This window comes from Dromiciops gliroides, chromosome 3 (genome assembly GCF_019393635.1).
Source record: "Dromiciops gliroides isolate mDroGli1 chromosome 3, mDroGli1.pri, whole genome shotgun sequence".
NCBI classification, from domain to species: Eukaryota; Metazoa; Chordata; class Mammalia; order Microbiotheria; family Microbiotheriidae; genus Dromiciops; species Dromiciops gliroides.
Window position 1 is genome coordinate 350,381,328 of NC_057863.1, and position 144,179 is coordinate 350,525,506.

General features: G+C 37.9%; 2 protein-coding genes across 2 annotated transcripts; both read left to right on the top strand.

Annotated features, from left to right (window-relative positions):
* Nucleotides 1-37,432: 37,432 nt before the first annotated feature.
* TRIM42 (tripartite motif containing 42) lies at nucleotides 37,433-98,864 on the top strand. Its single transcript, XM_043993522.1, is given in 7 exon segments — nucleotides 37,433-37,655; nucleotides 37,740-38,057; nucleotides 49,604-49,637; nucleotides 60,723-61,414; nucleotides 68,940-69,793; nucleotides 79,373-79,597; nucleotides 98,778-98,864. Coding segments are annotated over 7 exon segments (2,433 nt in total).
* A 35,603-nt stretch (nucleotides 98,865-134,467) lies between these two features.
* On the top strand, nucleotides 134,468-134,719 carry LOC122751702 (40S ribosomal protein S21-like). The gene has a single exon (XM_043998848.1). It carries the CDS (start codon nucleotides 134,468-134,470, stop codon nucleotides 134,717-134,719), a length of 252 nt encoding a protein of 83 aa, XP_043854783.1.
* Nucleotides 134,720-144,179: the final 9,460 nt, after the last annotated feature.

The window sequence follows — 144,179 nt, forward strand, 5'->3', positions numbered from 1 at the left end:
GGTTGAAGACCCTATATCCTGTGATGTGGGATAGATGCCAAAGTATTGCCCTCCTACTTTGGAAAAATGGTCAAGGGGTCACTCCAAAATATGACTAAGTGCTATCTACTTCCAGAGACCTACAAAATCTTGCCACCTGGACCTTTTCTCCCCCTGCCTCTCACTTCTGAGAACTTTAAGTGTCTAGAGGTGGCCAAGGGTAATATATGTGTGGCAAGTTCCGTTTAGTGTTGCTAGAGTGGGGCAAAGCAGGCTAGAAATGGTTCTATGACACCCTGAAACCAAGACTAAGTTCCCTTCAAGGGAATATTGGGACACCAGTGGGTAGAGCGGTGGGCCTAAAGTTAGGAAGACCTAAGTTCAAATTCAGCCTCAGATATGTGAACCTGGGTAGTGTTAAGGGTTAAAATTCTAGCTAAACTGTCTAAAATATCTTATGAGTGGTCGCCAATAAATTATAAGCTTTAGCAAGAGTTAGACTTTTAAGCATTTATTAAGGAGAATAAGAATTTGGTAAAGAGAGAGAAAGGCCTAGATTCCTATCTATTAAAGGGAGAGCACATTTCTAGCTCCGCTCTCCACCAGAGTCCAAAGGAAAGAGCCTCAGAGCAAGCGCCAGTCTCTTCCTTCCTCCTCCAACTCGCCCGCGTCACTTCCTGACACCAAAGAAAAGACTCCTGGTCTTGCCCTCAAAAACCTTCGCTTCATGGGTGGAACTCTTCTACAGTAGGTCTCCAGCAGGTGGCGTCATTCCAATCATTACAGTAGGTCACTTAACCTCTGTTTGCCTCAGTTTTCTCATCTGTAAAATGGGGATGATAATAGCACCTACATCATAGGATTGTTGTGAGGATCAAATGAGTTAATAATTGCAAAGTTCTTAGCACAACACTTGTTACATAGTAATCACTATATAAATATTGACTATTAGTATTATAATTATTATCTTATACAAGGAAGAAATGGGAGAGAAAGGTTTGCCAGAGTTATTATGCCTTCTATTTCCTTCTTGTCAAAAAGAAAAGTTTACTTGGTCTCTGTGTGCTCATGACTGTGTTCAGCCAAAAGCTTCCTATGCTGAGGGTCTAGTTTTGATAATGGCTTATGAAATTAGGGTTAGTGTTATCTATATGCAGAATAGGTAATTATTTATGCAGTATGGTTTATGCTTATGGTATTATTTTGAAAGTTAAAAGGAACTTTAGAGGAAATCTTGTCCAACTACCCGGCTCCCTCTCCTAATTTTTGAGATAAGGAAATTTAGGTTAAGTGACTTGCCCAAGATAACAGAGGAAGGTGGAAGAATTCAGATTTAAACCCAGGTCCTCTGACTTCAAATTCAACATATTTCTACTACACCATTTAGAAATAATTTTCTTTCTCAACTGTTACTGATGTCTTAAATTCTACTACGAATTAGGCATTCCTTAGAGTTAAAAAATTGTCCTTTCTCAAAATCCAAATACTCCTAGTCGGAGTCCATTTGTAAGGTGGAGAGGGCAGGGCAAAATGGGAGACTTCTGAGATGAAGGCATTATAAACAAGCTAAGACTGTCATTCATATACATACATATGCATATATGTGTATCGTAGTGGGAGAATTTTATCTAATTCCTTCTTGAGAACAAACTTAGGAAAAGGAAGAAAGCACAGGAATAATAGGAACAGTTTTCTGTTTAATTATAGTATGTATAATAAATGCTGTTTTGACTACATAAATGTGAACATGTTACAGAAATACAGCATTTGTAGTATATATTGTTTACTGTACTTCCTTGACTGGAGTATTATTATGATGTTTCAACAAGGCAAAGAGGAGACACTGGATTCCCAACAGCTATTCCATGAGCTCTAGAAGATCTGACTAGGTTGAAAAGACTTTGAGTAAGGGCCTGGTGATGGACTCTGTCAGCTGAGAAACAGCATAGTTAAGTTGGGAGATACTTATATTTCAGCCACCACCAGAAGGTGACTACCAGATGATGTTTTGGGATGGGTTTGTTTGTTTGTTTGAGCCTCAGTAAATATAGTAGGAGCAAACTCTTACTTGCCAACACCACAGTAAAAATTTGGTTAGTTTTTCCTTAAATAAAACACACTGAAATCATCCTTAAGACTTGACTAGGGGGCAGCTAGGTGGCGCAGTGGATAAAGCACCGGCCCTGGATTCAGGAGTACCTGAGTTCAAATCCGGCCTCAGACACTTGACACTTACTAGCTGTGTGACCCTGGGCAAGTCACTTAACCCCCATTGCCCCGCAAAAAAAAAAAAAAAAAGACTTGACTAGCACAAGTCTTGGGCTTTGATATCACTTGTTGATCATTGAAAATATAAAATAACCATGAGGGAGCTCCAGGTGTTTTCTAGATGGTACACCACCATGGGCAATTCTGGTCTTATTACACTTTATTCCCCTCCATGATCCATGAAAAATGTCCTACTTGTCATTTCTCAAGCATCCACCACTTCATACCTAAAATGCACTCCTTCTTCATCTCCAATACCTGACTTCCTTGACTTTCTTCAAGATTCAGCTCAGATTTCACCTTCTGCCAGATACCTTTCCTGATCATCCACCTAGTCCTTTCCCCTCCAAAGACCAGTACCTTCCTTCTGAGATTCCTTTCCATTTACATTGCATACAATTTTCATGTATCTATTTATGTAGTCAATCCTTAATTTTCACAGAGGTAATATTTATAGAAAATGGTATGAAAGTAAAAAAACTGAATCTATGGGAAGGAGAGGGTTAGGTTGCCACAACCACCAAAAACTGTAATTTTTCACTAGAAATTACTGAAAATACACTTTTCGGCATATAATTCTTTATGGCAAAACAATAATTCTGATAATATGTACCTTCCCTAACACAGTAACCATAAAATAAACCATAAAATGGTGTACATGAAATAAAATTGGTAACATACAAAACATTTTTCTCACATGCAAAATGTGTTTTCTTTCTTACTCACAATTCCCTAGAATTATGTTACCTTTTCTGCTAACATCTCAATGACGACAAAAAAAATCGATCTCAGATAATATTCACTTTTCATAACATAAAATCTACAATAAATACTATACAACAAATAAGATTCTTAAAACTAAAACATTTTAAAACCTGAGTACTTCTACTCTGTCAGATAATAGTGCAAGGCCATTGTACTATATACTATACTGCTGGAAACCTCTCTACTTTGAAGAACCCCCTGAAAACCAAGGGGGAAGTTGCTGGGACTTTAGTCACTGCTATTGGAAGATGAAGAGACTTTCCAGGTCTCAACATCACCTTAGAGCCCAAAGGACTTGCACTGCTTTGGGGGAATATTTGTAATTCAAAACTTGAGTTGCAAAGGCAAACAATGAAAATATGCAATAAATACCCAGGTTGCTCTTTATAACGGTGGGGTGAACAAGACCAGTAAAGCAGTTAGTAGAATACTGGCCACACCACAAACTTAGGAACATCACACCTCTCATTTTTTCCTCTACCACAAATAACTGCGAATGTGTATATATGCTGATATGAAAGTGAAAAAGAGATTCCTAATAAAATCATGTGTTTGAGTTAAACATGCAAATGCTGAAGATTGGTGATTTACCATGTTGTTTACCCCATTTGAATGTAAGCTCTGTTGAGAGCAGGGATCATGTTTTTGCCTTCCTTTTTATACCCAGTGCTTAACACACTGCTTGGCATATAGTAAGTACTTAATAAATGCTTGTTGACTGACTAACACACTGATTGACTATCTGACTAACTTTGAGGCAGGTGACCTTCTCTCAGCTGAGGCAACTCAGTGCCCCCCATGCTTATCCTTGTTCCACTGCCATAGCAAAGTGAATCACATTTTGTTAACTGTTGAATGACTTACAAATGTCTTTTTCATTTCACCATTAGATTTACACTAACAGGGGACTGGCCTGAGTCAGCCCCAACCCAGAACAGCAACTCATAAAAATCATCTCATTAAAGTGAAGAGTGATTAGAATCTGTGCTGCTGGAATCAGTCCCCACATCAGTGATGTCTGACATCACCGACCTATGCTGCACACCAATGGTGTTGATGATCTTCAGAAAACTGACAAATATAATTGATAAAGGAGCCTGTTGGGGTGAGGGCCAGTACAGGATTTGGAATCAGGAGAGCCAACCCACCTCAGATACTTAACATTTGCATGGTCCTTGGCAAATCATACTTTCCGAACCTCATTTTCCTCACCAGTAAAATGGAGAAAATACATCTGTGCTACCTCTGTCACTGTTCTCTACAAGTCTTTTAAATGCCATATAGATAGAAGGGATATCTGGGTGTTTTAATGCAGGATTGTGATTTTATTAGTCTAGGGGACATACTGGTGAGAAAACTCCCTCTATCAATGAGGATCAGCAGCTCAGTCTTGAGACTTGCTTGAAGCAGTCAGAGGGTAAGTGATTTACCAAGGCTCATACAGCAAGTACATGTCAGAGGCTTGGATTGAGTTGTGGCCATTCTGGCTCTGAGGCCAGTTCTCTATACAGTATCCCACAATCCCTTTCAATATGTAGATAGTATTACAAACATTTACAGTATTATGTTTACAAAGTCATTTGTTGTTGTTCAGTTATTTCTATCATGTCCAACTCGTCAAATCCTATCTGGGATTTTCTTGGCAAAGATACTGGAATGATTTTCCTTCTCCAACTCATTTTTTACAGATGAAGAAAGTGAAGCAAACAGGGTTAAGTGACTTGGCCAGGGTCACATGGCTAGTAAGTATCCAAGGCTGGATTTCAACTCAAGAAGATGAGCTTTCCTGACTCCAGGCCCAACACTCTATCCACTGCACGACCAAGCTGCCCATTACAAAGTCATAGTATCATATATTGAGAGCCAAAAAAGACCTTATGCATGGTCAAATCCAACACTCATTTACAAGATGAGGAAACTAAGGCCAAAGGTCAGACAGATAGTGAAAGAGGCAGAATTTGAACCTAGGAACCTCTGTCTCCAAAACCAGTCCTCTTTCTACCATCACACTGCCACCTAAGTCTAAATCTTCTGATATATTTTTACAATATAGACTTAGCCCTGCTTTTCTTTGTCAGATTCCAGAGAGATAAGAAATTCCAAACAGTCTTTCCTACTATGTGGAAAGACCTGCTTTAGAAAAGCATACATTTGCCTCAATAACTTTTTTAATGCCATATAGATGGGCCCCAACAAAAAGTAAAATATTTTTAATCCACATGGACACAGGCTGTAATCTCCTGGAAGACAATAAGCATTGTCAATCAATAAACAATCATTGAGAGCTTACTATGAGCAAAGCACTGTGCTAAGCACTGAGGATAAAAAGACAAAAGATGGCCCCTGCTCTTGAGGAAACAAGGCAGCTTAGTCCCTGTTGACAGGTGCTGATATAAATGCCACCTGGGAGGAGAAGAAAAAGAGATTGCAAAAAGGAACAGGAAAGAGTAAAAAGTAGTAAATAAGTGCGGTTGGTGTCTATTACGTAAATCAATGTCAAGTGCCCAAGTCCACGATCCTCTCTAGTTCTTAGGAAGTTGTGCAAGATGCCCACGTGTACCATGGCTGCCTCCCTCACAGTGGGAAATGAAAGTCTTGATGCTAGCTGGTCACTCACCCAATAAAGAGCCCAGCATCCTCAGCATAAAATTAATTTGAAAACCAGCATGGTTTCTTCCTTTATTTTTCTCCAGCAATGGTTCTCTGGGTAGGGCAGCTTATTATAAAGTTCCTTCAGTGAAAAGAAAATGGGGAAAATGTTAACTCCCTCTGTTCCTTTGAATGTATGCAGACAGATGCAGAAAAGTTGTCTTACTTTCTTACTTTATAGGAAGCTCTTTAAAGGTGGGTGTGAATAAGAACATAAGAGTTTCTAATTCTGAAAGGCCTTATTTCTAAGTCCCCTTAGAAAGCACATATAGTTTAGACAGTATGATGTTTGGATTTAATCACTATCCACAAACCTTAAAATGCTATTCTGAACTTAGACTCTGGAGATTTTGTCTAGAGAATGAAAATGGTCAGGCAGTGGTAAGGTCAATCTGAGTATTTAAGTCAGTTCACAGGGTCTATTTGAGAACATATATACACATATATACATACACATGTATATGTGTGTGTGTGTGTGTGTGTGTGTGTGTAAATAAATGCAACCATTATATGGCATGATTTGAGGGACTGCAAAAAATACTCTCCATTAACACCAAAAAAAGAAAGGAAGGAAAGAAGGAAGGAAGGAAGAAAGAAAGAAAGAAAGAAAGAAAAAAGGAAATTTCACCCACTGGCCTACCACAAGTTCTGCCTGAAATTACCACTAGAAAATAATTTTTGAAAGACTAATATATTATACATCAGTCATTCCCATCTTAGTGTGAATTAATTAATCAGATCAGTTTCCCTTGCAACAACTACATAAAAGAAGGCACCGAGGAAAAAAGAATTTAGAGGCCAGAAGAATAACTTCAGAGCATAGGTCTCTGCAGGGGAAGGGCACATCTAGGCAAAGGGAGCTACAATAGATTAAGGTGAGGATGCTGAGAAATTAGAAGACAATCTAATAGTACTGGCTGAGTAGCGCAAAGGAATAAAAAGGGAGACATGACCAGGGGACTGAAGGGAAGCTTTTCTGACCTCAAAATTAAACCAACTCTGAATGTACTCCCACTTGCAAAACAGATAATAAAAACGCACATTAAAACAATTGTGAGGGTTCATCTTGCAGCTAGAAAACTGACAGAGACAGGAAAAACAGGGAATAGATAACATTGGAGAGCTTGTGAGAAGACAGACACAAATATACTCCAAGAGGTAGAGCCATGAATTGGTTGGTCAAAGCATTCTGGAAAGCAATTTGGAATAATGCTAAGAAGGTGACTAAATGTCCATATTCTTTGACCTAGTAATCCCATTGCTGGTCAATTATAAGAAAAAAAGAATGGTCTCATATATACCAAAATATTTATAATGATACCTTTTGTAGCAGAAAAATAGAAAAAGATGTCCATCAATGGACTAAACAAATTATGGCGCATGAATAAAATGGAATTTGTTACAGAAATTGTTCTGTAAGGATTGATGGATGTGAATACAGAAAAGCATGAAAAGACATAAAGTGATACAAAATGAAGTAGCAGAGAATAATATACACATGACTACAATAATGTAAATGGAAACAGCAACAACAAATCTAAACTTAGTGTTATGAAATAATAATAACCAAGCTTGGCTAAAATTCTAGCTAAACTGTCTAAAATATCTAATGAGTGTTCGCCAATAAATTATAAGCTTTAGCAAGAGTTAGACTTTTAAGCATTTATTAAGGAGAATAAGAATTTGGTAAAGAGAGAGAGAAAGGCCTAGATTCCTATCTATTAAAGGGAGAGCACATTTCTAGCTCTGCTCTCCACCAGAGTCCAAAGGAAAGAGCGTCAGACTGAGCGCCAGTCTCTTCCTTCCTCCCCCCACTAGCCCGCGTCACTTCCTGACTCCTGGTCTTGCCCTCAAAGACCTTCGCTTCATGGGCAGAACTCTTCTACAGTAAGTCTCCAGCAGGTGGCGTCATTCCAATCGTTACAGCCCCAAAGAAGAGAAATTACCTCACATCTCCCTTCTTCACAGACGGTAGGACTATAGGGAACAGGACCTACAATTTAGGATTTGGTTGATGTATTAGTTTTGCTGAACTTAGTCTTTGCTATCATGGGTGGTTCCATTGGAGGGCAGGGGAAAGACAAATTGAAAAATAAAACATTTTTAAATGAAAAACATTAATAAAAATTTAAAAATAAGAGAGACTTCTATTAGTAGAAGTGTCAGTGGGAAATGATAGCAATGCAAAATAAAGGAAAATGGCATCAATAAAACATTTTTTTGTTTTGTTTTTTGTTTTTGTTTTTTGCAGGGCAATGAGGGTTAAGTGACTTGCCCAGGATCACACAGCTACTAAGTGTCTGAGGTCAGATTTGAACTCATGTCCTCCTGAATCCAGGGCCAGTACTTTATCCACTGCACCACCTTGCTGCCTCCAATAAAAAATTTTAAGATGCATAGAATGAAAGAAGTTTGGAAGTTTGGGCAAACAGCAGTTTTGCTAATACTACTTTGTTAAATTTAATATACACTTAAGAAAACAAATTGTATATAAGAAAATTTCATGATTCTTTATAGATCCTTCTTTGTTTAATGCATTATATATGTTCCTTAAAAAACCTATAGCAGGGGCAGCTAGGTGGCGCAGTGGATAGAGCACCAGCCCTGGAGTCAGGAGTAACTGAGTTCAAATCCGGCCTCAGACACTTAACACACACTTACTAGCTGTGTGACCCTGGGCAAGTCACTTAATCCCAATTGCCTCACTAAAAAAAAAAAACAAAAAAAACAAAAAACCTATAGCAGTTTGTTGTTAATTTATCTTTGAGAGTCTTGGGGCTTTTAAACTAGTCTCACTGTTGGGACTAAGAACTACAAGGCAAAAGAGACAGCTGTATAGGAGTGACAGATTTCTTCAAACAGCTGTTTACTCTTTAATTACTTTCTAGGATATACAGAGTGGTTAGGAAGTCTTCACTGATTATCTAAGTATGGTGGTATAGATGTGTTGGCCCTGCACTTAAGGTGCTTATGGTAAGAGGGATTGTTGAAGGAGTATACTGAATATAGAGGCAGTAACATTCAAAACATGAGAACAGAACAAAAGACTAGAGCACAGTCTAGTTATTCTCGTTATCAGGTAATGAAATCACAAAAATGGAGGTGCAACTTAGTATTCAATTATAATAGAGTGATTTTGGACATGAAGCTCTGGAGGAAATAAAGAAATTCCATTTAAAATAACTACAGACAACATAACATACTTGGGAGTCTACTTGCCAAGAAAAACTCAGAAACTATATAAACACAATTAAAAAATATTTTTCATATAAATAAAGATCGATCTAAACAACTAGAGAAAATTAATTACTCATGCAGACCCAATATAATAAAAAATGATAATTCTACTTAAATTAATTTACTTATTTAATGCCATACCAATGAAACTACTAAAAATTTATTTATTAGGGCTAGAAAAAATAACAATAAAATCCATTTGGAACAAGAGATCAAGAATATCAAGGGAATCAATTAAAAATGTGAATGAAGATGGCCTAGCAGTACCAGATTTCAAACTATATCACAAAGCGGTAATCAGAGGAATATGCATTAGTAAATGACCATAGTAATCTAGTCTTTGATAAACCCAAAGATCCAAGCTTTTGGGGCATGTGAGCTCACTAATGAACAAAAATTACTGGGAAAACTGGAAGGTAGTTTGGCAGACACTAGATATAGATCAACATCTCATATTATATAGTAAGATAAGGTCAAAATGTTTACATTTATTTAGACATAAAGGGTGATATCATGAGCAAATATGGGGAGCAGGGAAATTTTTCCCTTTCAGATCTATGGATAAGGGAAGAATTTATGAGCAAACAAGAAATAAAGAGGATCATAGAAATTAAAATGGATAGTCTTGATTACATTAAATTAAAAAGGGTTTTCACAAACAAAACCGACACAATCAAGATTAGAAGGAAAGCAGGAAAATTGTGCGGGGGACAGGAATTTTTATATCAAGTTTCTCTGTTAAAGGACTCATTTTTTAAATATATAGGGAATGAGTCAAATTTATAAAAATAAAAGTCATTTCCCAATTATTAAATGGTCAAAGAATATGAACAGGAAGTTTTCAAAGAAATCAAAGCTATATATAATCATATGAAAAAAATATTCTAAATCACTATTGATTACTACTATTGATTGTACTACATCACAACTATCAGATTGGCTAACAGGACAGAGAAGGAAAATGACAAATGCTGGAGGGGATCTGGAAAAATCGGGACATTAACGCACTGTTGGTGGAGTTGTGAAGTAGTCAGTCCAGTCATTCTACATAAAAATTGGTATACCCTTTGAACCAGCAATATCACTCACTACTAGGTCTGTATCTCAAAAAGATCAAAGGAAATGGACCTATATGTACAAAAATATTTATAGCAGCTCTTTTTGTGGTTAAAAAAAGAATTGGAAATTGAGGAGATGCCCATCAATTGGAGAATGGCTGAAAAAATGTGGTATATAATTGTGATAGACAACTATTGTGCTATAAGAAATGACAAGCAAGGTGCTTTCACAAAAACCTGGAAAGATTTACATGAACTGATATAAAATGAAGTAAGCAGAACCAGGAGAACATAATACACAGCAACAGCAATAGTGTAATGATGATCAACTGTGAAAGACTTAGCTAACCTGATCAATATAATGACCAAAGTCAACTGCACAGGACTCATGATGAAAAATGCTATCCACCTACAGAGAGAGAACTGATGAACTCTGAGTGCAGACTGAAGTATAACTTTTTCCACTTTCTTATTTTTCTTGGGGATTTTTTTTTAGCAACATGCCTAATATGGAAATATGTTCTGCATGATTTCATATGAATAATTGACATCATATTATTTTCATTATCAATGAGTGAAGGAGGGGCCAGGGGAGGGAGAGAATTCAGAGCTCAACTTTTTTTAAACGAATGTTAAAAAAGTAAATTTTTAAAAAACTTTTAAAAGAAGAAAAAAAGAACTTGAATGCTGGTGGCTTGGATATTAAGAGGGTATAGATACTAAGTACCATCATTTTTCATTCTGAGGTGGCTGCACATAGCTTCTGGTTTATCAAAAGGTATGTGGTGCCATAGAAAGAGCATTGGTTCTGGAGTAGTTAGCTTTAAATCCCACTTTACAGCTTGAGGAAATCATTTAATCTTAGTTCCCTCATTTTTTAAAAAAAGGGGGAGGGGGACGGATAGACTAATTGGTTTCTCATGTTTCTTACAGTTCTACACAGACCTTGGCTCTACAGAGGTGGTATGGTATGGTATGGTATGGTATGGTATGGTATGGTATGGTATGGTATGGTATGGTATGGTATGGTATGGTATGGTTGTATGGTGTAGTGGGAGGGCTTCCAGGTCAGCTACTTCTTCATTTCTTACCTGGCTACACTCCTTTGGACTCCATCATGCCTCCATGAACCTCATCATCGAGTAACTCATCATCATGTGAGAGTCCATCAATACCTTCAGTATCCTCCACATCTCTTATTAGAGGGCTGGAGGGCAGAGGAAAATGCTCCTGCAAAGCCTCCATTTAAAGGGGAATCCCAGAACAAATATCTCTTCTTTTCTCACCTGGCTGCACTCCTTTGAACTTCATCATACTCCTTTGCTTACCTTCCCTCACCAACCCTGTCAGCTTCCTTTTATTCTGTCTTCCCCCATTGGATTGTAAGCTCCTTGAGGGCAAGGCCTTTTCCCTATTTGCATCTGCTGTGCTTAGCACAGTGCCTGACACATGGTAAGTGTTTAATCGAAGTTTATTGACTGACTGAATTATGGAATCACACTTGCTTGGTTTGTGGTTCCAGACAGTTATCACTGATATAACCTTAAGAAAAATAATTTGTCCTCTGTCAACTTCAGCCTCTTTATTTGTAAAATGCAGGGATTAGAGGAAAACAACAAAACTGCAAGGTGGGTGACTCTGGTGACCAAGGTTGGCTTCAAAGAGGAGATAAGAAAATGTACTTCCCTTTCTTCTTTGCAGAAGTGGGAAAGTACTGGTTTGAAACTTTACATATAACTTCAGACCTTTTATTGAATTGCTTTCTCTTTTAAAAAAAAATTATTTACAATATGGTACACTTCCATGTTACATCTTCCTGAGTTCAAATCCAGCCTCGGACACTGACTAGCTGTGTGACCCTGGACAAGTCATGTAACCCTGTTTGCCTCAGTTCTTCATCTGCAAATGAGCTGGAGAAGGGAATGGCAAATCGCTCCAGTATCTCTCCAGTATCTCTGTCAAGAAAACCCCAAAAATTCAATCAATAAAGAGCTGGATGTGACAGAAAAATGACTGAAAAATGTAGGATGACTCTCTGGGTAGAGGAGAAGGCAGAAGGATATATTTGAAAATAAAGGTGATATAAAAGCAAAGAAATGAGAGGGATCAACTAAATAGACTAGGGTTTTTAACCTGGGGTTCATGAACTTGGTTTTTTACAAATATTTTGTTAATAGTATTCCAATAAAATTGGTTTCCTTTGGATAATCCTTTTTTGTTTTTTGGTTTTTTTGTGGGGTTTTTTTTGCGGGGCAATGGGGGTTAAGTGACTTGCCCAGGGTCACACAGCTAGTAAGTGTTAAGTGTCTGAGGCTGGATTTGAACTCAGGTACTCCTGAATCCAAGGCCGGTACTTTAACCACTGCGCCATCTAGCTGCCCCTGGATAATCCTTTTTAAAAATTATGCATTTAAAAATACTTTTTTTCTGAAAAGGGATCATGACACAAAAAGTTTGAGAATCCCTATATTAGACCGAATTTCTATGGTGCTCTCCAGTGCTAAATCCTATGATTCTACAAAACAACACAATTTTAGCTCTATTAAGTCACCTTAGTGAAACTGGATCCTGTTCTCCAAAAAGAAGTTTTAGTGTATATTCTTACTAAGAAGGTAACATGAAAGCCTGTGGTCAGGGAATAGCAGGCAGAAGACACAAAGTGGAGGATATGTACAGCAATGATAAATAGGTCCAGATTGCCAGTTTGGTTGAGGACCAGCCCTCTATGAATTGGCTTCTCCTTGATTGTGTACTATTGATTTTTGTCCTTGTAAAAACAAGATGGGAAAACTGGAACAGTTGGTTAGAGAAAATCTTTTCAAAATCAAAACATTTCCCTCAGTGACTTGAGATCTAGAAAATAGATGAGATTGTAGTAAAAATAGAGTGGTTTCCATGAATCCTAATTCTCGTGTGCACAAATACAACAGGCTCTTTTCAAGGCCCAGGCAGGCACCTAATCATGTTGAAAATGCAATTGCCCCCTGCATTCTAGTTAGGTCTTATTGACAGCCAAGCCTTGCTGAGGTGGCTTGAGTATGCAGGAATTTCCTACCACCTGCTGGGATTTGGGCCGTAGGAGACTTCAATCACATGCCAGAGTAGATGCCAATTGTTCATTTTATTGGAAGCAACAAAGGCAGATTTGAGATTCTTAAGAAATCATTCCATTCTTACCCTACCCCCTTTGCACAGTTTAAACAAATCAATGGAGGTTCCAAGTGACCTAAACATAAAGGAAACCTGGTTCAGGAAAAACAAAAACAAAACAACAAAACAAAAGAAACAAAAACAGATAGTGCTGTCCTGTCTCAAATACTGGGCTACCCTATCTTAACAGCTCACATTTCCTTAGTAATCCTGTGAGGTAAGGATGGAACTATAAGTGTAGAATATTGCAAATTATATCAGACTTCTTTATTTTGCAAGTGTTAGTTTACAAATAATAATAATAATTAGTACTTACATAGCAATTTAAGATTTGCAAAATGCTTTACAAATATCTCATTTTATCCTCACAACAACCCTGGGAGGCAGGTGCTATTACTATCCCCATTTTACAGATGAAGAGACTGAGGTAGAAGAGGTTAAATGACTTGCCCAGGGTCACACCACTAATAAGTATATGAGGCTGGATTTGAATCAGGTCTTCCTAACTCTAAGTCCATTGCTCAGTCTACTGTGCCACCTATTTGAGATATATATAGAGGAAGGCATTTGCCCTGGTCACACAATTCCAATTAAATCCCATTCAATTAACATTTATTAAGCAATTACTTTGTGTCAGGTAAAGCAGCTGTCAACTCAGCAGATAGATCATTGGGCCTGAAGTCAGGAAGACCTGAGTTCAAATCCAGATTCAGATACTTCCTAGCTGTTTGACCCTGGGCAAGTCATTTAACCTCTGATTGCCTGACATAAAGGATCCACTGGAAAAGGAAATGGCAAACCACTCTTGTCTCTTTGCAAAGAAAACCTCACCGATAGCTATGGTCCAAAGGGTCATGAAGATTTGGACACGACTGAATGACTGAACAAATGTGCCAGGTGCCGTGCTAAACACTACAGATATAATTTATATAAAAGATAAATAGTGCCTGATCTCAAGGAACTTACAATCTAAAAGGGGAGACAACACACAAAAGGAATCAGGAGCAGGGAACGAACCAGGGGTCATGCAGCACACACAGACACATTTTGTTCCATGGGTTTGAAAGCAGGCAGAGTGGCAGATGCGAATTAATAAATGTCACAGCCAGGCCCTGAGCCTGTGTTTCCTAACTCTAGACCCATGTTCTTTCCATTTTGCCACAGGAATTTATGTATATTTTAATATGGAACCTTCTGTAAAAGTGACACCTGCCCCACCACCCTCACCTTTGCTGTCTCCCCTAAAGGAGTAATGGTAAGAAAAATAATTCTAGGTCATAGAAGTGGTTGGAGGAGAGGTGAGGGAGGAGAAAATTCCCATGAAGGAAGGAGACAGAAAGTACCTGAGATGGGGTAACAGACTGGGCTAGTGGAAAAGAGCCTCACATTCAGGGTCAGAGAATAATAGTTCCTCTCTTACCTCTACAACTTACCATCTAACATTTACATTTGACCTTGGACAAGTCATACATTCTTTCTGGGACTCAGTTTCCTTGTCTGTAAGATGAGGTCAGACCAGATATTCAGTGAGGTCCCTTCTAGCTCTAAATCTATAGTCCTTGTTGATTGATTCTCTTTTAAAATCCATTAAGAATCACACCACAGTAAGCTTGACAAGAGCAGGCTTTAACATGCAAAGTAGGTCATTTCCTACATGATGTGATTTGAGGGCTCCTCTATGAAAAACTTTTTTTTTTACCTTGCCTATTATAAACACTGAAATTCCAAGATTAATAATCAGCTACTTACTAGCCATGTGACCCTGGGTAAGTCACTTAACCTCTGTTTAACTCAGTACCTCCCAGAGTTGTTGTGAAGACCAAATGAGAAAAAAATTGTAAAGTGCTTAGTGTAATGCCTACACATAGTAAGCACCATATAAAATCTAGTTATTATTATTATTGGGACAGCTAGGTGACAAAAGGAATAGAGAGCTAGACCTGAAGTTAGAAGATCTGAATTCAAATCTGGCTTCATACACTTAATAGCTGTGTGACCCTGAGTAATTCACTTAACCCTAGCTACCACAATTTTCTTATCTGTAAAATGAGCTGAAGAAGGAAAGGCAAGCCATTCTAGTACTTTTGCCAAGAAAACTCCACATGGGATCATGAAGAGTCAGACATGGCTAATCAACTAAACAACAATAACAAGATTGTTGTTGTTGTTGTAATTGCTTTGGATTAAGAAATGCTTCCATTTTCTCATTCAGGAGGCCAATTGCTTCAAAGGAAAGATAACACACTAACTCCCACACACACACTTTAATGCGGATACATCATAGCATCATGTGTTCATTGCTCTAGACCTAGGAGGGACCTTCCTGTCTAATTCAACCTCCCCATCTCACAGATGAGGAAACTGAGGCCAAGAGTGATTAACCGAAAGACACACAGATAATAAATGGTATAGGGGGAATTAAAACTTGAGTCCTGTGATAAGTTCTGAGGCCTTTCCATTGCTTTTTTCCTGTACCATAAGGGCCCTGCCCTACAAGAGAGTGGTAGCTGGGTACCTGAGACAGAGAGCTAGGAGGAAAGGAGGTACAGGAAAATGTAATAGTCATGGAAGGCAAATTTTAATGACTTCAAGTAAATTGCTTCGAGCTGACCCTGTATCTTTGTTTGGAAATACTTTTCCAGAAATACTTTTCCAAAGGCCAAGAAAGTTACTTTCTTCTCATTCCTTCTACTTAAAGGAGAGACTAATGGAAGGGCCAGTGGGGGTTACAAAAAATTCTGGGGATGGGACTGGGGGGTAGATGAAAGAGAAGTTGGATGTGAAGCCAAAGAACCTGAATTCAAATGTCGTTCTGCTACCTAAGCTTTCACGACCTTGAAAAAGTAATTTTGCCTCTCTTGGCCTTAGTTTCCTTATTTATAAATAGGGGTTTAGATGATATGATTTCTACATTTCTTCCAGCTTTCAATTAGGTGATCCTATGAGAAATGATGTGGAAAGAAATGATTCATCTTGGGCAATTAAGTGGCACAGTAGATAGAACATTGGGTCTGGAGTCAGGAAGAGGAGTCTTCCTGAGTTCAAATCCAGCCTCAAACACTTATTGTGTGACTCTAGGCAACTCACTTAACCCTGTTCATCTTAGTTTCCTCATCTGTATGTAAAATGTGCTGGAAAATGAAATGGCAAACCATTCCAGTATCTTTGCCAAGGAAACACCAAATTGGGTCATGAAGAGTCAGATATGACTGAAATAACTGAACAGTGAGGAAAAGTGAGCTGCTAATTTCCCAAAGCCTAGATCACCCAGCTAATGGAGCCACAGAAGCCTTAGTCCAGGTATAAGCAGCAAACTAGAAAAGCAAATTTTCCCTTTCTCTGGCAGATAGCTTCTCGAGCTCCATGTAGACCAACTCTGTCGCTGTCAGTCACTTTTAAGATGAGAGCTGAGGGCTGCATTGTCAACTCTTCCTTCAATCCCATAATTGCATGTCGGCAAGAGACTAACAGCTGAGAACAAATTTTATGTCCCCTTTCTGGGGGGTCTCCTGGCTCCTCTCCTAGGTGAGAATGTCTTTGGGTGCCCTTGACAGTTAATTCTCTCTCATCTCTCTGAAGTGAACAGGAAAGCTTAAAAGCAACTGGCACAGAGAGTGTGTGGGAGTGATGGACGTCTACAGAGAGGGCAACAAAGAAGGTTCTGCTACATCTAAAAGGGGGAAATGCTGACTTTAAAGTCTGGCAGAGCTAGGAAGGTGACTCCCAAGTTATATAAATGGGGGACTTTCCGAACACCCATTTCTAAATTACATAGTGTGGAAGTGGACCCACTGAGAATCTACTGTGATTTTGTTGTTGTTGATGAGAAAAAATATATAGTTTCACCAATGTATATAATTCCCACTATGGAAATTCCTTCCACTGATACAGGTCAGAAACTTATCATTCAAAAGTGTCTGTGTGTTACTCATTGGAAGTTTAATTGACCTGTGCAGAGACCCACAGCTAGTATATATGTGTCAAAGGCAGGATTTGAGCACAGGTCTTCTTGATTCCAAGGCTGTCCCTGTGCATTGCAGCACACTGTGTACGTATAAATGTGTATATCTACGTTTATATGTATACGTGTATATATATATATATATATATATATATATATATATATATCTGTGTGTACACGAATACACACACACACACACACACACATCCATAGAACTTAACACAGCGCTTACAACAAGATACTCAATAAATACTTATCAACTAATCAAAACATCCCCAGGCCCTTCACAGTCATAATCACTTTTCTCTGGACTCTTCTCCAACCCATCAATATCCTTCTTAAAATGCAGTACCTGGAATAGAAAACAGTGCTTATGTACACAGTCCACTCAGAGCAGAGTACAGCAGTAGGTCTACCACTTTCTAAATCTTGGCTCTAATGCCTCTCAAAATATAGCCAAAGTCATTTCACTTCTCTCAGACTCAGCTTCCTGATCTGAACAGTGACAAGTAGGGCTAAGTTCTACATCTCTTAGTAACTGTCCTCTGAAATTCTATGATTCTACAATTCCATAAATAAATGTATGATACACCATGATTATATGAGACTCAATATATTATAAAGCATAAATATGGCCAATAAAAATCCAGCTCCACTGTATCATAAATTTGACCCAAAATTAATATGGTAGATGTAATAAACATTAATTAATTTTTCTCCCACTGAAAAAAAATGAACAGCATTTTTAAAAGTAAGGGCTGACCGGACATTTCTCCTCTTTTTAGTAATGAATCATTGATTTTTTACATCTATATCAATCAATCAATAAATAAAATATGTATTAAGCATCTACTATGGGGCAGGCACTCTGCTAAGTGCTGGGGATACAAAAAGATAGAATCAGGTCTTTCTTCCTCCTCAGTTTATTCAAAGCATCAGCTCCAAGTGCAACTGTTTAGTAGTACAGGAGGAAGTAATAACTTTCTCCCCCTTCACTGCTACAAGACCCTCTTGACACTTTGTCTACATCCATGAGTGCATTTCACACTTCCTTGGAAAACTGTAAAAGCAATCACCAGGTTATTAGTTTCGACTTTTTAAAAGGAACTTCAAAACATCTCTTACAAAGCTGCCAAGAATTTCAGCCTAGCTCTCAGGCAGTTGGAAAGGGTTTAAAATTGAGAAAAGTGGGGACAGCTAGCACTACTGTATTCCCCAAAGCACCTAGCACAGAGAGCTGGGCTGCACAGTCGCCACTCAATAAATGGTCCAATGGAATAGACACAGGAGAGAAACTGAGAACATTCTGCACCAGGGAATTATAGGACTGTAAGATATCTGGGCCCTTGGACATCAACTAGTTCAAAACCCTCTTTTACAGATGGAAAACCTAAGATCAGAGATAGCCTTCAATATCTCTCACATTTGTCCCTTTTTCTCCACACGTGGACAGGACCTCATCCTCCCAAACTATTTTGCAGTAGCCTTCTGATCCGTCTCCCTGTTTCAAGGGTCACACTTTGCCAATAAACCCTCCACCCAGGTTCAAAATTTATTGTCCTAAAGCATAGATCTCACCTGCTCAAGAAGCTCTGGGAACTCCCTGTTGCCTCTAGGATAAAACAAAAATTCCTTTGTTTGGTATTTAAAGCTTTTCTCAATTTGTCCAGACCCTCAATTCAGATTACTTCCTTCCGCATGTTCGAGTCTGGCTTGTCTACTTACTGATTCCCTACACAGCATATTCCTTCTTTCCCTCTCCCTCTATGCCTTTTCCAGCTTCATGCTCGATATGGTGGTCTCCTTCCTCTTCCTCCTGAAATCCTTGACTTTTCTTCCAGGGTTATCTCAGAAATCACCTCAAGGCCTTTCCTGCTTCCCTCATTTGTTAGAGATCTTCCTCCAAACTATTCTCCATTTTCTTGACAAAAACTTTGTACTAAGTTGTACAGTCCCATGCAGACCCTCTCCAGTAAAATGTGAGCCCTTTGAGGGAAACTTTTTGTCTTTTTTTTTTTTTTATGAAGATTCAACCCAGATCCTCCAACTCCAAATTCAGTTTGCTTTCTACCACACAAGCCATAGTGATGTTTCTAAAACTAGTATCTCTAACAAACTTTGGAATTTAGAATTTCTGTTTTTCCCCAGCCCTTTCCTTCACCTGATTGGAACAGAAAAAGAGCAGTACAGTAAAGAGTGGTGATACAAATACATATTCATATTTATAGAGGCATACATCAATATGCAGATATATGGCATATATATGCAGTAGAGAGACAGAGAGAGAGAGAGAGAGAGAGAGAGAGAGAGAGAAAGATGCTTTTAAGATGAAAAGTCAATGGAAAACTTTAAAAATTCATAAAATTTCAAACAGAATTAACCACATTCTCCTTGAGGACAAAATAAACACCCCAGAATTTAAGGAATCTCCTCAGGCCAATAAGGCCTAGACCATTGAAGAAGGCCTCTAAAAAAAGAAGTGAAAGTGACCTGTACTCCATTGTACATCGTCAAATTAATATTAGACTGAGCAGGACTATAACACCACAATATAGAGTTCAGCAAAATTTCTCTTCTGTCCCTTCTATCGTGCCCTTTTTGAGTCCTTTTCCATTGTACTGCTACCAAAATCCTATCAGTGTCCAGTAATTGCGCCTCTCAGACAGGGTTTCAACCACTCTAGACACATGAAAAGTTGCCTTTGATGAACAACCAAGGAGGAGAGAATTATATTGGACTAGGGGAGTCCCTACATATATAACTGGCCAAGGAAATAATTTTATTTCAAGGGCACTGGAATACTCCTCAAATACAAAGGCTCTATTGCCGGCTGAATCCTTAAAGGTCCATGTTATCCTGTCATTTCTTTAGCTTAAGGTTTTGAGTTCTGTGGTCAGCCATTGATGCCCCAGTGTGAATGAATTTCAGACCTTTTCCTGAGATCACTTTTTAGGAATAGATCAGAGCAAGAAATAGGGAGTTGTGGCAGTTGCTGAAGTGGGGGGGGGAGGGCACAGAGAGTGGAGTGTAGGCGTGGAAAATGCAGAATTGAGAGGTTGGGTGCACCAAGGACAAACACACTTGAATGGCAGTTTAGTTTAAGGTTGCCCCAGAACACAATAGAATAAAATTGGATTAAAATTCTAACTTCTTCCAAATGAAAATGCAGCATTTTCCTCTTCTGTTGTTGTTTAGTTGTTTTTCAGTCATGTCTGACTGTTCCTGACCCCATTTGGGATTTTATTGGTAGAGATGCTGAAGTGGTTTGCCATTTCCTTCTCCAGCTCATTTTACAGATTAAGGAAACTGAGACAAATAGGGTTAAATGGTTTGCCCAGGGTCACACAGCTAGTAGGTGTCTGACCTTCCACATTTTCATGTTTGCTTCTTAAATGCATACTTAGGTAGACTAAGCCAATTTCATCTAGCACAGAAGAAGGGAGGAGGAGCTAGAAGGGACCAGGAAAGGCTTCATGGAGAAGCTGGGTCTTGAAGGACACCATGGATTCCATGAGGTAAAATTGAGGAAAGAGAACATTCTGGGCATGGGAGACAGCCAATGCAAAGTCTTGTGTGTAAGGAACTGAAAGGCCAACATGGCTAGTAATAGACTGTGTGGAGAGTAGTAATGTACAGTAAAGTTGGAAAAGTTTGATGGGGCCAGGTTGTAAAAAACTTCAAGTGTCAGAGAAGTTTATAGTTGATACTAGATAATAGGGAGCTACTGAAGTTTATTGAGTAGGTGAATAATTCACTTCATGATCCAGCTATACTGGCCTATTCACTGTTCCTTCCACAGGATATTCTAGTTCCTGTCTCCATTCTTTTCATTGACTGTCCCCATGCTTGGAATACTCTCTCTCCTCCCCTCTACCTCATGTTTTCCTTGACTTAGCTCAAATGCCACCTTCTGAAGGAGGCTGAACTGACCACCTTTGGATGTAAAAATCCTCCAAGTAAGGAGGTCCCTTACTTCATGTGTGCTATTGTCTCCAACCCCATGTTATGTCCAGAATGTTCCTCCCTACTCTATCCAAGGGAAGGGAAGGGGGGAAAAGAATGGGGAAGGGAAGAGGTGGGAGAGGTGAAAGGGAAGGGAAGGGAAGGAAAGGGGATGATGAAAAAATGGAAAATGGAAGGGCAGGGGGAGGGGAAGAAGAAGGGAAAAGGAAAGGGAAAGTTAGGGCTCCTCCCCTCACCCTGATTTGGAGCCTGAAGGATGGTGCACTGAACTCTTCCCAAAGCCTTCCTTTACAGAGGGCAGGGATCTGAATTTTCCAGGTAACTCTTCTCTCTCCATCAGCAGCTCTGCTTGGTTTTGACTCCTTGGAACACTATGGCCTGATGCTGGGTACACCCTAGTGTCACTTTCCCCCCTCCCTTTTCATTTTCCTTTCATGCCTCGTCTTTCCCCCATTAGATTGTAAACTCTTTGAGGGTAGGGATTGTCTTTTTCTTATTTGTATTCCCACCTTAGCACTGTGACAGGCACACAGTAAGTGCTTAATAAATGCTTAATGAATTGGATGGCAGAAACATCACAAAAGTGTAAAGGCATAAATGATGAGCTCAGAATGGTGTCAAAGGAAAACAGCAAATATACAAGAGGTGTGGTGGTGGGAACCTCTTCCTTGTGTGGTTATTTTATTTGATAAGAAAATTATATTTCAAAAAAAGGTTTCCAGAATTTAAAAGTCTGGAATATTTTGCCTGATTAGATATTACTTCACTATTTTTCCCTCCCATATTCCATTTAAGCATTTCTTTCAACTGCTGAGTTAGGCTTTTTTTTTCTCATGTATTTGGTGTTTGATTCCTCAATGATTCTCATTTCATTGTTTAGAGAATTTCAGATGGACATTTATGATAAACAGATATGAGTTAATAATGGTAACCTTGGCTATCTGTTCTTGTTCTGTCTTCTACAATCCAATCCACTGCAGTCCCTGAGGGCAAGCAACCTCCACCCTGAGTGCTGAGCTATGTATTTAATAAAGCCTAGACTACAGCAGCCACTTTTTATTTTTCTTTGAGAAATTAACATCATGGCCAAAATCCCCCTGCAAATATTCTGTGCACGAGGCCATGACTGTAAGTGACTATGATACTATTTAGACTTTAAAATTTCCTTAGAATGCATAAAGTCCAGTATTTTGAAGGTTGACATGGCATTGGCCCGAGGGAAATATTCTCACAATTGTCACTGTTGTAAGTGGCAAAATGCACTCTGTAATTCTCCTGCCATCATTGCCTTATTTGGGGAGGGAGAGAGGCAAATTGTTTTTTTCTTAAATGGGGATGGTTATCAGTTTAGGAGATTTCTGGACAATAGAAAGAGCAATAGTTTGGAGGCTAAGTTTTGTGGGATCTACTCAAATAACTTCACTTGTGGCCTTCAAACAAACTAGTTATATAATCATGTGCCACGCACCAACCTTCACAGAGTACAGATTGTCCTTTTATTAAATAAAGGGGTTGGGCTTTAAGATAAGACTGATTGGTAGCAGTTAGCAGAGAGCATTAAATGCCAGACAAAGAGATTTAAACTTTATTTAGTAGCCAAGGAGGAGGCACTGAAGATTGTTGAGCAGAAGAGTAACCTTATTCTATCTCTGGATAAGAATGGTTATTCTGTCAGCAGTATGAAGAATGGATATCAGAAATCAATGAATGATATGGGGCAGGCTTTTAGGAAGCTAATGTAACAATCCAAGTAGGAGGTGATGAAAGCTTTGACCAGAGTGGAGGCAGTGGAATAGAGGTCTGGATGGGAGTGACAGTTGCTGCAGAGGTGGACGTGATTGGACTTGATAAATGATTGTGTATTAGAGTTAAGGGAGAAGGAAGACTCACTAATAATTCTGAAGTTTCAAAGCAATGACCAAGTAGCTGATCAGTCATGCAAGCCTTCTCAGAGGCAATAAGTGAATCTTGAGCTCTGGAAGTTAAAAACACTTGGCTGCCCCTCAGTCTAGTCCAGGCCTAAGACAAACCAAGCTCCTATTGAAATAGCATCTGGATGGAATTTTGTCTTCAGAAAGAGTAGGCTGAGTGAAATGGGGCATGTGCAATGTAATGGAAAGAGTGTGGGATCTAGAATGAAAGGACCTGGGTTCAAATCCTAGCTCTACCACATGATAACTGCGTGACCTTGGACAATCCATTTAATTTAACTTCTCTGGGCCTCAGTTTCCTCATTTTTTAAATGAAGTGGTTGGAGTAGATTACTTCTAAGTCTCTTCCAGCTTTAAATATATGATCCTATGCACAGTCCATGCTACCGACAGTTAGGCTAGAGAAGCTACCCAAATACCTTGCAAGGGACTGGTATAAAGTAGGACTAGTAACTTGGAGAAGCCAAGAATAATTCTTAGGACAAGGGGAAGATGAGGGATACTAATATGGAGAAGAAGAGGAGGAGAAAGAGGAAGGGGAGGAAGAGGAGAGAATGGGCTCTCTCAGGAGGTAGTGGGTTGCCCTTCACCTACAGTCTTCAAAAATGACTTCTTGTATGTTGTAGATAGTATTCTTATTCAAGTATAGAATTGAATAAATTGTTTCTGAGGTCTCTATAGCCTTGTTATTTCTTTTTTCATATTTGTGTCATGACTTGCCAATGAGGTTAGGAACCATGTCTTCTCTCTCATATCTCCCCTAGTACCCAGCACAGGGCTGGACACAGTGAATTTTAAGTGGTTCCCTGCTTAATGAATGATATCTTGGTTTAGGGATGAGAAATCTGCTTTCTTTTTTTTCTGATTCTTCATAGTATTTGGTCTAGACATTTCCTAAGATTTCATGCTTTATGCTGCATCACAGTTACTGTATTTACTCATTTGCATGCCATATCCCTATTGCTGGTTCAATAAGGACTAGGGCTATGTATGTCTTAGCATCTTTTAAAGCTGTCCCTTTCTTTCCTTTAATATGGCCACCCACATAGTAAATTCAGATCCTCATTACTGCTTACCTGTACTATTATAATAGACTTTCTTTCTTTTTTGGAAAAAATTGTGGTTAAATGACTAGCCCAGGATCACACAGCTAGTAAGTGTCTGAGGTCAGGTTTGAACTCAGGTCCTCCTGACTCCAGGGTTGGTGATTTATGCACTATGGTGCCACCTAGCTTCCCCAAAAGTTTTCCAATTTGTGTCCCTACATGCAACGTCTCTGTATGCCAGGAGTTCTTAACCTTTTTGTGTCATAGACCCCTTTAGTAGTCTGGTGAAGACTACAAACCCCTTTCAAGTGAAAAAAAAAAATCATGATAATTGAAGGAAATACTAAATTTCAGTTAATGGTTAGTGAAAATAGAGATTTGTTTTCCCAAGCAAGTTCACAGACCTCCCCTAAAATTGATCTATGAACCCTTTGGAGTAGGTCTATGGACCCCAATTTAAGAGCCCCCACATTTGCCACAGAGCTGCCAACTTGATGTTGTGATAAAATAATTCATAATAATCAATTTCTTGGGGGACCCAAAGATTAGTTTCAATCCTTTCTCCCCACCCCCCACCCAAGAAAGTCCAATTCTTGAGGAAGTTCAAATCTTGTCTGGGACAAGTCCAAGGGAACAAAAGAAATAGAGACTGATTCTTTTGTCTAACTCAGTAAACTGATGGGATTAAACCACACCTAAGTACCAGACTTGGCCTTTGCCCTCCAGCCAGGGTTTCTCCCATTAGGTCATCAGTAGAATTCAAAATTTTGACTACCCTCAAATCATGTCAACCAATGGAAGTAAATGATGCTAATCAATTAGCTTTGATCAATTTATAATTACCCACCTCTATCAAAAAAGGATAAAAAGCTTTGACCACTCAAGGTTTCTTCTCTCTTGGCTTCCTGGACCCACTCCCTTGGCTTGGAAGTTAGGGAGACACGTGGTCAATTATTTACTGGTATGCATAATATTAATTAATAATAAATGCTTATTATAAGCTTGATTTTCTTCCTGACAATAGCCTGTTCACATTTCTTGAACATTTTATCAAGTGGAGAATGGCTCTTATTCTTATAAATTTGAATCAGGGCAGTAAATAATACATGCTTACTGCTAAAATGGGTTAAATAACCATTAATATATAAATAGCAATCAATTAATTTATAAAATACAGTAGTCACAATCATTTTTTTAAAGAAACACATATTCCTAAGACACAAGTTTAACCAGGTCAAGCCCTGTTCAAGAAGCTTCAGTGGGTCCATATTGTCTCTAAAATGAAGCACAAAATCTTCTAGTTGGGCATCATTTACAGACATAACCTAGCTTTCCAGAATGATTTTACACATTACTCTCCTTTGCATATTCTGCACTCCAGCCAAACTGACCTAATTGTTGCATCTGATCTCAGTCATTTTATCTCTTGTGTACCCTGGCACAGGCTGTCCCCAATGCCTGGAATGGGCTCCCTAGTTCCTTTCAAGGCCTAGGTCAAGTGCCACCTCCTATATGAGGCCTTTCCTCATATCTCTCTCTCTCTCCCAACACACACACACACACACACCCCTAATGTTCTTCCCACCCAACCCCCCAAATTACCTTGTATATATGTTGCATGTACTTATCTATGTCCATGTCTCCAACCCAGGTAGAATGTCAACTCTTCAAGGTCAGGAGCTATTTTGTTTTTCTCTTTGTAACTCCAGTCCCTGGTGTAGTGAATGAGCATCAACAATGATTAATAAATGCTTGTTGGATTGAATTGAATGGAATAGAATAATTTCTCTTTATTGCCCAGCCCCTAGCATTAGACTTAATAACATAGTATGTTCTTATTAAATGGACTCTAAAATGTTGCCGTTGAATAGGCTGCCTTCCCATTTTTCCCCCACATAGTTTGGGAAGCAGAATGACTCTTGCCAAAGAGCAAGAGGAGAAACCAAGAGATCTGCAATGTATTTGTATACATCTGTATATGTATTTGTATAGATCTGTATTTCATCATGTCTGGCATTCCTCAAGGCCAAATTGGCCCAATAATGACTCAGAAATCCTGACCACTATTCAAGTTCATTCTGTCAGACTTTAGAATATCCATTACAATTCTTAAATTAAAAATTTTAATTAAAATTTTTCTTAATTATGAAAAAAGAATATCCATTAGCCAACAGGGAGAGGAGCATTTTCAGGGACAAATGTGATTTGGAAGCTCTGAATTAACTGACAAATCTGAAATGGAAACATCATAGAAAATCACAGCTTAAGAGCTAGAAGGGATTTATAGTAGGAAGTCATCTAACACAACTATGTTTATTTATTAGGAAGCTAGGTGGTGCAAAGGATAAAACACTGGACCTGGCATCAGGAAAAGTTCAAATCCAACTTCAAATACTTATTACCTGTGTGACCCTGGGTGAGTCACTTAATCTCTATCTGCCTCAGTTTCCTCACCTTAATAAAATTGGGATAATTCTATCGCCATCTCTTAGGGTTGATGCAAAGAAAAAATAGGATAACATTTGTAAAATGCTTTGCAAATCTTAAAGAGCTATATGCAAATGCTACCTACTTTACAGATGAGGAAACTAAGGCTCAGAGAGGGTAAGTAATTTACCAAAATCACACAGGCAGTAAGTAGCAGTGCTGAGTTTGGAACCTAGGTCATCTACCTGCAGATTCCATGCTCTTTGCATTGTAATTTCCTACTTAATTGGCTGCCTAACTTCTTTTAGTTATTTATGCAGCTGTTTTTAAATGAGCTCTTTCAAGTACCTTTGAAACAGAATCTCAGGGCTGATGAGTTTTCCTGCAATCCCGGGACTATAATAGGAAACAATGCTTTGAATAAGGAGGACTATGGTTCTTTTTTGTGTAATTAAAACTTAAAAGATCCCTAGAAATATGAGCATAACCTGGAACTAATGCATATGAAGTAGGCTGTTGCTAACTTGGTTTAATTAGTAAGAAGTTACTTCTGGTGTTGACTCAAAAATAATTAACTTTTGAAAAATGAATGGATATAAAATTGAAAATACAATGCAAAAAGGTGAATAGAGGAAAGATTCAGTAAATGGGCAACTAACTATCTACATAGAACTGGCAGTTCAGTAACTGGAAAAGCAAGACTCTGAACCATACTTATTGGTCTTTGCAAATAATAATAGCTTACATTTATATTGTGCTTTGAGCTTTGCAAAGTGCTTTCCTCACACCAACCCTGTGAGACAAGTAATACATGTAGGACACCAGATTTAAGTCAAGAGACCTGCATTGAAATACCAACCCTGCTATTTATTGTCTATGTGACCTTAGGCAAATCATTTCTTTTCCCTGAGACTCATGTTCCTCTTCTATAAAATGAGGTTGGACAAGATAATGATGCTGGCTCATGTGCACATCAAATTTAAGGTTTGAAAACTACTTTACATACATTATCTCATTTGATCTCTACAATAGCCCTGTGGAGTAGGTGATATGTATTAAGCACAAGAAAAGAATTATAGGCCACTGTATATGATAGAGTGGTCATTCAGCCTCTGCTTGAAGACTTCTCATGATAGGAAAACTCATTGCCTCCTGAGGCAGACCATTCCATTGTTAAATAGCCCTAATTTGGGAAGGGTTTTTTTTTTTCCTCCTTCTGTAAGTTAATATATAATCCTTCATTTGTGAGAATAAAATATTCCAGGGATGATGCCCGCCTTATGTAATATAACTACTATTAATGAAGGAGCTGAGGGCACTCCCATTCTGTAAATCTTCTCACCCACTGAATTAGCTTTTGGAAGATGAGGTGAACAAAGAGGAGTAGCAGTGGGTACCCCAGTGAAGAAATACAGAATGGCATCCATGGATTGTTGTTGTTACTCATGTCTGACTCTATACCATGGGCTTTTCTTGAGAAAGATACTGGAGTGGTTTGCTCTTTCCTTCTCCGGTGTACCCTCATTTTACAGATGAGGAACTGAAGCAAGTAGGGGTTACCTGACTTGCCCAGAATCACACAGCTACCAAGTGTCTGAGGTCAAATTTGAATGCAGATCTTCCTGACTCCAGGCCTGGCACTCTATACACTGCACCACCTAGCTGCCCTATCCCTGGCTTAATAAGTGTAAAGAATTAATTGTTATTTGAGCTATAATGATAGTGGTATAGTAAAGTTCGAATTTAGTTGTAATGCTTCCAGAATATTGTATATGTGCTCAGTGGGAAAGATAAACTCTCTGTAATGGGGGAAATGGGGTACGAGTTTGGGTTAAGGTTGGGGTTCTTAGGAATTCCTCTTTAAAGAATTACACCCTCTTGCACAGAAAAGTAGTTAAAATAAGATGGTAGTTTATTCAGGGCCAAGGGAAGGGAAGGGGGGAGGAAAGGGAAACCATGAAAGAAATCCTTGGACTTCTCATGGGGAGATAGGCACAAAGCATGTGGCTCAGAGGTACCAATCTCCTCAAGCAGGAGATTGGCAGGTATTTTTATAGGACTGATGGGGGAAGGGGTGACCATTTGACTGGAAAGTTCCTTTAGTGAGGGAGGACCATCCCCCACTGGTAGTGACTAGAGGAATTGGGTGAGGGGTGGCTACTGATCCCTCTTCAGGACACAAAGGCCACAGCCACACCCAAATTTATCTCCCCAGGGTAAGGGAGACCAGAATGAAGAGTGGGAATCCGAAGCTAGCTCAGTCTAATTTGGTTCCACTTATCTCTCTAGGCATTATCTGTCCTCTGGTTTAGTTTCTCAAGGAGAAGGTTCCTTGATGTGCCCCAGAGAACTTCTGGGGTGCTCTGCACCCCATGACATTTCCCATACCATTGTTCCAAAGATTTTTTACTGTGTTTGTGAGGAGGAAACCAGCAATACCATGAATAAATATTGAGCAGGCCAACAGTTTAAATCGGGACAATATGCTGTCCCAAAATATGCCAATTAGAATATACAAGGGGGGAGCCAAATATTCAATCATGGTGCAGTTCAAAATGAACCAGCTTTTCTCTGACCAGCAAGATAAACGCTAAGGTTTTTTAAGAGCAAGGAAGATTGCCTAAGGGGGCAGTGGAGGAGGGGCAAGAAGGTCCCCCAGGTTAGTTGGCTAGGCCAAATAAGAGTGGGGGGGAGGGTAAAGAAATTCATTAGGTTAATCAACTCCTGGTTGACTCGCCAAAAACTGTGGGGACCAATTTTTAATTGGGGCATGTTAGCCAAGCGGCTCACCGCAATACTGGGGCAAGGAAGGAGACCAGCAGCCTCCCTCAAAACAGAACAGGATTTATTTTAACAAGAACGAACTTAAAAAAAAAAAAACACAAACAGAATCAGTAGGATCAAGGGAAAGGAAATAAAACGGGGAAAGGGAAATTATACAGCCTCAAAAGATACCACCACCCAGGAATCAGTTAATATGCAGCAGACCTCCTGTCCTTGCAGCGTCCAGCTAGAATGCCCAATTCTCCTCCCCTAATCCCAGAAAAACCCCACACAGCCCCAGCCAATGGGATGGCTGCTCTGACAGTCACATGACTGCCCTCACTAGGCTTCCAATCATAATTTTGCCAGGCCCATGTAGGTGTTGGTGAGTGGTGATGATGTGAGGTACTACCTCCGTGGCAATGGCTACAACCAGTGGGTGGAGCACCATGCGGTTTGCGGAGCCCCAGGCCAGTGTGCTCCAAGGCATAAAAACCTCAAATAACAATTAATTCTTTGCATAAGACAACTGGATTCTTAGCTCTGCTTCTGCATTCAAACTGTTGCAATTTTGTATTTTGGTTGAAGTATATGATGAAAATCGAGCCTCACACAGATAAATGTAGTTAGAAAGGGCAGCTAGGTGGCACAGTGGATAGAGCACCAGCCCTGGATTCAGGAGGACCTGAGTTCAAATCCGACATCAGACACTTTACACACTTACTAGCTGTGTGACCCTGGGCAAGTCACTTAACCCCAATTGCCTCCTCCCCCCAAAAAAACAAATAATAATAAAATAAATGTAGTTAGAAAAGGGTAGAGCATTTTAATTGGCAAATAATATCTTAGTATTATTATGAAAATAGTTTTGACCTCACAAACACCCTGAAAGAGTCTCAGGGACGTGCAACATTCTGCAGACCATACTTTGAGATCTGCTGGTCTAGGCAATTTTTTATTTGCTTCCCATTATTAATCTGTTTACACTCTATCCTATAAATCAACTTCAAGCTACCTAATGAGGACAATCAGAGAGTAACTAAAAATGTTTGTGATCTCCCAGGGAATAAGTAATTTTTCTCCCATATCTTCACATGCCTTTCATTCTTCAGCTGGATTTGTCTCTTGTTTCTTTTCCCAGTCTGACCAATTTCCTCAACTTCTACTCATGGTACAAGCATTGAGTATACATATCAAGGGTTAGCGCCCACTCATTTCTTTTATATAAAGGGCAATAGACAACACTCTCCTAGGAATGAGCACAAAAGCAAAAAAAAAAGGTAGTTGTTGGATAGAACACCAGCTAGCAGCCCATGATTCCAATCCCAGGAGAGGAAAATGACTTTTCTGCTTTGGTTCTCTCAAGCCATCAATGAACTCCCTAAGAAAAAATCTCCAAGGCCACAAGTGAATTCTACCAAACATTTAAAGAATGATTAATTCCAATACTTTGGTTCTTTCCTATTTGTGGGAAGAGGGAGAGATAGACCTCACTGAAGTTGCTCATATAGAGGAGTAGTGTCTCTTTGACTCAGAGGTACAGGAGAAACAGAATGTCTTGGAGGGGCATTTGTTGTTGTCCAGTCATTTCAGTTATGTCCAACCCTTCATGACCCCATTTGGGGTTTTCTTGGCAGAGATACTAGAGTGGTTTGCCATTTCCTTCTCCAGCTCATTTTAGAGATGAGGAAACTGAGGCAAACATGAGTAAGTGACTTGCCCAGGTCACATAACTGGGAAGTGCCTGAGGCCAGATTTGAACTCAGGATAAGTCTTTCTGACTCCCAGGCCCAGCACACTATCCACTTCGACACCTAGCTGCATTTTGAAGGGCACTATTATAGTAAACATCTTCATTGGTCCCAGTAGCTATGTTTTAGCAACTTCTCAGAGTTTCTCATAAGGGAAGAACCGGGAGAACAAAACAGCCTGCACATCTCACCATGTGGCATAAGAACTCCCAAACTTTCCATGTCTTTCTTCCAGAAATCTTTGTGAAAAGTCCCACAGTCTTCTAGTTTCCCTAAGTCTGGAGTGGTGTCTGAATGAATGGCAGAGCCAGTCCAGGCTTCTATGAACTCAAAATGAGATATCTAAGATCCAGCTCTAAATCCTATGAGAGGGGGCAACTAGGTGGTGCAGTGGATAGAGCACTGACCCTGGAGTCAGGAGGACCTGAGTTCAAATCTGGCCTCAGACACTTAACACTTACTAGCTGTGTGACCCTGGGCAAGTCACTTAACCCCAATTGCCTCACCAAAAAAAAAAAATTAATAAAATAAATTGTAAAAAATAAATCCTATGAGAGGATATTATCCTTCATTTTACAAGGGAAGAAAGTAAGGATAATGGAAAAACTAAGGTGAGGAAAAAAGGTTAAATGATTGGCCCATGGACACTCAGTTAGGTGGCAGAGTGGATCAAGTAACAGACTTAATACTCAGGAAGACCTAAGCATGAATCCTGCCTCAAATACTTAACTGTTTGACCCTGGAAAAGTCATTTAGTCTTGCTCAGCCTTGGTTTCTTCATCTGTAAAATGGGAATAATAATATCACTTGCCTCCCTGGGTTGTTATGAAGTTGAAATGAGAAACTATATACCTAAAGCAGTTTGCAAACCTAAAAGCACCATGTAAATCCTAACCCTTATTTATGATTAGGGGGAGAGTCAGAATTCAAATGTAGGTTGCCCAATCCTCTTCACACTACACTGTTCCTGGCTCCCAAGAGCCATTGCACATTCCTGAAGTTTGCTAAGCTCCTCAGAATACCTAATTAGAATTTGCCTCTCTTCTTTTCCTGAACCCCTCTCTCCCAATCTACATTGGGTAAAGAAATTCTGCTAAATCCATAAATGCAAATAACAGCAGTTTAAAAGTGGGCTGGAAAATGAGAAGTGCTGGCCTGGAGTGCTGGTGGCAACCGATACAGCGTCCACACATGCAGCATCCCCTTTGTTGGTCTCAGTCAAGCTGTGGATTCCACCTCCAGGCTGGTTCTTCTGCTTGTCAGCCTCAGGAAGGTAGAGCTCAGCAAGGCTCCCTTACTCTGTTCCTCTTAATCTAGTAATTATGGCATCAATGACTGAAAACCTCTGTGAGGAAGGGATTAGAAAGCACCATTGTGGCAAACTGTGCCAAGGCTCAGCTTTTAAAAATTATCCCAATGTGCATTAACCCGGGCTAATGATTTTTTCCTCATCTTCAATAAATTCGACATGAGCTATGTATTTGTGAGTCTCTGACAGGAGGGACTACTTTCCTGACATCAGGTAAATGTGCAATCAGGGGGTTTTAAAGGCTTTCAAATGCAGTACAGCTTACAACCCAGACCTGTAAAGTGCCAATAAGTGACAGATCAGATGTCTTGCAAACAAAACAAAGCTCATTTCTGCCCTTTGTTTACATAGCCCTGAGTGTGAGGGGTTCTCCTAACTCAAGAGCACTTGACTCAGAATGGGACATGCAAAATGTAGATGAAGACAAATTGGGACCGCTGAGGAAACCACTTTCAAATTGTATTAATTTTATTATTTTTTCATTTTATTAATTTGACCTGTAAAGCACAGTGAGGAGAGAACTGAGGTAGGAAATCAGTAGATCTGGGGCTTCATTTCTGATTGGCCACCAGATAGCCTTGGACAAATAATCTCACCTTTGAGGATTTCATTTCTTCAACTGCAAAAAGAGGATCGAATTGGTTGGTCCCTAACTCCTAAAATTTGATAGTGCATCTATTGGTATGGGATTAGGTTAGATGACCTTGCACATCCCTTCTAATTCTGGGATTCTATGAATTGATGAGGTGGATCCCCTGCCAGTTGGGAGACTTCTTGATTCTCCCTATTCATCACACCAGAGATTCTTCTTTGCTGCATTCACATTCCAGTGTCATCTGCACTTGCAGAAGCAAATACGAAGATGGAAGAATTACCCCACCAAGATCTATCTTAGATGAATAGCTCTATGGATCCTTTCAATTCTAAGCTTCTGTGAGCCTATTATTCTGAAAAAGATTTAACTATGCATCATGAAGGTGATTTGGGTATCCCCTATACAAAAAAGAAATATTTAATTTCAACAAATATGTATTAACTATTTTCAGAAAATTATAATGGGGTTAATGCAATATGAAAATGAAATAAGATTTTTGCCCCAAGGAGTTTAGTAAGGGGATATAAATGAAAACTATGCAAATGATTGTAATATATAATGATGATACATAATAAGTGCATAGCAAGTTAGTTTTCATGGGCAGGGGGAGTGGGGAGGAGGGGTCAATATCTTTATTGACTAGTGGGATCAGGGACAGTTTAGTGGAAGATGTGTCAACATTTGAGCAAAGCCTTAAAGGAACAAGTAAGATTTCAATGGCCAGAGGTTGATTGGAATGGAGAAGTGGATAGATGAACACTGGGCATTCCAGGCACAGAAGGTACAAGCAAAGGCATGGAAGGGACAATGTGGAATATGGGCAGAGAAATGGCAAGTTAAATTAAAATTAATTAGATAATATAGTTTGGGTATAATGCTATGACCAGTATGAGATAAGGGTGGAAATTTCGGGTGCCATTCAACTTATGGAGAGAGCTTTGAATTCCAAACCAAGAAGTTTTACATCCATTTGATAAAAATAGTGAGCCACAGAGATTTTAAGCAGAAAAAGAATTATAATAGATCTGAGTTATATTGTCTGTAAAACAAAATTATGATATAACAAATCACATTTCCATTACAAAATGGGTCATTAGGGTAGCCAAGGAAGAAGACCTGAATTCATATCTTGCCACAGAAGTGTCAACCCTTGGCAAGTCACTTAATCTCACTCAGCCTCAGTTTCTCCACCTATAAAATTAGGATAATAATAATAACACTTCCATCACAAGGTTGTAGTGAGGATCAAACAAGATAATATATAGGAACATTTGCAAAACCTCAGAGAGTAATATAAATGTTAGTTATTAAGATCATATAAGCATTGGGAGGAGAAGGTGGTAGGTTGTAGAATCAGAGAATGCTTTGGGGAGATATAGTTTCAGAATTACAAAACCTTATATTTCAAAGCTGGAAGTCAGAGTCATCTAGTCAAACCCATACAGGAGCAAGACTTCCATTTATAGCAGGTAGATGACAAGCGAGGAAGAACTAAGTTCAAACCCTGCCTCAAATGCTTATCAGCTCTGTAACCCTGGGCAAGTCACTTAACCTCTGACTGCCTCATTTCCCTTATATGCTAAATAGGGATAGTAAAAAGTATCATACATGATTGTTGTAAATCAAATGAGATAATATATGTAAAGTGCTTGACAAGCCTGAAAATGCTATATAAAGGCTAGGTATTATTAGTTATTACAACATACCTGTCAAAATAAGGAAGGGAATAAACATTTATATAGCACCTACTATGTGACAGGCTCTGTGCTAAGTGATTTAAAAATACTATCTCATTTGATCCTCACAACAACCCTAAGAGGTAGGTGCTGTTATTATCCCCATTTTATAGTTGAGGAAACTGAATCAGATAGAGGGTAAGTAACTTGCCCAAGGTCATATAGCTAGTAAGTTTCTGAGACAAGAAGCTCAGATCTTCCTGACTACCAGGCCTAGAACTCTACCAGAGGCATCTAGGTGGAACAGTGGCTAGAGCACTAACCCTGAAGTTGGAAGGACCTAAGTTCAAATTTCACCTCAGTCACTTACTAGTTGTATGATCCTGCACAAGTCACTTAACCCCAATTAAATCCAATTCACTGGAAGTCATGACATCACCCCCAATGTCATGGTCCTCTTGGAGAATGAAGGGCAAACAACAACAGCAGCACTCTATCCACTTCACCATGTAAAGAATTAATTGTTATTTGAGGTTTTTAATGCCTCAGAGCACACTGGCCTGGGGCTCTGCAAACTTCATGTGCTCTGTCCTCTGGTTGTAGCCATTGCCATGGCGCTGGCACCTCACGTCAGAGATGACGCCTACATGGGCCTGGCAAAATTATAATGATTGGAAGCCTAGGGAGGGCAGTTATGTGACTGTCAGAGTGGCCATCCCATTGGCTGGGGCTGTGTGGGGTTTTTCTAGGATTGGGGGAGGAGAATTGGGCATTCTAGCTGGACGCTGCAAGGACAGGAGTTCTGCTGCATATTCTCAGCTGATTCCTGGGCGATGGTATCTTTACAGGTTGTATAATTTCCCTTTTCCCATTTTATTTCCTTTCCTTTGATCCTACTGATCCTGTTTATGTTTTTCTTTAAGCTTGTTCTTGTTAAAATAAATCCTGTTCTGTTTTGAGGGAGGCTGACAGTCTCCTTCCTTGCCCCAATATTGGGTGAGCCGCTTAGCTAACACTCCCCAATTAAAAATCGGTCCCCACAATCACCTAGTTCTCTTTGCTGGAGAACTGCCAGACAAAGCACTCCAATGGGGAGGAACCCACTCTCAATGGAGCCCATACTATGAGTATATAAAAGTTCGAGATTAAGTCAATTCTAAACCTGCCTCTCTTCAGCTGGCCAGTGGGGGCAAGCAGAGAAGTCTCCTTCACTCTGTTAGCTGAAAGAGAAGCAGCTAGTGCTTGTTCAGGAGACAACAGAACTCTGCCGCAATTGAATTGATGAAGTGAAGCTCTAATAGGCATCCCATACAACCCTACATTGCAAGCAGATGAGTCTCAAGGTAAGGGATAGAGCAATTGGTTTCCCATTTAGACTTCTCCACTCTAGGAAATTTCCTATATCCAAGGAGAGGAAACCAAGATATTAACCTGAATCCTGAAAAGTTTTATTTAGAGTATGTTTTACTCCATTATTATTTAAAAGAACTGATTCTAAGAGGAAAATCTATAAATGCACCTTTTGTTTATCAATTGATTACATTCACACATCACATATAAAACCCATGAGTTGGCTGATGTTCATCAGGACCAGAAGTTCTGCATGGAGCAACACCAACATTCTTATCAATATCAGTTTTACCCAGGGAAGCTACATGGCTTCAAATCTAGCCTCAGACACTTGACACTTACTAGCTGTGTGACTGTGTAAGTAACTCACTTAACCCTCATTGCTTGGCCTAAAAACAAACAAAAATATCAATTTTACCAAACATGGAAACACTCTGGAGAGCTTTTGTGAAGGTGATGGTTGGATTTCCATGTGGCTGAGACTGATTCTGTGGACCTGTCTACCCTGCAGCTAAAAAAAAAATCATTCTTGGGTTTGCAGTTCTAGTTGCCTTTTGCAAAGCCTTATGGGTAACTCTGCTTGCTAGATCTTTTTTTTTTTTTTTTTTTTTGCGGGGCCATGGGGGTTAAGTGACTGCCCAGGGTCACACAGCTAGTAAGTGTCAAGTGTCTGAGGTCAGATTTGAACTCAGGTACTCCTGAATCCAGGGCCGGTGCTTTATCTACTGCGCCACCTAGCTGCCCCCCTTGTTAGATCTTTTTGAGATGGCCTGAAGCACCTACCAGGCCATTCCCTCCAGGTTCATGTTTCTGATACTGAGGTTTCCCCACCTGATCCTTTCTGTTGGAAGTTTTGGTTCAATAGTCTAATAAAGCTATATTTCTATTAAAAAAAGAACAAGTAGAGGTTCCTTATATTTTCAATTCATATATCTTAGATTTAGAGATGCCATTCTTTTTGTTTTCTTTTTGTTTATTTTGTTTGTTTTATGTTTTGCAGGGTGATGAGAGTTAAGTGACTTGTCCAGGGTGACACAGCTAGTACGTGCCAAGTGTCTGTCTGAGGTTACATTTGAACTCAGGTCCTCCTGGATCCAGGGCCAGTGCTTTATGCACTGCACCACCTATCTGCCCTCAAGAGATGCCATTATAGTGAAGAGATTCTTAACCTAGGGTCTATAGACTTGCCCCAAGTGTCCACAGATTAATTTGAGGAGGTCCATGAACTTGGAACATTTAATATTTTGACAAATATTCCAATATATCATTTTATAACCCTATTCATTTTGTTTTATGAGTTTAAAAACATGATTCTAAGATGGGGTTCATTGGTTTCACTAAATTACCAAAGGGGTTCATGACATAAAAAGGGTTCTAGTCCAACCTCCTCATTTTACAGATGAAGAAACTGAGTCCCATGGAACTGAAATGACTTACCCATGAACATTCATAGTCCAGGTAGCCCTGTGTGACGTCTGGAGATATTTTACCTGAAGTGCAGACCTAATCTTGAACAGGAATCAAACAGACCAAAACCCAGCTTTGTCAGCTCACATGCTCTGTGGTGAGAACAAAAGATCCCCAAGTATTTATTCACTGCAGTCCCATTGCCTAGAGCTGACCTTCTGTGGAGAATATAGCTACAGGCATCTGCAGCCCCTGCTCACCCTGCAGTGTGGTGAATTAAAGAGGGGAGAGAGGGATTATGACATAAGCAGTGAACTCAGTCTTACCTATGTAAATGCCAGTCTTGTCCCTCAGCATCCTAGTTGTAACAGTAGGTCATGACTTGAGGAAACCAAGCTGCTGGTCTTTTTAAGAGATTGAGAGTGCTGTCAAATAGACCTTGCCATCCTGGAAGGGATCAACAGGCAGCAACATGCAGGGTCCACGGAAGAGTCAATCTGTCTCTTATCTCCATGCTGTCCGTGGGAGAGCATCTTACCCAGGTCATGCATGTGCCTGTGTATGAGGTTTCTTCTCACTACAGAAAGGAACTGCACCTGTTGCCCCTGCCCATATGAGGAGGATGGGGGATGCCAATGTTGTCACTGTACCTGTTCAGACGCTCCCAATTGCCACTGGTGCTGCTGCTCCTGCGCCAACGACCCACTCTTCAAGTGCTGCTGTATTTGTCCCGAAGGGCAATCTACCTGCCACTTCTATGAGAGCCGTTGCTGCTACCAGAAATCTTTTGCTAATCTCCCGTAAGTACTCTAGGAACCCATGCACAGACAGATGCCCATAATAACCTGCTGAGGTCAGCATTGTTCCAGTAAATCCTGCCAGAATTTGTTTAATAAACAACTTCCCTCATAAACTAGAGCCCACCAGGACCTTTTCCCCTTCCTTTGAAATAATTACAATTCGTTTCTGCATCATTCATGGGTCAATGCATGTCTTTTCCAGGTTTGTCTCCATCCTTTAAGGCCCAAATCTGGTTTCTTCTCCTCTATGAAGTCTCCTTAGACTATCCATGTCTACACTGTTCTCCCCTTTAAGAAAGAAAGACTTTAAGTTAGAAAGGACCTTAAAAGTCAACTTGGTCCAAACCTCTCGTCTTACATATGGGGAAACTGAGGCCTAGGAAAGTTGAAGTGGCTTGTCCAAGGTCATGCAAAGTAGTAAGCAATAAAACAATCAAACCCAATCCCAGGCCCTCCGATTCTAAATCTACCTTTCAAAACACTGGGCCACTCTAGTATGCTGTTCATTTAATAGGATCGTCAAACTTAGAGGGACCTTAAAGGTCACATCAGCTCACTTGACAGGTGAGGAAATTGAGGCCCAAAGAAGTTACTGTACTTGCCCTAGGTAACACAGAAGTCACCTAGTCAAAATTTGAACCTAGGACCTCTGATTCCAAATATGTTGGCACTTAATCTTATCCTACCAGTGGCATCAGTGATCCAAGCTATCATCTTGTAATGTTGTTTTATTTTTTTGTATATTTATGTTTTGTCTCTCCAGCACAGGCTGCTTGAAGGCAGACATGATGGATGCCTTAGATTTCTTTGTATTCTGCATAACATCTAGCCAATGTTTTACATGCCATAAGTACTCAATTAAATCGTCACAGTTTTTTTTATCTGAAAATTAAGTCTACTTTGCTTTGTGACATCAAAGCAAAACTCTGGCTAAACAACATTATTGGAAGCACTTACTGCCACACAAATAATTGTTCAAAATGCTTTATAGATACATTCCTGGTTGGCCACATTTGAATTACAAAAGCTTAAAAAATATCTTAGAGGCATAAAACTCTAAATGTAGGACGGAAAGCCCTGGATGGACAATCTGTGTTTGAGTTACAACTCAAGATATTTACTGACCTTGGTCAACATAATTCTATGTGCTCCAGTTCGTTAATCTTTAAAACAAAAAGGTTGAACTAGAAGTACTCAATATATTTTAAGTTTCTCCAAACATTCTTATTTGTAGATGACATGGTGCCAATAATATCACAGGGCCTTCTCAGTGAGATATCATAGACATTTAAAAGAAATTTACACACACAGGGGAAAAAATGAGCCAATGTTGTAGTTGGATGGACAGCCCTATTGGATTAGTATATCAGTACCTAGAGCTCACGAAGGCACTTCGTGCAGATGGGCAATAAACTAGGACTACAATTGAATGAGGTAACTAGTGGGTAGAATGCTGGGCCTGGAGTCAGGAAGAATCATCTTCCTAAGTTCAAATTTGCCCTCAGATACTTACTATCTGTGTGTCCCTGAGCAAGTCACTTAACCCTGTTTGCCTCAGTTTCCTCATCTGTAAAATGAGCTGGAGAAGGAAATGGCAAATCATTCCAGTATCTTTTCCAAGAAAACCCCAGATGGGGTCACAAAGATTCAGACACAACTGAAAATGACTGAACACACAATTGAATGAGAAGAGTGAAATATACTTACTACATGTGGGTAACTGCATAACAATTTCAAGTTGCTATCTGCTGCTGAAACTCATCTTTTTAATACCAGTACAATATTCTTCTAGTGATGGCCCATTATTACACTGTGAGCTCCTGAAGGGCAGAAAGTTCTGCCTCTTTTTGTATCCCCAGTGCTTAGCTTAGCACAGTGCCTGGTACATAATGCTTAATAAATATTGACTTATTGATGCTTATGTCTCTGAACAAGAGCCATGATCTCCCAAGAATTTGTCAGTGACACAAAGAGGATGGGAATTCATTGGAGGTATAAGTAGGCTGAAGCATGTGATCTATGATGACTTTTGTACAGGAATTAGAATAAAAGATACCATCGATGATACAGAAGAATATTGTATGACTATAAAAGGAGATAGGTCAATCATATGGTGAGATAAGACTGTCTCTACAAATAGCCTGAATAGTATAGGATACATGTAGTATATATATGTAGTATGCATATATACTAGTATACATGAAATATTAAAAGTCCTAGAAGATCTTCCGCATGATGGGCCTAGGCATCTATAGAGGATTTATGGAAGGATATGGACAAAAATCACAGTACATCTGGTGGAGGGAGGAGTATACACATTGATGAGATCCCAGAACATTAAAGTATCATTGAATTATTGAGCACTATATGCTAGTCATTATGAAGAAGGTAAGGAGGGGTCAGACATGATCAATGAAATATGACTCATCTGTGTGAAGCTTCTTCAGAACATGGAGGATGGAGGATCCATCTCAGGGCTATAGGATTTCTAAGAGCTCATTTGCCTCTTTTCACAGCATAGGTGGGTGTCTGTGAGATGCCATTTGAGGAACAAAAGAGAAGCACCCTCTTATGATGCTACTACGACTTGATGTGGGATGGAATTAGGGTGAACAGATTGATCATGAGTTGTCTCAAAAGAATTACAAGATTCAGTGACTCAGTTTCCCAAGTTTTATTGCAATACTGTGAGTGACCACAGGGATAGCATCATGGAGTTGTCTTTCAAACAGGGAAAGAAAAGACAGTTATATTTATAGTATGGATAAATTGATTATCAGTCATATTATAATAATCTCTTCCTCAGGAAGGTACAGGAGAGGGCTTATCCTAATTTAGAGTTCCTGGGGGCTTGAACCAACCCTAAGGCAGGTACCTTTTTCTGTGGAGGTGTATTTTCGGGATTTACATTCATAAGGTGAACCTGGGGACAAATTTGGCCTTCTCTGCATATGTCACCTTTTCATTCCCATGCCTAGTTTCAAAATATTCTCATTTATCAGTTAGAACTTCTATACCCTGCCCATGTATCATTGTTATAGTTAAGGTCTCTATGTCCTGCCGCTTTATGTTCTTGTTATGAGTGCTGATTAATGTGGGTAAGAAGAACCTAGGCCCTGACTTGCATTAATGAAGACTCAAGTCTTATGTTATCCATTAACTGGGGTCTGAATCCCTCTTAGAGCCCAGATCTAAATTAGAGCTCAGGTCTTAGGTTTTTCTGTTAACCCCTTTTTTGCCTCCTACGTCAGACTGGTCCTTTGGTTTAAAAATTCCATAGAATATGGGCTTCTCTGTTAAAATGCAAACACCTCTGGGAGTGGGGAGCAGTCAAATTGTGTGTAACAAACCATAAAAAGTTAGAAAAGGAAGGAATCCTAGAGCTTATCAGACCATTTTCCTCTCTAATAAGAAGGGCACTACCAGCCTTGAAACCCTATCAGCCTACAGTTAACAGCAGAGAGGAAGACACATCAAAGGCCATTTATAGAAAAACTACCTTTCTTATGCTTCAAGATTGTGCTGAAAATTTGATATTCAGGACCCCTGAGTACTAAGCTGTGTAAATTGTTCCTCAGAATGGTCAGAGATTAATGTTTCTGTGTACCCTTTGGGTGGTGAAAACTATGAATTCCCAAGAGGACAATTGATCCTTTGCCTGTTTTCTGATGGCTATTGCCTACTCTGACTAATCTGCAAAAGTCTCACAAGATTTTGGGGGGGGGTTTACCTGCAAGATGTCTTCTAAGGAGACACCCACTTTTGCCTTCATTGATTGGCCAACAATAAGTCCCAGTCCAGGCCTCATTTTGCTATTGTTTGGCCTCTCAATGGCTCAGGGTGGGCCTAAATAGCAACTGTATCTCTTTCAGTCAGAAATCCTGAGGGTCTTCCCTTCCCTCCACCTTTTATCTATTTTTTTTTTGACTAGGTAAAAAGAGGCCTTTCCTTGCCTCCTTTCTTAATCACTGAATGTCTGAGCAATGCCTTAGGCAAACTGAGGCCTTAGCTTAATATGACAAGGTCTCCCATTGTATTCTGGGCCATCTCCAGTTGTCCTGATATATATCTTGCCACTAAACCCATATGGCTCTGGAGGAGAAAGTGAGACTGCAGACTTTGCACAGCCCTTCCTCACTTTAATCCAATTCACTGCAAATCATGATATCACCTCCCCAATGTCAAGGGCCTCTTCAAGAATGAATGAGAAGCAACAATAATAATTCTAATTTTGGGAGACTATAGGCATATGACAAAGCTACCCCCTAGAGAAGTGTTCTCAGGATAATATAGCACATGATTTTGGACAGATCCTTTCCACTAATAGCCTCATTTATTAGAATGTCCATTTTGAACAAAAAAAGATAGTTCATTTCCTCTATAAGACTGTTCTCTTTGATTCCTTTCCTCTGCTTTTATCCATATTTTCACTCCCCTTTCTCACCTCCTCTGATGTTCATGACATGGGGCCTAATTAAGAGAGGATAGACATATCAGGACAGACTATTAAAGTTTAAACTGGCCAACTAGATATCAGAACCAACACACAAAAGAAGTAAGAGGGCTTAAAATTCTATAGCAGTCAAGTCAATTGGGCATGGCTACTACCTAATCTAAAAGACAGAGATAATTCCAGAGGTCAGGACTATCATTCCAAAAAAAGAAAATTCCCCTGACTCTCAGGAGGTGGATAGTATGTTTCATCAATAGTCCTTTGGGATTGCCTTAGACCATTGTATTACTGAGAATAGTCAAGACATTCACAGTTCTTCATCAAACAATATTGCTCTTTCTGTGCACAGTGTTCTTTTAGTTCTGCTCACTTCTCAATACATCATTTCATATATGTCTTTCCAAGCTTTTCTGAAGTTATCCTGTTTGTCATTTCTTATTGCACAATAATATTCCATCACCATCATATACCACAATTTGTTTAGCCATTCCTCAATTGATAGGCATTCCTTTGATTTCCAATTTTTTAGCCACCACAAAAAGAACTGCTATAAATATTTCTGTACAAATAGGTCTTTTTCTTTTTATTTGGATATCTTTGGGATAAAACCTAGTAGTGGTATTGCTAGATCAAAGGGTATGCACAATTCTATAGTCCTTTGGACAAAATTCCAAATTGCTCTCCAGAATGATTGGATCTTTTCACAATTCCACCAACAGTGGATTAGTGTCCCAGCTTTCCCACATCCCCTCCAACATCCAATCTTTTCCGGTTTTTGTTATATTTGCCACTCTGATAGGTGTAAGGTGATACCTTAGAGTTGTTTTAATTTGCATTTCTCTGATCAATAATGATCTAGAACATTTTTTCATAGGATTATTGATGGCTTTGATTTCTTTGCCTGAAAACTGCCTGTTCAAATCCTTTGACCATTTATCAATTGGGGAATGATTTGTATTTTTTATAAATTTGATGCAGTTCTCTATATATTTTAGAAATGAGGCCTTTATCAGAGATATTTGTTTCAAAAATTCTTTCCCAGTTTTCTACTTCCTTTGTAATCTTGGTTACATTAGTTTTATTTTTGCAAAAGTTTTTTTTTTAATTTTATATAATCAAAATGATCCATTTTACATTTAATTTCATTCTCTGTATCTTCTTTGGTCTTAAATTCTTCCCCTGTCCATAAATCTGACAGATAAACAATTCCATACTCCCTTAATTTTCTTACGGTATCATCCTTTGTGTATAAATCATGTACCCATTTTGATCTTATTTTTGTGTATGGTGTGAGATGATGTTCTATATCTAGTTGCTGCTATGCTGTTTTCCAGTTTTCCCAGCAGATTTTGTTAAATAATGAGTTTTTGCTTCAAAAGCTTGGATCTTTGAATTTATCATATACTAGATTACTATAGTCATTAACTATAGTGTAGTTTCTGTCTGTTCTATTCCACTGATCTCTACCTCTCTATTTCTTAACCAATACCAGATTGTTTTGATAATTACCACTTTATAGTACAGTTTGAAATCTGGTACTGCTAGACCACCTTCTTTTGCATTTTTTTCATTGTTTCCCAAGATATCCTTTTGTTTTTCCAGATGAATTTTGTTATTATTTTCTCTAGTTCTATAAAATATTTTTGATAGTTTAATCGGTATAGCACTATTAAATAAGTCAACCGAGGTAGGATTGTCATTTTTTATTATACTGGCTCTGACTACCCATGAGCAATTAATATCTTTCCAATTGTTTAGATTTGACTTTATTTTTGTGAAAAGTGTTTTGTGGTTATGATCATATAGTTGCTGTCTTGGGAGATAGACTCCCAAGTATTTTATATTGGCCACAGTTATTTTAAATGGAATTTCTCTATCTGTTGTTGCTGGACTTTATTGGTAATATATATATATATAAATACTGATGATTTATGTGGAGCTACTCCATATCCTACAACTCTGCCAAAGCTGCTAACAATTTCAAGTAGCTCTCTAGTTGATTCTTGAGGATTTTCCAAGTATAACATCATGTCATCCATAAAGAGTGATAGTTTTGTTTCCTCATTACTTATTCTAATTCCTTTAATTTTTTTCTTCTCTTATTGCTATAGCTAACATTTCTAATACAATATTAAATAATAGAGGTGATAACTTGCTTTACCCCTGATTGTATTGGAAAGGCTTTTAGGTTATCCCCATTACATATAATAATTGCTTATGGTTTTACATAAATAGTACTTATTTTAAGTACTATTTTAAGGTAAGTTCCTTTTATTCCTATGCTTTCTAGTGGTTTTAATAGGAATAGGTGTATTTTGTCAAAGGCCTTTTCTGCATCTATCGAGATAACCATATGATTTTTAATGCTTTTGTTATTGATATAGTCAGTTATGGCTAAGAGTTTTCCTAATATTGAAGCACTCCTGCATTCTTGGAATAAATCCCACCTGGTTATAGTGTATGATCTTTGTGATATATTTCTGTAATCTATTTGCTAGTATTTTATTTTGAATTTTTGCGTCAATATTCATCAGTGAAATTGGTCTATAATTTGCTTTCTCTGTTTGGGCTTTTCCTGGTTTGGTTATCAGCACCATATTTGTCTCAAAAAAGGAGTTTGGAAGGACTCCTTCTTCACTTATTTTTCCATATAATTTATATAGCATTGGGATTAATTGTTTTTTAAATGTTTGATGGAATTCACTTGTGAATCCATCTGGTCCTGGGAATTTTTTCTTGGAAAGTTCATTGATGACTTGTTAAACTTCTTTTTCTAAAACTGAGTTATTTAAATATTTTATTTCTTCTTCTGCTAATATGGGTAATTTATATTTTTGTAGAAATTCATCCATTTTATTTAGATTGTCAAATTTACTAAAATATAAATGGGCAAAATAACTCCTAATAATTATCTTAATATTCTCTTCATTAGTGGTGAGTTCACCCCTTTCATTTTTGATACTAGTAATTTGGTTTTCTTCTTTTCTGTTTTTGATCAAATTAACCAAATGTTTATCTATTTTATTGATTTTTTTTCATAAAACCAACTTCTAGTTTTATTTATTAATTCAATGGTTTTCTTACATTCAATTTTATTAATCTCTCCTTTGATTTTGGTGTTTAATTGGGGATTTTTAATTTGTTCATTTTCTGTTTTTTTTAGTTGCATGCCCAGATCATTGATCTGCTTTTTCTCTGTTTTATTGATGTAAGTGGTTACAGATATAAATTTTCCCCTAAGAATTTTGACTGCATCCCATAAGTTTTGATACATTGTCTCATCATTGTCATTTTCTTTAATGAAATCATTGTTTCTATGATTTGTTCTTTGACCCATTTGGTTTTTTAGGATCAGATTATTTAATTTCCAATTGGTTTTGGGGTTTTTTTGTGAGGCAATTGGGGTTAAGTGACTTGCCCAGGGTCACACAGCTAGTAAGTGTTAAGTGTCTGAGGTCAGATTTGAACTCAGGACCTCCTGACTCCAGGGCCAGTGCTCTATCCACTGCGCCATCTAGCTGCCCCTCCAATTGATTTTTAATCTCACTTTCAATTGTCCATTATTGAATGTAATTTTTATTGCATTATGATCTTAAAAGGATGTATTTATAATTTCTGATTTTCTGCATATGGTTGTAAGGTTTTGTGCCCTAATACATGGTTAGTTTTCATGTATGTCCCATGTACTACTGAGATGAAGGTATATTCCTTTCTATTCCCATTCAATTTTCTCCAGAGATCTATCATATCTAATTTTTCAAGAATTTTATTTACTTCCTTAACTTCTTTCTTGTTTGTTCTTTGGTTAGACTTATCTGATTCTGAGAGGGGAATGTTAAGGTCCCACACTAGGATAGTTTTATTATCTATTTCCTCCTGTAACTCATTCAACTTCTTCAGAAATTTAGATGGTATACCATTTGGTGCATTTATGTTAAATATTGATATGACTTCATTGTCTATGGTACCTTTCAGCAAGATATAGTTTCCTTTGTTCTCTTCTAACTAGATCTATTTTTGCTTTTGCTTTGTCTGAAATCATAATTGCTACCCCTGCTTTCTTTGCTTCAGCTGAAGCATAATAGACTTTGTTCCAGCCTTTAACATGTACCCTGTGTGTATCTCTCTACCTTAAATGTGTTTCTTGTAAACAACATATTGTAGGATTTGGGTTTTTAATCCATTCTGGTAACTGCTTCCGTTTAGTGGGTGGGTTAATCCCATTCACATTTGTAGTTATGATGACTGTTTATTTCTCTCCATGCTATTTTTCACCTGTTTATCCCTCTCACTTTGACCCCTCACCCTTCCCACAAATGTTTTACTTATGGTCACTACCTTCCCCACTATCCTTGTACCAGTTTCCCCTCCCCCTTCTATTATCACTGTCCCCTTTTTTTGAACTTCCTTATAGGATAAGATAGATTTCCATATCCAACTGAGTGTCACTGTTTGTTATTCCCTCTTTGAGCCAACTTTGATGAGAGTAAGGTTTAATCTTTACCCATGTCCCCCATCTTCCCCCATTATGTTAGTTCTTTTATGCCTCTTTGTGTGTGTGTTCACTCCATTCAGTTTTTTCCCTCCTTCTTCTTCCATTCAATTTCTTTTTACTCCTTTATTTTGTTTTCTGGAGTGTCACCTTATGATTACACTCTCTGTCTACATATATTCTAATTATTCTTATAGTACAATTTTTAAGACTTACAAAAATTATCATCCCTTCAATATTTCTTTATGACCACATCCTCATTACATATACTCCTAATTGTTCTAATAATTGCTCTTATAATAGTTATTGAGACTTATAAATATTATCTTATCATATAGAACTAGAAACAGTTTAACCTTATTTAAATTCTTACAATGTTTCTTTCTTATTTCTTTTTTACCTTTTAATGTTTCTCTTGAACCTTGTATTTGGAATTCAAATTTTTTATTCAACTCTGGCCTTTTAATCATAAAAGTCATCTATTTCATTAAATGTCCAATTTTTTCCCTGAAAGGATATACTGATATAAAACTGCCTCTGAACCATCCTAGGAGCAGGGAAAGAGCCTACCAGCCCAGCAGGAAAGGTCTGTCTTATGTGGGTGAGAGGGAAGTGAGGTTCAGGAATAGCAGTAGCAGCTTCTGAGTTTGCAGCAGGGGCCTGTAACAGGCCTCTAAGCCTAGGGCAAATCACCAGTGAGGCTCCACTTAGAACCCTACTGCTGAACTGTAGTGAAACTCCACCCAGGTCAACAGCAGATTCCCACCCCTGTGACCTCCTAGAAAAGAGACTATTTCCAGGACAAACCAACCCCAGGGACTCAGCAACAAAATTACCCTTCTAGGGCCTGCTAGCAGAGTCACTGGTTACCATAGCAACCCAACAGCAGGGTACCACCCCTGGGCCAGATGATCAACAAGAACATTCCTCCAGGGCCAACTACCAAAAAGACTTTGTTAACTTTGGCAATCCAGTAGGTGGCTAAACCCAAATAAATTCTTCTTAAATCTCATTAGATATAATATATCTCTGACCAAAAGCTCATTACCTTAAACCATGGTCCAGGGAAAAAATAAGGATAAACTTTTGTCTTCCCCCAAAAAAGAAAGATGATGTGAAAAATGGCTATGGTTTGATACATGGTGGAATCTTCTCAGAATAGCTTGATACATGGGGAAATTTTCTCAAGGGAAGCATGCTTCTTTTTTTTTTTTTTTTGTGAGGCAATTGGGGTTAAGTGACTTGCCTAGGGTCACACAGCTAGTAAGTGTTAAGTGTCTGAGGCCGGATTTGAACTCAGGTACTCCTGACTCCAGGGTCGGTGCTCTATCCACTGCGCCATCTAGCTGCCGCTGGAAGCATGCTTCTATAGAGAACAGCAAACAATATTATCTAGTGAATTACATCAACTCAAGAAGGAAATGTAAGTTTTTCAGGGCTAGCGACAGAAACCAGTTTGAGCTGGCTCTTGCTGGTATCCTAGAAAAAGTAGGTAAAAGATTAACCCTAGTCTCTACTGCACTTGCTTAATAGACTTATTAATATTAACTTCTCCCCTGTCTAAAATCTCCACCCCATTTTTGATCATGGATGACATGAAGGTATATGTGTATGGGAGGGGTAACATATCAAGGAGGATTGTGGGAAGATTGTGAACCTGTGGCTTAGCAATCTATTGTGGCTCAGGAGGGACTGATTATGGCAGGGTGAAGGATAAATACCCAATGCTTGCTTTCAGCATTTGGCACTCACTGATCGCCTTTACTATGGGTACCCCATTTTCATGAGAATGCAGTAAAGGCTTTTGTAATACCAAAGATGCCTCTGAAAGAACTTATTTTGAGGAGGTAGTCTGCACCTGTTTCTCACAGATGAAAAAAACTATTTTCATTTTTAAAGACTCAGGTACTTTTAAATATTTCCCCTTGCACCATTATCTCTATCCTAGAATTGGCCACATTCCTAGTTTTGAAAGGAAAGAAGCATGGGATACAATAGAAGGAGCACTAATTTAGAGTCAGGAAACCTGTGTTAAAATCCTGTCTCTCTGATGTTTAGTGGCTACCTAACCCTGGGCAAGTCACTAAACCTTTCTTAGTCTTCATTACTTCACCTATAAAATGAAAAGGTTGGTCTAGATGACATCAAAGGTCCCTTCCCATGAAGAAGCAGTTAAATGGTATAGTTGTTAGAACATTGACCCTCTAGCCCAGAAAACTTGATTTCAAATCCAGCCTCCAACACTAGCTATGTGACCCTAGTCAAGGCACTTATCCTCAGTTTGCACAAGCTTTCCTATCTATAAAATGAGGTTAATAATAACACCTGCCTCACAGGGTGGTTATGAGGTTAAAATAAGGTAAGTTTGGTAAAGCCCCTTTTGAGCCTTATAGGGTTATAGAAATGCTATTATAGAAATATTATTATTCCAGATTTAAATCTACAATTATGTCTTCAGTCCATCATTCAGTCCTCTTATCATACTCTTTTCCATTCCAACACAAACTGTTTTTGAGTGAAGGTAATAATGTAAATACCACCTGTGTCCCCAAGACCTTCAATTCCCTCTCCAGAATTTCATAACCCTTGGGAGATTTTTTCCCCCTAGTTTTTTTAGTGGTATTTTTCATTCTCAGTTTATCCCAAGAATTGGGTAGTAGTTTTCAGGTTTAGCAAGCCTGAGGAAGTCCTGGGCATATACCAGATACATACGCTGGAGAAACAATATGCTTCCCAATTTGCCATTTCTCATTAATATCCAGCTGCCTCTATGCCCCTGTGCCACTAAATACTAGGATAAGTGGTGTCTTCTTTGAACCAGGAACAGATTTTTATGTACCACTTAGCATCTGTACATCTTTAACATTCTGAAAAACTCAGGAAGGTGCCTCCCCCCACAGAAAGTACAGTTCTATATATACCATAGCAAACATCTTGGGGTACAATATAACCAACATTGGTCTCAATGTGAGAAAGAAGATTGTGTTTTGAATCCCAGCACCAACTCCTATTAGTGCCCTAGGCAAGTTACTTAACCTTTCTTTCTTTCCTTCTTTCTTTCTTTCTTTTTCTTTTTCTTTTTCTTTTTTTTTTTTAGGGTAATGAGGGTTAAGTGACTTGCCCAGGTACTTAACCTTTCTAATCCTTAGTTTTCCTCAGTTGTGAGATGGGTAAATGTTTACACTATCTATTGTATAGGGTTATTGTGAGAAAAGTGCTTTTCAAGCCTTAAAGTCCCATTTAAATGTGAGCTGTTATTGTCTTTTTGCCTGTATCATATTCTTTCACCCTCCAAACTCTTGACACTTGTTTGAATTCCTTTCTACTGCTCAGAATCTTCTTCATCATTTCCCCTTTGAATAATTTCTTCCATCTTTCCTAGGAATGCCCCCTAATAAACCAAAGGGTTTAACAAATAATGTTTTATAAACAAAAGGATTCTTTTAACCCATTTTCCTTCTTTCATAGCAGGAAAACCTATTTATATTTAGTTCACACATAATAATTAATCCATCTCTGGAAGAAACACAAACATGGCACAATCCTCTACAAGTCAATGAAATAGCTCCCTCATTTCAATATCTCTTAAATATGAAATCCTAGATTCTGTTTGGCTTCCCATGATAACTCCAACTGTTAACTGCTATGGCAAACTGCCTATATCTATTAGTTAATTGTTATATATTTGCTAAAAGAGTCTCACTGAACTTCTAATTTCCTTATGTCTCATGTGTGAACAAGTTATTATCAGGCATCTGACAATGCCCTAATTGGCCCAATGTAATACCATTACAACCATCAGAAAACATCTTTTTAAAATGCTAGAAAAATTCTGAACCCATTCAACCTCTTGTTAGGGTATTTTCTCTTTAATTGAATAGACCTATTGGAAAGAATTAGGACTAATGATTAGAAGTCATAGGGAGAATTTGGAAGAACTCTAAGGAGAAATTTCTTTTTTTTTCTTTTTTTCAATTAACAAGCATTTACTTTCTATCCTAACCTCACCTGCATACACACACACCACTGGAAAAAAGAAAAACCTCTGTTAAGAAATATGCATAGTTAAGCATAACATATTCCCATATTGTTTGTGTAAAAAAATGCCTTTTGAGTACATCACCTCTTTGCCAGAAGGTAAATAGTATTTTTCATCATTGGTCACCAGAATTATGGGGACTAGCTTATAAATTTAAATCAATTCTTTAAGTATCTTAGAAATAAAAGTTTTATCAGAGAAACTTCTTGCAAAGATTTTTTCTTAGTTAATGCTTTTTCTTGTGATCTTAGATGCATTCACCTTATAATCTCTTTTTAATATCTTAATTGTATTTTTTCAATTGAAAACATTAACCTTCTCTCTTTCCCACCATCCCCAGTTAAAAGGAAAGAAAAACAAAACTTTTAACAAACATAGAAAAGCAAAATATATTTCCACATTGACCACATCCAAATATATATGTTCAATCTACATACTGAGTCCATTACCTCTCTTTCAGGAGGTAGGTAGCATGTGTCATCACAATGCCTTTGGTATCATGATTTGTCATTTTTATGATCAATCTTTTGCCCCCTTTATACAAAAGAAAAATATGGTGACATAGAGGAATGTTCAGTACCAGTGTTTTAGGTTTGATGCAATCTGTATCTACTCCCTTGGGCCTTCTTCTCTTTCTACCTACCAGAGACCATTCACAGATTTTTATCCTTTCATTCTTTCCTTATAAATTTTAATGACCCACCATCCCTGATTAGATTTTATTTTACTTAGGATTTGTCTCTGCCTTAATCCATGTTCCCTTTTATTCCCTATTTGCCTCTTTCCCTCTTATTTCTCTGTTAAGGAATAAATTTCTTCACCTAACTTCATGTGTATTTGTATTTGTATTTGTATATCCTTCCCTCCTTCCATTAGGTCAGAAGAAAGTGAGGTAAAGCATTGACTGATCTTTCTCCTTGTTTCTATAATCTTTTATTTGCATACACCAATTATGTGAGATAGTTTCCCCCGACCCTTCCTCTCTTCTTACTTACCTAGCATATTCCTTGCCCCTGCTCCTTTATTTTCTCTTTTAAGGTAAAAAAACATAATGAAACAGTTTCCAAGCCCCCTATCTTATTAGACTCCTTCTGTGACCCTTGATGATGACAGGGTTATGAGGGAACACATGTGTCATTTTCTCCACATATCAGAATGGAAATAGTTCATTCTCATTTAGCCCCTTATTTCTTCCTCATGCTTACTTTTTTAATGTCTCTTGACTCCTAAGTTTGTATTTCAAAGTTTCTGAATGGGCTGTTGTCTTTTCATCAGGAATTTTTGGAAGTCTCCTATTTCATTAAAGATCCATTTTCCCCCTGTAGAATTATACTGTTTTTTTCTTTAAAGAGGTAACCAATAGATTCTTTATATTCCTTCTGGATCTAAGAAATCTAGATAATTTTCTTTTGTGCTTTGTTGAAATATAAGACTTTCTGTTAGCACAATGATTATTTTTTTTTAGACTGAGTCATCTTAGCTTACCTAGGCTGAAATGACAGCTGGTTTGGCCCTCCTCAGGTAGCCTGATGGTTTCCCCTAAATCTCCCCTTCTGGGGGGTGGTCTCTTCAGCACCCTATTGGTCCTGAAGTTAGTAAAGATGTACCCAACTGTCATTAGCCTTACTCTCAGAACTCCTGAGCTCAAGTGATTCACCATCCTCAATCTGCCCAGTATTATAGAGAAGCATACATGCCATCACACTTAGCAATTACAGTGATTCCTAAATTATCTTTTTTTTATCTGTTTTCCAGGTGAGTTATTTTTCATATGTGATAACTCATACTTTCTTTCATTTTTTAAAATCTTTTGGCCATTTTAATATTTCTTGTTGTTTCATTAAGTCATTAGATTTATTTATTTCAAGTTTACTTATTAGGCAAGATTTTGCACCACTTATGCCAATCCTCTTTCTCATGTTTTCTTCCATACCTCTCATTTCTTTTCCAATTTTTCTCCTTTTTCTCCTTTTTCAATTTTTCCCATAGCATGGGAAACTTGCTCTCTTCTGAAAGAGTCCTGTCTACTTTTGGATAGCTTTAACTACTAAAAAATTATTCTAGGAAACTAGTCAAGATAAAGGAAGAAAACGCACCAAACCAAGTCCTGATCAGGACATTAATTTCATTTATAAATCATTTTTCAGTCTTTTTAAAATTCTTGGCTCATAGCTTCAAAGAATTCTAATAGAGTACCTAACTTTTGTTTTTCTTTGAGGTTTTACTTGTAAATGTTTTACAGTCATTCTCTTCTGAGTTTAAGTCCTGAGTGCCCTTGTGACATAATAGCTCTTTAAAGCACTATTCTTTGCCCAGTCTTTTGGTCTTACTTCTTGACTTTGAACTTTGTGTTAGGCCCAGGCTCTATTTTAATTTGGAGGGAATATCTAGACTATGTTTGGTCCTATTTTGTGTCCTTAGTTACTGTTGCTGCCTTCTAACATTGTTGAATGTGAAGTTATTCCAGAATACCAAGGACATCTCAGGAAAGGAATCTATATGCTTTCAGTGCATTCTAAGTAGTCTGATCCAGAGTGAAGTCTGAGCACTGATTTCTTGATCTGCATTCTACACAAGTTCTTGACTTGGTTTTGGGTCAAAACAACATACTTGTATGATTGTCCCTAGTTGGAACTCCATTAGACTGCTTCTGGACTCAGCCACTGTCAGCCACCTGGAAAGCTCTACTAGCTCAGTGACAGAACTGCAGACACTCCCTTTTTTCTGGGATTCCTACTCCAGTTATCCTGGGGCAGGCTTCTGGCAGGTATCATAATAGGAAAGATTCACAATGAAAATGGAGAGGCATCAAAAGACCTACAATAAACTTTACATAAAACATTTTTCTAGACCTAACTCCTTACCCTTACACACACACACACACACACACACACACACACATGCACACACATGCACGCGCATGCATGCATGCATGTGCACAAATGCACAATAAAGACATCAAACGCATTCTGATATTTGAAAAACAGAAGGAATGTTGAATGTGGTTGTGAATGCCTATAATCCCCATTCTGGGGAGGCTGAGGCTAGTCAATCTCTTCAGCTCTGAAGTTCTGAGTTGTAGTAGGGTTAGGCCAATTGGCTATCAGCACTAAGTTTAGCATTAATACGATGAGCCCCGGGAGTGGAGTGCCTTGAGGTAAATCAGTCCAGTTTTGAAAATGGGAAAGTCAAAACTCCTATGCCAATCAGAGTGGGATCTGAGCCTGTGAGTAATTGCTGCACTCTGCACTTCCTGCCTAAGCAAAATAGGAAGATATGGTCTAAAAAAGACCATTAAAAAAACAAACCAAGAGGAAGAACTCTAACAAATACATACCAAACACTAAAAATAAAGTATACAACTGCATATACACAAAGCACTTTTCACCATAATTCTGTGAGATAAAGAAGTTTATAATTATTCCCATTATACAAAAGAAGAAATAGTCTCAGAAAGGTCGTAATTTGTCAAAGGGCACACAACTAGTAAGTAACAGAACTCAGGTCCTCAGACCCTAAGTTCAGTGTCCATTCCACTACATTATGCTGACTTTTCTCATTTATAAAAATTTAAAATTAATACAAATATGAAAACTTGCCAAAATAGCTTCTATGGATAAGGGGGATATCCTTTTTAATACTAAACTCTGAAAATATCATATGCACATTCATTCAAGAAGGATGGTGGTAGATTATATCATACCAAGATATAACTTTCTGGTACTCAAGGATTTCTCAGCCATTATTATTGTAGTCTTCATTGCAGCCTCCATCAAAAGCCACCATATCTGTCTCAATTTTTTAAAAAAGCCAGAGCTGTGGCCTTTGGTCTACTTGCCAGTCTGTCTTAAAGAGGAGATGAAATGGAGAAAAGAGAGAAGAGGGGGAGAGAAAGACAGAGATGGAGAGAGACAGAGAATATAGAGGTACAGAGAACACATAGAGATAGAGAAGTACTACATAAAGTATCTAGATGAATTAATCATAATTTATTAAAAAGTATCAATTAATAAACTAAATTAATCAGCATATTAAGAAACTTAATAACATTTGTTAAATAACTATTATATACCAAAGACTGTCCATGGTATTGGAGATATAAATACAAAGGAGGAGATAATTCCTACCCTCAAGGAGCTTATGTTATACCAGGGTAGAAAACATGTATGCGTACACATATGGAAACATATATATTTGTATATATATGTGTGTGTTTGTGTGTATGTATGTATGTATGTATGTATATATGTAGAGTCAAATGTTTTTGAAATTGAATAGAATAATATGTCACAAGTGGAAAAGATATGTCTTAAGAAGCAAGACTGGAGTGAGTCTGAAATAATAGATAATAATTGTTCACTTTGCATGGAACTCAAAAGTTTAGAAAACATTTTCTTCATGATCCTTTGAGTGTAAGGGCTGCCTTCAATTTAAAGATGGGGAAATTGAGGTACAGAGAGATGATGTGGCTAACATACAGTCACACAGCTATGAAGTATGATATCCCAGGGGCGGCTAGGTGGCGCAGTAGATAAAGCACCGGCCCTGGATTCAGGAGTTCCTGAGTTCAAATCCGGCCTCAGACACTTGACACTTACTAGCTGTGTGACCCTGGGCAAGTCACTTAACCCCCATTGCCCTGCAAAAAAAAAAAAAAGAAGAAGAAGTATGATATCCCAGAACCAAACCCAGGTGTTTTCACTCCAAACAGCATTCTTTCCCCCATACCACAAGGAATAAAAGAGTGAGGTATCCATGATAATTAGAGTAATACAGAAGAGAAACAGTAGATTTGAGATAGAAAATGAAAGTAAGGGGAGAGAATTAGTATTACTCACAGGCAGAGTGAGAAATGCATATAGGATAGAGTGGTGTGAAAATGAGACGGTAGATTAGGGAAATTATAAAATAAAAGTAATTCCCAAACTGTGCACATCATCTTCCTCCTACCCAAAATGAGTTCTTCATTTTTCTATATCTCTCCAAGGTACCATCATTCTACTTTTGAACCAGATTCAAAATCTCTGTCATCTTTGACTCTTCCCTTTTCCTCTTCTATTATGAATCACCAAGTTTTACACAACCTTCTTTCACAATCACGTTCACTGTCCTTTCCTACTGCTACTGCTCCAATTTAGGCCCTTTTCATTTCACACCTTGATTAACTACAGTAGTGGTTGGTTGGTTTGCATTTTTGGAGGCAATCAGAGCAAAGTAACTTGCCCAGGGTTACATAGCTAGTAAAGGTCTGAGGCTGGATTTGAACTCCTGACTTCAGGGCCAGTGCTCTATTCGCTGCACCACTTAGCTGCCCCTGCAACAGTGTCTTAACTGAACTCCTTGCATCCTTCCCCTTAATTTTTTCCTACACACTAATTCCAAAATAATCTTTCTAAAATGGTACTCTCATTACCATCCCTCCCTTGTTCAAACATAATCAAGGACTACCCATTGCTAAACATAATGAAAAATGGGAGCAACACTGTTCTTTGTATCTTGAGGCCTTTTGTAGTGTAGATGACCACAGGATTTTATTCCCTATATCACCTGAGCTAGCAAGCCTGGCACTGTCACAGGGTGAGGACTCTAGTGGGGAATGCCATTCAAGGAGGAAGATTAAAAAACATGACTGCTGGAGTCATGTAGGTGACACGAACAAGGAAAAAGAAGAAAAGAGACCTGGAAGTGGGGCAATTTTAAATGAACCTAGTGCACCCTGATGACTCCAGAGATGAAGTAAGATATTTCATCCCTTTTCCAGACTGTCCCAAGATGCTCCTGCAAAGAACTCCAGGAAGCAAATGGCATCACATCCAAAGCTTTTACCACTGGGGCCATTATATTCCTCTCCATTATACAAAGGAATCAAAGCTATTGAAGGAGAAGTAGACTATAACTTCTGGATATGCAGAACATTGCACCTGTTCATGTATAGATGCTAAATATGGGTTTACTATTTAATTTCCCTTCTCTTTTACTTGAGTTTTTCATGTTTTAATTAGATACTTTTGGTTTGGGAATTATTTCTCTGTTATATCATCTGTTAATTAGGGAATTGATGGTTGTGGGCTTGGTACATGAGCTGCTCAAATGATTATTTCAAAATAGTCAAGAGATCAAGAGATCCAAGAGCCACATAATGGGGAAGATGGGTTACATGCTACATGCCCATCTTCCATCTTTCATCCAGAATTCTTGGACTCCTTGTTTTTAACCTGTCACCAAATAGAGGTCTAGATGAGGGCCCCCTTTTGCCTTGACAGCTGTGGCTCCAGTTTTGTGGCTATTACCAGGTCCCTTCTCCTATGCAAGTAAGCAAAAGCCAATAGTCAGATCTTACCTACTGGTGCAAAGAAAGATCCTATGCAGAAGGGCTTGAGGACTTGGGTTTAACAAGATTTTTTTAGCTAAAAAATTATCACAATTTGTCTCATTTTCAGTAATTCATTTCTTTTCCAGGTTCTGGCTTTATATAATCCTATCCTCCTTGCTGATATTGGTAATCAGTGCTCCTTCCTAGTTCACATAGTTTTCCTTTCCTGTAGCTGCCATCATCTCTCTCTGGAGTTTCTAAAGTGTTTATGTTTTTTTCCAACTCTAAAATTCTATTATTCTATTAATTAATGAGGGAGGAATTAAAGATAAATTATGTGGTACATATTATAAGTACTATAGGAATTCAGAGAACAATATGATCAGCGTTAGCAACAATACCTCACATTTTTATAGTACTCTAAAGTTTATAAAGTGCTTTGCTCAAAACAAGCCTGTGACATAGGTCATTTCTATTCAGGATCATCAGTTTAGAGCCAGAAGCGGTTATATAAGTTGCAGGATTATAGGAACACATCTCTAAAGGACCTGAAAGACCATTAAGTCCCATCCCATTTTACAGATGATAAAACTGAGATCTAGAAAGATTGATTGACTTTCCCAAGGTGCTCTAGGTAGAAATTCAAATCCAGGTCCTCTTACTTGAACCAGAGCTCTGTCCACTTTACCATGTACAGACATACTTCAAGATATTTCAGATTCAGTTCCAGACTACCACAATAGAGCAAATAATGCAATAAAACATGCTACAATTTTGGGTTTCCAAGTGCATATAAAAATTATGTTTATACTATACTGTAGTCTATCAAATGTGCAATAGTATTATATCTTTTAAAATGTACATATCTTAATTTTTAAAAATACCTTATTGCTAAAAAAAAAAAATGCTAACCATCATCTGAACCTTCAGTGAGTCGTGATCTTTTTGCCTCAATGTTGATGGCTGCTGACTGATCAGGATGGTGGTTGCTGAAGGTTGGGGTCACTGTGGCAATTTCTTAAACTAAGACAACAATGAAGTTTGCCCCATTGATTGACTCTTCCTTTCACTTGAACACTTAGAGGCCATTGTGAGATTATTAATGGGTCGGATTTCAATATCGTTGTGTCTCAGGAAATAGGGAGGCCAGAGGATTAATAGAGAGAGAAAAAGAACAGCTGGTCAGTGGAGGAATCAGAACACACACAAAATTTATTGTTTTAAGTTCAGTTTCATATGGGCACAGTTCATGGCACCCCAAAACAATTACAATAATAGCAAAAGTCACTGATCATAGATCACCATAACAGATCTAATAATAATGAAAAAGTTTGAAATACTGCAAGAATTACCCAAACACAACACAGAGACATGATGTGAGCACATGCTGTCAGAAACATGGTGCTTAATAGGCTTACTTCATGCAGGGTTGCCACAAACTTTCAATTTGTAAAAAAAACAAAAAAACAAAAAAAAAAAACCCCACAGTATCTTTGATAAAGTGAAGCCAATAAAATGAAGTATGTCTTTTGCAAATGAGGAAATTGAGTCTGAGAGAAGTTAATTGACTTACCCAGGGTCACAGAGTTAGTATCAGAGTCAGGATATGAAAGTAGGGTTCCTTATTTTGAGTCCCATACAATTTTCACTACAGTAATTGGGAAAGAATTCATAGTAGATATGAGATTTGAGATAACCCTCAAAAGGTGGCTAGGATTTAGATGAGAAGAGAAGGAGGAATAGCAAGAGGTAGGTAATGTTATGAGAAAATATCATGAGCAAAGGTGCAAAGTTGGGAATGAACATGTCATATTGAGGGTGAGGAGAAAGTAATTAGAAAATCAATCTGACTATATTCCATTCAATTCAGCAGACCCCAGTGTGGGTCAGATCAGTGTAGGCACTGGAATTAAAAGAACAAAAATGAAATAGTTGCAACTTTCTATTGGTGTGAGTGGGAGGAAACAGTGAAGGCAAGAGCTGGATAACTTATCAGTTACTGGCATCTAAAGAACACTGTTCTAAGAGTCAGAAGACATGAACTGAAGCCACACTTAGGACATAAGTAACCTGGATGTATCACTTAAACTCCCTGAATAAGTTTCAGTTTCTTCATATGTAAAATGTAGACAATGAGATATGAATTAGCCATTATCTCTTAGATTGTTGTGAGGAAAACTCTGTAAACCTAAGAGTACTATATACACGTGCCCTATAACTATTTTGTAAGCACAATGCCTTTCGCACAATAGGTCCTCCAGCAGAATCTGAGGAAAAATGGTTCCCAAGATGGTAATGGTGGTTTGAAGTACCTCCCATCTCTCCTCAGGGGGCTTGGCTGTTCCAGCTTGGCTGACACTTGGTGGGAATGGCTGGCCCCTTCACAAGGGTTGTTGTTGAATGTATACACATGATTTCTCATGGTATTTTGCCTAGTTCTTCTCCTTTTTGACCACACTCTACACTCACGGGTTTTTATGTTGTACTTCCCTTTGTGGAAAGTAAGTCCCTAAAGGGCAGTACCCTTTTTTTCAACGTTCCATGTTTCAATGTTTAATATTTTTCAATGTTTCATGTACAGTCCTTAGCCCAATGACTTGAATTAAAGCCTCAGAGACTGAGACAGCATACTCTCCTTCCATAACCCTTACAAGAACTAGCAAAATGAAAGGCAATGTGGAGCAGTAGGAATTGTACTGGATTGGCAGCACAATACTTAGGTTTGAGTCTCAGATCTATTGTTAGTCTTTTGTAATATTGAGCACTATTACAACTTAGTATTCCTCAGCATTTATTTCATCAAGAAAATAACACCTGCCAGGCACTATGCTAATCACAGGAGATACAAAGAAAAGGCAAAAATTATCACAAAAATCATCAACCCCACCCACCTCATAGGGTGGCTGCACTCTTATTATCACAAATAAATACTTCCTGATTAATAAATTAATTGGTCATGACCAAACTAGCATCAACATAATGTTCTGGGAAAAGCTCTAAAGACATTCAAGTCCTGGATTCTAGTCCCAGATCAGCTACTAACTAGCTATGTGACCCTGAGCAAGTCATTTCCTTCTCTGGTCTTCAGTTTCTTCATCCCTAAAATAAAGGAACTGGCACCCGGTACAGTGGAAAGAATACTGCGTTTGGAGTCAAAACACCTGGGTTTGAATCTTGACTGCCACTAACTGCCTGTGTTCTCTTGGGCACATCTCTTAATGTCTCTGGGCCTCACCAGTTAAACAAGGGGGTTGGATTAGATGGTCTAGAAGACTAAGGTCCCCTCCGTCTCTGACATGCCATGGTTCCGTGATTCTACTTTCAGGCGGGGTATCTTTAGTGCTGCTCTCAATTCAAGACTCTTGCGCAAGAATGGAAGCTGTGATTCCTTACTCGCTACAACACAGTCTAACCTGGTGGAACACCTCGGCTGCCCCACATGCGGCAAGCTTAGGCTGCACTCCTACATATTACCCTGTGGACACTGCATCTGTGAAACATGCCTGCAGAAGATCCAGGATACAGCTGACATCACCGAGAGCTTCTTCATCTTCAATTGCCCCATCTGCCAGCGGGCCCACTGCCTGCCCAACAACAAGATGGTGCTACCTGAGAACTATTTGCGGAGCCGCCTCACCAGGCGCTACATGCAGAAACATGACTTCCTCACCTGGCGCTTTGACCGGGCCTTGAGTCCCGCCTACTGCCAGGTGTGCAGGGAGCACAGGCTGGCTTATAAACACTGTGTCACCTGCCGCTTGAATCTCTGTATCGAGTGTCTCAAGAGCATTCACTCGGACACATCGATGCATGACCACATTTTCGTGGACGCCTCTAGCCAGGAGCAGGAGGAGAAGCTCTGTGTCTATCACCCGAACCACAAGATCACTGAGTACTGTCGGAATGACCATGAGCTGCTCTGTCAAACCTGCAGGAACATCCACCATGATGGGCATGACGTCATTAGCCTAGTGGAGGCCTGCTCTGAGCTCTCTGCCGCTCTCTTCAGCGCCATCGCCAGTTTCAAATCAGGTTGGAAACTTTGTTTGTCCACCCTCCCCTTTTCCCGATTGGGGCCTTGGGTGGGGCCTCCGCACTAAGAAAACACAAAGGCAGCATGGCATAGGGAATAGGGCTTCCCTGCCCTTGGAATCCAGGAAGAGCTGAGTTCAAATCCTTCCTCAGATGCTTATTAGCTGTGCGACCCTGGGCAAGTCACTTAACATTTCTGTTAAGTTTCCTCAGTTTCCTTATCTAATAAAATGAAGGGATTGGGACTTTGGTGACTTCTAAGGTCCCCTCCAACTCTAAAGCTGTGATCCTATGGTTACTGTTCTTGGAGATGTTTGCATTTTGCTAAAGGACAGCAGGTGGACCTGCTGGGAGGGTGGAGGTGCTGGGAGGGGGAGAAGAACACCTTCCACCATCGCTAATGAATTTCATTCCTCCATTGATTCACCCATTCGTTCAACAATCATCAATTATCTAAGATGTAATATGAAAAAAATCAAAAATTTATTAAATGATATATCTGGCCAGAGCAAGCTTTTTTACATATGTATAGCTAATGCATATACTGTTTTCTGTAAGCCTCCACCCTACCTCTGAGAAACCAGCAAAGGGCTAGAAATATAGAAAATCCTCAATAAAAACTTTAGTGATTCCTTATTCTACTGTTCTATTTGGGCCAGTGGAATAGGGCTCTGGCCCTCAAAGAACTTATAGTGAAGCCTCCATCGAGTGAGAAAAGTAATCAAGAATTGTATTTGAAAATGCCAGAGGCAAAGAGATAGTGGCCATACTTACAGATGGCCAACATCCAGATGTAGAGTGGGAAAGTGAGTCAGTCAGGCAGATGTTTCACAACATTCAGGCAACTGGAATGTAGATGAAATGGTTTTCTAATGACTACTTTTTTAAAAACCGATCTCTCTATCAACAGGTCCCTGTCATTAACAATTAATAGTCAACAAGCATTATAACAGTGCCAGGCACTGTTCTGGAGATATAAACAAAGGCAAGAACAATCCCTGCAGCCAAGGAGCTCATAATCTAATGAAGTAGATGACATGAAAATAACCAAGTACATATAAGGGGAATAGACATATATTATAAGGCCTACTATGTTCTAGTTCCTGTGCTAAGCACTTTCACAAACATTATATCATTCAGTACCCACTACAGACATGCAAGGTTGGTGCTATTATTATCCCCATTTCAAAGCTGAGTAAACTGAAGCAAACAGAGGCCAAATGACTTACCCAGGGTCACACAGCGAGTAAGGGTCTGATCCTGGATTTGAATTCAGGTCTTCTTGACTCTAGGCTCAGTACTCTAGCCACCCAGCTGTCTATATAAGATATACAAAAGGTAAATTGGAAATGCTCTCAGAGAGAAGGTTAAAAGGAACCCGGAAAGCCTTCGTACAGAAGGTGGGTCTTTAGCTACAACAAGCCAGGAGACAGAGATGAGGAGAGAAAACTTTCCTGGAATGGGGACAGCTAGAGAAATGACATAAAGTTGGAATGTGGAGAGTCATGTGTGAGGAACAGCAAGAAGGCTAATGTCATTACAATGGAGAGTATGTACAGGGAAGGAAACTGTTAGAAGACAGAAAAGACAGGGAGAAACCAGGTAATGAATGGCCTTAAAAGTAAAACAGAAGAATGTGTATGTGGGTGTGTATTTGATATATATATATATATATATATATATATATATATATATACATACACACATACACATACATATACATATACATATATACACACATATATAATATACTTATATATTATTTGTTATTATTATACACCATATACTATTATATCCTATAATTGTATGTATTGTATATCATATATTATAGGATTATTGGATATAGTATATATTCATATATTACACAATCATAATTGCTTTATATATAATTGCATTTATACATATATATATTTTAGAATTAACAGGGAGTTGCTGAAGCAACAGGCCTGATGGTGAGGAAGGTGACAGAGAGTGATAAGCAGAGAGCTGGATTTGAAGTCAGAGGACCTCCATTTGAATCTTGCTTGTACTTAGTACCTGTGTGACCTTAAGCAAATTGCTGACTCTTGCTGTTCCTTAGTTTCCCTATCTGTAAAATGGGAGGGTTAGATTAGATTGCCTCTACAATCCCTTTCAGCTCTAAGCCCATGATCCTAAGATTGGGTTCTAGGAAAACATAAAATTAATTGTCTTTAAATGGAGAATAACCATGAAAGATTTAATTTCTACTTGAATATCCTCCCTAACCCTAGGTGACTCAGTGGATAAAGCACTGGAGGTAGAGTTAGGGAGACTGGAATTCAAATCCTGCCTCAGACATTTATAAGCTCCATGACCCTGTTCAAGTCATTTCACCTCTGCCTCACTTTCCTCATCTGTAAAATGGGATAAACAACATCACTTTTCTGTAGGGTTGTTGTAAGGATCAAATGAGACAATATTTGTAAAGGGTGTTGAAAATCTTAGAGTATTGTATAAATGTTAACTATTATCATTATTGTCACATCTTCCTTTGCACTTCCACCTCAAAGACCCAACCTCTTTTTGTAAGCACAATGTAATAGAAAGAATTTTAGACTAGGTAGGAGACAGCGAGAACCTGGGTTCTAATTCTGTCTATAACTTAATATTTGGGAGACCATAGACAAGTCACTTACACTTTCTAAGCCTCAGTGTCCTCATCTATTAAATAGGGATAGCTATAGTACCTACTTAACAGGGTTGGAATCAAAATAAAATGAAATATTGTATGCAAAGTATTTTTGCACACCTTAAAGCACTATATAAACTTCAGCTACTATTTTCTTAATACATATGGCCAGGACCAGGCTTGTCCATAAACAGACATTTGAAGGAGCCCTGGAAGGTCCCTTCACCCCAAAACACCATCCTCCTGAAATTCATCCCTCTGCTACATCAGCTGAAATTCTCCCAGTCATTCTGGCTGTTGATAGACTTGATAGACTTCAGAGTACTATATAAATGTGGGTTGTTATTTTTATTGTCACTGGTATATATAATGTAGATGTTCTATTAATTATATTAATGGGTTATTATTTAACTATGATATATAATTATCATTCAGTCATACCCAACCCTTCATGACCACACTTGGGGTTTTCTTGGCTAAGATACTGGAATGCTTTGCCATTTCCTTCTCCAGCTCATTTTACAGATGATGAAATGGAGGCAAACAGGGTTAAATGACTTGCCCAGGGTCATTTGGCTGGTAGGTGTCTCAGACCACATTTGAGCTCAGGTCTTCCAACCCCAGGCCTGGTACTCTATCTACTGCATTACCTAGCTGCCTATGGTATATAATTATATCATATCATTAACTATAATTCATTAAAATAATAATATAACTCTTTTAAAATGCCATTACCCCCTGGGAGAGTTAGTCCTATTAGTCATTCACACCTCAGTATGAATTTTTACTCTTTTTTTTTTTCTCCATATACTAGAGACCAGTTGAATTGAAGTTATGGGAGTCTTGACTGGAGGTAAAAGAAAGAAAGTCCTAGGCTCTAAGGGGAGGATTTCTGGGGTACTGCAATCAGACTTTCTGGGCACTATCAGGGTACAGAGTAGAAAGGTGTCTCAGGAGGGAATAAAGAAATAGGTAAGTCTGAAGATACCAAAACTAGACTTTGTTACTCCAGAAATTTTCCAGTTCTACCTTTCACCAATACTCAGTGTCAGTTATAAGTATATTCCACTGTGTCTAGTAGGTGTGTTCCTGAAAAGATATATAACAAAATTGAATTTAAATCCAACAGGGAAGTTATTGTTTAAAGGAAACCACGATTGAATACTGTTTTAAAAAACAAATGTCTAGAGGCTAGTTTACTGTCTTTGTGAATCACTTGATTTTTCTAAACTCTGAATGTTTCCTCTTCTGAATAAGGGGGATTAAAACACTTTATACTACCCTCCTCAGAGTGTCAAATGAGTTAGGGTAGGTCAAAGGCCTTTGCAAATTAAGGTCTAAAGATCAGTCAGTAATTATTTAATTGGCTTCAAGTACTGCAAGCGATAACAGTTTTGACCAATGATCCACCTACCCTTCTAATGGTTTAATCACTTGGGGAACTTTTCTCTAGGGAGGCAGCTTTGCAGTGGGGAAAAAAAAATCAATTCCGAAATAGGCATCAAAGGTTAGCATAGAGGAGAGCTCAATTCTGTGCTCAATTCAATTAACCAAACATTTAAGTATGTACTCTCTGTAAAGGAACTGTTAGGTTGTCTTTTCTTTTGTTGTTTTGGCAAAAAAATCTGACTCTTACTGAATCTAAAAGCAGTGACTTAGAAAACATCAATTAAAGTAGTCTGTCTCCTTAACTTAATATAAGATTTTAAAAATTAATTTTCTTCTTTTTTAACTTCCTAGCAGGTCAATCTAAATTAATGAATTTTGTTCAATTTTTGGCTTTTATTATCTTGTTATTCTGTTCATTTTTTTTAACTCACTAAAAGCAGTTTGGGCTCTTGGAATAACTTCATTCAATATTAAGCCCAAGCTAATTCTATTTCTATTATAGTGTGTCTTGTCTGACAATCTGAAAAATGACTGCTCTATTTGCAAATGGAATAATTTTGTATATGAGCTAGAAGAGAACAAGAAGATGGGTTTATGTCCTGGTATTTTGGTTGGCAAGCCCATCATAATTTTCTTTTCTTTTTTTTTAATTTTATTTTAAATTTATAGAATAAAACAAGTATTTCTATAACGTAGTACAATAAAAAGATGATTGTACATGTAACTGCAAATCTATCATGCACAACATGCTATTCCATTCAAATGTACAACAAAATTATCATGTAAATTTCTTTTTTTCTTCCTCCCCTACTCCTCACTCTAGAAATGGCTAACATTTTATTTATAATTTTAATTGATATTTTAATAAATTTATAATTTGTGTTTTAAATTTTTATTTATAATTTTATGTTGAGACAGCACTAACTAATTTAAAGGGACAACTTTAGCATATGTAGATGAAGTAGGCAGCCACCCCCATCATATCATTTTAGTGGAACCAGCAAAGCCACACCTCTCTTCCCTAAAGATTTAATATTTCCAGAAAACAATAAACCATGAGTTAACCTATGTACATACATCCATACGGATATGGATATATTCACACTCACAGGTTTTGGTAGAGATGAGAAATTAAAATCTAGAGGCACAAAGATCTATGCAATCATCTCATCAAACCTCTTCAGTTTATAGTTAAGAGAACTGAGAGAGAGAGATAAGATGACATTACTTGTCCAAGGTCACACAGTAAGTAGAAGAGTTGAAATTTGAATCCAGTTCTTCCAAGTCCAGTTATAAGACTCTTTCCATCACACTCTGAAGCCAGAAAAGAAAAATATGGATTACAGGAACATTTTTTCCTGACTTTCTTTTCTTGGTGGGTGGAAAAGACATAAAAATGACATTTCTCTCTCACACACACACACACACACACACACACACACACACACACACCAACCTTTAAATGCCCTCTGTAAGGCTGCCATCTGTAAGGGCTGAACTTAGTATGGGGAGAGTTAATTGGGTAGCTCGCCGTAATATTTGGGTAAGAAAGGAGATTAACAGTCTCCTTTCAATAAACAAAACAGGGTTTATTAATGGGAACACATTTAAAACACAAGTGAGGTTAATAAATCTAGGGACAATGAAAAAGGGAATAGGGGAAGGAAAAAAAATACAACCCACAAACTCACCACCACCTGGAATCAACTTCCAAAGAGAACCAGCTGCGCAGCATCCCTCTCCCTCTCTTATGTGCGCCAAAGTGAAACCTCTCCTCCCTTCTCTTTCCCAGAAGCCCCCTCTCCCACAGGAAACAGGGCCATCTACACACACACACACACATACACACACACACACACACACACACACACACACACACACAGCCCCAAGCTAATTAGCTGGCAGCCCTGATTGACAGAACTAACAGGCTGCTCTACAAATGCAAGCCGGCCTCTTCCAGACACTGAAGACCACCTGACTTGCCTTCACCAGGCTTCTAGTCATGACAGGGCTTCCCCACAGTACAGTTTGGCCAGGCCCATGTAGGCACACAGGTGTCTGGCATGAGGCCAGCATGCACGGACCTCTGCCAGGGTCTCCAATCCTAACCAAAGATGGAGTCATAGAAACCCCAAATCATGATTAATTCCTTAAACCTCCCTAACTTACTGACAGTGGCTTCTATCCCCTATGAAAAAATCAACCTAAAAATTTAATATTTACCCCCACTCCATGCCCAACCAGGGGAGCCTTGTGCCTGAATTCAAGCTAAGATATTAATGACTAGGGGAAGCTAGGTGGTGCAGTGGATAGAGCACTGGCCTTGGATTCAGGAGGACCCGAGTTCAAATCCGGCCTCAGACCCTTGACACTTTCTAGCTGTGTGACCCTGGGCAAGTCACTTAACCCCAATTGCCTCACCAAACAAAAAACAAAAAAACAAAAACAAGATATTAATGACTAAGTCAGTTCAGTATAGTGAAAAGAGTGCCCAATTTGGAGCCATAGGATCTGGGTTTGAATCTGGACTCTGGCACTTATTTATGTGACATTGGGTAGGTCGCTTAGCCTTCCTAGGCCAGAGTTTCTCCAATATTAAATTAAGGAGGTTAGATTAGATGACCTTCAAGGTTCCTTCTAACTTTAAAGCTATGATAACATTCTATGCTAACAGATATCTTCTTAAAAGCAACAGAATTAGGAAGAACAAAAAAAGAATAGGTGGAAGGGGGAAAAAGCAGAGAATCTGGAGGTATGAAAGAAACCAGCAAATTCACAATTTTGCTAAGGGCCAACCAGATCTGTCAAGAAAATAGGTCTTATGGTAATTAATTTCCTGGTAGGTACAGATGTTATTGCATTATGAGTCTTTCCTTTCCCTGTGCAAATGTTTATCTAGAAATAGTTAAGATAGCTGTCTCTGAAAATAAACAGCAATATCCCAAGGGGTTAATCTACAAATTCCACAAGTATTTTGATTTAAGCAAAACATGCTTTAAATGATTATCAAGAGAAGTCTTGATCACTAGGGACAACCCAACTTATTGTCTCTATTTTACAGACAATGAAAGTGAAGCCTAGGGACATTAAGTGACTTGCTTTGTGAGTTGTTGGGATGTGTTATACTCATTTTATAAATGAGAAAACTGAATCTCAGAGGCATGAGATTGTCACCCATGCTCACTAAAGTGAGCCAGGATTTTAATTCAAATATCTTGACCCCACTTCCATCTCGTCTTCAGATTGACCACTGCAAGGAGGAAGCATCACAATGGAGCATTAGGCATTCTGAAGGAATTTCATGGGGAGGGAGCAGTTATAGAACAAATTCCAAATTGTATTTTATTCTCTGGTGCTAAATGATATTTTAGAAATCAGGTGGCAAGATCAGTTGCTCTGGTTGTAGTTGGGGATGCCTCCTAAATCAGGGAAGGTTAGAAAGTATTTAACCTGAAGTTGAAATAACTGCCTCATATTGTTTTTCAGTCCGATTTGAGATTGATAATGACCTGATAGAATTCAACATTTTAAAGAATGGCATTAAAGTGGACAAAGAGTCAAAAAGGAAAACAATCCGAGGTGGATTCCTAAGACTGAGGCGTATACTTCAAGAAAAAGAAAAATCCCTCATGGAGCAACTGGAGAATATGGAAGGATACAGGCAGAAGGAAATTGAAAAATATGTGTGTGCCACAACTCTTAAAGTTAAGGAAATGGATGGACTAATTGAGTTTTGTAAAGAAGCTTTGAAAGAGACAGGTCAGGTGGCATTTCTACAGTCTGCTAAGGCTTTGGTAGATCAAATAGAGGAGGGGATCCAAAACACATATCGGCCTGACCCACAGCTCAAGGTAGACAGCATAGAGGTCCTTCAGCTGAATTTCACAGACTTAGCTAATGCCCTGTATGCCCTTTTCCCTAGCCAGCAACAGAAAGAGTCATCCTCAGGTGATTTTTCACCCACTCCCTATCCCGTGCATTCTGAAATGATGATTACTCGAAAAGTCACCTTCAGTGCCCAAAATTTTACCAATCACCAAGTAGTTCAGCGCAGTTACTCTTCACAGTCCCTCCCAGGATCCCCTAATGAGAAGGGTAGGGCAAGCTTTGAAATGTATGGAAGAACACAATCCATCTCCACTCCCAGGGCCACGGAAGGATTCTTTACCTACTGGATGGCACCTACCGAAGGCCAGAACTTTTGGTCTACTCCTCCAGAAGGTGCAAAAGTCCAGACCTACAGCAGCTTTCACAACTGGTATATCACCAACGAAGGGAATTTGAAAGTTCCAGGGCTCATTGTCATCTACCAGACATTGGTGTATCCAAGAGCTGCCAAAGTAAGTCTTTTCTCTATGGCATTTCACAAGATGTTAGTGCTAGAGTAGGACTAAAATATTGTGGATAATTTTACACAGGTTGATAGGAAAAGTGGTTAGACCTTCTCTGTCCTGCACACAGAGTCTTTTTTCTAAAGTTCTTCCAGGCAGAAGGTTCCCTAGTCACTTTACCTATGGGGTATCAATCAGGCTTTGAAGAATCTGGCACAATAATACAGCTTCCCTGAAACTAACTTGTACCTAAAAGCTTATATTCATTTACAAGAAAATACTGCTGACTAGCAGACATTTAAGCAGTCACTGTTTTCTCTTCAAGTAGGTAATCCTACTAAGGAAACCAAATCAAGCTCAGCAGTCTATTTAAATCAATTATTTGGCAACCTCACCTATTTGGAATATAGCTGAGAACTAAAAAAGGCAACAGCAAAAGAAAAAGACTCCTGAGTAACCAAAATAGAGGACACAAAGTAAAAGTAAAAATATCCCTAAGCTATAGTTGAGAGGGACCTCAGAAGTCATCTTGTTCAACCCCTTTCATTTTATAAGTAAAGAAACTGAGACCCCCCCCCAAAAAAAAATTGTGACATGCCTAGGGTCATATATTTAATTAGTGGTAGAACCAGGATTCAAACCTGGGTTCTCTGACTCAGGACCCACTGCTCACTCTTTTCATTATCATCCCTCAAATCTTTTCTCTTGTTTTGTTTAGTACTAACTTTAGATATACATAACAACACTCAGTTATGTTTGATTTCCCACTCCATGGTTCATGACAAAAACCAAATCTTAGGGGAGAGAGGGGGGAAAGATATTGCTAGAGGCAAGGAAACTTACAGAAGTAGTAACTCAAGAAAGTAATGAATCCAATCTAATAGGGGGAAAAGACAAACATAAGAACTCTGAGATGTTATCAATATAGGACCATATAATATAGGGAGTGTGTGTGTGTGGGGGGGGGGGGGTATCTAGCCCAGTATACTTCCATAACTCTTAATATCACTGCATTGTACATTTGGGGGGCGGGTAGTGAGGGTTAAGTGACTTGCCCAGGATCACACAGCTAGTAAGTGTCCAAGTGTCTGAGGCCGGATTTGAACTCAGGTCCTCCTGAATTCAGGGCTGGTGCTTTATCCACTGCACCACCTAGCTGCCCCCATACATTAATTTTTTTAGGGATGGCTGCATCACTAGGAAATAAAAAAGGTTAAATGTTCACTTTATTTAAGAAAACAAGAGAGTATATCTTCCAAATATTTCCAAACAAAAGGGTTAACATTTTAAACGTTTTTATACTTAGAGAATTTTCTATCTAGAAAATGTGGAAATACTCCCTCCCTGATAAGGACACATTTGGTGGCTTCCTATTGTTCAGAGGGTAAAAGACAAATTGCTTTTACTTCAATTAAGGCATTCCATAACATAGCTTCAACCTTCCTCTCCAGTTAGTTCCCATCACACGAACTATAATCCAGCCAAATCAGACTACTAGTTATTCTGCAGTCACATCTTGCTCTCCCACCTCTGTTCACTCCCATAGATTCTTCAGCTCTACCTTTAAAAAATGTCTTCCTTAAGGTTCTGCTTAGGCCTATCTTCCTTTGAGGTTCTGCTTAGGCCCCACCTGCTCTCCTAAGCATTCTCTGATCCCTACAATTAAAAATATTCTCACCTTCCTCAAATTTCCCCTTCCTGGTTCTCATCTTTACCCAATTGTACTCTACCTTGTACTCTACTTATGTATATATCTGTCTTAATAGATTATAATAAGCTTCTTGAAGGCAACATCTATGTTGTTTTTCATCTCTATGTCCCAAGTGCCTGGTTTAGTGCCTTGCACATGACAGAAATGTTTATTTCTCTCTTGAATTTAATAAATTATTGAATTAGGACCAAAATATTTCCCCTTTTCTACTTCATTCACAAATCAGACCTGTAGGTTACTCAGGGAGCCTTTAGAGTACAGGGCTGATATTGAAAGGGAAAACTCAGATCTGTTCAAAAGTTAAGGTTAGGTGAATTGATAGATTCTGACCTAGGTCTGGGAAAATATGCATTCTCCCTTTTGTCAGAGGGGTGAAATGGATACAGATAATTTTCTTTGACCAAAATTGAGTGATCAGAGTCTAATCTCCTAGCCCCTCATTAGAAAAATCCCACCTCTCATTATAATATTAATTATCCTCATTACTTGTTAACCAGTTAGAGTTGATTTTCACCAACAGGTGTACCCCCTTTTCCAAAGGCTTTATAAGTACTGAAGGTTTCACAGATTAGCTTTTTTCTGTCACAGAGAGGACAAATGAGTCATTTTTTTGTTAATCTGCTTACTAGCAGTGATAATAAAATTTATAATTTACCCAGAAACCCTGACTATTGAAAATGTTTTACTTGAGACACACATGAGGTTCAATAAATGTCTGATGAACTGAATTGTTTAGTTTTTTACATCAATGGAGTCAGAGCAAGGAAGGAAACTACTGGGATAACCATGCTATAAGAACCAAAGTAATTCTTATCGGTGAGAGCAAGTGCCAGCTTAGACACTGGTTCCCTTAGTCATTCACTACTGGAGTCACACTGTCAAAGTTTCCCTCGAAATTCCATTTCCTCAGGATTCCAAAGTGCCCTTTCAGTAATTAGGATTGCATAATTAAACATAAAAAAACTAACATGAATCAACAAGCATTTATTAAATACTTACAATGTGTAGGCTAACTGCTGGAGATACAAATACCAAGAATGACAAAATCCCTACCAGGCAAGTAACTTATATGCTAATGATTATTGGTAGTTGATTTTACAGCTAATAAAGGGCTTTCCTAATAAAGAGTCAGGTTTACTGCAAAAGGTGATAGAAGCCTGGATACTTCAAGGAAAGATCTACAGGAAGTATAAATTTCTCTTTTAATATCTAGTTGTGTTCCATCAAAGAGGGAGTCCCTCTACCCGCCTATCAGAAGGATGTGGGATTTTAAATAGTAATAATATTGTTACCAATTTTAGTCAACGAATATAATTAATTAATTAATATTTATTAAGCACCTACTATATATGCCAAGCACAGTGCTAAGCAAGTTCCTACCTTCAAGGAACTTACAATCTAATAGGAGAGACAACAAATAAATATATACAAAGCAAACTAAATATAGAATAGGAAATATTGAACAGAGGGAAGGCACTAGAATAAAGAGGTGTTAAGAAAGGTTTCCTGTAAAAGAATGGGATTTTAGTTGGGACTTAAAAGAAGCCAGGGAAGTCAGTAAGTAGAGTTGAAGAGGGAGAGTATTCCAGGCATGGAGGACAGGCAGAGAAAACCCCCAAAGCAGAGAAATGGAATGTCTTTGGTGGAACAGCCTGGTCAGTATCACTGGACCAAATAATACATATAGGGGAAGTAAGGTGTAAGAAAACTAGAAAGATAAAAAGGGGCCAGATTATGAAGAACATTTAATGTCAAACAGAGCATTTTGCATTTGATCCTGGAAGCAATAGGGAGCCACTGGAGTGTATTGAGATGGGGAGGATGACACTTTGGGACCTGCACTTTAGGAAAATCATTTTGGTGGCTGCCTGGAGGATGGCTTGGAGTGAGGAGAGACAAGGCAGGCCAACCCACCAGCAGGCTATTGCAATGGTCCACATGTGAGGTGATAAGGACCTGCACTATAGTGGTGACAGTGTATGAGAAAATAATTATTATTATTAATGAATTTCTAGGAGAAACTTAGACATGTTAGTGTTAGCTGCTCTCTCCCCCTCCCTGGAAACCAACCTGGGATGAGCCCAAAAGAAATGCAGATTGATCCCTCTGATTAGCTAGGGGAAGAAGCACACCTAGATGGTTGGAATTTGATCTCTAGACCACCCCCAAGTCATGTCAATCAATGGAGCTGAATGATGCTAACCAATTATCTTAGATCAATGTGTGGTGACCCACCTCTACCAAAAAGAGGATAAAAACCCCTGGGGATCCGAGGCTAGCTCTCTGTCTGTCCTCCTTCTTGGGACTTTTACTCTTCAAACTGGGTAGGTACTTGCATAGGCCTGTAAACCTGTGACCATTGAGGAAGTCAGGGATACACGTGGCCAATACTTTATTAATATGTGAACTTAATGAATAATAAATGTTTACTGACAAAACTGGTGTAATAGAAATTCATTTATAAGTAGCAATATTTTAGAAACTCCAGCCTAGTCCCATAATGTTTTAAATAACACAACTGTCAGAGGAGAGAAGGGGGCATATTCAAGAGATGTTATAAAGATGAAATCAACAGGCCTTGGCAACAACTTGGATGTGGGTAAGAGACAGTGAGGAATCCAGGATGACGCCTGAATCACAAGCCTCAGTGACTGGAAGGATGGTATTGCCCTCTATAGTAATAGGGAATATGGTAGGAGAAGGGATTAGGAGAAAAGATAATGAATTCTGTTTTGGACATATTGCGTTTAAGATGTCTATGGTACATACATAAGAATGTGTAAGCAAGTGTCTCACAGAATGTCCTGAACCACCCCAAGTGTTAGAATTAGGTATGTCTGGGGTGCAGCTAGGTGGCACAGTGGATAGAGCACCGGCCCTGGAGTCAGGAGTACCTGGATTCAAATCTGGCCTCAGACACTTAACACTTACTGGCTGTGTGACCCTGGGCAAGTCACTTAACCCCAATTGCCTCACTAAAAAAAAAAAAAATTAGGTATATCTGGGCCTGTGGTCAAATAAGAGTATCTCGCCTTATAAGTGGTCTCCTTAACTTTCCTCTTTTAAGAAATGTTTAACATATCAAAAGGGTTATATTTTTTAAACCAACGGTAGGGACAAAATCACCATCACAAAGAGTTTAATTTGTGCCTGGTTTATCAAATACAAATGGATGATGATGATACCATCTAGCATTTATATAGAGGCAGTTAGGTGGTGCAGTGGATTGAGTGCCAGCCCTGGAGTCAAAAGGACCCGAGTTCAAATATGACCTCAGACATTTACTAGCTGTGTGACCCTGGGCAAGTCACTTAACTGTTTGCCTCAGTTCCTCATCTGTAAAATGAAAAGGAAATGGCAAATTACTCAGTATTTTGCCATGAAAACCCAAAATGGGGTCAGGAAAAGTCAGATGTGACAGACTAAACAACAAAGCACTTATATGATACTTAAAAGTTTGCAAAGAAAGTTATAGATACCTCATTTTATTTTCACAACCCTGGGAGGGATATGCTATTATTGTCATCATTTTGTTGTTGTTCAGTTGTTTTCAGTCATATCTGACTCTTTGTTGACCCCATTTGGGGTTTTCTTGGGAAAGATACTGGAGTAGTTTGCCATTTCCTTCTCCAGCTCATTTTACAGATGAGGAAACTGAGGCAAACAAAGTTATAGTGTCTTACCCAGGGTCACACAGCTAGTAAGTGTCTGAAGCCAAATTTGAACTCAGAAAGATGAAACTTCCTGACTCCAGGCCCAGAACTCTAGTGACACCTAGTTGCCCATCCTCATTTTAAAGATGAGGAAACTGAAGCAGACAGAACTTAAGTGATCTGCCCAGGGTCACGCGACTAGTTAGTATCTGAGACTGGATCAAATTCAGATCTCCCTGACTTTGGTGCCAGCTCTCTAATGGCATCACCACACAGCATGAATTAGTTAATAGAGAGCCTACCTCAGAGCCGGGAAGACAAGATTCAAAAGCAATCTCCGACACAGAGTGTCACAACCTCTCAGTGCTACAGGTCAATGGTATCAAATTAAAATGGAAACAGGGGGCACTAAACTGAACATAAAGATGCCTGTGGGCAGCATATTTATTTTTAGAAAACCACATATTAACATATGTATGTTTTGTTGTATTTTATTTATTTTGTGAAATATTTCCCAATTACCTTTTAATCTTGTTCCTGCTGTGGCATGTGTATTGGAGGAAGGAAGCATGTTTGACACCTGTATTTGAGGCAATTCTCTTAAAACCATAAATTTCAGAGATGGGGTCAACCTGCTTTCTTAGAGAAAGTTTTCTACATTGGAATTCCCTACCACAAAGATATCATGATTCCTATCCCTAATAATAACAATAGCTGATATTTATATTATGCTTTAACAATGCAAAGCTTTCATATCTTAGGTGATACAGAATATCCGTCAGATAAGTATGAAAGGTGTTATTCTTCCCATTTCACAGATGAGAAAAGTGTGGCTCAGGAAAGTTGTAACTTGTCCATAGCCACAAATCAATGAAGTCTCCCAGGTGTCATTTGAACCTAGATCTCTCTTTACACCAACTCACTGGTGCTTTCCATTACAAACAGCTCTTACCAAAAGCCAGTGGTTAAATAAAGAAAATTTTGCTTATCAAAAATCATGAACTCGGATACAATTTGCCAACTGTTGATGCTCTTTAACTATTATATGTTTATGTAAACACAATCTTCTCTCATTACAAGTAGTAATTATTTTTAAAAGGTCACCTTAGTTCCAAATCTACCTTAGTTCCAAATCTACCTCCAATCTACTGTTTGAATTGAAATCACAATTCTGGGGCAGCTAGATGGCGCAGTGGATAAAGCACCAGCCCTGGATTCAGGAGTACCAGAGTTCAAATCCGACCTCTGACACTTAACACTTACCAGCTGTGTGACCCTGGGCAAGTCACTTAACCCCAACTGCCTCACCAAAAAAAAAAAAAAAAAATCACAATTCTTCCATTCTGCCTCAATTTAACTACCAATAAAGAGTTCTATTATTTACTAGTCTTGGACCAAAATTAATGATTATTATGATCTAAGATCTTTGTGAGTGGCCTTATGAACACTGATTTCATGAAATAGATTTGTCTGAAACAATGCTTTTCCTGGATTTCATGGTAGACCTATTTGCCTTAAAAAGTGGGCTTGTCAAATGAGAAAATATCTGTATCAAGGTAGAAAGAAGGAGAATTAAATTTACAATATTATTTATGTGTAATCTCATTAATAATATTGAGGTGAGAATTATGTCATTTAGCATTCACTCTGTATTTTAATAAAGCACATATTATTTATAAAACTAGCATAATTGATAGGAAGTTGACTTGTAATCAAGAAATAAAAGATAGGGATTAATAGGAACTTTTCTGGATGGAAAGGGGCAAATAGTAAAAGTGATTTTTGAACTGATAGTATTTAAAGCTAGAAGGGATCTAGGAGATTATCTAGTTCAAATCCCTTTATTTTAAAAAAAGAAATAGAGAGCAAAAGTGTTAAAGTGACTCACCCAAGGTCACATAGGTAACAAAACTGGGTTTCTGCCTCCAAAACCTCTATTGACCACACCATACTTTCCCCCCAATCTTATGTAACATGGGCAGAAGTCCTTTGCAAGATGGAAAATACCATCAAATTTCCCAGGTAGAAAATTATGCTATAAACTCTCCTAGTGAGTTAAGCAATTTAGGAAGAAGAGGCTATAAATGGCAACTAAGCCTGAATGTGGACAACTTTAAAGAGTCTCATTTAAGGAATACAAGAAATAGTATGAAACAGTGGAGAGAGAGGTATGGAAGTGGAAACTGGAAGACTTGGGTTGACTCATTCTGGCTATGTGACAAATAGAATGAATATCGAAGTTTCAGGTGGAGAGCACTATAGCTTTCCTCCAGTATCAATTCTTTGTTGGTTACTCAAGTCAACAAGCATTTATTAGGCACCTACCACTAGGCAATGAAGAAAACAAAGAAAAAAAGCAAAACAATCCCTACACTCAAGGAACTTACTTCTTTTGTAGGGAAACAATATATACCCAGATAAGTAAAAACAAATATATAAAATAAATACAAAGTAATTACTAAGTAAGAGCAATACTACCAAGTTGGAGAGACCTCTTCTCTTGTAGGAGGTGGCATCTGAGCTGAGCCTCAAAGGGATCTGGGGGTCCAAAGCAAAGACAAAAGAGGAAAGCTATTCCAGAAAGAGGGACAGCCTCAAGTAATGTCACCGTAAAAAGAATATGTAATGTAAAATAAGAGTCAGGAAAAAATGTAGAATTAATCAGAGGGAAAGATTTAGATTGGAGCCAGAATGTGAATGGCTTTAAGGGGCAAAAGAATTGTATTTTACCCCTGAGGCAATAGAGAGCCCCTCGTGCTTCCTGAGCTGGGAAATGGTATAATCATACCTCACTTATTCTTTAGGAATAACAAATGAGTCACTGTGGGGAAGATGACTTAGTAAGGGGAAAGGCTGAATACTGGAAGACCAATTACATAGGGGACCATTGCAGCAGTCCCACCAAGAGGTGATAAAGGCCTAAATAAGGTTGGCTGTGGTATGAGGATAGAAAGATGACAGAGATGATAGATGTTGTGGAGGTGACAAATAAGAAGACGATAAGTCACAGCTTAAGGCATTTCTACATTCTCTTCAATATGTCCTGGAGAAATGATGGAGAGGCAAGGCCATGGTGCACCACCACCTATAATATAATATACTCTGCCTAGTCACTGCCCATAAAGGAGGACTTCATGGAACTTAAAACTTCATCCCAGGAAGGACTAGCCTTAAAGTCAGGAAAACTGGATCAAGTCCCACTTCTGACACACTCTATATTCTGACATATATAATCAGGTGTTATGCAGGGCAGATCATTTAAACTCCCATTGCTCTAGGCAACTCTGTAAGGCTCTAAATTGTAGAGAAGGGTCAAACCTGTACTAGAAGAGGGTGTTTCCTTGCCTGGAAGTACCCTGTAACTCCAGTTCCAATCCTTATCCCATCATTGTAGTGTGGAGCTGGCCCTGGGTAAGTTCTAGCAAGTTTAACCAACCTGGAAAGGCTTTGAACATAGAGTCTGAGCAAGAATCTATACCTGATGTCTGAAGATCAGCTAGCTAAGTAATGAGTTTATTACCAGTAAGTTGAACATTAGCTGTTATATTCTTTTGCCACAGAAATCCAATTGCCAATGAAGAGGTAAAGCTAATAAGAATAAAAATAGTTTTAAAGGGGTAGAGTTTAATTTATATATAAAATGATTTAATTATGAGTTCTTCATTATGAAATCAGATTGCTTGAGGAACATGCCTAACCAATTAATGTTGATGTCAGAAAGGAAATTCCAAAACACGGATTTGTTTTTGATGCTCCAATCAGAAAGAAAACACTGGGCTCAATGGCCCATGAGTGTGAGTCAGTGTCACATTTCATACATTCTCAAAAGACTTTAAAAAAAAACTAGTATTTTGACCCCATTTGGGGCATGTTAAGTGATGTTATGTTTAACATATTTGCATAGCCTTTTCAAAGTTTACAAAGCAATTTCTTCACAGCATTCTTATGAGGCAGATAGTGCAAAGTGCTATTATCTCCATTTTATAAATGAAGCAACTGAAGACAAAGTGGGTGAGCTTACTTGTCCATGATTTCACAGTTACTAAGTGTTCACTACAAAGGTCATATATGGAATCCTCATTATGTTGGTCTTTGTTATGCAGGAAGGAGAAGCCAAAAGCTTAGTGCAATAGATATTTGAACTAAACCAGAAGTATCAATGAATTTAAACTGTATGATCTTTTGGGAGGGAGTGGGCCATGCAGATTTCTTTTTCCTTCATAGATTTACTGGACATGTCCCACAGAAGATGTGGATTATTTTGAGATGGAATTCTATGAACTTATTGTTTATCCTCCCAATAACGTCCGGACAGAACTTTGTGGACACATACGAGACATAATGCAACAGAATCTGGAACTACATAATCTAACTCCTGGCACAGAGTATCTGTTTAAAGTCCGTGCGGTCAACGAAAATGGACCAGGGGAATGGAGCGATGTCTGTAAGGTATTGTGAGCTTTCCTTATGTGCTGTTGTGTGTGATACACTTGCACTAGTCCTGGAACAGGTAGAGGTCTGTACCTTCACCAGACTGAACAGACCAGATAATTGTCCCAAAAATATTAGATTGTTCCCATCTAAATGACTTCTAAGTGATTTTAGATATGATTCTCCCTTCAGCCCTAGGCAACATGCTGAATAGAAATAAAATATACAATGTTAGAGTGAGAATGAACTTCAACGATTATCTTGTCTGACCCCGAATGAAGACAAGGTCTAAGGAAATTAACATGAAAATAAAGAATATGATTGTAAGGGCAAGAGAGTCAGAATCTTCCTACTGAGCTATTACAGAAATTTACAAAGTTTACAGTATCTCTCCAATTTGAAAGGGATTTTGAAGACTATCTTGTCGAATTCATATCTAAATTTTCAGATACTTCTAATTGTTATGAAATTGGTCCTTTCCTCAGACTTTAAACTGTCTCTCTGCAGCTTCTACCCAGTTCTGTCTTCTGGTACCAAGCATACTAAATCTAATCCCTCTTCATCAGGACACCCCTTTAAATACTTGAAGACAGCTTTAATGTCCTCTCTTAAGCCTTTTTCTTCTCCAAGTTGAAAATTCCCAGACCTTTCAATTAATATTTTCCAGGACACTGTCCATCCTAATCACCCACCTCTAGATATGCTCTAATTTGTCAATTAATAAATCAGTAAATAAATATTAAGCACACATTATGTGTCAGCTGGGGATACAGAAAGAGGCAAAAGATAAAGCAAACCCTCAAGGACACTTGAATACAGTTCTCCAGATGTTTTCTGATCAGGGATGAGTGCAGCAAGGTTATTACCTCCCTCATCCTGAGCACTAGATGTCTCTTCTAATAGAGCCTAAGTCAGTGGTAACTGTTTTGGGTACCTTGTCACCCCATGTTGTTCTGAGTTTGTGTGCAGTTGACTAAAATTGCCACAACTTTTCTTCACAGATTCTCATACAGCCAAGGCCTTCACCACCCTGGACTTGTGAAGTTGACATTTAAACCCAAGGGCATGGGGTAGCTAGGTGGTTCAGTGGATAGAGCACCGGCCCTGGAGTCAGGAGGACCCGAGTTCAAATCCGGCCTCAGATACTTGACACTTACTAGCTGTGTGACCCTGGGCAAGTCACTTAACCACAATTGCCTAAAAAGAACCCCAAAAACCAAATAAACCTAAGGGCAAAATTTTATATTTATTCCTACTGAATTTCATCTTACTAGATTCAACCCATTGTTGAATTCAATTGATTCAACCCACTTGCTTTAAAAAAAAACAACTTACAATTCTGTAATTCAAAGTATTGACTATCATTCCCAGCTTTGTGTCACCTAAAAATCTGATAGGCAGACACCTATACCTCAATCCAAGTTACTGATTAAAATGTCAAGTAGCAGAGTAGTAAGGGCAGATCCCTAGTGTCCTTCCTTAAAGATCTCCTTCAGAGTTGACATCAGCCTCTTAATGGCTTCTCTTGGGATCCAATCATTCAACCATTTCTGAATCCACTTAATAGCACTAGAATTTAGGCCATATGTCTCTAACTTGTGCAGAAGGCTCTCCTGACAGACACTTTGCTAAAAATCCAGGTGTATGATATTTGCAACATTGACATGATCTTCCAATAATGGCAGTAATTCTGTCAGAAAATTATATTCATCTGGCATGGTGTTTTGTTTTTTTTTTTTTCTTGAATCCATGCTAGTTCTTAGGGATCCCTTTTCCCTTCTCAGTTCTCACAAAGAAAATCATTCTTCTCATTCATTAAAGATTTTTTTTTCCAGGAATCAAAGTCAAGTTCACAACACCATGGTTTGTAGCTTCTCTCCTTTTCTTTGTTTTGAAAATCAGGTCAGGGGGCAGCTAGGTGGCACAGTGGATAAAGTACCAGTCCTGAAGTCAGGAGGACCTGAGTTCAAATCCGGCCTCAGACACTGACACTTACTAGCTGTGTGACCCTGAGCAAGTCACTTAACCCTTATTGCTGCACCAAAAAAAAAAAAGAAAAGAAAAGAAAAGAAGAGAAAAGAAAAGAAAATCAGGTCAATATTTACCCTTTTTATTTTTAAGTCATATTCACCCACAGATCCTACTGCTAGATACATATATCTCCAATGAGGTCAAAGATAGAAAGTTCCCATATATACCAAAATATTGAGAACAGCACTTTTTTGTAGCAAAGTAGATGGCCATAAAATGAGGAATGATTAAATGAATTGTGGCATATAAACATAATGGAATATTGCTGCACTGTACAGTGGAAAATGTGGCAGCTATGTGGCACAGTGGATGAAGTCAGGAAGACTCATCTTCCTGAGTTCAAATCTGGCCTCAGACACTTGAGCTGTGTGACCCCAGGCAAGTCACTTAACCTCTATTTGCCTCAGTTTCCTCATCTATAAAATGAACTGGAGAAGGAAATGGCAAACCACTCCTCCAAATGGTTTCATGACATGATTTAAACAACTGAACAACAACAAAACAGTGGAAAAATCACAGGCTTAGGTACTAGAGGACCCAGGCTCAAATCATACTTCTGCTACTTATTACCTGTGTGATCTTTGTCAAGTCACTTAACTTCCCTGGTAGAATGAGATGATTAACTCCTCTTGACTGAGGGGTAATAGACTCAGAGTATAGACTAAGACTTGGACATGGACAATGCAGGACTTTGTTTTCCTTAACTATACGTGTTTATGATAGGGATGGGTTTTTTCTTGCTTTTTCAAAGGGGATGGGGCAGGAAAAAGAAAAGGCAGATTTTGTTTTAATTTAAAAAATGAGGTTAAACCAAATGGTCTCTGAGATCTTTTCTAGCTCTAGACTTGTGATCCTATTGATCTAATAAATGTAATAAATGTGTTTAATTGAACTCAAAAAGAATAAAATGGGCAGAAACATGAAAAAACAATAGACATGATGACTACAGGAATGTAAATGAAAGGAATAAAATGAAACTAAATGCTACGTAACTAAAATGAGCAAGCTTGGACCTAGAAAAGAATTGAGAAAATACATTCTTTCATTACAAAGGACTATGTGTATGTAACATTGCATATACCATGAAATAAGGTCAATGTATTGGTTAGATTTATTAATACTGATAGTAATAACACTTTCAGTTGTGTCCCATTCCTGATGACTCTATTTAGGGTTTTCTTGGCAAAGATACTGGAGTGGCTTGCCGTTTCCTTGTCCAGCTCATTTTGTGGATGAGGAAACTGAGGCAAACTGACTTAGGTGACTTGCCTGGGGTCATGCAGATGCTAAGTGTCTGAAATCAGATTTGAATTCATGAAGTTGAGTCTTTCTGACCCTTAGGCCCAGCACTTTATCCACAGTGCTATCTAACTGCCCCTAATAGTAATAATGGCTAGCATTTACATAACATTTTAAGGTTTGCAAAGTGCTTTGTGAAGATTATCTCATTTTATCCTCACAACCACCCTGATAGGTAGGTACTTTGATGACTTTGTGTAGCTCTGCCTCACTTAAATCCTGCACTAGTCAAGACATCACCCTCTTGATGCTGTTGGTCTTTTTCAAGAATAAAGGACAAACAACAACAGATGATAAAACTGAGGCACACAGAAGTTGTTACTTGCTCAGAGTTTTACCTTTTTTCTCTTTTTAAAATCTTTTTTATAAGGAAAAGTTTGCTGGTTAAGGGATGGGAGATGATGGATATGTTTGAAACTAATGTCATGTAAAAAGAAAAGATAGTAATAATATTTTAAAAGAAAAAAAGAGGAAGCACCACTGATAATCTTAAATCACATAAAATTTACTAACAAAGAGAAAATATTTTCCCTTCTCCAGTCCTGCATCCCTTCTCACCCTTCATGGTGTTTCAAAGATCAGTGGCTGTAGCTCAGCAAATATATATATGTATGTATGTATGTATCATCCAGTTCATTCAATACCTTGTGATTTATTTCAGCTGGTCCTGATAATTTGGAAACAGTTTATTGTGTTCTTTTATCATTTCCCCACAGCTCCCATTCCATCTCCTTGTCAATCATCTTTGTTCCATCCTTCCCAGTCCAGAGATCATTCTCCCTGGCAGAGAAAATAGAAGCAAATGAGGGATTGAGTAGTTCTGCCCTCCATTGTCTTTGATCACCATCCTGTCCTCCACAACCATTATTCCTTTACCTTCTTTGGACTTTTTCTAGTCTCCAAGATTACTAAATCTTAAAATCCTCTCTTACTGTCCTTTGTATTTGTCACTAGCCTCAACTCATTCTGCTTTTAAATGCTTCTGACTCTATTCATCTAGAATTCTGTAAAAATACTTTTTTATGTATTCCCTGTTATCTACCCTTGCTTCCATTTTCCATGCATGTATTTTAAAATTTTAGTTGGTCAAGGTTTCTTATTGCACCATACTTATTACCCATACTTTATTCATTTATACATATACATCAAAGGATATATATATGTGTGTGTGTGTGTGTTTTTTTTATTCTGATTGCCTTCCTGAGTATTGTCTTACTTGAATTACTTTTCCTTTCTACTCATATTTATCCTTTTGCTCATAATCATGCAATTTTGTATGATATCTGTCTTGGCAGGTATATATAGGCAGTTTTCACATCCCCTTCCATATTCATTTTAATGCCCCCTTGATTTGATTCACAAGATGCTTAGCAAATGTGTTTTTATTACCTCTTGCCAGGTATACTCTGTCTCTTCTGAAGAGCCCTTCATTCCTATGATTTAAGCTATTCTCCAGAAATCCAAATGGCATCCTCAAACACCTTTTCATCCCATTGCACAATTCCCAGATCTGCCTTTCTTTTCTCAATCTCTTATTTTCAATCAATAAAAGGGTTACAAATATTATCTGTTTTCTCCAAAGTCTTCAGGATTTTTTTCCTCTGGAATATCATAATCCTTAATGATGCTTTCTATGTTCTTTCTGGTAGTATCATTTATCCCAGCATGAAGCACCATAAATAGGTAGTGGTTATCAAGATTGACAATTCTTAGGAAGTCTCTGACTTGCCTTGGAAATATACCCCAGGAAGGCTGATAAAAAAGGACTTTAGAACAGGGTGTCCAATAAGTTGGGCTAATAAAACCAAACTCTGGCTAAACTTTAGTATTGAATTTTAAGATAAAAATTGATAAAGGCTTTGTGCTCTATAAATTCATCCCTTTATATGTTTTTGTCATTTTATCTTTTGTTGCCTTCCACACTTTTTAAAAATAGTAGGAGGAGAGTGTGTCCCTACTTAGGCTTAAATCACAGCATCCCTGGAGGCTAAATATGAAAGGCTGGCTGTTGCCAGTTCCCAAGTAGAAGTGATAGATAGGGATCTGCAAGGGAGGTCGAAATTTAGGAAAGGGAAAAGGGGTCAGCTATGATTTCTGACCTCTCCTTACCTGTGATTTTCCCACATAGCATATATGATGCTTGACACTATACGTTAGAATTCAAAAATTTGATGATAATTCCATTTTTAAAAATCATCAAAGGATATATGCTTTTATCAACATGAGGAACTCCCTAAACCAACCTTGTCAAAAGCATCTATGACCTAGATAATTTCTATAGAGTTGTTTAGAGTACAAAGATATTTAGTGACTTTTTCATTAGCAATGTCAGAAGTCAAATTTGAACCCATTTCTTCTTGACTCAGTCTAGCACTGGCTATCTGCTACCATACTGCTATCTAAACTATCTATACTATACACTATTTTATATATATATATATGTATATATATATACCCTATCTAAAAATAAAAATGGTCCATATTGTTTTGTGTTGCATAAGACAACTCTGTGGGGCAATTAATACCCTGCTTTACACTGAGGTAACTGAAACTTACCAATAGATGTGGATATTCTCCCCATCAAAGAAGATTCCAACTCAACCATGCCTGCCCGTCCTCAGTGACTCTTGTCGACGTCAGTGTATAAATTCATTTTAGGGAGTTGGTGGAATAGGGATAGAGAGAATCCTCCCAATGTGTTGGGACCTTCTCTACTTTTTCCTGACATTAAATGATTATTAGTGGAGTAACCAAACTGTTCAAGAAGCTTCAGTTGCTCTATATTATCTCTAAGATAAAATATAAATTCTCCCATTTGACCTTTAAAGCCTTTTAGAATCCCTTTATCACCTCTCTTTCCAGGCTGAATACATATTACTCATAGTCAAGAGGACATAGATCAAGAACTAGATAAACAATTTTGAAAGAATTCACAACTCTGATCAATGCAATGACCAACCACAAATCCAGAGGAGTGAGGACACTCCCTATTTCTTAACAGAGAGATACTAGACATAAGATCCATAATGACACATTTACTTTTGGACACAATTAATTAGGGAATTTGTCCAGACTTCATCATGTACAATCCCCTTGTGTTACAGATGAGGAAACTGAGGACCAGGGAGGATAAGTGGCTTGTCCAGGGGAACAGCATCACATAGGTTGTGTTAGAGCCAGAATTCAAACCCAAGCCCTTATTCTCCAGAGTCAATGGTCTTCTATACTCTACATTTCAACCAAACTGGCCTACTTGTTACATGGCATTCAATCTCTTGCTTCCATACCTTTACACAAGGTGTTCCCCATTCCATGGGTGATTAATGAACACTTACTGATTGATCAATTAATCTAATCCCTTACTATCACCATGGGAATAGCCTACCTTCTTTTTCAATTATACCTTTCTCTACCGTATTCCAAAGTGCCTTAGATATTGTATGTTGTATTTTGCACCCACCATGTTCCTTTACATTGCTCTATGAGTGATATTTTTAATTCTTCAGTCATTATTGTCTTCTGTGGAGGTTTCCAGTTCAAACTGGCTTTCAAAAGCTAATTGCTAAATTTTCAGTGTGAACATTTATACTTTGGAAATTGACAAAAGCTACAAATCAGGGCTTGATTTGTTTTGCTGATTGTCTAGCCCTAAGAAAGTAATGGAAAATGCCAATAATGCAGATTAGATTTTAAAATAAGTTTGCTTTTTTTCCCAGAAAACTAGTTGTTAAATATTTACTAGCACACCACTATCTATGACTCTTAGTCATATAAAACAACAGAATATTAGTGTTAAGAAAAAGATGGGCCTTTGTTTCTGGGAGAAATTTGGGATTATCAAAGGAATTTTATGATGTCCTAAAGGAAATCTAACCCACTTTCTTTCTACTATTTAATTCTGAGTTCAATTTGTTGTCCACTAGTATTATCTGTTCAAGATACATGTTAACAGATGAGCTCTATAGACTGTCCATCTCCTTGCATGTCATTATATTGGGAAAGGTATTCTGTATCCCCTTGGTATTTTTTTATTAGTTAGGGATCTTTTCCAGGAGGTTCCATCCACATTGTTCTAGAACTTGATGTAACCAATCAAATGTCATCTTAAAACAGAAATATTTGAAGGAGCTCACTATCCAGATGGAATGCCTCTTGAATTTGGACTCTGTTTTCAATTTCCTCCATGACAGTAATGAACACATTTGATAAGCATATTTTCCCATTATATTAATTTCCTGATATTTATATAATCAAAGTTACCTGTATTATGTTTCAAGAAATCTTTGATAATTTTTACACAGGGATGAAATCAGGTATGTACTGGAGCCCACTGAAGCTGACCTGTGAGAGTCTAATATTAAATGTTCATTGGAAGAATCTATACCTTTTTTGTTGATTATCTAGACTTAATAAAGTGATAAAAAATGTTACTAATGCAGATTAAACTTAAAAGTTCATCATGTATAACTTTTTTGGGGGGGAGGGGATGTAGGTTCTTAAACATTTACCTGCACACCTGTGAATAAGAGACAGTTTGCTGGAAGAGTCTTTAAAATTGTGTTTTGCTCTATCAGATCAAATGTTTTCATTTAGAACTATGCACCAAAAGTTACAAAACCATATTTTGACCTAGTGATATCACAATTGGGCCTGTGACCCAAAGATATCAAAAAGAGGAAAAAAAGGATCTTCATGGATAAAAATACTTCTAGCATTTTTTTGTGATAGCAAAGAACTAGAAACTAAGGGTGGGGGTCCCCATCCATTGGGAGAAAAGATAAACAAATTATAATCTATGAATATAATGGAATAATATTGTTCCATAAGAGATGATGGAAGGAACATTTTCAAAGAAACCAGGAAAGACTTATATGAGCGGATGCAGAATAAACAGAACCAGGAGAACAAATGATGTAATAAAAACAACATTGTAAAGACAAACAATTTTAAAACTTAAGAACTCTGATCAGCACAATGGCCAGCCATGATTTCAAAGGATCAATTATGATCCTCCAGACAGAGAGGGGCCCATTATACAGAACGAAACATGTATTTTGGGACTTGACTAATATGTAAACCTTCCATATTTGTTACAAGGGTTTTGTTTTTCTTTTTTTTCCAATGAAGGGAGTAGAAGAGGGGGAAAAGTTTGATACCTGAAAAAAGTAAAAATAAAATAAAATTGCACAAAAATCAAATGCTTTTAAAAAATAATCAATAACTAGTAAGCATAGTGGAATCTCATATTGAGATCTTATATTCTTTATATCTTTCAATCATGTCAAAGAAAAGATATGGCCTACTGTGAAAATACCTCTTGCAAAGCCTGCCATGCCTTGCTAATACCATATTTACCCTTTAGATGATTCTCATTTTTTTTTAATGTAAAGAAATAGGGAAGTAGGCACCCAGGTCAGTAGTAGTTTGTATTTTCTTGATCACATTTCTTCTTGATTAAAGGGCAGATTTTTTCCACATCTTTGGCATCATTCCCTGCCTCAGAAACATTGTAAATAGACCTATCAGTGCCCTCACAATTGCATTGCCTCCAGCTGGCTAATCCAGCTGTTCTTCCTATATTTGTGTTCATTAGTGCCATTTCTACATCCCCTCAAAGCACATCTAGGATTGTGATATTAAAGTCCATGTATGGTAGCTCCACTGTTTACTTGGGTATTTTACCCAGCTTTTCTTAAACTAGTTTTCCCTTCCTCTCTTATATTTTATGAGGCAATATTCTTCATAATCTTCCTTAATTTATATGCATAAGATTTTAAGCAAAAATTTATAAGTTTTGTTTATAACTCACATTTCCAAATTTTTCCCTCTCCTCAGCCCTGGAGAGCTATAACTTTTAGAAAAAAAACTTCAGCAAAACTAACCAACACAATTAGAAAAGTGTGATGGCATATGTAGTTTTCCACACCCCTGAAAAAGAGTGAGTGGAAATGCCTTCTTATATATCTTCTTTGGAACCAGTCTTGGTAATTATAAGTTCACAGATTCAATTGTTTTATTGTCATTGTTCTTTCCAATTATATTATTGTGGTCATTGTGTATGTTGTTTTCCTGGTTTTGCATCAGTTCATATATATCTTATCATGCTTTTTTGTATTTGTCATATTCATAATTTCTTATAGCATAGTAATAACATGTTACATTCATGTACCACCATTTCTTTAGCCATTTCCCATTCAATGGGCAGCTGCTTTGTTTTCAGTTCTTTGCTACTACAAAAATTGTGACTATAAATATTTTGGTGTATATAGGGCCCCTCTTTTTAGCCATTGATTTCTTTGGGGTATATATCTTATCTATAAGATTTTATAAATGAGTTTATATTCAAAATGAATGCCCTTTGGCTGCCATATAACTCTGTTTGGCAGGTAAGTCAAATGTTTACTAACTATAATGCATTTTAGGCTTTTGTTTATTTCCTTGTTATAATTGATATATATTGATTAAAATTCAGTATAAATTACTATAATCTATGTCTATGTATTTTCTTCTCAGTATCCCATTTCTCATCACCAGTAAAATTGAGTTATTCCAATTGTATGTCTCCTCTTTTTCTCATTCTTATTCTTTACTCCAGCTTTATGGTAATATTAATCTTAATCTTTTACAAGTTTGTGATGTGACTTACATAAACATCTAGTTCACAAATGACTCCCACATGAATAACAAGTTATTTCCTATTGATTTAAGTAATATCAGGTTCATTTTGTGTGATGTTATTTGGTGATCACCATGCTTTCTGATTATTTCCAATAACACCTTCTGATTTATTTCCCAAAACAAGTTTTCTGACACATAGACATAAAGCTTCTGTGTAGTCCATAAGTCTTTGGCCTCTCTCATTATTAGTTCCTTATCTATGTTTTCCAATATGTTTCTTACCATCCTCACCTATTTCCAACTTTTGTGTTGATGTTACTGAGCATCACAGTATTTTGTTATTGTTGTTGAAGAGTTTTTGTTTTGCAGTCAAGTCTGACTTCGTGACCCCATTTGGGGTTTTCTTGGCAAAGATACTGAACTGCTTTGGCATTTCCTCCTTCAGCTCATTTTTACAGATGAGGAAACTAAAGGAAACAGGGCTAAGTGACTTGCCCAGTGTTACACAGCTAATAAGTGTTTGAGATCAGATTTGAACTCAGGAAGATGTGTCTTCCTGATTCCAAGCCAGATACTCTATCCACTGTGCCACCTACCTGCCTGCATCAAAGTATATATTGCTTTCATTTGGAGGGTTTTGTGGAATTTTCTAAAGAATTTCTCTTTCTCTTCATCCTCTGCATAAGCTATAATTTTTTTCATGGTCATCTTTTTGCAAATGTTTATCAATATAATACAAACAATGCAATACAAGAACTGTACAGTGAAGAGATGTTTCTACGTAGTTTCCTTTGGATACATCCTAAAACTAATCCCTTTAGCTACCTCTCAAGGATAAGCTGTGAGACAACTTTCCATTTAGCTAAAATTTCTGTCTTTCTTCTGATTTCATTTATTATTGAGAATGTCAAGATTGACATTCTGTTCCTCTAGAAGTATGTCAAGTAGGTGGATATGAACAAAAATCTCATACTAAGACTGTCAATAGCTAAGTTAAAATTCATAGGTAATATAAACATTATGGTTCTTATTACCCACATTTCCACCACTCTGCCACTATTTATGCAGACACAAATGAGGACTACACAGGACTACAAGTCATTTTGTATTTTTCTTTTTTTCAAAGGTTGTTATGGCCAAAGAATTCATCACCAGTTAGCTACTGGTGATGAACCTTGTTACACTTAGCTAGGCTGATCCTTGGAAAGCAGACTCAATCACTTACTGGAACCACACTGAAAGTCCTAATAATAGGCAGTACCTACCAGAGTTTGGGTTCCACAAGTATAGCCTTCAAGAACCTCCCAAATCAATCCCATGCCATGATGAGTCACAGGAAGGTCTTTCAGGAGACTTAAAGAATTTAAAGAAATCATTTAAGGCCACATAATAATCAGCACCTTCTGAGGTATTGATCAAACCTTCTAAGTCAGATGTTTGTTGCTTTTTCCTATTGTGCAACAACAAGGGAAAAAAATGAAGAAATGAGTTCTTATAAAAGACCAGAGGGTGCTTGTAAACAGCTTGTTCTCTTAAGTATTTAAGACATATAATTAATCAATAAATAACATTTCTCCTGCAATTGCATTTACACAATAATTTGTACTCTCTGTGAAGGAAGGAAACTCAATCCAGCCCACCCGGTCCTGTTTCCCATTATCACAAATTATCAATGAGTGGAGTCCAAATTAATGAGGTTTTCCTGTAGCTTCATTTTTATCTGACACAACGAAATGCAATATAGATTTTTCTTTCAGAACTAATTCTTCTTGCAGTCTTTGTGATTTTATTAGCATTCCAGGGAAACAGGAATTTCCAGAGCATTTGTCATGATTTGCCTAAGTAAAGAATCGAATAGCAAATGAAAATAAGATGGGATGTTTGAATGACATTTATAAAGCTTCTTACAAATAACAACTTCAGTTCTTTCCCTTACAGTCAGGATATTTTGCCTTGGTATCAATACTGTGCAGACATTTCTGAAAACTTTTATGAAAAATGCTTCAATGAGAAGGCAGAATTGTTTTCTTTACCAAAAATTGTTATATTTCTATTACTTTTGATTTATGTAAAAGAAATGAGAAAGCACCTTTTAAATACATATATACATTATTATTATCATTATTAATCTTACACCTAGTGGTTATTTTTAAGGAATTCTCTTTGGAAAAAAAAGTTCCCTTACATTAGACAGAGAAACAACTAGGAACCATTAGGGGTTTGTCCTTAGGTTCCTAAATTAAGAGGACAGACACAGACAGCATTTTCATTGCTTTTGCAGTGAGCAAACGACTGAGCTTATGACCTACTTAGAAAGACTAACTAGATCACATGTACCACATGTAGACTCCTCCACAACTTGCCTTACCTCATACCACTGTTCCCACCACCCCTCCCATGGTGCCCTTCTTAGCAGTGGCTTCATTTTATCTTCCAATCTCCCCACCCACTTTACCACCAAAAACAACCCTAACAACAACCCTTAATTGTCCTGGGGGGCAATTGACTAATTATAGCTCTACTGGGAGACAGGCAAGGGAAACATACACTTTAACACTCAACCAAATTAGCAAGGTACACCCCAGACCTGGAAGCATGAGGTTGAACATATTTAACCGAATAAGAATTTGGTGAAGAGTCAATGCCTCTCCCATCCTAAAGACGCTAAGGAGTCCAACCCTAATTGCTCTGACATTCCTTCCATCCAGATTTCTAGAGGGCTACTTTAGGCAATAGATATGTTCCTAAAAAGTTATGGGCTTGTAGATCAAATACTGTTTTAGATGTAGTAGGGGATCTTGCTATCTAAAGGCAGTGGATGGATGCTTTTGTAAGGCTAAGATTCCTCTTGTAAAGTGAATAGTACTCTCTCTCTCTCTCTCTCTCTCTCTCTCTCTCTCTCTCACACACACACACACACACACACACACACACACACACACACACACACACACATTTCATCATCCACTCTTGATTTATCTACTTGCTAAGTTGGGCACTGTTTTGTGGTAGAAAGGGCACTGACTAGGAATAGAGAGACTTGAATTCTAGACCCAGCCCAGTTACTAGTTAATTGTTAGTGGAAAGTCACTTATTCTCTCTTTGACTCAATTGCCTCATCTGTCATATGGGAATCATCATCTCTGCCCTGCTGACCTTAGAAAAAATAAGTGTACCAGTACTTTGAAAAGTAGACCATGCTATACCCATGTAGGTATTGTTATTCCTTACTAGGTTTTCTTAAACATTGGAACTGTAATCTGTGGTTAAGTTTTCTCAGGAAGAAACAAAACAATAATTAATTGTAATCTGATTCTCTAGACAAAACTAGAATGACCTAAATGTTGGCACCTCCTTCAGATACCTAAAAACTTAAAGACAAAATAAAATGTGAGCTCTGCTGGGTAAATCTTGGGGCCAAATTCAATTTCATCTTTTTCCTCCTTAGTCATGTGCAGATAACCTCAGAATGGAAGAGGTACATTTCTTTAGTGCCTTCCTATTCCCTGAGCACAACTTCCTCATTGGTCATTAAATGAAACTCACCCCATGCTCATTCTCTGTTCTTTCAGACAAAATTCACTCTTAAATCTGTAGTGAGTAAAAAAAAAAAAAGATTTGGAGAAACAGAGTTTCTGGGTAAATTATAATCAATTTTATTAACCACAGCGAGCAAACTGTTAACAAAAAGGATTAATTGTCCTCTCAACAATCAAAGGAGAATCGAGGCCACTTCTTGATGCTTATATGCACTTTGAAGAGTGGGTGTTCCAACAGATGGCAAGCAACTCTGATTAGTTAACAATTAATGAGAAGAATGAATATTACAGTGAGAGGTGGATCTATCCTAATGAGGAGCTGGGGGGAATGTGACTTCGATTATGTCATTTACTTCTAAATTGCCCAGCCTTGAGCAATCTAATCAGAGAATTTATCCTCACCCAAACCTGAGTGGAGCACAATGGGCTTCCCCTCCTAGGTGGAGTGGGGCCCAAACAAAATTGAGGAGAAATTTAAGCTATCTCATTATCAGCAATATCTTTCAGAGACTGAACAACCTACAGGTTTCTGAAAAAATCCTGGTCCTAATTCAATAATTGATTTTTAATATAAGAGAGAAATAATAATTTCTCTCATTATACTTCTAACTATGTTCCTGTGTTACTCAAGTGAACCAACTGAGCAAGATGCATCAAGAATCCATGTAAGGGGGCAGGGAGGTGGCAAAGTGGATAAAGCACCAGCCCTGGATTCAGGAGGAAATGAGTTCAAATTGGGACTCAGACACTTGACACTAGCTGTGTGACCCTCAGGCAAGTCACTTAACCCCCATTGCCCTGCAAAAAAACAAAAACAAAAGCAAAAAAACAAGAATCTATGTAAGGTCACATTCCACTCATGAAAAAACTTCTACACTCCCATTTGTATACCATATAGCTCTTTATGATTTAACCTTAGAATTTATCCTTAATTTATCACTTCCTGGTAGCCTTTCCTGAAAATCTATCCTGACACACTCTTCATTTGACCATCTCTCTAAATCCCTCCTTACCTGACCATTCATGAAGGGCTTATATTTGAGTACTTACAACATTCTGTTTGTAAATATTCATATAATATTCCTGTATTTTAATTGTAATAAAATCTCAAGGGGGCAGCTAGGTGACACAGTGGATAGAACACCAGCCCTGGATTCAGGAGAACCTGAGTTCAAATCTGGCCTCAGACACTTAACACGTACTAGCTGTGTGACCCTGGGCAAATCACTTAACCCCAATTGCCTCACCAAAAAAAAAAGTAATAAAATCTCAAACCCTAAATCAGAGACCAAGAAAAACCTTGAATGGTATGTTTTTAAGTAGATGTGGCAAAATTTCATTGAGGCAACTAATTAATAATGATGAATGTAGTGACACTTTTCATAAAATATGAAACAGTATCTATTACTTTTAAAGACACTAAAACAGCCAATACCCACAATAGGAAAGAAGGGTTGGGAATTTTACAAATTATCATTCTGTTAGTGATTATTTGTTGTTCAGTTTTTCAGTCATGTCTGACTCTTCTTGACCCCATGGACCATAGCACACCAGGTCCTTCTATCCTCCACTATCTCTCAGAATCTGTCCAAGTTCATTTTCATTGTTTTCATGATATTATCTATCCATCTGACCCTCTGCCATTTCAATGAGTTCCATACTCTCATTATGTGGCCAAAGTATTTAAATTTAGAGCTTCAGTATTTGACCTTCCAGTAAATAGTCTGAATTAATTTCTTTAAGTATTGAGTGATTTGATCTCCTTGATGTCCAAGGGACACTCAAAGGTCTTCTCCAGCATTATAATTTGAAAGCATCAATTCTGTGGCATTCAGCTTTCTTTATAGTCCAACTTTCATAGCCATACATTGCCACTGGAAAAACTATGGCTTGGACTTTTGTCAGCAAGGTGATGTCTCTTTTTTTTAGTATGTTATCCAAATTTGCCATAGCTTTCCTTCCAAGGAGCAAGCATCTTTTAATTTCATGGCTGTAGTCACAGTCTGTAGTGATCTTTGAGCTCAAAAATATAAAATCTGATACTGCTTCCATTTCTTCTTATTTCCCAGTAATTGATGGGGCCTATTGCCAGCATCTTAGTTTTTTTGATGTTAAGCTTCAAGCCAGATTTTATACTTTACTCTTTCATCCTCATCAAGAGGCTTCCTAATTCCTCTTCACTTTCTGCCATCAGAGTGGTATTATCTGCATATTTAAGATTGTTGATGTTTCTCCTGCCAACCTTAATTCCTGCTTTTGATCCACCCAGCCTGGCATTTTGTATGATGTTTGCTGCATATAAATTAAATAAGGTGACAATATACAGCCTGGTTGTACTTTTCCAATCTTAAACTAATCCATTTTTCCATGTTAGATTCTAATTGTTGTTTCTTGGCCTGCATACAAACTCCTCAAGAGACAAGTAAGATGATCTGGTACTCCCATCTCTTTGAGGACTTGCCACATTTTGTTGTAATCCACACAGTCAAAGGCTTTAGTGTAGTCAATGAAGCAGAAGTAAAAAAATTTTTGGAGTTCCCTTGCTTTCTCCATAATCCAGAGAATCTTGGCAATTCGGTCTCTAGTTCTCTGCCTCTTTGAAAACCAATCTACTCTTCTGGTAATTCTTGGTTTACATACTGTTGAAGTCCAGCTTGCAGAATCTTAAGCATAATCTTGCTGCATGTGAAATGAGTACAAATGTTCAGTAAATTGAACATTGCTTGGTATTGTCTTTCTTTAAGATTGGGAAATAAACTGATTTTTTCCAAGCCAGTGGCCACTGTTGAGTTTTCCAAATTTGCTAGAATATTGAATATAGCATCATCTTTTAGGGTTTTAAATAGCTCATCTAAAATTCTATCACCTCCACTAGCCTTATTATTATTATCAATGGTTCCTAAAGCCAACTTGACTTCATTCTCCAGGGTGTCTGGCTCTAGATTAGATTGTTATTAAGACCAATAAACTGTTCGTATTATCTGTGGTCCTCCCCACCCCTAAAAAGGCCCTGGGTGAATACAGAATGAATCTTATCCTGGATACTTGACCAAAAAGCGTCATTTTCTCATTTTTGTTTGCTGTCCCTTATCTGGATTTGCTATAGGAAAATTTCCTAATTGTACTTAGGTTAGGGCTAATGTCTTTTGCTGTTGTTGTTCATCATGTCCAACTATTCCTGATCTCATTTGGGGTTTTCTTGACAGATACTGGAGGGGTTTGCCATTTCTTTCTCCAAATCACTTTATAGATGATGAAACTGAGGCAAAGAGAATTAAATGACTTGCCCAGGGCCGCAGAGGTAGTAAGTACCTGAGGATAGATTTGAACTTAAGAAGATAATTCAAAAAATTAAAAATAAATTTTAAAAAAGATAAGTATTTCTGACTCTAGACCCAGAACTTATGTCTAAGTTTCCCCAGATGTGAGTGAAAGGATCTCTACATTCCACAAAAGTAATCAAGGTAGCGAATACAAATTAGGTATGGGACAGGCATTATTACATCCCACAGAAAACTCACATGATGCAAAGGACAAAAAGGAACCCCATAAACATACAGACAACATATGAAGCATTCACAAAGCTCCTCATCTCTCCCCATCACCCCAAAGGGATAAATACAGGGTTGCTACTAAAGTAGCCCTTTGACATTATGGTAAGTTTTCCCACTGAGCCCACCATACCCTCTTTCAATTTAAAGCTATGGTTTAAAGTCCCTCATTTTGAGGACTGTTGAACAAATAACCTCCTTCCAACAAGTTGTATTGTCCAAATAACTCACCAATTTTCCTTTTCAAGAAGGACACTATGTGGGAACTGGGTGGGCAATCTTCTTTCTCCAAGGAGTATGCTGAATCAGGAAATACCTTTCACTCCCTAACAAGTCTAATTGCTGAACTCTCAAACTCTGAAATGCTTAAATTTGGAATTACCCAGGAAGCACTGCCCAGGAAATCTCATCTGGCTGAAAAGGGTAGATTACAGGATCATATGGCCTAGGAAATTCAAAACCTCCCCCCCCCCCCATGGTCATGTGTTGGTCTATCTCTGCAGGGTGCTTCTTCAGAAAGTCCTAGTTGCTGCCATCTGTTGAGCTGGGAACGTTCATTCTCAGGATCTTTCGTTTCAGGCCACATGAGAGCATGTATCAATTTTGCTATGTGTTTTTGCCACAATTCATCTACTGATCCTGAATGGAACGTACTGTTCATGGGCATAAATTCCTCTTTCCCTAAATGCAAATCTATTCTGCTATGATATGTAGAGAGAGGAAGAGGAAGGGAGAGGGAAAGGAGGAGAGAGAAAAAGAGGGTGGGAGAGGTGGAGAGGAGAGAAGGACAGGGATAGGGAGTTAACAAGGCACCAGGGAGCATACTTACAGTTCACAGGAAGATGCCTCTCAGATGTCTCCAAGGAGAGGTCCATGCCCTGTAATTTTACCAGGTTGACTGGGGAACTCATCAAATTTATCAGGAATTTACTACCTTGAACAATCTCTTTTATATTAGGTCAGGTAAGACAACATGGCTCAATGGATAGAGAGCCAGTTTCAAAATGTGGAAAACCTGGGCTCAAGTCCCACTTTCGACACATAAAAGATATATAACCGGGGCAGCTAGATGGCGCAGTGGATAGAGCACCGGCCCTGGAGTCAGGAGGACCTGAGTTCAAATCCGGCCTCAGACACTTAACACTTACTAGCTGTGTGACCCTGGGCAAGTTACTTAACCCCAATTGCCTCACTAAAAAAAAAAAAAAAAAAAAAAAAGATAAAAGATATATAACCCTGGGCAAGTCGCTTAAACTCTGTGTGCTCTGTACCAGAGGTATCAAATGCTCAGGCCACCTTCAGCACTCCCAAGTAAGACCAGAACCATTATTATATAGTTTAATCCCTTCTCCTGCCCCACCCTCAGCCCAATTTCTATTTGAGTTTGACCTTCTGCTATAGACAACTCTTTAACTAAAAGTTGCAGAGAAGGTCCTCACTAGTATTGGTAGAGGGACCCTATCAATGAAATAACAGCTCTAGTCCCTATCCCTATCCCTATATCTCCACCACTGTATCAACACTCATGAATAAGTAGGCTAAACTTGACTCTCAAAAGTGAATTACAAGAGTTAGGAAAATCAGATTTATTTATGTCTAAATTGAGATTACAATTCAACTATACTAGAATTTAAGTTTAGACATAATTTAATTTGAGCCTCACTGAAGTAGAATATCTTTTTTTAAAGAGAATCAAATAATCTTAACAAAAGAAAAGCAAACTGAATAATTAGTCTATAAATTTGATGATCATTTTTTTAAACTAGGCCATTAGTTAAGGTAAATACCCAGAACTATCTGGAGAGAAGTATCCTGAACAGCATGAAAGGCACACTTAACTATTTAATTACCATAGACTTTCATTTATTTTTGGATAGCAAGTTATGATTGAAATACTCCTGGACTTAGACTCTTGAGATAGGTTCGAGTCTTATCTGCACTCTAATAACAAGCTGTATGACCTTGGGCACTTCACTTTCCCAGGCCTCAGTTTCCTAATCTGCAAAGTTGGGGTGTGAGTGGGTGATAATATCTAAGATACTTTTAGCTATTTTCTCTCATTGTCTGACCTTCAAGGTTTCCCCTCGACAAAACCCTTTCTCTGAGAGCTCTATCACTTGGTTCCTCTTGTGTCATGGTTTCCTCTGTTTTTGATTTCAGGTAGTGACACCAGATGGTCGTGGGAAGTCCAGAGCAAAATGGGGACTACTGAAGAATATTCAGTCTGTCCTCCAAAAACGCTTTTGAGCTCCCAACAGCAAAGTTTAAAAGATGCACATTTTATATATTCCTCACAGCATTCCTTCTTCAGGTTGGAGTTCCTCAAAAGCTAACTCAAAGCTCTTCTAATACAAGTCTTTTAATTCACTAATTAAAAAAAAAATATGCTGAGCCATAACTTGTTAATTATCATGAAAATAAGATAAAACCAATCAATTAACAAATGTCTAAGCTCTGTAGGAGTTTGGGCTGTTGTTTATTTGTATTCACACAACATATTTTACTAAGTAATGGAAAAAGAAATGGTTTTCTGGTATCAGTTTTGCTACCAACTAGCTATATAATACTGGAACAGGTCACTTAACCTCTTTGGTACATCTTTAAAGATGAGGGGATTAGACTAAGCAATCTCTAAGGTTTCCTCCAGATCTAAGTTTTGTTATTTTAAGATTCAAGCCCAAGTGGAAATATACTGGAAGAGAACAACTTGGAGCCACATTTTCCAAACTGCAACCCATGGAACCATGTTAGGTCTCACAATGTAACTACAGATTGATGGGAAAATTTTAGTGCCACTGAAGATTTGAAAGAGGGCAGCAAGCAGAAGAGTTCATCCAAGTCAACCAGTATTTATTCAGAAACCAAGACAAGCCCTTATTGTCCATAAGATAGAAATTTTGCATGTTCCAGGTAGAAGATAAGATTCTGAACTTGCTTCATTCCAAGCCAGGTGCACAACCTGCATCCCTCACAATATAGCTCAGTCCCTGCCCTCTACCAACTGCATGCCCATCCCCTTCCCCATCTATACCCTGACCTAGAGAGAGAGAGAAGGAGAAAGGAAGAGAGGGAGTGAGGAAGGAAGGAAAGGAGGGAAGGAGGAAGGAAGGGAGGGAAGGAGGAAGGAAGGAAGAGAGGGAGGGAGGGAGAGAGGAAGAGAGAGAGAGAGAGAGAGAGAGAGAGAGAGAGAGAGAGAGAGAGAGAGAGAGAGAGAGAGCACATATAAGGTCCCAATCTCTATCACATCCATAACACCATCTTCCTTCATACGGTCACCATCACTCCAGAGAGTCTCTCCTCAAACTTCTATCATACCCCCTTAACTGCTGTCTGATATAAACAAACATAGTTCATGGGTCTGATATACATCACACACATTCCCCCACTGAAACCCTAATGTCATATTTGGCCCGTACCCTGTACCATTTCTCTTTACATGCTGTATGCTATGTCTGACACATATTCCACCAACCTTTCCTCTCAAATGTTATCAGATATACCTCCCATAGATTCCCCTGGCACAATGTCTATCTACCTCACAGACAGGAACACACATACTCCCCATAAATCGCCCTCATACCATGTGTCACTCACACAAAATACCACTGTTCCCCCTCAATTCATGTCTGACACATATCTTCTACCATTCCCTGCATAAACTCCTTCGTTTGACACATTCTTATTAATTAGTCTCACATAGCTTGTCTCTGACTCGCATCATCCTGTTTTCTTCTCATTGTAAGGCAACAAGGAGAAAAATGTCATTATTCAGTTTCTTTGGGTTAGTACAGAAAAGGGGAAGGAGAAAAAATATTTACTTTGTATTATATGAGAATAAACAATGAGAAATATTCTAAAAATTTCATCACCATAATTAATTTCTGTGTTTTGTTTTTGTACTCCAGAATTGTAGTCACTTTCTGCATAAGCAAAATGCATAGAATCAAGGACTTCCCCTCTGGCATGACTCTTTTTCTAACCTACCTTCTAATATCAGGAATATTAAAATATAAGCTTCTTGATGATAAGAATTTTTACTTTTTCTTTGTGCTGTACACCCAGGACTTAGCATTGTGCCTGGCACCTAATATTAGTGTAAAAAATGCTTTTTGAATATCACATATACCATCCTCTTCCTCACACCCTTTGAACACACACCACTGCTTTCTTTTATACTGCATTCCCCAACCCCTCTATTTTGTCACCTAAATTTCCTTCACCTCCTCTTTAATACAGTATGTGCCATGGATAATGTAATTTGAAAACACTGGCCTAGAGAAGGACTTTTCCCACAGACTTTGTGTTTTCACTTCAGTCCCCAAACTGAAATCTGGAAAACTCTTCCTCACTCTATCTCCTATGCTTGACGTTTTTCATGTTTGCAGGAAAGACTAAAGACCATTAGTCTTTCATAACAAGATATCATCAGCCACCCTCACTTCCAAGAAAAGAAGGTCTTTTGAGTAAGCAGACTAGGTGGTTGTCCACCCAAGAACTCAAGGATGCTATGGAGGTCACCCTACCAAACAAAAACACCCAACTGGCTTCTGACTCAATTTCCACTATTTAGAGTTTTGTTCTTTTGTCTTAAACCAAACACAACATTTGGGGTGTCAAAATGCAAATACACAAAAGCTTTATCAGTCCCATCTGCCTCAAGGTAAGTTTGTCCTGTTCTAGGAGATGGTTTCTATACGAAGTTTATAGAGAATGTAGAAGCATTTGGTGTCTTGGGAGTAGGGGTTGGGTCAAATCAGCAGCTTATGAGATGACCATTCTCTTACTCTTACTGGAAATTATCAGGTTTTTAGTACTTAAGGCATAAAATAATTTGCTATTATAAATTGATAAGACATTTTTCTAGGGAATAGAATTGGGGGGAGATGAGAAAAGAGCAGAGAGGGGACCCAGGATAGAATAGAAGCAGGAAGCAATACAGTGAGCTCCCCCAATAAAACTCCTCCAAACAGATCTAGAAAATCCAGGGTTAATTAGAACAGAAAAGGAGAGCTAGAAGTCCACAAATCCCAATAGCATCGGTACAGAACAACAGTGCCCTTGCTCAGTGTTGGGAACAAGTGAATGACTCTTAGCAAGGAATATCAGAGAAGGAGCAAATACATTGATCTCATACAGAGGTCACATACTGAAGGATCCAGCCAAAGCAGAGAGCAAGAACAGGACCAAGGCAACATTATGGGGAGACAGAGGCAGAGACAAAGAGAGTGGCTAAGATGGAAGCCTCTCAGAGCTCTGGGCTTTGTTCAGATAAGTGAACAAAGGGTTGGGTCAACTAAGGGAGAGCCAAAATAGGTAAACATATAAGAGTAGTTAGATAGCAAGGGCCTGATTAATTGCAAACAGTGAAGTTCTGAAGGATCGTGTGCACCTTTTGATGGCTCACTAAGGCCCATCACTCTCATACCACTGGGTTTTTTAAAGCCCAGTGGCTTACTATCACCAATACTTTAGAAGCACCAGTGAGGGGAAGTAAGGAAAAGGATAAAAAGGACAGAATAGAGCTCAGAAAAGAAAGGACACCAAAACCAAATATTTTTACTCTTTAATTTGGCCTTCAGGTACATGCTGAATCCATACAAATGTGTTCACCATTGAACACATTTCAGTCACAACACGGTCCAGCTCTTGTCTGTCATCCTGGGGTGGCTTCAGGGAAAGTTGCTTGGATAAGCCGAATAACCGTGACTGTTTAGACCTGTGCTGGCATGCTGCCACAGCTAGCAAACTGACCTTCCAACACTGCTCCTATCTCTTCAAAAGCAAATTTATTTTACCCCTTAGGGTACAGTGAGAGAGGCATTGGTGACTCTGCAAGAAAATATTCCCCAAAGCCTCATTAAATTCAAGGTCCCAATGTGCTTTGGCATTTTTCATGTTGGCAAAGTCATTCACTTGAGATGAATTTATGTTAATATATATGTAAATCTCAGGCCTTTCACTTAGCCTTTACTTTCTGGTGTGCTGATCCTAGGAATCAGAAAGCCCCCAGGGCCCCCAGAAAGAGCAAGATTCTGACCATCACCTCAGTGACCACCAAGCCAGCCTTAAACAAAACTGGATTGGGAAGAAGATGCTTTCATGTACCTTCACCTTTCTGTTCTCTTTTACCACTCATATAATACCCCAAACCACCCTTTAGGGGGCTAACAGCCCTCCTGTTCTTTCAACCCTGCCTAGAGAAAGCTACATGAGGCTATGGATAGTGTTAGACCTGGAGACAGGAATATTTTAGTTCAAATCATGCCTCAGACACATGGACAGGTTGCTAAACTTCTGTGTACTTGTTGCCTCAACTATAAAGCAAGGATAATAAAGCACTACATTCCAGGATTGTTGCAAAGATAAAATGAAATAATATTTGTAAATCACTTAGCACAATGCCTGGCATATAGTAGGTGGTTAATAAATGTTTGTTTTCTTACTTCCTTCCCTACCCTTCATATCAAATCCAAATCTCAGAAAAGGATATAATGATGTCAGTCATGTATATATTAGTGTGAGGTGTGGTGCTTCATACTGTGCACAAACTCAGCACTGCCCCTAGAACAAATAGAAGTTCCTTAATAAAGATTTGGGGCTGCTAGGTGACATAGTGGATAGAGTATCGGTCCTGAAGTCAGAAACACCTGAGTTCAAATCTGACCTCAGACACTTACTAGCTATGTGTTAAGTCATTTAACCCTGTTTGCCTCAGTTTTCTCATCTGTAAAATGAGCTGGAGAAGAAAATTACAAACCATTCCAGTCTTTGCCAAGAAAATTCCAAATGGGGTCATGAAGAGTGTGAAATGACTAAACAGTAAACATCAAATAAAGATTTATTGATTAATTGATTAAGGTCACAATGTTCCAATGGCCATAATGAGAAATAAGGATTAATTTTTTTCTGTTTAGCCCCCAAAATAAATAACTAGTAGTAACTGATTGAAGTTCCAAGGAGACAGATTTCAACTCAATAGAAGGAAAATTTTCATAAAATTAGAGAGAACCAAGGTAGGAATAAACTGCTTCAGGAGGTAATGTGTTCCCCCTCACTGGAAAAATTCAAAAAGAGGCTAACTGACCACATATTGCAAATTTTATAGAAGGAATTCATATTTCATATGACAGATTTCTGAAGACCCTCTCAATTCTAATATTACATAATTCTGCAACTCTCCCAGAGGATTTGCATTTTCATCCTCTCTATTTAGCTCCAGAAAGCAGAATTAGAAACAGTAGTTGTAAGATGCAAAGGTAGACATACATGTTGAATATAAAGAAAAACTTCCTGACAATTAGAGCTGTCCAATTATAGAATGGGCTTCCTTAGGAAGTAGGATATTCCCCTCACTAGAAGTCTTCAAGAGAAAATTGGATGACTACTTTCTTGCAATGTTGTAGGAGTTCTCTAAGGATTAGGGCTAGAGTTAGTTGACCTCTGACACTCCATCCACCTTTGAGATTCCATGAGTCTAACTTTAGAATGAAGTGTTCTGTCCCTTTCAAAAAGATTTGTAGCAAAAAGAGATGATGGGGGAGGAGTTTGGTGGGGAGTAGAAGATCCTTCCTTGATGTCCTGAAATTATAGCCTGCTCTAACATGTAAGCTCAGCCTTGGTGACAACCTTTTGACATTTTTATTTCCTCAGACTAAATAAACAAGACCCAGACACAATTAAACATAGTAGTCTGGAATTTAATAAACCTAAGAACTTAAACTACTGAGAGAAGGGGTCCCTGTTCAATAAGAACGTGATAGGAAACTCAAGAGAAGTTTGGTTGAAAATAGGTTTAAACCAGGAACTCACACCATATACCACAATAAATTTAGACATAGGACTTACATTTTAAAAGGTAACTTTATATAAAAATTTAGGGGAGAAAAGAAGAAAACTTTCAGTTATATGGTCAACCACCTAGGAATAATAACGACTACTTCTATGATACTAAAAGGTTCTTGTACAAACCCAAAACAATTGAAACAAAATAAATTGTCAAGTAGGTAATTTGTATCAAGCATTTGTACTTCTCAACTACACGGATTTATGGATACCATCAGTTCTCAATGATTTGTTTCATCCTAAACACTAATTGATGCACAATTGGTTTTGTCAATATTCAGCTTCAATTTTGAAATTTGATTAAGTTGGCCATTATAATGCTTTCTTTTTCTATAGTGTAAGTAGGCTGCTATTTGATTATTAAGATGGGTACAAAAATATACTACTCACTATGGTAGTTTTCTTTAGCCACTATCACTGGGAGAGCTACTGCTGCTGTATGAGGAGTCCAGTGAGTCCCTCAGGCTGTATTTTTCTATAATGAGTTCAAAATGATTCATCATTGTTCCCTTGGCAAACCACATGTGGTGTCACATATCTTGTTTTAAGGAACAGACTTTGTGTGTGAGGATTTATCAGGTTTGGGAACATCCTTATGATCCTTCAGCACTGAGCAACAAATCAGCCCTTTCTGTCATAGATTCATTACAGCAGTCCTTCTCTCTAAACATTACAGAGGTATTTCTGAAAAGTCACATGTAAGTTGAATTTTTGTAAGTACACCAAGGGTGCTTGTTGTCTGAAGAAATCCTTCACTGAACACTCTGGTTTATGAATTTAATTTTTTTTCCTTTTGTTCTCTCAAAGCTTGAAATACTTGTTTCTAAGATGGAGGTTGCTGTTCTAGATGTAATTTCATATTATGCTTAAGAAAGAAAATCATTAGAGTGGTCAAGCTCTTGGACCAGGCAGTAGATGGTGGGCATATACTCTAAAGAGGTCAAAGAAATAGAGAGAGACTAATATATGCTGAATATTCATAGCAAAAAAAGAGGAGGGTTAAAATAAATATCTTTTCATTGGGATGACTGAACAAATTGTGACATATAAACATAATGGAATATTATTATACTGTAAGAAACAAATAAGATGAGAAAAACTGGGATACATGAAAAGATTTATACTAACTGATGCAAAACAAAGTAATCAGAAACAGAACAATAAAGCACATGGTAACCACAATAATGCAAATGAAAGCATCACTCAGATTTAATGCAATAACCAACAGTTACAGCCTTGGTTCTAGAGAACAGGGGATGAAATACACTTCTATCCTTTCAGAAAAGAGGTGGGGGCCCAAGGGTATGTATTCATAAGCTGACAGACCTAGGAATTCTGCTGGTTAGCTTTACTTGATTGTTTTCCTTTGTTACAAGGAAGGGCAAAATGAATAAGGAAAGAATTTTAGGAAACAATCAGTGTTGGGGGTTGGGGTGTTAAGTATCAATAAATTGCTTTTTTAAAAAAGCTATACTAGCATCTCAAAGAAGTTATCAATCTTATCTCTACCCCTGTTTGTCTCTAGTTTTCTTTATGAATAAATGAGAATGTAAAGAAAATATGGAGAAAGAGACAGAATGTGCTGCTTTCCTATGGATGTAAAGTTAGTCTATTTTATGTAATCATTAGCCATAGAAATTAGTATTAAAGTGAACATTTCTCTACCTTCGCTAGCAGGTCCTCCAACTGGCCTCATGTCATTAACTTTCTTAATGAAACATCTTCCCTTGAAGCATTAATATGGAAAATTAACCCTAACAATTTAATATTGTAATACAAATATTGTAATGCAATCCTGATTTCTTTCTAAATTCTCTTATAAATAAAGCTACCCAGAAAAAAATAATAAAATGAGGATGGGGACTAGACCTGTGATTTCATTGAGAGAGTAAATTCCATCTACCAAGGCAGGTTGGGACCTTCTCTACAAGACAGTTGTCTAGAATACTATTTCCCAAGTGGGATTTGAACCCAGGTGTTCCATATAGCTCTCTATTCAATTAACATCATGCTGCTACTCAAAATTAAAATAAATTCTATTTAAATCGGTAGTTGTCATTATTTTGAATTTTATATGTATATCATTCAAGAAAATGGAGAAAAAATATTTCCAGAAACTGTTGCAAAAGTTAGGTGTTCAGCCCCCAGGTAGGGCTGTGGTACAATGTAGGTGATACAGTGGATAGAGCACTGGGCCTAGAGTCTCAGTTTCTTCATATATGTATGTGTGTGTGTGTGTGCATGCATGTATATGTATATATGTATGTGTATGTGTGCATGTGTGTGTATGGATGTAGGTATGTGTATAGATGTGTGTATGTGTATATGTGTGTGTACATACATATGCATATGTATGTATGTGTGTGTGCAAGTATATACATATTTTTATATATGTATATATAAAATGAGGATAACACAACCTACTTGCAGGATTGTTATTTTAAAGACCAAATGAGATAATATTTGTAAAAGGCTTAGCACAGTGTCTGACAATCAGTTAATCAATCAATAAACACTTATTAAATGCCTACTATGTTCCAGTGCTAAATACTAAGGTACAAAAAGTGACAAAAGACAGTCCCTGCCCTCAAAGAGCTTATAATCTAATGGAAATAACAACATGCAAACAAATATATACAAAGCAAGCTATATATAGGCTACGTAGGACATGATTAACAGTGAGAAGGCACTAGAATTAAGAGGAGTTGAGGAAGGATTCCAGTGAAAGATGGGATATTGGTTGGAATTTAAAGAAAGTCAGGGAGGTCAGTGTGTAGAGCAGAAGAGGAAGAATATTCCAGGCTTGGGAAACAGTAAAAAAAAATGCTTGGAGCTCAGAGATGGAGTATCTTGCTCATGAAACAGTCAAGAAACAAGAGTTGTACAGTAGATAACGTATACATACTTACTCCCTTCCCTACCCCTCCCCATACTCCAACCTCAGAACAACAGTTTCATTGGGTCAGTGAAGTATAGAGAGCTAGGGCTGGAGGCACAATCTTCAGATCTTGGCGAGTAGAGTCCTAGTAAGGAGAAGCTCCCCCATGGCCCCAAAGTCCCTTGTGTAGGACAAAAAAAAAAAAAAAAAATTAGAGAGTTGATCTGGGGTCACCAGAAGAATCTGCTGCTAATGAGCAAACAAGATCTGGGTCCCAGAAGTGATGACAGCAAAACAGAAGTGGGGAAGAGGAGAAGGCCAAGGGCAAAAGCAGAGATTCTGATCCATATACCCCTGATGCCCCAAGGACAAACAAGAGGACAGGGTGGAGGCTTTACTGAAGATGAAGATAATTGAGGAATCAGTTAGATTTGGTGAACTTTGATATGATGATCAAAAGAGGATGGAACAGTGCTGATTTTCATGGTTCTCAAGCACAGGGAAGACATTCTGAGCCAATCATGGGACTACCTGGCAAAGGCAGCATCATGGTGTTCGACAGGGGGCAAGAGAACAAAGGAAGGAACAGCTCTCTTAATTGAAGTTTTCATTTGTATGGGGATTTTAATTCACTTTTATAGGTTAACCAGACCCCTACCATTCTCACCTATTTCCCAGGACTGATGAGCCCATGTTTAACTGCTGTTCAGTGAAGAATCCTTCACTTCAGCCTTCAAAGCTCTTGTGTGAATTTTTGCTACTACCACCATTTGCTGCACTTTCAGCTAGCCTATACAAATGACAGTGAGCTGGGCCTCTTAACCATTTAAAAATTGAGAACAGGTTGAAGTTGTTTTGAACCCAAGACCTCTAATCTTTCACTATAGCAAATACCAATGCCTGAAATCCCACCACCAGAATTTCCTTCCACTGTGTTAATATTGTCCTCTTTGAAAATATAAGTAGCCCTGAGAAGGGTAACCTTTATGATCTTTAAGAATCTATCACTCATTCTCAGCACAGAATGAATAATCAGTTATTCTCCTCCAAACTAGTTAAGATCAGAGCTGAAAGAATGAAAGTGCTGATGGGCATATGGGTAAGGAAGAGAGAGTTGAAATACTCGTCATCTGCCCGGGAAAGTAGTACCCTAGGAGGCTTCTAAAATAGTGAGGAGGGCAAGAAGGAAGGATGGTAACACCAGGCACCTGAGGGTAGAGTGAATGAAAGTACAAAAAGATACAGAAATGGAGGTGAGAAAATTCCAATGACAAATTTCATTATTTTGCAGTAACTCTGCACCTAAGACATCCAAAGAAACTATACTATAGGTGTCCAAGGTTGTTGCTATGGTACATGTCAGTTTAATAAAGCTATTATGAGAACAAAAGCTCTGAGCCAGACATCATCTGCACCCACTACTAGCCAGCCAACATAGTGATCTTGATTCCCAGTGAGCCATTCTGGCAGGACCTGATTTTCTGGCAGCCAAATTCCCTGATCAGTCTCATAAAATGTATATGCCCTGTCGTACACTCTGGCTCTTAGAGACCTTAAGACCCTGTGGATCTGTATTTATGTATTATTATTTCTTCTTCTTTCTTCTTCCTCTTCCTCCTCTTCTTCCTCTTCTTCTTCCTCCTCTTCCTCTTCTTCATCAAAATTGACATTTATACAGTCATTTAAAGTTTGCAAATCACATTTCAATAATTATCTCATTAAAACCATATAATAACCCTGTGGGGTAAATATTATAAGCATTATCATTACCATTTTAAGATAGTAATAAGTAACTTTATATAGTGCTTTAAGGTTTATAAAGTACTTTACATATATTACCACATTTGATCCTGTGGGATAAAGGCTATCATCCCCATTTTAGAGATAAGGAAACTGAAGATCAGAGAGAGAGGGTCCTGTCTTATCTATGGTCACATAGCTAATGAATATCAGAGAAAAAATTTGAATCCATCTTGAACTGACTCCAGGTCATAGCAGTTAATCCATTATCTTGAGCTGTCTCTTAGCAGTCAACTTCCCTCTCACTCTATCAAATCTCAACCAGTTTTGATAGAAAAAGGGAGATTTATTTCTAAAAAGAAGAGTAAACTCACAACTTATATGTGAATGATAAGAGAATCAGAGTAATAATAAAATAATCTGCCCAGTGCATAAGTGGATGTTTCTCATGCCCCATAAATACATCCTAATCCAGCCAGTTTCCCCATGTCTTCTCAAGTGAGCCAACCTAAGGTTTCCTAACATCTAACATGTTCTAATCTAAGAACCCTTTTTGATGATATACTCTTGTTTCACCTTCCTGGTTTACCTCTTATTACCCTTGAAAGCCCTATTATCAGCTCAAGCTCTGAGACTTTCAGATTACAATAAGTCCCTTACTCTTTTTGTACACAAACATGAGGGAGTGGCTTCAGGGCTCTTCATTCAATCCCTTTGTTTTTTGTTTTTTTGTTGTTGTTGTTTTTGTTTTTTAAGTGAGGCAATTGGGGTTAAATGACTTGCCCAGTGTCACCCAGCTAGTTAAGTATTAAGTGTCTGAGGCTGGATTTGAACTCAGGTACTCCTGACTCCAGGGCAGGTGCTCTATCCACTGCGACATCTAGCTGCCCCCCATTCAATCCCTTTGAACCTCTATTTACCCTGTAGTGTATTTACTCCACTCATAAAGATTCATTGACTGGAAGAGCTCTTTCCTGCTTTTAAGTGGTAGCAGTCACTACACTTTTAGTTGAAAAGACATGTGATTTGTTTTGGGGGATCACACTTGTAGTGCTGTGCCCCCATAAGGTTGAGGATCTCTTGTTGAGACAGTGCTTTCAAGCTTTCTCTGATCAAAGACCTGCTAGATATTGTCGACTATTAAAATATTATTTTGTATCTGACTGTCTCCTACAAACAAATCAGAGAAATAATGTTTAATCTCTCCTACAAAATTAATAAACAGATCAGAGAAATTATAATCTTATAATATCTCCTACTAATCAGATCAGAGAACATGATACCTGTTCTCCTATGAAACAGATCAGAGACAGACTAAAAAAAACCCATAATATCAATTTAATATTTTTGTCCCAAGACAAACACATGATCATGTGGAGTCTCCTCTCCTAGGAAGAGAGCTCAGAGACTCCATATTTTTGAGGGTATATATGAGGTTTTTTATCCACTGATTACATGGCATAGTCAGTTTCAATAGCAAGATACAGAAATCAACCCAGAAGCAAAAAGCAGTTTAACAATTTCAGTTATAACCAGTATGGAGAAAATACAGAAGCATCATGATATAATTACAAGATTCCAAAAAAGGGTTTGGCAAGGATGAGGACACCCAGATGTTACCATAAGATAGGGACTCACTATTCTGAGGGAAAAGAAGTCACTTAGGTAGGGTCTTTTATCTGCTAGCTATCTGGGTTCAGTTTGGAGTTCAGTTAAAGGACATTTTGCTCCTATTAATCCAGGGTTTCATAAAAATACTTTTGGATAATAAGGTACCTCCATCAAATCCAGGTGATCCATATATTCATATTAACAATCTAAAGTGACTTTAATGGGCAAAGAAAATATGATTTTAAAATGTCCTACACGGCCATATTACTCCCTGATATAACAACCTGAAAGGAGCCTCTCCATGATTGTTGCTTTGTGGTAGATATGGCTGAGAGACCCTACCATAACCTTTTTTTTTTAATTTTATTAATTTTTTTTTAGTGAGGCAATTGGGGTTAAGTGACTTGCCCAGGGTCACACAGCTAGCTAAGTGTTAAGTGTCTGAGGCCAGATTTGAACCCAGGTACTCCTGACTCCAGGGCCGGTGCTCTATCCACTGCGCCACCTAGCTTCCCCCATAACCTTTCTGAAACCCCCTTACAGAATCCTGTTCCCATCCTATATACCAATTGTTCCTCTTTTATGAAAGATAGCATTTGTACACGGGCTGTGCCATGGTTTCTGACCTTGACACTGTTTGGGTAGCCTCTCTATCATCTAACCTCAGTGCCCAAGCTGCCTAATTGTTTGTAGTTACACAAGATTGCCACCTGCCTACAGACTAAGTGTAACCATGTACATTGAATACCGTTATGCCTTTGGAGTCTGTCATTGCAGAGGGTTTCTTGACTTCTGGTAAGGTTATTGTGAAGACGCAATACATCAGTAAACTTCTCTCTGCGCTACAGCTTCCTAGTGCTTTGGCTATTGTCCATTGTCCTGCCTATACTAATGGAACCAACCCTCTTTCAAGAGGTAACAATTGTGCTGCTGCAGCAAAACTTGCTGCCCTTGAGGGCCCTACACATGTTCGATCTTTCTGCTTCTGATAATGTTGACCTCTATCTTATAATGACTCTGAAATCACAAAGTGTTAATAGCATTTTTGTGCCAAACAGGTATATGGGGTATGTTAACTGAAGAAGGCAAACAACTCATCCCTAGGAGTTATCACCAGGTATGTCTGTCTGTACATAAAGGGGAGCCATTATGGCACACAAGGGATTATTGATATGATTAGAAGGATACAGATCACCCCAAGTATTACCCCTGTAGCTGCATGTATCTGTGCCTCTTGTCCTACTTGTCAGTCATTTAATCAATGTGCATTCCATGCCATTGCTTTCAGCAACCATGCCCAGTGCCATTGTTTTCAGTGGCCATACTCTGACTGATACTCCTTTTGAGAATTTACAAATTAATTCCATATACATACCTAAGTCTTGGCTAGTATAGAGTATGCTTCATTGTCGTTGATCAACTCACTCATTGAATCAATGCATTTCCCAGATCTAAGGCCACAGTGAATTTTATGGATAAAATTATTTCAAAGAAATTGTGCACTGGTTTGGCCCACCTGCTCACATTGACTCAGACAGAGGTCTCATTTCACTGACATAGTTTCATGTCCCCTATCACTCCCAGAGTTATGAGCAGGTTAAACATATGAACAAAAAACTAAAGATCCTGATTACAAACTATGTTCTGAAATACATCTTGATTTATTTCATCTATGAAATAGATCAACAGGAAAATTATATCTGTCTCCTTTTAAGATGCTTTTTGATCATCCTCCTATAAATGCAAAACCTTTCTCCCCAGTATATACATCATTACTGGGAGGAGATAAATCTGTTACTTCTTATATGTAGGAACTGAAAAGAAACTGAGGGAACTTCACAACACAGGGGCTGCAGTATAGACTGAGCCCTTAGACTTTTCACTACATGATTTTCACCCTGGAAAGAAGTTCTACAGCAATAATTTCCAGGGAATCAGTGGAATTCAACCTGCCTGAGAAGGCCAATTCCACGTATTGTTCATCAACCCAACTACAATCAAGATCAGAAAAGAAGACTTTTGGATAGACTGTGTCTATGTTAAACCTGCTCCTTACCATTTCACATAAGAGCAATGTTTCAGAAAATCGTTTTGCTTTGCTTTATCTTAATACTATCACTTGGTGTTTCTCCTTCCCCAGTTAATCTAGAGAATAAAAAATTATCAAGTATCAGAAAATGAACACTTTTCACAATACCATTTACTTTCTGCCTCACAGACATACTTATCATATCTTTTAAATCTTGTTCATTTCCTTGTTGTTAATTCTGTTATTGCCAGTTGTTCTTTCCAAATTCTACTCTTCCCAGGAGGATTGGAAAAGATTTAACACTAGTAGTAATCTTCATAGTGGTGTAGGCCATGCTTTGTATCATTGTAGAGCAACTGGGGCTCATGGATGCTGGGTTTGTCATCATATCCACCAGAATGACTCTGATAGATGGGCTGTACTCTCTATTATTGAAAACCAAAATTCTCCTACAATAAGCAGATTACACTAACTCTGGATATCCTAAAATACCACCTTTGGAAAGGGCTTTTACACTCTTTGTTTACACCCTTGTGGTGTTTATGATCTTGGCATTACCAAGGGAGACCCTTTTATTCATACTAAAACCTGCCTCTACAAGGAACTTTGAAGTATTTCTTTGACCAACCTTACTTATAATGGTTCTAGCTGGACCAAACATGATACAACCTTCAATATAAATGTATACTGTTATAATAATAATGGAACCTTTGGGGGAATTAAATATCCCCCTTCAGAAGTTTCTTGGGGACTAGTATCCCATGGAAAATTCTTTGTTTGTGGCCCTACACATGTAAAGCATCTTTCTCTCTTCCCCATGTGAAAGAATATAGGCTGGCTGGGGCAGGGGAGGGGGGAAGTAAGCTGAAATAGCAGAGTAAAGGCAGGAACTCACCTGAGCTTTCCCAAATTCCACTCCCCAAACAACATTAAAATAATACCTCAAAACAAATTCTGGAGCAGCAGAACTAACAAAAGGGTGAGGTGAAACAATTTTCCAACCTAAGACAATGTAGAAGGTTGGCAAGAAAGGTCGATCTCACTGAGGTGAAGTGCAGCCCTGCTGAAAGCCAGCCTTGTGAGTGACTGAATCAGGAGCAGCTGAAGCAGCTTCCATAGCTCTCAGTGCACAGATGGTAAAGGGGTCAGAAATCTGGTCAGAAAATGATCATAGGAGACCCTTTGTTGGCATTGGTACAGTACTCTGTTGCATTGACCATATGCAGATCTGGGATGCAGTCCCAGGGTGAGGTGGAGAACTGGCAGGAGGAGGGATCCTGGTCACAGTTCCAAGGTAGAAAAGAGTTCTTGTGGTCACTCACAAACCAGAGCAGAGGCCAGGAGAGCAGTGACCCCTTAGATCATACCACCTTAGAAGAAATGAAATTTACAGATGTCCCCAGAACTAGATCTGAACACAGAACTATGAAAAACCTAAAGTTTGGGAAAGTACCCCCTTGATCCCTGGGAACAGAGCCCAACTTTAACATATAGTTAAAAGTCAAAAAAAGCCAGAAAAATAAACAAAGATAAAAAAATAACCTGATCACATAAAGTTACAATGGTGACAAGGAAGGTCAAAACACAAAATCAGAAGAAGACAATAGGATCAAAGTAACTGCAAAATAGTCTCAAAGAAAAATGTGAATTAGTTTCAGGCCTTGGAAAATCTCAAAAAGAATTTTAAAAATCAAATAAGAGAGGAAGATGGGGGAAATGGAGAAAGGAAATGAAAGGAATACAAGAAAGAGTTAATAGCATGGTAAAGGAGGTACAAAAAATACTGAAGAAAATCCCACCTCTAAAAAGCAGAATAAGTCAAATATTAAAAGAGGCACAAAAAGCCACTGAGGAAAAGAATTCCTTAAAAAAAAAAAAGGAATTGGCCAAATAGAAAAGGAAGCACATGAGCTCACTGAAGAAAAAATTCTTAAAAATTAGAATTGGGCAAGTAGAAGAAGATAATAAGTTCACAAGACATCAAGAAACAATAAAACAAAATTAAAAGAATAAAAAATAGAAGAATATGTGAAATATCTCATTGTAAAAACAACTAACCTAGAAAACAGATCAAGGAGAAATAATTTAAGAATTATTGAAATATCTGAAATCCATGATACAAAAGAGCTTAGACAATATCTTTCAAGATATTATCAAGGAACAATGCCCTAATATCCTAGAACCTGAGGGTAAAATAGAAATTGAAAGAATTCACCAATCATGTCCTGAAACAGATCCCAAAATGAAAACTCCTAGGAAAATTATAGACAAATTTCAGAGCTCCCAGTTTAAGGAGAATATAGTGCAAGAAACCAGAAAGAACAATTCAAATCTCATGGAGACATAGTCAGGATAGCACAAGATTTAGCAGCTTCTACATTAAAAGATCAGAGGGCTTTGAATATGATATTCTGGAGAGCAAAGATATTAAGATTACAACCAAGAATCACCTTATACAGCAAAGTATGAGAATGGTCCTTCAGGGGGAGAAATGAATATTTAATGAAATTGAGGATTTTCAAGCATTCCTGATGAAAACACCAGAGCTGAATAGAAAATTTGATATTCATTCAAAAACAAGACTCAAGAGAAGCATAAAAAGGTAAACAGGAAAGAGAATTCAATAAGGTAAAACAATTTACATCCCACATGATAAGATGATACTGTAACTTCTTTTTTTAATGTTCTTTATTAGGGCAGTTAGAAGGAGTGAACATAGACAAAGGGCACATAGACAGAGGTGTGGATTGACTAGGATGGAATGATACCCCCCAAAATGAAATTAAGGGATGAGAAAAGGGAATGCACTGGAGAAATGGGGAGAGAAAAGTAGAATGGGGTAAATCATCTCACATAAAAGAGGTGCAAAAAAGCTTTAACAGTGGAAAGGAAGATGGAGGGGTAGTTGGCAATGTTTGAACCTTATTCTCATTGGAATTCCTTAAACAGGGAATAACACACACTCGATTGAGTATAGAAATCTATCTTAACCTACAGGGAAATAGAAGGGGATCAGGATAAGAGAAGGGGGACTGATATATTGGAGGGAAAATTGGGGGGAAGTGGTAGTCAGAAGCAAAATACTTTTTTTTTTTGGCAGGGCAATGGGGGTTAAGTGACTTGCCCAGGGTCACACAGCTAGTAAGTGTCAAGTGTCTGAGGCCGGATTTGAACTCAGGTACTCCTGAATTCAGGGTTGATGTTTATCCACTGTGCCACCTAGCCGCCCCAGCAAAATACTTTTGAGGAGAGACAGGATGAAAGGAAAGAAAGATAAACAGAAGGAAAAGTAAGATGGAGGGAAATAAACAGTAATCATAAATATTAATGTAAATGAGATGACCTCACCTACACAATAGAAGTGGATAACAGAATGGATTAAAAAACAGAATCCTACAATATGTTTTTTGCAAGAAACACACTTGAAGCAGAAAGACACACACAGAGTAAAGGTAAAGGGATGGAGGAGACTCCATTATGCTTCAGCTGAAGTAAAAAAAAAAACAGGGACAACAATCATAATCTCAAACAAAGCACACATAGATGTAATTAAAAGAGATAAGCAGTGAAATGACATTTTGCTTAAAAGGTACCATAAACAATGAAGTAATATCAATACTAAACATATATGCACCAATGGCATAGCATCCAAATGCTTAAAGGAAAACTTAAATGAGTTATAGGAGAAAATAGACAATAAAACCATACTGTTGAGGTGTACCTCAACTTGCCCCATTTCATAACTAGATAAATATAGCTAAAAATAAACAAGAAAAAAGTTTGATATGAATAGAAATTTAGAAAAATTAGATGTGACCTCTGGAGAAAACTGAATGGGAGTAGAAAGGAATATATCTTTTTCCTAGTGGTACACAAAAACTGACCATATATTAGGGCATAAAAACCCCACAACCAAATGTAGAAAAACAGAATTTTAAATGCATCCTTTTCCTATCATAATGCAATAAAAATTACATTCAATAAAAGGACATGGAAAACATAGATTAAAAATTAATTGGAAACTAAATAATCTAATCCTAAAGAGTGAGTGGGTCAAACAACAAATCATATAAACAATCAATAATTTCATCAAAGAGAATGACAATAATGAGATAACATACCTAAATTTGAGGGGTACAGTCAAAGCAATATTCGGGAAATTTTATAACTCTGAATGCTTACATCAGTAAAATAGAGAAAGAGCAGATCAATGAATCAGGCATGCAACTAAAAAAAGTAGAAAAAGAACAAATTAACCCCCCCCAGTTAAATACCAAATTGGAAATCCTGAAAATCAAAGGCGAGATTAATAAAATTGAAAGGAAGAAAACCATTGAACTAATAAATAAAAGTAGGAGCTGGCTTTTTAAAAACAATAAATAGGTAAACTATTGGTTAATTTAATTTTTTTAAAGAGAGAGGAAAGAGAAGAGAAGAAAACCAAATTATCAGTATGAAAAATGAAAAGGGTGAATTCACCACCAATAAAGATTAAATTAAAGCAATTGTTAGGAGCTATTTTGCCCAATTATTTGCCAACAAATATAACAATCTAAGTGAAATGGATCAATATTTACAAAACTATATGCTGCTCAGACTAACAAAAGAGAAAATAGAATACTTACATAATCTTATCTTAGAGAAAGAAAGTGAACAAGCCATCAATGAGCTCCCTAAGAAAAAAATCCTTGGAACCAGATGGATTCACAAGTGAATTCTACCAAATATTTAAAAAAACAATTAATTCTAATATAAACTATTTGGAAAAATAAGCAAAGGAATCCTTCCAAGTTCCTTTTACAACACAAATATAGTGCTAATACCTAAACCAAGAAGAGCAAAACCAGAAAAAAAAAAAAAACTACAGACCAATTTTCCTAATGAATCCTGAAGCAAAAATTTAAGTAAAATACTTGCAAGAAATTTAAGGTAATATATCACAAAGACCATTCACTATGATCAGGTGGGATTTATGCCAGAAATGCAGGACTGGTTCAATATTAGGAAAACTATTAGTATAATTGGCCACATCAATAACAAAACCAACAGAAAAGGCTTTTGGCAAAATATAACACCCATTCCTATTAAAAAAAAAAAACACTAGAAAGCACATGACTAAATGGAACTGAATTTAAAATGATAAGAAATATCTATCTAAAGCCATCAGGAAGCATTATCTGTAAAGGAAATAAGTTTGAAGCCTTCCCAATAAGATCAGGGATGAAGCAAGGATGCCCATTATCATCACTATTATTCAATATTGTACCAGAAATGCTAGCTATATCAATAAAATAAGAAAAAGAAATTGAAGGAATTAGAATATTCAAGGAAGAAACAAAACTATTACTCTTTGCAGACAATATGTTGGTATACTTGGAGAATCCTAAAGAATCAACTAAAAAGCTAGTTGAAAAGATTAACAAGATAGTTTCAAAGGATTCATGATGAAAAAATGTTATCTACCTCCAAAGAAAGAACTGATGGAGTCTGAATGCAAAATATAAAATAAACCTAAATAAAACATTAGTATTTCTATGTATTACCAACAAAGTCCAACAGCAAGAGTTAGAAAGAAAATTCCATTTAAAATAACTGTAGACAATATAAAATACTTGGAAGTCTACCTGCCAAGGCAAAACCAAGAACTATATGAACACAAGTACAGAACACTTTTCCCACAAATAAAAACAGACCTGAACAATTAGAAAAATATTAATTGCTCATGGGTAGGCTGAGCCAATATAATTGACAATATAATTCTACCTAAATTAATTTTTCTATTCAGTGCCACACCAATGAAAATACCAAAAACTTATTTTATAGAGCTAGAAAAAAAAATTACAAAATTCATCTGAAAGAACAAAAGGTCAAAAATATCAAGGTAATTAATTAAAAAAAGAATGTGAAGGAAGGGGGCTGATCTCAGACTATATTATAAAGAGGTAAACAAAAAACAATCTTATACTGGCTAATAAACAGAATACTGGATCAGTTTCCTCATCTGTATAATGAGTTGGAGAGGGAAATGGCAAACCACTCCAGTATCCTTGCCAAGAAAACCCAAAATGGGGTCATGAAGAGTTGGATATGACTGAAAAAAACTATACAACAATTGTATTTAGACTCTATATTGACTGTTCTACTAAGTTATGCAAGAGGACTCTTCCTAGTGGGCTTTTCTTGGTTCATAATTCTGGTAATAAGCATACAAAAACCCTTATAAATTTGGCTTATGTGTAATGATCCATGGGGATAAAGGGACATGTCTTCCCTCCTCAAGAATCAGAGTGGGTAATTGTAAGAACCAGATTGACTGTACCTTGTGAACATTGACTCCATTTTGTAAATAACTTCATTCTTTGCTGTTTTCATGTAAATCACCTGATTTCAAGGAATTCCATATGCTTATTCACCCCTTTCCAGGTCTGAAAGTACCCAATCTTTCCTCCAATAAGCAATTAGATGACTTACTCCTATATTCCATTTTGTATCCTGTTTATTTTTTTCTTTTAATGTATAAAAATGTGTACAAAATCTGTATTCAGGGTCCTTTGTTCTGCAACTGCATGCCCTGCAAATAAATCGCACAGCTCAGACTTTGGTTCCTCAGTTATTATAAATTCATTTCTGACAGTTATTACTAAGTCAAAAAAAGAAATAAAAATGAAGAAATTGAGCAATACAAAGATACTTAAGTTACTTGCTGGACAGAAGATAATGAAAGACATATCCTCCATTGGCTGAAAATCCAATAACACAATTCAAAACAGACCCACTGTTTGCTTGTGTGTGTGTGTTATTGTTTCTATTATTCTGCTTATTTCAGAATCCACAAAATTTTCCTATTGCTTTCTACACTGTATCCATTGTTTTGCCTGTTTTCAAAGACTTCAAAATCTGATCCTGTCCTACCTATTTACCCAACTTTATCTGCTACTACTCTCCAACACAAATTCTCTGTTCTTTCTAACTAGGTTGTTTGCTTGTCTTTTGCTAAATCTAGCCTTTAAGCTTTTTTTCACACCAGGACCTTAGCCTGAAATGTTCTTCCTGTTCCTCAAATCCTACCTCCTCTTGGAAGTCTTCTAAGACCTCTTCATCTCTTCAATCATTCATTTATTCAACAAGCCCCATTGTGAACCCTTAACTTAGTGTCAATACCACTGATTTTGACATAGAATCTCATATTATGATCTAATTCTTTCATGTCATAGAGTCATAGAATGTTATAACTTGGAGAGGCCTTGAGATCATCTTGTTCAACCCCTTTATTCCATAGGAGAGAAAACTAAGGCCCAAAGTGATTTGCCTAAGGTTACACAGTGAGTTAGTGGCAGAGGAAAGGACAGATGAATACAAAAGCAGATGAAATGACATTTGTAACCAGGCCAGATTCAGCCACAGCATACCTTTGTAATTTTTTGCTTTGACCTAGAAATTCAGTTCAACTAGACTATAATCCCCATGAGAGTAAGAACTGTATCTTATCTAAAGCTTGCACCTAACCCAGTGCCTAGCACATAGTAGGCATTTAATATATACTTTTTTCAATTCAGTTGAGTTGAGGCCTCAGAAGAAGCTTCAATATGTTTACTATTATTTATTAAAAGAACCAGTAAAAGGATGTGGGTTACTAAAGAGAGTTTTATGATAATATGATACAATAGTACTTTCCAGGTTTCCTTCCTTTTAACAACCTTACAAGAAGCGATTCCCAAGGGAACTTCATTATGATCTTATTCTTGTAAATGAGGGCTTGAATTCACCATCAGATTTTATATTCTTATGTAATCATTTCAATAAGTAGCTTCAGAATCACTATTAGGATAGGGAGTGGATTAAATGAAATGCCAGTGGGGATTTTACTACTGAAAGACTAAAGAGAAATTAAACTACGAAACTCCATGAATATTACATTACAACGATCACACCTACTCAAATAAGCAAACAAGGACTTTGAAAATGAAATTCAGCTCCTGTACTCTGATCATGCCTTATTGGAAAATAGTATATTCTTTTTTTTTTCTCTAGTAAACAATATTGTTAGCTGAACGGTCTAAAAAACATTCCTTAAAAACTAACAAACTTGGGGCAGCTAGGTGGTGCAGTGGATAAAGCACCAGCTCTGGATTCAGTAGTACCTGAGTTCAAATCCGGCCTCAGACACTTAACCCCCATTGTCCTACCCCAAAAAAACAAACAAACTAACGAACTTGTTCTTGAGCCATTCTCTGAGAATGCTAGTCATTTTCTTTACTATAGTATGGTTTTGGTATAGATTCAATCGTCAATAAATAAGGGCAACATTGCATAGTGGAAATAGTAGTGACTGGGTTCAAGCTCTGCTACTAACTGGCTGTGTGACTTTGGGCTTGTTACTATGAAACACAGTCTCAGTTAACTAACTCATCTGTGAATGAAAGAGTTGGACTCAATGGTCTCTAATACCCCTTTCAGATAAGACCTGCTGTGGTTTTTTCTCTATTATCCTAATAGAATGGATCCAGAGAGCTTACCTGAAGGTTCTGGCTGAGAAGTCAATTTAATAATTTTTTATTAAGTACCTTATACACATTGTGTCAGGCTATGGGAATGTACAAACAGAAATGAAACAGTTCCTGCCTTCAAGGCATATTTTACTTGAGGGAAGCTTCTCGATTCTTACATACTTTATTTTTTAATGTTATTCTTTATCAGAGGACATTATCCTTTTTGAATCAATATCTGACTCTGGGACTGACGCACATAGAGCAATGAGGTATGAAGAACAGATACATCTGGCTATCCGGTCATCCTATTCAGCCTTGGCAGTCAATGGACTAAGAGATATTACATTCTGTATACTTCCAAGGGTGTCAAATAGAATTGAACTGAATTGAGCTCCTATCATGTCACTAATGCTATGTTGTTATAATCCAGATGGAGGCAATAGTATGAAAAAAGGCCTAGGAATGAGCATGGCATATGCAAGCAATAATGAAGAAATGTGTTTGATTGGAGAAGTGGGTTTACTGTTGGGAAGAAATAGAAGATAAGGATTTTAGTCAGACTATAGAAAACTTAGGGGATAAGCATCTGCTCTCTCTATTCCTAAAGAATCGCTATGCTTAGTCCTGATCCCAAATACCTAGATAGAAGCAGTTAGATAGGACGGTAAATAGAGCTCTAGATCTGGAGTCAGGAAAAATCTGAATCTAATTCTAGTCTCAGACACTTATTAGCTGTGTGACCCTGGGCAAGTCACCTAATATTGTTTTGCCTCAGTTTCATCATCTGCAAAATGAATATAATAATAGTGCCTACCTCCCAGGGTTGTTGAGAGGATAAAATGAGATTATATTTGGAAAGCACTTGGCTATATAAAGTCCAGCTATTATTTTTACTGTTTTTATCATAGCCCCTCTAAGAGGCAACTACCTGAAGATATAAAGCTTTGGTAAGTTCTTTAAATGCAGGGTGATTTGTCCTTTTCATGGTTTATCTAAGAGACAATATTTCTAATACATTAAAACTCAAATCCATACAATTTAGATTTAATTTTTAAAATCACTATCATCATCAAAAACTACTTGTTTAGATATGTTAAGCCAAGGTCAAATATTTGCATATTCAATTATATTATGATTAGTTCAATGGTTAAAACAACCAGCTAAACAAAGCTAGGGAAAATGTCTGATTACATGAGTGGCATAATTAGCTTTTTTCTGTTCTGTGCTTCAGACTGCAAATTCATCAAACCACTTAGATTTCATATGTTCCAAAGACAAACACAAAGATAGTAAAGAGTACAAATAAAAGAGTATGGCCTGTAAAAAAAAAATGTCAGAAGTTCTATAGTTCAAAAAGAACTGAGTCTGAAAAGGGAATCTAAGAACAACAGAAGAGAAAAGGGAGATTAACTTAGTTATTGTGGAGAGGAGGGAGAGAAGGAAGAAAAGATCAGACCACTTCTTGGGGTGGATGGGATGAAAATAATGGACAAGAAAGAGAAGGCAAAGCACATTTCATCTCTTGCTTAAAAAAAAAAAGCCTAATTTTCCTTTTGTATATCCAGGTTTTCCTTAAAAATCTTATCATCATTATCATGTCTTTATTCCTTTCCTGAGTATCCAATGATGTTTGACACTCTAATTATAAACCACATTGAGCTAGTCCCTACCATTAGGGATCTACATTTATAACATATATTGTCATGAATACATGGGTATCAATCACATAGATGCTTAGGTGAAAACATTAAAATAAGACATGAGTGAATAATGAGAATTGGGATGACAGATAAAAATGAGAAGAGAAGGAAGTGAGGGAGGGAAGGGGAGGAAAGGGAAGGAGGGAGGGAGAGAGACAGAGAGAAAGAAAGACAGAGAGAGAGGGAGAGAGAGACAGAGAGAGACAGAGAAAGAGATAGGCAAAAAGATAGGCAGAGAGATGAGATAGCTGAGATAGATCAGATAGCTCAGATAGCTAAGATAGATCAGATAGCTCAGATAGATAGGTAGGTAGGTAGGTAGGTAGGTAGGTAGGTAGGTAGATAGATAGATAGATAGATAGATAGATAATCCTAGTTACCTTCCACATGCTGTTGCAGAGGCTTTACTCATTGCCTGGATTGCTCTCCCTACTGACTTCCACTTCTCAGAACACCTAATTAGGTGAGCATTTAAGGCTCAGGTCAGGTGTGACCTCTTAGATGAGGCCTTTTCGGATCTCTCCAGTTGTTAGAGTTTGTGGAAAACTCTGACTCAGCCCCAAAGTATATTTTCTATTGTAAGAAATAATTATTAATAACCAATATCTTGAGATCCCCAGAGATCTCCCCTTTCTTAGCCCTTTCTTCCCTCCACTCAAAGGCAAGGTCTCCTTGAGAGAGTTCATCAAATCTCTCCATTTGGGCCAAATCCAAGCCAAACATACAAAAGGAGCCTTGGGTGAAAAGATTCTTTTGTGTAGATAAGCTGAAGGAGTTTACTGATGAGCTTTGCTCTGCAAGAACCAGTTCCAGGTGGGAACCATTGTGCCCCACCCCTAGCTTGGGTGGGGGTCTCTACATATTCCCCTCATGTCATCTTTACTTGAGTCATGTATCCCCTAACTTCCCTTTAATATAACCCACCTCCAATCAGGTTAACCAGTTAGATTAGGTTTGATTGCTGTGTGATGGACCTCCTACAGCTGGAGGGTATATAAACTGAGATCTGACCACAAGGAAGGGGTCTTTGGTCTGAGAGAAATGGCCATCCTCATTTTATTATTAACCCAGTGGCCAAATTAATAAAACTATTAAATTACTTAGAAACCATATCTCACATATTTAATCATCACAGTATATATTGTATATTTACTTACCTATGTACATATGATACTCTCAGTCAAATATAAATCCCTTTAGGGCATAGACTTTGTTTTAAACATCACATCACCAGGAACTAGCACAGTGGTTGGTAAATGTTATGGGTAGGCACTTAATAAATGTTTGTTAAATTGAATTATGTTGTATTGAAAAAGAAAGCTCAGGGGCAATTAGGTGGTGCAGTGGATAAAGCACCAGCTCTGGATTCAGGAGGACCCGAGTTCAAATCCGGTCTCAAACACTTGACACTTACTAGCTGTGTGACCCTGGGCAAGTCACTTAACCCGCACTGCCCCACCAAAAAAAAAAAAAAAGACTGATTTCTTGGGCAGCTAGGTGGCACAGTGAATAGAGCACCAGCCCTGGAGTCAGGAGTACCTGAGTTCAAATCCGGCCTCAGACACTTAACACTTACTAGCTGTGTGATCCTGGGCAAGTCACTTAACCCCAACTGCCTCACTAAAAAACAAAAACAAAAACAAAAAAAATAAAAAGAAAGCTCAAGAAGATGAAATGCTGCTTACTCTTTAAACTAGCAAACTAACTATTTATTACCAAACTGAGCAGTACCTTGATTACAAGATCTATGTATATCCTTGCTATATGAGAACAAAGTAAGCCTCTTTTGTCAACTAGTCAATGACTTAACAGTGTCTAATGTGGCAAGATTATTGGAATTTGGCAGACTGATTGAGATGAGCCACACCTGGCCTGCCCTGAGTGACATGTGCTGCTGATGTTAGCAGGAGAAACCACTCTCCACAGGCAGTTTTGAAGAACCTCCCCTTTTGGGGGAGGAAGAGTAAACACTGGCTGAGGGGAGCTCACTCTCTTCCGGAGTGACATTCTTTTCTGGTGGTGTAATCAGCAGGAACAGATGAGTCCTGTGGGCCCTGGCTGCAAAGCTAGTTTGCTATTGAAGCTACAGACCCCAGGTCATGAGTTAACATACAAGCCATGCTCTTTTGAATTAGCTGAACTGGAAGCGAGTTTGGGGATTGTATAGACTTAGGTTAGAGTTAGGAGGATTATCCGTATTTCTTTTCCCCTATCCCCTTGTCTTTGATTTTATTAATTTCACCTTTGCTGTTTATTTCATTCCCATTAATAAAACCTGATTCATTTGTGGAAAAGAGGCTGTTAGGCTCCTTTCTTATTGGTCTGGGAGAAATATCTAAAAAGGCAGTTTAGAGGGGAGGGAGCTTTGGACCTAGAGGTCCCTCATTATTTCCGGGACCCTAATATTACGGTGAACCACTCAATGAACTCTCCATATATTAAATTTGGCCCTCACACTTATTTTGATCCAAAAATTAAACCTAAGCTAACCGGATGCTGGCACTAACCAGACATAACATGCCCAAAGGAGACTTTGGTATCTTTCCCCAAAAAAACCTTCCCTTCTCCCCATCTTCCCTTTTATTGTTGAGGGTATCCCCATTCTCCTACTCTCCCAGATTGGCAACATCTGTCCTCCTCTCATTAATACTCACTTCACATATTCAATCTGTTACAAAGTTTCATCATTCTCACTTTACAACATCTCTCATATATCCATCCTTCTCTCCACAAACATTGCTACCAGCCTCACCATTGGACTATTATAATATAGCACGTGATTGTTCTCTCTCCCCACTCCAGTTCATCCTCCACTCAGCTGCCACAGTAATCTCCTAAAGAGCTAATCTAACCATATCAATCCAGCCCCCAACTTAATAAGCTTTAACGGTTTCCTATCACCTCCAATATCAAATATAAAATCCTGTAGTGTTCAAAACCCTTCATAACCTGCCTCCTTCCCAACTTATCAGTCTTCTTATATCTTACATCTCCCAAAACTATTCTTTAATAAAGGAACACTGGCTTTCTTGCATACTCAGAACAAAGGAAAGAAGAAGAGGGAGGGAAAGAAAGAAGTATTCATTAAGCACTCACTATATGTCAGATACTATGTTAAGTGCTTTACAAGTACTATCGCATTTGATCCTCACAATAACTCTATGAGGTAGGTCCCATTATTATCTCCATTTTACGGTTGAAGAAAATGAGATAGACAAGGGGTTAGGTGACTTGCCCAGGATCAAACAGGTATTAAGTGTCTGAGGCTGGACTTGAATTCAGATCTTTCTGACTTCAGACACTACACCACCTTACTGCTTCTCTAAAGGAGGGAGATTTTCTCAAATCTTCACTGGGACCTGCCAAGATATTGCTGTTTGCCTATTGTGGTACTTCCCAAAGGTCTCATGAACCCACATGAACAAGGGAAGGCTTTTCTCACCAGGGATTTAAGGTTTCAACTCAAAATCATTTATGGTCATTTCATATTAATTGGACCAAACATGTGGTGTTTGGCTTATAAGGAAAAGATACTAACTCATAGTAGTAGATGCTAAGACCTATTCTCTAGGTGTGCACATGTGTTTTGTATAAATGTATAAGAATGTGGACATTTCAATTTTTGTAGCAACATGACAATTGAAAAAGAATAATAAAAATAGTAATACAAAGAGTTACATAGTACTTTGCATACTTTATCTTATTTACTCCTTGTAGTGAACTTTCAAGGTAGGTAATGCCAGTACTATTAGCACTAGATTTGGAGTAAGAAAACCTGGGTTCAAATCCTGACTGTTTCTCATGACCTATGTGACATTTAGAAATGACTTTACCTTTCTGGACCTTGTTTTCCACATATGGAAAATGAGAATTTGGGACTGCGTGATCTCCAAGGTCCCTTCCATCTCTAAATTTTATAACCCTCATTTTATAGATGAATAAATTGAGGGCAGTAAGCTGCAGAGCTGGAACTTGGGCTTAGGTTTTCTGACTCTCAGTCTTCTAAACCTTTTCCATTTTCATTCATAAATGGGAGACACTATGTTCATATATCACCAGAAATTCATGAGACTCATCCCTCTGCCTTAAAGAAGTACTTTCCTGAAACCAACCTGAATAGAAAATAGTTTCATTTTTTATTACATTTTAAGTTCCAAACTTTTCTCTTCCTTCCCTTCCCAACCCCCACTAGAAAAGGCCATCACTTGACACATATTATTAAATATATATATAAATATATAATATATTAATATATATAATATAATATATATATAAACTATGTGTACTTCTATTTATCAGTTCTTTTTCTGGAGGTATATAGCATCTTCCTTCATAGATCACTTATACTTGATTTGAGTATAATATCAGAATGACTTAGTTTACAATTATTCTTCTAATAATATTGCTGTTGCTGTATACAATATTCTCTTGGTTCTACTTCTCATTATTTCATGCAAGTCTTTCCATGTTTTTTCTAAAATCAACCAGCTCATCATTTCTATTTTTCCCCTTTGTATATATATTTTATTTTCCCCTAATTACATGTTAAAAACCATTTTTAAACATTTTTTTAAATTTCAAGTTCCAAATTCTATCCTTCCCTCCCTCCCATTTCCCCTCCCTGAGGTGATAAGTAACCAGATAGAGGTTTTGCATTTGCAATCATGTAAAACATTTGCATATTAGCCATTTTGTAGAAGATTCAAATAAAAGAAAAACAATGAAAGTGCAAATATCATGCTTCAGACTGTATTCAAACAATATCAGTTCTTTCTCTGAAGGTAAATAGAAGGCTTCATCAATAGTCCTTTGGGATTGTCTTGGATCATTGTGTTGATGAGAATAGCTAAGTTATTCACAGTTCTTCATCAAACAATATTGCTGTTACTGTGTAAAACTTTCTCCTAGTTCTTCACACTTTACTTTGCAAGAGTTCATGTAAGACCTTCCATGTTTTTTCTAAAATCATCCTGTATGTCACTTCTTATAGCACAATAATATTCCATCACAATTGTATGCCACAGGTTATTTAGCCATTCCCAAATGAGGGGCATCCCTTTGATTTCCAATTCTTAGCTACCACAAAAAAAGCTGCTATAAATATTTTTGTAGAAATAGATCCTTTTCTCTTTTTTTGATGTCTTTCAGAGACAGGCCTAGCAGTGGCATTACTGGATCAAATGGTATGCAGTTTGTTTTTTTTAAATAATAAACAATTTTATTTAAAGTTTTGAGTTCCAAATTCTATCTTTCCTTTCCTCCCTCCCCTCCCCCCTCTCTGAGGTAGTAGGCAATCAGATATAGATTATACATGTGCAATTATGTAAAACATTACCATATTAGTCATTTTGTATAAGAAAACATAAAAGAAAAAAGTGAAAGAAAGCAAAAAATAGCTTGTTTCAGTCTGTGTTCAATCAATATCAGTTCTTTCTTTGGAGGTGCATAGTATGCTTCATCATTAGTCCTTTGGCATTGTCTTGGATCACTGTAATGCTGAGACTAGTTAAATCATTCACAGTTCTTCATTAAACAGTACTGCTGTCACTGTGCACAGCATTTTCCTGGTTCTGCTCATTTCACTATACATCAGTTCATATGTCTTTCCTAACCTTTCTGAAATTGTCCTGCTTGTCATTTCTTATAGCACAATAATATTCCATCACCATCATATACCACAGGTTGTTTAGCCATTCCCCAGTTGATGGGCATTCCTTTGATTTTGTGGGGACCAATTTTTAATTGGGGAGTGCTAGCTAAGCGGCTCGCTGCAATACTGGGGCAAGGAAGGAGACCAGCAGCCTCCCTCAAAACAGAACAGGATTTATTTTAACAAGAACGAACTTAAAAAAAAAAAAACACAAACAGGATCAGTAGGATCAAGGGAAAGGAAATAAAATGGGGAAAGGGAAATTATAATACCTGAAAAAATACCACCACCCAGGAATCAGCTGAAAATACGCAGCAGAACGCCTCTCACTTTCCAGCTTCCACCTCGAATGCCCAATTCTCCTCCCCCAAACCTAGAAACACTCCACACAGCCCCAGCCAATGGGATGGCCGCTCTGACAGTCACATGACTGCCCTCACTAGGCTTCCAATCATTATAATTTTGCCCCGTCCATGTAGGCATCAGCGAGTGGTGATGACGTGAGGTGCCAGAGCCCTGGCAATGGCTACAACCAGTGGGTGGAGCACCGTGCAGTTTGTGGAGCCCCAGGCCAGTGCGCACCGAGGCATAAAAAGCTCAAATAACAATCAATTCTTTACAATTTCCAATTCTTAGCCACCACAAAAAGAGCTGATAAATGCTCTTTACATGGTGGCAAGGAATTGGAAGTTGAGGGGGTGCCCATCAATTAGGGAATGGCTGGACAAGTTGTGGTATATGAATACAATGGAATACTATTGTGCTGTAAGAAATGATGAGCAGGAGGAGTTCAGAGAAACCTGGAGGGTCTTGCGTGAGCTGATGATGAGTGAGATGAGCAGAACCAGAAGAACATTGTACACGGTATCATCAACATTGAGTGTTGATCTACTGTGACAGACTATATTCTTCTCACCAATGCAATGGCACAGAAGAGTTCCAGGGAATTTGTGATGGAAGAGGATCTCCAAATCCAAGGGAAAAAAAAAAAGAATTGCGGAGTATAGATGCTGAATGAACCATACTATTTCTTTTGTTTTTGATGCTGTTGTTTTTTTCTATTTTGAGGTTTTTCATCATTGCTCTGATTTTTTCTCTTATAACATGACTAATGCAGAAATATGTTTAATGTTATTATGTGTGTATATATATATATAACCTATATCAGATTACCTGCTGTCTAGGGGAGGGGGAGGGAGCGGAGGGAGGGGAGGGAGGGAGAAAAATCTGAAATTGGAAAGCTTGTATAAACAAAAGTTGAGAACTATCTTTACATGTAACAGAAAAAAATAAAATACTTTATTAATTTAAAAAAAAAAGAGCTGCTAAAAATATTTTTGTACAAATAGGTCTTTTTCTCTTTTGGGGAATATCTTTGGGATATAAACCTGACAGTGGTATTGCTGGATCAAAGGGTAGACAAAGTTTTATAGCCCTTTGGTCAGAGTTCCAAATTGCTCTCAGAATGTTTGGATCAGTTCACAACTTGACCAACAGTGGATTAGAGTCCCAGTTTTCCCACATCTCCTTCAACATCCAATATTTTCCTTTTTATTGTATTTGCCACTCTGATAGGTATGAGGTGATACCTCAGAGTTGTTTTATTTGGTATGCACAGTTTTATAGCCCTTTAAGCATAGTTTCAAATTGCCCTCCAGAAGGGTTGAATCAGTTCACAACTCCACCAACAATGTATTAGTGTCCCAGTTTCTCACATTCCCTTATTTATCATTTTCCTTTTTTGCCAGATTTAGCTCATCATTTTTATAGCACAGTGGTATTCCATCACAATCATATGCCAACTTGTTTACACATAACAACTTGTTTAGCCATTTCCCAATTGATGGGTACCCCCTCAATTTCCAGTTCTTTGCCCCCACAAAGACAGCTGTTATAAATATATAGTTTCTTTTCCTTTTTCTCTGATCACCTTGTGAAACAGACCTAATAGTCTCATTGATGGGTCAAAGGGTATTGACAGCTTTATAACTCTTCAGGCAGAATTCTAGATTGCTCTCCAAAATGGTTGGATCAGTTCACAATTCAACCAGCAGCATATTAATGTCCCAATTTTTCCACATCCTCTCCAACATTTGTCATTTTCTCCTTATAACATTTTAGTCAATCTGATAGGTATGGGATGATATCTCAAAGTTGTTTTAATTTGCATTTCTCTAATCAATAATGATTTAGAGCATTTTTTCATATGACTATATACAGTTTTTATTTCTTCATCAAAAAAAAACCCCTGCCTGTTCATATCCTTGTTTAACCTCCCCAACAATAATAATAATACCTGAATATAGACTACATCCCTAAGATGAGTGCTTTGAAAGGATAGGCCTACCACTACCACTACCACTCCACAACAGCTATTTCCAGGTCAAAGATGCTACTTAGGGAGAGTTTCTTGGATAAATAAGCAGGCTTCCCTGGGCCCAGCAACCCAAGTCCATTCTCTGTATGTAGCCTTTTTGTCTGATCTTATCTCCTGTCTATATTGGGCTTTATTCTGTCTTTTAAGATTAACTCTTTCATCTAGGTCTTTCTACTTCCTTGCCCAAGTGAAAAGCATATCTCAGGTCTATAAGAATCACAGAATCTAAGACCTAGAAAGAACCACAAAATACATCTAGTTCAATCCATACCCCTCCCAAAAAAATCCCCTCTCTATTGTACTCAACAAAATGAGTCTTCTAGCCTTTATTTGAACATGTCCAATGAGGAGGAATTCACAACCTCCCAAGAGCCAATATTCAATCGTCCTCATTGGATTGACAAGCATGCAAGACAAAATGATGTGCCTGATTATCTCAATCTGGTATCTATGGGGTTCTCCAAACCCATCAAAGAGACACAAAATTTCAAATGTGGAGTTTAATAGGAAAGTCCACACCTTGGATGGGCAGATATTTTTAAAGCTAGAACAAAGGACCAATCCTTTATTTAGGCTATTCCTAACTAGGCTATTCCTGTTCATACAGTACAGTAGATTTTGAAAATCTATCATATATTTAATTGTATATTTAATACAAACTATTTTCCGATTCTTTCATTCAAATAAAGATATTTCACTCTTTTTAACATCATGACTCTCTTTGTCTTTGTCACTGTCATTTTCATGTTTAAGATTAATTATTAACAACCATGACAATGAAAGGGGTGTATTTTTCTAAACCTTCAGGAGATGGATTCAGGGGGTGTTCCTTTCAGCATTGTTAGAGCTCTACTAATGGCTTTCTAATTTTTATGCCTGGGGTGGGGCTTTTATCTTCCTGACAAAAGATAATCAATCAGCTTATCAAAAGTACTAACAAGGCAGATATGGGGGGAAAGTGCAACTTCTATATGGTCTAATATAGTAGCTTCTATTTTAGCTTTTCAAGGTACTTTCCTTTGTGGATATATTTTATACATATGTTATAATTTAAATTATAAACATAAATAATAACTACATATCACACATACATATTATATTTGTGTATAAATATCCATGGAGGTAGTAGAACAAAGAGGATAGAGAGCAGGCCTTGAAGTCAGGAAGACCTGGATTCAATTCTCCCTCCTGATATGCTTACTATGGATCTTGGCCCAATCATTTAAACTCACAGTACTTAAGACAACTTGCTAAGACACTGAGCTACAAAAAAGGTGTAGGTCTGCATTGGTAGTGGGAGTTTTCTCCAGGCCATATTCTATATGTGTATATGTGTATGTAGACATAGAAGATAGATATAGATATATAGATGTATATGTGTATGTATATATTTATAGACAGACAGACATAGATATCAGTAAATATGCTCAAGATATATTCTCAGTCTCCCTTCTTCTACCAACTCAAGACACGGAATGTGTTAACATATGTATGTGCATAGACATATACATATGTATGCCTATTATATATGCATACTTAGTACATATTATCTATATACTCTATATTATTATATTATGTTATCTATTATATTGTACATTGTATTATATTAAATCTGTTATCTATATACTCTACATATATACTTATAATATATAAAATTTATAAAATATAGGTATATATACATACAGAATGTATTAATATTATATGTATGTATATATTTAAAGGCATCTAGGTGGCACAGTGGATAGAGTACTGGGCCTGGAGTCAAGGTGACACCAATTCAAATCTGACCTCAGACACTAACTGCTGTGACCCTAGGCAAGTCACTTAAACTCTGTTTGATTCAGTTTCCTCATATATGAAATGGAGATAATAATAACACTTACCATCCAAGGTGGTTGTGAAAATCTAATAAGATAATAATTGTGGTGCACTTAGGACAGTGCCTGTCACATAGTTAGTACTGTATAAAGTTGTGTTATTGTTATTATCATTATTAATGTATATTCCTTTACATCTTTTGGTAGCCTCCAATTAGAATGTGACTTCTTTGTTATTGTATTCCTAGCACCAAGCACAATACCTTTTACATAATAGATACTTCACAAATGTTTGTTGAATTAAATCAAATTGAATGTCTCACTTGATCTTTACAACACTCCTATGAGAAAAGAAGGATAGGTAAGATTATCAGCATTTGGCAGATAGAGAAGCTGAAGCTCAAAGTTAAATGACTTACTCAAGGTGAAATAGATGGTTGATGGCACTGCTGGGGTGGATTCCCAGGCCTTTGATCTTCCTACCATATGATCATGAGAGGGATAATATCCTGCCACTACACATAAGCTACATATTTATTGGGGGCAGAGGATGAGAACCCAAACATGAAAGAGGTAAACCCAGGCTCTAATTTGTTTTAATAAAAAAGCACACTTCTAGGAGTTGGGAAACCTGAGTTCTCTCCAGTACATTGACTGGCTGTGGCTTCAGTTTCCCCTTCTGTAAATTGAGCTGGTTGGACTATATCATCCCAAAGGTCCCTTCCATCTCTAAATTTTATGTCCTATGTCCCATCCCTGCCAAATAAAGACTTACAGATCTGATCCTTCTAGAGCAGAGGGATCAATGTTGTGATTGCATGAGAGAACCCTGAGCTACATCTCAGTAATGTTTGGTACTATAAACACTTAGCCTAAACCAAGAAACAGTTCAGGGCTAGGGGGAGGATGGTATGAACATTGACCATGTGTGTCTGAATTTTTTAACATACAAGAGTTAGCCCTGAACCCAGGTCTAGATATTCAATTCTCTATTCCTTCAAGTATTATGGCATTAAGCACCTAGGAAAAAGGAAAGATGTATATCACAAATAGAGTGCAGGTTCTAAAATAGTAGTTGGGAAAATACAGAAGATAAAATTCTCCAATTCCATATTTTTTCTGAATGCTGAATTTTTCCTGTTTCTTTTACTATTGCCATGACAATGAGGATGGGACTATGACTGGCTGCCTAGCAACAGTGCCCCCTTTCCTACAAACCCTTCAAGTTGCATGCTGCCCTCTGTGGACAGCTCCTCTCTCTTGGCGGCTTCTTTTCCCTTATTTCTACCTATTGCTAGATGTTTCTAATGTAGAGACCCTCAGGACCATGCATCAAAATTGTTCATGGTATTCTTATAAGTTAGATTTCTCCTGCATGTTTGTTGGGAGGAAAAAAAATTCTCCAAAGTATAATTTCCCTTTGTCGGAAGTCACCCAGACCTGGCCTCATTCATATCTTCTGGTGAATTTGTGGTCCATTCAAACAACCCTTCTACATTCCTGCCTTATCTCTAAGTGCAGAATTCAAGTCAATCCAATAAAAATTCCTTATCCATTTAGCACTAAGGTGAGACTTTAGGGGTCAATAAGGCAGCTAGGTAATGTAGAGCACTGGGCCTGAAGTCAGAAAGACCTGGATTCCAATTCAACTTCAAAAGTTCCAGGAATGGCTCTTCCACTGCTTTCAAGTTTGCACTCATTCCTCTCAGCTTCCAACATGCAAAATGACACTGCTGAGTTCGTGGATCTGTTCTTACCATGGAAATGCTCCCTGAGCAACAGGATCATCAGGGCCAAGGACCATGGGTCCATCCAGATGAATGTGGCTGGGATTGACAAGGTCAAAGACAGATTCAGTGGCCAATTTAAAACTTATGCGATTTGTGGAACAATTCATAGAATGGGAGAATCTGATGAGTCTATTCTCTGGCTGGCAAAACATGATGGTATTGTTTCAAAGAATTTCTAATTGAAGAAATCGTGTGGAATATGTCTTAATAAATCAGAAAAACAGAAAAAAAAAGTTTCAGGAATGAATCTGCCACTAATTCACTGTATTTCCTTGAACAACTTCCTTGCCCTTTCCAGGCCTTCATTTTTGAGCAATGAGAGGTTTAGCACAGACTTCTAAGTCCCTTCCCACTCTATAGTCCTACAACAATAAGTAGGAGACCTTGACTTCCTGATGGTCCAAGTCTTGAGCCTGAATGTTCCCAGACCATCTATCATGATGCCCTCATATACTCATAATTTATGCTCATCAAAAAACATCATCCATACCATTTTACCATTTTTACCTAACTGTAGGAAAAGTCCTATGAAGACAAGTAAGTGACAGAGCAGCAAGTGTGCATACACTGGGAGCTGTAGTCACAACTCTGCACATAGTGCCACACGGTGGCCCAGGTAATAGGGTCCTCTTCTCACTGAACTGAAGAAGCAGTGGGATTTGGCAGCCCCCTAGATGTGTGAGCATCCTTTTTTTGGTTTTTCATTTTGTTCTGTTTTGTTTTTGGGGCAGAGGGTTAAGTGACTTGCCCAGGGTCACACAGCTAGTAAGTGTTAAGTGTCTGAGGTCAGATTTTGAACTCAGGTCCTCCTGAATCCAGGGCCAGTGCTTTATCCACTGTGCCACCTAGCTGCCCCCAGAGCATCCTTTTTTTAAGACAGCCTGATCACCTCATGGTATGAGGAAGGGGCTAGAAAAGATGCCCTAAAAATTGTCTGCTTCGCCTAACCTAATCCTGCCCTATTTATAGGCCAGGCAGGGAGGGATCCTACCCTTGAAACACACCCAAAAATGTACAAAAACTTTTGCAGAGATCTCTCCATTCTCCATTGGTACATGGAATATGTACGCACATATGGAAAACATGAAATCCAGTAGGACTGAAAGATAAACAGTTCTTGTTGTGAGAGAACTCAGCAGGTACCACATCCAAATAGAAGCCCTGAGTGAAACAAAGCTGGCAAATGAAGACCAGCTTACCAAAGTCAGAACTAGATAGTTTTCCTGGAGTAGCCACAGTGATGGGAGCACCATGAAGGGGGTCATTGCCACTTGCAAAACCGTGCCATACTACCATCATCACTGTCTATCTTCCCACTATGACAAATCCTGATGAAGTCAAAGAAAAATTTTATGAAGACCTAGATACCCTCATCATCAATGTGCTGAAAGAGAACAAGCTTATCATTCTGGGTGACTTTAAAGAGTAGGCACAGACTGTCGGACATGGCAGGGAGTCCAAGGAAGAAATGGAGTCAGAAAAGCAACAATAATGGTTGCTTACTACTGAAGATTTGTGCATTGCATGACCTCATTATGAATACTGTCTTCTGTTTACCTAAACACAATAAAACTTCATGAAAGCACCCTCACAGCAAACATTGGCATTTGATAGACCGTCATTGTAAAGAGAAGAGACAGACATGATGTGAGAGTGACAAAGGCAATGGGTGGCACAGAGTACTGAACTTATCCTCTCCAAGCTAAACATTCACATTCAACAAAAGCAGCAGCACCAAGACAAGATGACTACCAGAAGACTGAATGTCAACAGATTGAGTGCTTCTCCAAACATGAACGATGTTGAAGCTCCAGACTTTAACCCAACAGCACCCTAAAATGCCATGCCTTTTCCTTACATTCTGAGAGGTGAATCTTCATCCTTCACCCCCTCCCTCAACCACCTAGAAGAAAGGCATTGTAGTACCCTCAAAAGAAGATAAAACTTTTAGACTTAGCGGGAGATCAAAGAACATTTATAGTAGCTCCTTTTGTGGCAACAAAAAAAACCCTGGAAAATAAGTGAATGCCCATCAAGTGAGGAATAGATGAATATATTGTAGTATATGAATGTAATGGAATACTATTGTGCCATAAGAAATATGGATACAGGGGCAGCTAGGTGGTGCAGTGGATAAAGCACCAGCCCTGGATTCAGGAGGACCTGAGTTCAAATCTGGCCTCAGACACTTGACACTTACTAGCTGTGTGACCCTGGGCAAGTCACTTAACCCTCATTGCCCCACCAAAAAGAAAAGAAAAGAAAAGAAAAGAAAAGAAAAGGAATAAGGATACAGATGATTTAAAAAAGACATGAAAAGATTTCTATGAACTGATGCAATGTAAAGTGAGTACAACCAGAGGAATAATTTGTACTATAATATACATCAATATTACAAAGATGAATAATTTCGAAGACTTTTATAAACTGATAAAAATGAAATTAATAAAATGAGAGGAATAATTTCTACAAAAACAACCTGTGAAGACAAACAACTTTGAAAGCTATAAGACTGTATAACCTGTCTTTGGCACATGCTTAGTCATGTAAGATTGAGGTGCCCTTGTGGGAGATGGCAGAGACCTGCTTCTGGGAGAAGGCATTCTGTATTCTCCTCCCATATCCTCTTTCCATTGTCTGGGTAGCTGGGGCTGCCTGTATCTTTCTAGGATTGTACAGGGCTAAGGGTCTTGAGCATAAGCACCATGCACTGAATTTGGGTGGAAGAAAGGGCTGCCTTCCCGTTAGGCTATGTGGTCCTGAAAATAGACTTAGGGATTTGGTCTGGTTTTGTTTGTCCTTTTTAGTCCTAGGTACAGGCAGTGAAGTCCCTGGACCCAGGAGTTCAAACCATGGCAACCTTAGAACTAGGATTCTAGGCCAGATGTTACCAACAATCCAGCAGAAAATCTAAGTTGCTGGGAGAGGGGGGACCTGCAGGCTGGAAGGGGGAGGGGGTGCTGGCCTTAGATTTGAATTTGATAACACTATGTTATATTAGGAACTGAGTTAAACTGTTAACCTAGTTCCCCTCCCTTCCCTTATACCTAAGGTGGTATAAGGTAGATTATGCTACTTCCCCCTCCCAGTCAGGTATTAGGAAGAGAATGTTTATGTTTGTTCTTGCTATATCACTGAAGCAATGATTCCTTCTAAAGCTAATATGACTATTAAGTAGTTAAACTGAACTGGGATACTTGGTCCCCCTAATATCAAGGGTACACAATCAGTGAGGATTTGAGCCAATGGCAGAGATTAGATTCCCTTAAGGGAACCAGAGAACCCTAAAGGAGGAGTGAGATATAATATACTTGAACCTCAGAAAGTAGGGAGTGGGACAGAGTGGGGGAGGAGGGACAGAGAATCACTGTTGCAGCTATGATGAATACAATGTGATTCCAAAGGATCTATGACATAGAGGTGGTGGATTTAGGGTTCAAAAGGAGGAATGTATACATGGGGGGTATGTATGTATACAGCCAATAAGGGAATTTATTTTGCTTGATTATGTGTAATAGTTATTAGAAAAATTTTGTGGGTTTTTCTCCCTTTTGCCCCAATGGGGTAGGAGTGAGAGAGTGGCAAAACAGATTCCTCCTTATTAATTTTTTTAATTAGTTTGGGGGGTGGGAATGTGGAATGTCATGTACTTACAAATCAGGTCACTATATTGTTAGCTTTGATTAATTGCTTTATATTATTAGATAAGACCTCTTACAGACTTGGGTTTTTAATATGTGTGTGTATTTGTTTAAAAAAAAAAAAAGCATTTCAATAAAACTTTTTTTTTTTAAAAGTCAGTTGGCCTGAGTGTAAATTTCAGTTCTGACACTTAAACTGCCTGAATGACCTTAAGTCATTTAATTTCTTTGGGTCTCAGTTTCCTCATTTATAAAACGAGGGGGTTGGGCTAAATAACCTCTAAGGTCTATTCTAGCCATTTAAACTATGATCCTGTAGGCTCCAACCCTCTCCTATACTTCCAAAGTTTTAAACCACACTGAAGCATTTCAGGGCATTGCCTTATACGAAGAAGCCTGGTCTCAGGTAGACTGCCTCCCCACCCCACCGCACCCCACCCCTGTCCCCTTTACTTATTAAGTGATGAAGTGACACAAAATAGCAATATCAAGATTCAATATTACATAGTCTGAACATTATGTTTCTGGAGCGAGAGGTTACTTTATTTTAAAAAATATTAATAATTTTTGTTTATATATCACCTAAATTTCTCCTTGAATCCCTCCCTTTCATCCCTCTCAGGGATCTATTCCTTTAATATTTTTTAAAGAAGAATAAGAGAAAAAACATTCAGCAAAACCAATCAACACATTTTTTTAAAAATCTGTTATGTGAAATGTTCCAAACCAGTGGAGTCAGAGAACCCAGCTTGAAATATTGCCTATTTTCTATCCATGTATCCATAGGCAAGACATTTAACCTCACTGGGCCTCAGTTTCTTTAACTGTAAAATGAAGGAGATGCTGAGAAGACTTTGAAGTTCCCTGACATCTCTAAATCTTATGACCTTCTTACACAATGCACTCTGCTAGATAGATGCTAGGGACACATTACTTTCAGATGGCAAACAGCCCAGTCTCTGCCTTCAAGGAGCTTACAACTAATTAGGAGAAGGAACAAATATAACCACAAATGAATAAAGCACAAAGAAATATGAGATAAAGGCAAAACAAGAGTCAGAGTGCTCTAAGGTAACATTTGCCCATCTTTACCAACCAATTGTACTCCCTATTTCCCAGTTCTAAAGAATGAGACCCAGTGGTGGGCACTGAAAGTGTATAACATCTTCCTTACTTGGAAGCCATCTCTCTAAGTGTTTGATGAGCTGGTAAAAAGAGTATCTGCTGTTCCTTAGAATCATCTCCCTAGATTCCCCAAACTCTGCCTCTATTGTACTCTCTGCCTATCTCTGAACACATCATGAAATAAATGTTTCCTTTTGCTTCCAGGAAATATATTGATGCTATATCTAGAGAACTCCAAGTAAAAGAAGGGTTTTTTTCTTCTCTTAGGAGAAATAACTACTCCCTAACCCTCCACATATGGTTAATATCTTACTGGAAAACAATAAATAAATTTACAGACACAGTAACTTGGCCAGTTTTTAGCAATGACTCAGATTCAGGATTATTTCTTTTCTTAAAATCACAGATTCTAAACTTGGAGCAGAACACTGCAAAACATATTAGCTGACTTCATCAAACACCTTCTATAATCTTGTTTTGAGTATGTCCCCAAGCCACCACTCAATCAAAACGACAGGCTAAAGCACTCTTCAACCTGTTAAGGGTTTGGCTAGTTGAAGATACAAGATTTCAATGATAATAGCAAGCAGAACTGGCCCTCAGCAAAACTGTGAAATGGGTTAACTTTTATTCCAGTGTTTCTTTGTGTCCCATTTTAGCACCACTTCCTCCCTTTCTTTCTTTACCCATCTTCCGTCCCCACTTCCCAATAATTCAGGAAATGACCTAAGATGACTTTCCTAAGTAAAGCTAGAAGAAACAAGGAAAAATTCCTGGCTTTCTTTGAGATGTAAATGAGTTTCATTTGAGTCCACTGTGTACCCAAAGAATGACCATAACTACCTGTCTATCCCTCCTCCTGAAGACTCTACTGCTGGAGAGAAGAGGCAGAAGTAAGGGAAAAGACTTAGAATAGGGAATCCCTTGACTGACGGGGTGAAGGCCCGGTGTACAACCTCAAAGCTAAGAGAACAATGAATAGGGAAGAAGCCAAGAGAGACATTCTCAACTATTTCCTTCTGTCTGTATTTTTATGGTCCTGATTCCTGGCTCATAATTTCTGGATCTTCCTTATGAGAATCTGACTGAGCATATTCATCACCCACATAAAGCATCTGAAAACAAAATTTGAGTATGATACAGCCCCTTAAAAGACCCTGCAGATTGTGAATTCATTCAACCATTCTGGAGAACAATTTGAAACTATGCCTAAAAAGCTATAAAACTGTGCACATCCATTAACCCAAAAATACCACTACTAGGTCTATACCCTAAAAAGATCAAAGAAAAATTAAAAGGACATATACATTCAAAAAATATTTATGGCAGCTCTTTTTGTGGTGACAAAGAATTGGAAATTGCAGGGATGCCCATCAATTGGTAATGGCTAAACAAGTTGTTGCATATGATTGTGATGGAGTACTATTTTGCTGTAAGAAATGTCAAGGGGGGTGGTTTCAGAGAAACATGGGAATATCTATATGAACTAATGCAAAGTGAAGTGAGCAAAACCAGGAGATCATTGTACACAGTAATAGCTGTTGTTGTTGTTTGCCCTTCTTTCTTGAAGAGAACCACGACATGTGATGTCATGATTTTCTGTAAATTGGATTTAAGTGAAGGAGGGCTGTGCAAAGTCACCAGCCTCTCTCTCTCCTCCAGAGCCATCTGGGTCCAGTGGCAAGATACACATCAGCATGACTAGAGATGGCCCTGGATGTTTGAGGCCCTGGGTCACACAGCTAGTAAATGTCAAGTGTCTGAGGTTAGATTTGAACTGAGGTCCTCCTGATTCCAGGGTCAGTGCTTTATCCAATGCACCACATAGCTGCCCCACAGTAATAACAATATTGTAATGATGACCAACTATGAAAGACATAGCTACTCTGACCAATGTAAGGATCCAAGACAATTCCAAAGAACTTATGATGAAAAATGCCATCCATCTCCAAAGAAAGAATTGAAGAACTCTGAGTACAAACTGAAGTACTGCAAAGTTTTCTATTTATATTTTTCTTGCTTTCTTTAAAACATGGATAATATGGAAATGTTTCACATGTCTTCCAATATACTTGATATCATATTCCTTGCCTTCTCAGTGGGAAGGAGGGATAGGAATGAAAGAATTTGGAACTCAAAAGTAAATGATTAATAAATTCTTATTAATCAAATAGGTAAACTTTTCTAAAGTTAGGTTGTTTATATTAAAGGCCTCCTCAGATACATGATTATCCAAAAAACAGCCTAATGATATCAAAAGAAGGTGTCATCATCATATGACAAGAGTGATAACAGATGAAAAAAAGTTCCCTGGGTACCCACAAAATATAAAGATGTGGAGAAAATCTAGTAAATTGGATGGATCCTCTATAGAGGATATATGAAAAGATATCAACAAGATTCATATGGGATGAGATGACATTGACAAATTACAGCTCTATCAATTGTACAATTGATACAATCATAGACTGTATGCAATCCACAACAAGGAAAGGAATACCTGGGTTTATGAGATCTTGAATTTATAAGATTATCTCTGTGGTTACCAACTCTGTTCCAAATAGCTGCTACAAGATGGTGGCAATGTTTTATAATAGTAATAATAATATAGAACTTTAAGTGCTCCAAAGTATTTGAAATATATGGGATCTCAATTGTGCTTCACAATAACCCTCTAAAGTAAGTACTATAGCATTATTATCAACATTTTTAGATGAGGAAAAACTGAATTTCACAGAACTTAAATGACTTATCTGTGATTATATCACTAGTAACTTTTGTGAGAAAATAATTACTAGTAATCCGTTTGTGGGGAGGACCCAAGGACCCCCACACACACTCAGGAACTCTGGCCAGTCTCTCAAAGCCAGCCCAGAGACAATAGAAATCAGACTAACTCAGTAGAGATAGAAACCACACCTTTTTGAAATCACCCTTCCCCTCACAGGGTTTATCTTTCACTACATCCTGACCTCAGCACGGTAAGGCTCATTTTAATATGAACCACCCTCAAGTCATGTCAACCAACAGACTTGAATGATTCTAGCCAATTAGCTTTGAGAGTATGTAGGAGCTGCCTCTGTCAAAGAAGGAAGGCATCTCTCCCATAGGGGGCTTGCTCTCTCTTGCACCTGGGACCCGCATGAATGAGCTACCTTTCTCTTCTCTTTCCTGGGATTCCATGCTGGGTATGCAATTACTTAGGCCTATAAGTAATGGGGAGGTTAGTCAGACACATGGTTAATACTTTAGTAATTTGTGATCTTAATTAACAATAAATGCTTGTTGTCAAAACTGGTGCAATGGCCTTTAATGTGTAAGTAGCAATATATATCTTAGAAACCGCAGCCTAGTTCCCCAATAATTTAGAACAGAAACAGCTGTAGCCCCTCCCCCCCAATATTTCAAGCAACACACTTTCAGGGATGGAATTTTAATCCAAGTCTTCTTGTTTCCAAATACAGCACTCTATCCATTAAATTATAACCAATGGTGTGCAAACTAAATTATAAAGATCTCTTGAGGCATGATCAAAGATAAATCCAAATCTATAAAAATAAATGCCTTTGTTAAAATATGTGTGTGATTTTAGCATTATTGATATAGTTAATATAGAAGAAATACCATCTGGAGCAAGGAAAGATAAGATATGAATACCAGAAGTACTTTCTATAACTATCAACTATCATCATTTACTACATAGCTATACTTGGATTATTCTTAAAGGTAAGCTATAGATTCATTCAGAAACATCTTTTTACTATCTTTCTGCTTTGAAATATCTGGGTAGCACTCTGCTTAAGGCTTTTCTACAACTATATCACATGCTAATTTTACCCCATTTAAATTACCAAATTTTCTTTCTCTTTCCCCAAAAACTCAAATGCTGAAAGCTCAAAAGACAAGATAATAGCACACATCCTGCCCTTGCCCCCATGATGTTTTACTTTAACATCTGCCTATTGAATTCTTAGAAGTCTGGTCATGTTCCTTTTTGCTGCATGTCTTTCCCATATTTCCCCAGCAATGATGCTTCTAGTTCTTACTCTTCCTTCCTCATGAATGAATAATCTACTCAACCTTTTACTACCTTAAAATTTACTACTATAAAAATCCCTTCCCAGACCTGACCCCACTTGAAAAAAGGCAACCCCCTTTTGCTGTCATTGTTTTTGCTAATTAGCAAGTGTTTTGGAGGCTACAAAACAAGGCAAATAATATTTAAATAAATAAAAATGTTCAATCACATCTCTTCATTCAAGACTAATAATGGATTGTTCTTGCCCAGGGATCTCTTTGCATTTTAACAGAGCTTTTCAATATCTCACAAAGAAGTGATTCTAATGATGAACTTTCAAGAATTGTGGCAGGCTAATAGGTGTGGTATATTTGGAATGGAGAGGAAGCCTTTGGACACCCTTCAAATACCATATGGGTGTCTATCTATTATGCCTACACTTATGACTCACTCTGGTTGCTATTCAAGCAGGTTTATTGGGAATCAAGAATAGTTGGGCCTTTACTTCCAGAGAGAAAAAGGGTTTAATTAGGTTAATGAGAAGTAAATTGTTTCTATCACTCAGACTGCATACTCTTTCAAAATATAATCCAAATATGGATGAAGGGATATTACCTTTTATTATTATTAAATATAATGGTTTATGTTCCATAATCTACAAGATAGATTTAGTAACTCTAAATTCAATTACTGTATATATTTTGCTCATTCAATTAACAATCTGTTTATTGCCTGAATAGCCAGTCATCCTTCTAACCTGTACATAGTATTGGTTGGGAGAATAGCATTTTATCTTCAGTCCCAAGATACCTATATTGGCATGGTAGTCCCTTCATTTGGCAACAAAATAGCTTT

What these genes read in the sequence shown, in the direction of transcription:
- LOC122751702 (XM_043998848.1), top strand. Translation starts at nt 134,468, where the DNA reads ATGCAAAATGACACTGCTGAGTTCGTGGATCTGTTCTTACCATGGAAA.